This window comes from Pollachius pollachius (assembly GCF_949987615.1).
Source record: "Pollachius pollachius genome assembly, chromosome: 5".
Classification (NCBI taxonomy): domain Eukaryota; kingdom Metazoa; phylum Chordata; class Actinopteri; order Gadiformes; family Gadidae; genus Pollachius; species Pollachius pollachius.
In genome coordinates this window covers 26,758,279-26,873,278 of record NC_136938.1, presented here as the reverse complement: position 1 = coordinate 26,873,278, position 115,000 = coordinate 26,758,279, and the positions used below count along the sequence as shown (strand labels likewise).

The 115,000-nt window shown below is 48.4% G+C and overlaps 6 protein-coding genes across 7 annotated transcripts in view; 5 read left to right on the top strand and 1 right to left on the bottom strand.

Moving 5' to 3' along the window:
* LOC307075652 (ankyrin repeat and BTB/POZ domain-containing protein 2-like) overlaps positions 1-5,722 on the top strand; it is a gene marked incomplete at its 3' end in the record, with an annotated part of 16,977 nt that extends 11,255 nt beyond the window's left edge. Inside the window, exons 7-17 of the mRNA XM_079736311.1 lie at positions 309-410; positions 686-782; positions 1,646-1,781; positions 2,108-2,370; positions 2,759-2,937; positions 3,436-3,541; positions 3,824-3,926; positions 4,123-4,198; positions 4,615-4,683; positions 4,777-4,890; positions 5,462-5,722. Of these exons, the coding sequence (XP_079592437.1) occupies positions 309-410; positions 686-782; positions 1,646-1,781; positions 2,108-2,370; positions 2,759-2,937; positions 3,436-3,541; positions 3,824-3,926; positions 4,123-4,198; positions 4,615-4,683; positions 4,777-4,890; positions 5,462-5,722 (1,506 nt within the window). The remainder of the gene's footprint in view (positions 1-308; positions 411-685; positions 783-1,645; positions 1,782-2,107; positions 2,371-2,758; positions 2,938-3,435; positions 3,542-3,823; positions 3,927-4,122; positions 4,199-4,614; positions 4,684-4,776; positions 4,891-5,461) is intronic.
* A 3,594-nt stretch (positions 5,723-9,316) lies between these two features.
* LOC307075831 (serine/threonine-protein kinase BRSK2-like) lies at positions 9,317-86,015 on the bottom strand (the record flags this gene model as incomplete). Its single annotated transcript, XM_079736541.1, has 20 exons — positions 9,317-9,540; positions 10,753-10,791; positions 13,278-13,370; positions 14,482-14,662; positions 15,768-15,891; positions 16,491-16,539; positions 17,477-17,684; positions 19,954-20,014; positions 25,494-25,647; positions 26,198-26,295; positions 27,159-27,323; positions 28,057-28,088; positions 28,360-28,506; positions 30,608-30,676; positions 31,590-31,623; positions 34,960-35,076; positions 37,012-37,152; positions 39,114-39,199; positions 49,017-49,111; positions 85,925-86,015. The coding sequence occupies 20 exons, from the start codon at positions 86,013-86,015 to the stop codon at positions 9,317-9,319; spliced, it is 2,208 nt and encodes a 735-aa protein (XP_079592667.1).
* Positions 86,016-95,656: 9,641 nt separating this feature from the next.
* LOC307075689 (ras association domain-containing protein 7-like) lies at positions 95,657-100,282 on the top strand. Of its 2 annotated transcripts, none has more exons than XM_079736368.1 (5): positions 95,657-95,804; positions 97,700-97,853; positions 98,301-98,939; positions 99,155-99,396; positions 99,778-100,282. In XM_079736368.1, the coding sequence occupies exons 2-5, from the start codon at positions 97,751-97,753 to the stop codon at positions 100,015-100,017; spliced, it is 1,224 nt and encodes a 407-aa protein (XP_079592494.1). In that variant the 5' UTR covers positions 95,657-95,804; positions 97,700-97,750; the 3' UTR covers positions 100,018-100,282. The 2 variants fall into 2 exon arrangements, with proteins under 2 accessions (XP_079592494.1, XP_079592493.1); XM_079736367.1 differs by having other exon boundaries at positions 99,155-99,408.
* Positions 100,283-100,470: 188 nt separating this feature from the next.
* Positions 100,471-103,215, top strand: LOC307076325 (PHD and RING finger domain-containing protein 1-like). Its single transcript, XM_079737271.1, has 7 exons — positions 100,471-100,523; positions 100,978-101,144; positions 101,276-101,359; positions 101,441-101,577; positions 101,792-101,886; positions 102,100-102,293; positions 102,412-103,215. Exons 2-7 carry the CDS (start codon positions 100,986-100,988, stop codon positions 102,523-102,525), a joined length of 783 nt encoding a protein of 260 aa, XP_079593397.1. The 5' UTR covers positions 100,471-100,523; positions 100,978-100,985; the 3' UTR covers positions 102,526-103,215.
* A 1,262-nt stretch (positions 103,216-104,477) lies between these two features.
* LOC307076148 (achaete-scute homolog 1b-like) lies at positions 104,478-105,246 on the top strand (the record flags this gene model as incomplete). Its single annotated transcript, XM_079737032.1, has 2 exons — positions 104,478-105,091; positions 105,240-105,246. 2 exons carry the CDS (start codon positions 104,478-104,480, stop codon positions 105,244-105,246), a joined length of 621 nt encoding a protein of 206 aa, XP_079593158.1.
* Positions 105,247-113,002: 7,756 nt separating this feature from the next.
* LOC307076147 (C-Jun-amino-terminal kinase-interacting protein 1-like) overlaps positions 113,003-115,000 on the top strand; it is a gene marked incomplete at its 5' end in the record, with an annotated part of 26,757 nt that continues 24,759 nt past the window's right edge. Inside the window, 1 exon segment of the mRNA XM_079737031.1 lies at positions 113,003-113,097. Coding sequence (XP_079593157.1) covers positions 113,003-113,097 — 95 coding nt within the window.

Sequence of the window (115,000 nt, the reverse complement as noted above, 5' to 3'; positions counted from 1 at the left end):
GAGGAATAACAATGATTAACAAACGCTAAATAAATAAAACACATCTCCCACTCTGCTGCGTGCCTCAGTTTAAGATGTTAGAATAAACGTGATTTGCTTTTAGTTGCCACATACTTTAAGCAAACTCTACTCACACACTTTTCTCAGTCCAAGCTGCCGTTTTGATATTTAACCTTTTTTCCCCCACAAAAAACGTCCTAAACCATTCATTCGATTACGATTAAAAATCGATGACTCTCCCAGCTCTCCCTGCTAGTCAGAGGCTGGTGGTCTGTGTGTCCCCGTCGTTAAACGCCTCACTTCCTCAGATCCCGGGCTGCTCGCCCAGCCACCCGGCGGTCCATCCCGGCACCCGCCACTGGGTGGCGCTGACCCTCTCCGTGCTGCGCGGACACCTCTCCGTCACTCAGGTAAGCCTCTTTTACAATCTTTCGTATCATAGGAGTGATTAGATAGGTGTTTTCTCCGGCATTAAACGGTTAAACTTTAACTCTAGGGCCGTCCAACTATAAGATTAATTTGACTCGCTAGGTGTCTTCAGGAACTATAGGAACTCCATCCTGATTGGTCATTACATCCACAATTCAAGACGACCTTACATAACGTGTCGCCACATCAAGGCACGGTGTTCAAAGCCCCTGTGATCAAGGAGGCTGTCTGCTGATGGTAACCCTGGTTCCTGTAGCTGCTGCTGGAGGCGGGAGCAGACCCAGAGGGCGGGGTGCTGATGGACGACCAGGAGAGCTGCGCCGAGACCCCCCTTCAGCTGGCCTCCGCAGCAGGTGGGGTCCCCGTCACCTCTCTGAGAACACCCCCAAACCCTCGGCCCCTACTCGGTCATACACACAGTAACACTGAACCGCACAACAGGCAAAGAACGCAGCTCCAGTCATGAAACTCAATCGGAGTGGCTGACGAGGAATGCAAACATCAGCGTACACAGAATAATGTGTGTACATGGTATGTGTACCTTGGGATGAGTGTGAAGTAGACACAGTTCCCCCTTTCCCCTAGGGGGAGCTGTAAGTAAGAAGGGCTGTTTAACGTGGTGCTGTGTTGCTCTCTCACTTTTTCCAGCCATCTCTACTTAGAGCAGGACCCGTTGTGAGATGTGAACTGACACCATACATTCATCATACGTTAAACAGACCTTTCCAACTAGAACGTGACGGCGTTGTTATTCCTAAGAGTAGAGGTAACCATGCATTATTGGCAGCGAGGTGAACTGGTGTAGCCCGGCTCCGCCTGCCTACTTTCTCCCGCTCTATTTGAATTTCCCTTCAGTACTACGTCTGGGTTTGCGGTATATTCGCGGGTTTTCTCCAGCCAAATTTTGCCGGTCCAATCAACAAACAGAGGAAGAGCCTGAGAACAATTACGTTAAGGTCGTGCTCTAGTTAGAGTTGTAGTCGAACGATAGCGATTGGTTAGGGCAGATCCAGGGTGGCATCGGGCAGATCCAATAGTTTTAAACTCCAACAGACACCCGCCTTCAAGTGAGTTAACGTTTGTCAAAGGAGAGAGGCCAGACTCTCTGTGCGAATGAAATGAAGCACGAGAGTCCGGTAGTACCAGGCTGGAACTGGTATGTGACATGGTGTGAATAACGGTGTATCGTTCTGTGTGTTGGTCTCGTCTCCTCCAGGTAACTACGAGATAGTGAGCCTGCTGCTCGCACACGGAGCCGACCCCCTGCTCAGAGTGCATCATGGGAACTCTCGGACCTCGCCGCTCAACGAGGACATGAACTGCTTCAGCCAGGCCGCCGCGCACGGACACAGGTACGCGCACACTCACTCGCTCGCAGACTCGCACACTCAATCACTCACTCACTAACACACACACACACACATACACATGCACACACACACATACACTCACACACACATACATACACACATACACAAACACACACACACACACACCCCTTAACATCTCCTAGAACAACATCAACCTCCTTGAGAAGGACGATGGATCATAGACTCACTGTATAAATTACAATACGAACCATCCCCATGCGAGGCTTGTCCCTTTTGAACCGGAGGAACAGGGATCTTCTTCCACCTGGACGCCGTGTTGACCGATCCCCCCCTCTCCTCCCCAACAGGAACATCTTGAGGCTGTTGCATCTGCAGCCCCAGCAGAGGCGGGAGGACATCCTGTCCCTGGAGGAGATCCTGGCTGAGGGGGTGGAGGACCCAGGGGAGGCTCAGACCCGCAGGCGGTCCCCCGCCCGCGACGCCTCCATGTCGGGCAGCCTGGGCCCCGATCCCGGGTCGCGGAAGGCCCGGACCAAAGCCCTCCAACAGGCCGCCTACTACAGCGCTGAACACGGCTACCTGGACGTGACCATTGAGCTCAGAGCCATGGGTACGTGGGCTGTGCTGCTCTGCCTTGTGTCGGTCTGAACCTAACTGCTCACCACGAGCTGACGGTCGCCCATCGTGGTCAACCCCTCCGTCTGCATGGCTGTGAGGTCACCGAGGTCCGGACATCGGAAATTGTTGTAGAGCTAAAAATAAAGGAAATGCTTGATTCAGTTGAATCTAGCACTGAAGCCCCAGTCAGTATTTTTCAAACCCTGGCTACGGCCCTTAATGGTTTCAAGTCGCGTGTAATTTCATGTACCTCCCTCAATGTGAATTTGCAATTATTGCGTTTACCCAAGCATCCGACCTATCCGTCAGACCACAGAGAGTAGCGGCCTCCCTCTGACCGGCCCTCCTCTCTTCTGTCCCTCTGTCCTTCTGTCCTGCAGGGGTTCCATGGCGGCTCCACGTCTGGCTGGCGTCGCTCCAGCGGGCCCACCAGCTGTCCAGGGACGAGGTGACCCTCTCGCTGCTCACCGAGTTCCCGGCCGTCAGGGTGGACGACTACAGCCAGGAGCTGCTCTCCGCCGGTCTGCCGCTCATGTTCAGCCTGATGGTCACCAGCAAGGTACAGCTGGGCTCCCCTACCACCGTGTGCTGCTAGTACATATACATATACTTTATACATACACAGGCGGCAGTGCTGCTGCTATCAAACTAGCAACCTTCCGGTTACAAGTCAACCAGCGGGTTGACTTGTAACCGGAGGGTTGCTAGTTTGATCCCCGGCTCCTCCTAGCGGAGTGTCGAGGTGTCCCTGAGCGAGACGCCTCCCCCTGACCAGCTGGCTGTCACCTTGCATGGCTGACTCCGCCGCCGGTGTGTGAATAACATTTCCTGTAAGTCGCTTTGGATAAAGGCGTCTGCGAAATGAACTAAAATGTAAAAATGTATACATGGTGCTCTATTCTGCTGTGATGTCTTTGTTCTTGTTGACGCTCTTCATGTTTCACAATGGAAATGTCACTCCAAATCAAACACTCCCAACCTTACTCGTGCAACAGGATCTAGCTTGTAAGTTGTGCACCACCTACTACTGTGCTAAGACATCTTCCCTGTGTTGTAGGACTACATCATCATCAAGAAGCTGGCCTCGGTTTTCTCCCACTGCTACGGCTGTGCTGCCGTTCCTCCCATTCCCTTCATGGACATCACTCAGTCCACACAGCTCGGTAAAACAGTGGAAAGATCTTCTTCTTTCACATTGTGGGGGCAATGAATATTAAGATGGCACTTATTGTACGCATTTATTGTATGTTGAACGTCCTGGCACTTAAAAATAGAAATTAGCAATGTGTAGCATCTTATCCTAGCTATCTTTGTTGCATACGAAGAATGGGTTAACCTAACAATTATAGAGAGAGAGAGAGAGAGCTCTATAATTGTTAGGTTATAAAGACGGTATGTAATAAATACCATCTTGCTGACCAAATCTTTTGTCTTTCCCCGTCCAGACGTTCACTTCCTGAACAACAAGGAGATGTCTGACGTGACCTTCATGGTTGAGGGGCGTCCCTTCTTCGCCCACAAGGTGCTCCTGATGTCTGCCTCTGAGAGGTACGTTCTCCGACCCGATGTTCTGTTCAACAATGACGCCTGGTTCATGTACTCTAGGATCTAAAGACTGCAATAACCAGCCTTTGCAAACCGGTGCACTAGAGGCAACCAAATCCCATTTATCTGGGGACCTGTGCCTCGTCGTGGCACGCCCACGCTCACACTCACATCTTCTCGTTTGTCGGTTTCCTCACAGGTTTCGTTGCCTGCTCAGCAATTCCCCCGACGGCGAGATCATCCACATCGATCACATGACCTACGCTGTATTCCAGGTGAGTTGAAAGCCATTGAACCAAAGTCAAAGGAACTGCCGCGGCAGACACAGAGCCTGGGCTTTTCTCGTCCCTGGGCTAGGAAGCTATGGATAAGGGCTCCTATGATAAGGGCTCTCATTACGATTTCACATAAGATCGGCATGTGGCTCAGGAGGTAGAGCTGATGGGCCGGTAACCGGAAGGCTGCTAGTTCGATCCCCGGCTACTCCTAGCTGAGTGTCGAGGTGTCCCTGAGCAAGGCACCTCACCCTGACAGCTCCTGCCGAGCTGGCTGTCGCCTTGCATGGTTATCACCGCCGTCGGTGTGAGAATGTGTGCATAAATGGGTGAATGAGTTTGAGTGACCACTGGTTAGAAAATGCAGCAGTCCAGATCATATGTCTTACTGTTCTACTTTGTACTGTTCTCTCCAGATGATGATGAAATCTCTGTACTGCGGGGGGACGGAGGGCGTTAGCCTGTCATACCAAGACGCTATGAAGGTAATGATCTGGGCCTGGCCTCTTTGGAAGTATTTCTCCCAATAGTGTGACGCAACTGATTGATAATATGAATACTTTCTGTTTGTATTTCAGCTACTCCCTGTTGCCAACTTTTTTCAAATGAAAGGGTTGAAGAGATGCTGTGAAATCCAAGTGTCCCAAAGCATGACCCTGGACAACAGTGTCAAGATCCATCAGACTGCCAAGGTCAGTGAACAGTGACTCCACCTTCAACATCATTCAAGAGCTGTAGTCAAGACCACCTTTGTAGACTCCAAGACAACCCAAGCGAGGGCTTGTCGAATCCGAGTCAAGACCGAGTCCAAAGGGGTTCGAGTCTAATCAAAACCGTGTCAAAAGAGCTTCAGGTCCAAGTCAAGTCTGAGTCTCAATTAGAGAGACTGACAGGACCGAGACAGAAAAAAATGAATCCTCTTGGAGACCACCTACTTACCTGTTCATAATTTTTGTGTGATGCAAGGGACACGGTATATCATTTATTCTAAGATGATCATTTTGCACTATTTGTTATTTGTATGGATCAAATGAGGCCATATTATCGTCATATATGTATATCATATTATAGCCATTTCACTTGATATCATACTCCATATCATACTCAAATCTGAGACCGGACTCGAGTAATACAGCCCTGCATTATTCACCGCGACAACACAGGTTGAAGTTGTGTCTGTTGAGGCTCTTAGTCTATACCTACGGCCCTAATACTAGTGTTGCACTGGAGCTAACGCTACAGCGTTCTTGTTTTGTTCTGCAGCAGCACGAGGCCTTGCAGCTCCAGAGGTTCAGCGAGGGCTTCTTCCTGCAGAACCTGGAGCCTCTCCTGGAGAGGGAGGACTTCCACCGCCTCCTGCTGGGAGGGGCCGGTCAGGACGCCTTCTCCCCAGGGACAGAGCACCGTCACCAACACCCCCAGCCCCACGGGGGCCTCAGCCAGGACCAGATGTTCCTCATGAAGGACCTGGAGGCCACCCTGGTGGACAGACTCCAAACCCGGTGCCCCGCTTGTTTGGAATGAGAGACGGACGGCAGCACCCAAGGGGTGCTATACTGGGGGCACTGGGGCTTATGCAAACCAAACATCAGCGATTGCTTAGGGATACAACTATACAATAGATGAGTTCATCGTGTCGTTAGCCTGATAGCATAATTGCCAAAGTCGTATTTTGGCCAAAAAGATATATATCTAACCTAACTCTGCTCTTCTAATGCTGCTGATTCGCTGTGCCTCATTGGCTATATCCTGAGCCAATCAGGGTGCTTTTTACATTCCATAATCACTTTCTGCCGAAGTCATGTATTTGTACTTTGGCATTTTCTACGCTGACTACACGATGAACCTTCAAATATGACTTAGGCAATTATGCTATGAGGCTGACCATGTTGAATAGACATGGTTTCAAGCAGTCTTTGATGAGTGTACTGTATGTGGTGCGTGTAGATAGCTGTATAAAATGTGTACATAATGTATTTAAATAAACGATGACTGAATGATATGCGTTGAGTTCGTTAATGGTCGACGGTGGAAAGTCGGAATGGGAAACGCGTCATCTCCGACCTACGTGCGTCTGAAAAACATGGACGCACGGACGCTTAACTACAAGATTGCAAATGTATTATTATAATTATAGATTATAAACGATCTAGTTCTGAAAAAAATAATTGGCGACAGTAAGTGAACAGACTATACATTGCTGTCATCGTAAGAGAACCCTTCAATAAGATCGGGAAGGTAAAAATGGAATCAGATTTTTTTTTTAAGCACTGAAGTGGTTCACGGTGACATCACAAGGTATTGATCCAGTAGTTCACCTCCTCGCTGCTGGTCCTCTCCGGGGGCGTAAATCTTTTCTTCGTAGGATGGTAGGGGCAAGTACTGCCTTTTTCGCCTCTGATTGGTTAGAAGGGCTCTCCTTTAGATCGTGTTTCGATTAGTCCTAATTGTTTGGGGGAGTTTAGGGTTAGGGTTAGGGTTAACCCTTAACCTAACCCTAACCAATCGGAGGAGAGCCATTCTAACCAATCAGGTGAATCAGAGGCGAAAAAGGCGGTACTTGCCCCTACCATCCAACGGAGAAATGATTCACTCCCGGGTCCGAGTCAATTTGTCCCGTACTCTGGATTATCCGCCCCCCCTCCCACACCGTAGAAGAGATTAATACATCCAACGAAAAGAAAAGCCAACAAGGATAGGTATTGCTTTTATTTTTCTCTCGCGTATACCAATGCCAGTCGGGGCGGCGGAGGGATACGTGTACATTGTGATCCGCCCCGGTGCGCCGGATCCCTCTACGAGAGACTGAACAGGGTGGATGCAGCTCTGTGGGCACACAGCTCATCCAACAGGAGATCATCTTAAGGGGAGAGGGAGGGAGAGAGGGGGAGAGGAGGCTACGTACAAGGGGGAGAATAAAAAAACTAAACCTGAAGAAAGAATATGAATCGACCACAGATGCGTGTCAAAATACAAAAAATTAAGAATATTTGAACGGAAATCCTAAGAAAGAACGAAACTAGGAGTGGGTCGGGTCAGACAGGAGATCAATTGTAACGACAACATGCAAAGAAAAGACAAATGCTGAACATGCAAACAACCGTACGAGGTCAAAGCTAAGATTAGGTATCCTCCTTGGGGTTTTTGTTTTTTGTCTTTTTGTTGTCCTTTTCTTTTAAATAAGCTTGTGGGTGAACTGGTATTTACAGGATGAGAGGCCGGGCGTCTGAAGTCTTCGCACACACAAAGAGGAGCTGACGAGATCCAACGAAAGGTTTCCTCTCAAAGAGGCTAGTCTACATTCTTAAATTACGTTAAATCATTTTTTTTCTTCAAACATATGTTACAAAGCTTTCTGCTCAAAACGCCAGAGAAGCGGTGACCGTCCACAAACATTTTTATCAAGAATCGTAAATGGTCAATAAATTAAAACGTGACAAAAAAAACAAAAAAACAATCCTTTAAATAATTTGACTCATCGAGAAACAATTTTCTACATCCTTCATATAAATAACAGACAATAAATTAATAACCAAAAGAAAGACAAAAGTACAAAAATATACATTGCAGATATCGTCTGAATCCTGCAGATACTTCAAAAGCAACATCGAAAAAAATTAAATAAATTCAAAAACACCAAAACAATCAACGTGGTGCGACAGAACTTTGATTCACTGGTTCAAAGTGCAAAGGAAAGTGAGACATTTCATCGATAACAGACTCGTCTGGAGAATATATTTAGAAAAGAATAATAAGAAGAAACTCTCGGCAACACAACTGGGCTAAATGTAATGTCAACAACTACTTTTTATACATACAGAACATCATTTAGCCTGTACAACACAATATAATCATTCAACTATGTATCCCACCCTACCCAACTATCCCATAACCTCTCCGTAAGTATTTCATCAGCGGGCAAATCGTGTCATTTACACCAATGACCAATCGCCTTGAGGGGGAGGGCTTCTTGTCGACAAAGAAAAAGAGAACTACATTAAAAATAAACTACAATCCAACATGGCTCAGTCTGGGCCCTTGGCCACGCCTCCTGCCTATGGCCACGCCCCCTGCCTGCTGCCCCTGGTCGCAGCGCGTGCATGTCAATACATCCCGCAAACAAGTCCTGTGAGTGTGCGTGCGGTGGGCGTGTGTGTGTTTATATGTGTGTGTTTTTGTTTGTATTTCCACGTTCGAAAGAGAAAGAAGAGAGATTGTGGACGGGGGAGGGTCAGGGGCAGGGGCGAGGGGGGGTACGCATGTGTGTGTGAGGCGGACAAACATCATTGTCTTAAGGCTTTAATTTATATCTTTTGTATCCTGTTGCTCGTACTTCGGACAGCGAGGCCTCTTGTCTTCAGCCTGGTTGGAGCAGAGATGGCGTGCGTTGTGGGGGGGGGGGGGGGGGGGGAAGAAAAGTATGGCGTGTGTGTGTGCGTGACTGTGTGCGTGTGGGTGTGCACATTGGTAGTCCTCTGTTTGTGAGGCGGGTTGGCGATGGGGTGCGAGGTCTGGACTAGGAAGGGGGAGAAAGTGAGAGAGAGAGAGAGAGAGAGAGAGAGAGAGAGAGAGAGAGAGAGAGAGAGAGAGAGAGAGAGGAGCTCTCTCTTCTGGTCTTCTGTCTGTGGCTCGCTGGGCGCCGCGGCGACGGGCCTGCGACTGGCCGTTAATAGTTTTTATGGATGATGCCTGGTGGTAGAGACAAGTCAAGCCTTCACTTTAAGATGCACAGTGCAATCCCCCCTCCCGCCCCCCAGGGGGCAGTACAGAGAGAGGGACACACACAACCACCCAAACACACACAAAAACACACACAAACAAGGTCGGAAGGGCATAGCTACATCTGCTACTTATTGTAAAATACTGATCGGAACCTCTAAAGTGAACTAGCCATTCCCGCTTTACAGTACAAAAAATGTATAGGCAATGGTTGAAAAGTAGATTATTATGCTAATATTATCATCATCCTTTGTTGGTTTTTTTTGTACGTATTTAAGAGCAACACTTCTAACTAAAGGGCAACGTTTGCAGCTCTCCTGGTGTCATTTTCTTCTTGCGTTTAGGACACCTCTTATACTCTGACCCTGGCTGTGGCCTAGTCATGCACTGCCACAGCCCCTAGGGTAGCTCCTGTGTCCTGCTGTTGGCCGCCATCTTTGTTTTGTCTTTGCCCGGGGGGCATTTGGAGTCATTGTGGGGGGGCGGGGGCGGGCCGGGCCTGCTGCCGGGGGCATGCTTGGAGGGGGTACTGGGCGCAGCGCCGGGGGGGTGGGGGACTTGGGCGTTCTTCTCGTCTGAAAATAGCTGTTTAATTACGTCAAAGAAGTTACTCAACGGGCTGCCTACACAGACGGGGGGAAGAGAAAGGAAAAGAGAGAGAGAGAGATAGAGAGGGGGAGAGAGAGAGAGAGAGAGAGAGAACAAACAACAAAATGAGCAATGGGGTTAACATGATGGGAAGAGGTGATGGGGGGGGGGGATGAGGAGGGGACTGGGGCAGGGGAAAGGGAGACTCACAAGCCAGGAAGAGGGGGGAGAAGGGGTGATAAGGTTTAAGGGAGGAGGTATCATCTAAAGGGGCCGTTTAATGCATCCTAGGGTTTAGCGATGCGCTAGTTCAGTGAGAAATGATTAATGGCTTTTGGAGTCTCCTTTTCACCTGCGTTTGAATGGAAAGCTAGCCGGAACCCTGGAAGACACAATGCTCACTGTCACGGACACACGGCCACGGCAAGACGAGACAAGAAACGACAATATTCAGGGGCTCGGCGTTGAGAAACGTGCGCTTGCCCGCGTCGTGAAAGGAAAAAGGAGAGTCCTCTTTTCGCTGGGTCGGCACAATAGGTCAGATGCTACCGCCACAGCGATATCATGGTCACTGGACATACAGTATCCATATTAGTGCTTACTGCGTATTAACCGATATTTATTAACCGTGACCTACGACCTCATCCTCATCGTGCCTTCCAGAGCTCTGGTTGCCTCTCCATAGCAACAACAGCACAACAACAGTGAGCCCATCCATTAACACTACGGTTCTGTGGACAGAGCTTCCAAACAGTGAGTGGATTAGAAGCATGCACCCAATACAGGACAACAGTGTACACACATGAATACACAATCAAGTTCTCATCCGGACGTCCAATGGAATCCGTTCCACATTGTTTTTCCCCTTCCTTCACAAATTTTTTTTTCAAAAACCACACATTATCATCTCTCTCTTTCATGTCTCACTTACCGTAAAAGATTAATCTCTCAGGTATGATATTGAGATGAATATAATCCTATATACTGTATCGCTGTCAAGCTACATTCCTAAGTAGGACAATTAAAGTCCGGAACTAGTATCCTCTATAAAACGACCTATTCTGCGCACACACACACGCACGCACTCGCACACGCGCACACGCACACACACACCTGTGGGGCAGTGTTAAGGGAGTGGTAAGTGAGTTGCAAAAGGGCCTCCAGGCATTGGCCAGTGAGACACAACGGGGGTTAAGTGAGTGATTGTACGTGGGGGTCAACGTGCTCCCAGTGCCTCTGGGTCTTACCACGCTTGGAGGGTTTACTGGCAGAACGCCGGGGGCCATCTGTGAGCAGAGCACAGTGTCAGAACACACACGGCCTTTCTTATGGCCAGAGGCAACGGTGGTCTGTTCAATACGCTCATCCCTTCAGAGCCCCCCTGCACTGCCTTCCTCTGCTCATCCATGGAGTACTGCTGTGTGTGTGTCCCTATCTGTCCTCTCAGGGTGAGATTGTAAAGACTGTCACGCTTTCCTCTCACAGATGCGCACGCACGCACGCACGCACGCACGCACGCACGCACGCACGCACGCACGCACGCACGCACGCACGCACGCACGCACGCACGCACAGGAGGGGTATCGGCCATTTGGGTAAACACAGGAGGGTGTTTAGCGAGTGTTTAAGGGGTCGTTTCATTCATGTTCCCGGGGTCTGGTTCACAAGTGCAAAAAAAGTCCAAGAAAAATGACAAAAAACACACATGCTGGTCCTCATCATTAGTGGCACCTCTGCAAGACAGAACATGCCTTGACTGCAGCACATTCATCCTGAAAGCGGTGAACCCACAGCTCCCAGTCAGGGGGGAGAGTGGGGGAGAATGGACCCAGAGCCACACTGGAAACATACCAGTCTGGAGTTGTCGGAATAAATGGTGAGAAGGTACTCTAAATATTGCTCCTCCTACTCGTTTATCGGGCAGTCTGAGATAACCTTCTGCTGGCTTTGGTTAGCGTTCTGTATCGCCACGGTTACAGCCTGCGTACGAGCCGAGCAGAGGGGAGACGGAGAGAGAGGGCACAAGGCATTGGTCTGCCAGAGGGGGGTATGTGTGCATGCGTGGCTCTGGATGGGCATTCCCTTCGGCATGCTGCTTTATTCAGTCTGGTCCAGGTTCTGCCGGACTCAGACGGGGTGACAGGAAGCAGGGAGGCAGGGTGAGGCAGGGAGAGGGAGAGACAGAGATAAAGGGAGGGAGCGAGCGAGCCACAGAGTGAGGGAGAGGGAGGAAGGGAGGGAGGGAGAGACAGAGATAAAGGGAGGGAGGGAGCGAGCCACAGAGTGAGGGAGAGGGAGGGAGGGAGAGACAGAGATTAAGGGAGGGAGGGAGAGACAGAGATAAAGGGAGGGAGCGAGCGAGCCACAGAGTGAGGGAGAGGGAGGGAGGGAGGGTGGGAAACAGACAGAGATAAAGCGAGGGAGTGAGTGAGATAGAGTGAGATAAAGTGAGGGAGGGAGAGGGAGTGAAACAGATAGAGATAAAGCGAGGGAGAGGGAGAGAGCGAGCCACAGAGTGAGTTGAAGCGAGAGGTAGGGGGTGGAGCGATAAAGGGTGGTGGGGATGTGGGTTATTAGCACATCAACACAGTGTGGGTGAGTGACATTGTGCCTGATAACAGTTCCCATCTGTGGCGGTGACAAGCCAGGCCGGCGCTGCTGATTCATGGCGGCAACGGAGGCGCTATTAATACTAACACAACATGGAGATCATGACTGGAAGTGTGAAGGCACCCAGTTTAACCGTTAAGTGTGACATTCCTTGCTGTCCTGAAGTATGTGTGCAGAGAGGTTTGTGTCAGTGGTTGCGAGTGGGAGAGATTGTATTATAGTGGTATGAGTCTATTGGCTGTAGTACTTGTATTTAACCACCAGAGGGGACTATTATCAAGGAAACAACCACAGATACAAGAATAGGGACCACACTACCAAACACAACTAACAAAGGAGAGGAAGAACACAAAGTCTTTGGTATTTTCTTATTGGTCCACCTATCCATAGGCAGCCCAGAATATCAACATATGGTCAAAGGGGGATCTGAAGATAACTACGATTTTTTTTTCCTTCAAAGCCATTGAAAGGGAAGTAAATTGACACAAGTGTAGCCTGCAAACGCCAATATATATAGATATCTATCTATATATATATATATATGAATACATATATTTTACACCTTTCTTCTTTCAACAGACTCAATGCTATAGGCATCAAATAATACAGTAAACTACAGCTACACATAACGAGGGACAGTACAGTTATACTACCTATATATTTAACTTTAATATGCAATAGTATTATGTCTGTATTTCTGTTCAACTTCTGATCAATGTGTGTGTGTGTGTGTGTGTGTGTGTGTGTGTGTACGGTGTGTGTTTACATCAGTCTATATAAATGTATAAATGTATGTGTTTGTATGCCTGGTGGCGTGCAGTGTGTATATATATATATATATGTATGTGTGTGTGCATATGTATGCCCACCACCTCAGAAGTGATCAGACACTAAAAACCCGGATCTCATCCCAGTAACCAATGAGACGTCTGTGTGTGCGCGCTGGTAAATGCGCCGCGGCCTGCGTATCTTTCTCTATGCGCGGTGCCGTGGCCCATGGGCAAGGCATGCATGTGGAGCCTTAAGCATGTGGTCTGCCGCTGGGAGGGGGGTCGTGACAGCGCTGTGAGGGAGTGCCAGGATGCCGTAGAGGGGAGGAGGCAGGGTGTGGGGGTCGGGGGAGGGAGGTGGTGGGGAGAGCTGTGGGTGTTAGCCTACTTACCAGAGATCTGGGGCTGGCCGGCCGGCTGGTCCATGGAGCTCAGCAGCTGGGCTTGGATGGTCTCGACCACGCGCTTAAAACGCCGGCTGGGGCCTGGTGGGCGGGGGTGGGCGAGGACGTGGGGCGGGGGGGGGAATGGGGGAGAGAAAGAGGACGCGTTAGTGTTTGTCTGGGGGCCCGAGACGGTTCTCTCTTTGGGGTGAGACGGACAAATTGGTGATACAAATGAAAAGTCAATTGCTGTGGATAAATGCAGTGATTGGGGGGCATGTGAATCAATGGAAAGTCAGGGGGGGGACGCGCTGTTAACGCAGGGCCAGTCCAGATCACACTTAGTCATTTTATACGACACAATCACAGCCCATGTGGGTGCTTTTTGCAATTTTGTTAGATGTATGCAACGAACCCATCCTTACACAGAACATGACGTATTTGCCTCCCTGAAAACTGCCACAATTAATGCAACAAAGGCTGCTTTTCAAACGGAAAGTGTCCTTCATTCGCTTTACTTAAACCAAAACTGCGGAGCACCAGTATTACACAAAGGACGGACGTGGTGTCGTTGAGAGATGACCTGAATCAGAAACACATTTTCAGTTGCTCCGTGTTTCATTTACACCAAGGGCATTAAGCAGACGCTTTTATCCGAAAGGACGGTTTATACACGCATTGAACCACAGACAGCGGACTCAACCACGCAAGGCGACAGCCAGCTCGTCAGCAGCATTTAGGGTGAGGCGTCTTGCTCAGGGACACCTCGACACTCGAACTAGCAACGATCGAACCAGCAACCTTCCGGTTACCAGCCAACCCGCTCTACCCCCTGAGCTGAATTGACCCATAGACGCGGTCAGGGTCCAGCTGTGTGCCTGGCGTGCTGTGGTGTACTAGCCTGGCTATTGGCAGTCCAAGCTCAATCGTAGATTGCACGTTGGTCTGGGGAGGCTGCTGTCATTTTCTTCAGGCGTGATCAACGGGCCTAGGTCGAACGACTCTGTACGCAATTGACTGCTTGCCTTCGCTTCCCTGTCGTCCCTGTTAAACCGGCCAATAGCGCGCCAGGGGAAAAGCCAGCTTTGTGATTGGCTCCCGCAAAAACGTATCGGAAGCAGAAAGAAATGTATTGCTCTTCTCCAGACCCTTCTGCAGGGCGGACTCAAATCGCCGGCAGAACGGGCTGGGGGTACCCAGTCTAGCGGTATACCTGACAGTAGGGTGAAGGTGACGGAGTAGATGCCGTTCTCCTTGGTGGCGCCGGTGTTCTCCGTGTACGTGATGTCCACCTGGAACTTGACGGGCTTCTGGAAGACTGTGGGGCCCGCCGTGGACTTGTACTCGGCCCGGAAACTGGTCTGGGAGATCACGCTGTGACTCAGACTGGGGATCTGGAGTGGAGGAGGACGGGCAGGAGGAGGGTTAGGATGGATGGAGAAACAGAGTCAGAGTCAGAGAGAGAGTCAGGGACAGGGTCAGGGTGAGGGAGTGGAAGGAGTGGAGGAAAGGAGAGGAAGAGGAAGAGAAAAGGTGATGAGAGACAGAGGAGAGGAAATGAGATGAGAGACAGAGGAGAGGAAGAGGAAAGGAGAGGAAGGGGAAGAGAAAAGGTGATGAGAGACAGGAGAGGAAGAGGAGATGCGATGAGAGGAGGGGAGAAGAGAGGAAAGGAGAGGCAGAGGAAAAGGAAAATGAAGTAGAGAAGCAAAGATAATGTGTTATGAGGGCACGTTTAGAACAGTGTCGGTTTGAGAAAACACAGATATTTTTACTTTGAGGATTAAATATAGATACAGCAGAACAACACAAAAGGGAGACAAAGTGAGGGACCGAATTAGAAAGCTAAGAACAGACCAACGCACAGAGCTAAAACCCTAGACTACCAACCGACCCCTCCCCATCTGCCCGCCTCCCCTGATCACCACGGCGACCAGCCGAGATGAGACGAGAAGAGACGTGGGTTCTGTTACACTATGCTACATCCTGCTGACTGAGCAAGGGCCTTAGGAAGTCAGGTGGCATCACACCCAGTGGTACCCAACAGGCCGACCGCCGCCCGCTGTCGTCTCCGTGACAACCGCCATCCATGCTACACCTCGAGATTAGCACCATGCGGTCGTCGGCACAGGAAGATGCGCTCTGGTCGCAGGACGTGACTTGAGACTTTGAGATAACAGCTCAGGGTATTGAGTCACACGGTACACCCTGTAGAGACTACAGCGATCGACACAGACAGCAACTCCTCAACCCGATCCACAAACAGCCCTCAGCTCTGCCCAGAGGATCTAACACCACAACAACATCCACTGGCCAATGACCTTTCTCCCCCCCCCCCCCCCCTAGCCCGACCCTGCAGGCAGTCCTATATATGATGAGATCGGCCCGGCAGCCGGAGAGCGGACATTAAAGGGTTGCAGTGCTGCGAGCGGCGGTGGATTAGCGGCTCTGTTATTGGATGTGTAAACACACGGCAGGCTGGGCGCCACTAAGCCTTACAGAGAGGAAGGCGTGAACGATGTCCGCCTTGATGGAGCTGAGGGGCTTGTCCCGTATCACGATGAAGATCTGCTCCTCCTTCTCCAGGTTGATGAAGTTCCCGAACCACGACTTTTTCGCCAGCCTGCGGGGCGAGAGAGGGAGAGGGAGAGAAAGAGAGGGAGGGGGGAGGGGGCGAGGGAGAGAGAGAGAAAAAGAGGGAGAGTGAGGGGGAGAGAGGTCTCATAGTGAGGCTCTGCGATGTGACGACCGAAGCCTTTCTGACGTGGTTAGCATACACACTGCGTGGAAAGCAAACGGCGCTCACAGCTTCTGAATAATGAATGAAACAACTCCGAAATCTGACGGTGTCAACAGCAGAGATGTGATTAAAAAGTAACTTTTTCCTCTGTCTACAGAAAACTCTCCTGAATCGGGAATAAGCCCCCGGTTCGACCCCTTGGTATTCACCGGTCTTTCTTTAACACACGGTTGGCGTTTCGCTGGGTTTCGTATCGCCCGGCTACTGGGACACTTTAAGGGTAATCTGGGTAAAGTCAGGCTATAAACACACACTCAGCAACATTCCCGTATTAAACCATTAGTGATGACCTCATCATGGCTGTGCTGATAACAGTTTTGGGAGATATTTTCCATGGTGCTCGTGCTGCTGACAAAGGCCTTTCTCTAAGCTGCTCCACACGGATAATGAGATACTGTGATTGGCCTCTTTTCTTCACTCACTCTGGAGAAGAGTCCGGGGTGAGACTGGACATGTCTTCCTGGGTGGGCACTGTGGATGCACAAGAGATAAATGGTAAATGGACTGCATTTATACAGTGCTTTTCTAACCAGTGGCCTCTCAAAGCGCTTTATAACATTACCTAACATTCACTCATACATGCACACATTCACACATCGACGGCGGTGTCAGCCACGCAAGGCGCCAGCCAGCTCGTCGGGAGCATTCAGGGTGAGGTGTCTCGCTCAGGGAGACCTCGACGCTAAGCTAGGAGGAGCTAGGGGATCGAACTAGCAACCTTCCAGTTACCAGCCAACCCGCTCTACCTCCTGAGCCACATGCCGCCCTCAAGGTCAAAGGTTAATAGGGTCGAGGAACCTCTTTCGTGGGTGTCTGACGTTCTCAGCGGACCCGTTTGCACAATCAACAACACTCACACAATAGGCATCAGACTGACTAGCATTTCCATCATCACCGTGATTTCACACGATTTAAGAAGCAAACAACAACCGGCAAATTAAAAAACGAAACGCGCAAATGAGCCGATTTGTTTCGGCGCATGGGCTCGTTAAGGTAGATCCGCGTGTGTCCCATCGCTAACCTATTAGAAAATCGAAGGCGGAATGAGACAATTCTGCGAGTCTGTAATGAGAGCGCTATCTCCCGACGAGACATGGCCAGGGGGCACTGTGTGATACTGATAAGAGCGACGAGGGAAGGTGAGGCGAAGCTAAACCCAGCGATAAGCAGCGGGATCATTTGAACCCCGTTCCCCTGGGGGGGGGGGGGGGGGAGGGGGGGGCGCGAGTCCCACGCAAACGTTGACGCCTCAATCGCCTCTCCCTGCCGCAGCAATTACCATACTGATCAGACGCCGGATAAGACTTGAAAAAGGCCACAGAGGGAAAGAAGCCTGCTAGTAGAACAGTGAGTGGTGGGGCTCAGAGAGCAGGGGGGCTGCTATCTGAGACACCCCCCGAGCCCCTACCTTGCATTTTCCTCCGGTGGAAGCGCGGCGAGCCCAGGAAGCTGTTCTTGATGGAGTTGAGGCGCGTCCTCCAAGGCAGGCCGCCGATGGAGGGGCTGGGCGGGGGCGTGGGGCTGGGCGTGCCGGCGGGGCTGTCCTTGGGCGTGTGCACCGGGGTGCCCTTGGGGGTGGGGAGAGGGCTGCCTCGCGGAGAGGGGTGGGGGGTCACCTGCGCGACGGGGGGGAGACATTTTCCGTTGTGGTCAGGGTGGTGGTGGTGGTGGTGGTGGCGCGGGGGTGGCGGGTGGCGACGCAGCGGGGACATGGGCGGCACGGGGGACAGCGGGATGGAGAGCTTGGGGGGCACGGTGAGGGGCGGGTGGCGCCTCGCCCGGGGGCTCCCCGGGACGCAGGGCGCCGGGGGCTGGCTGGGGGTGGAGGGCTCGGACTTGGGGGCGGTGGGGGACCCGGCCGTGCCGGGCAGGGGGTTGGAGCGGGTGGTCTGCAGGGGCTTCTCGGACATTTTGGGCTTGGCCGGGAGCGTCTGGGTACGGGGGTGCATGAGGGGGGAGCCCATCTTTGGCTGGTAGTGGGGTCCTCGAGGCCCCACCCCGTTAAGGCTGACCCCCGGCGAGTGGGTGGGGCTACAGTTGGGGGACTGGCAGAGGTCGGGGGACTGGGGGGGCACGAAGAACCGCCTGACGGGCTGCGAGCGGGGCGGGCGGGCGGGCGGGGGGGAGGTCATGCACCGACGGGACCGCAGCGCAGCCGGCGGCCAGCAGCAGAGAGAAGCGCGTGTGTGTGGCGAGCGCCGCAGCGGCGGCCGTAGCGGAAACCGCAGCCCCGGAAAACAATAGATTTTCCACCCAAAAGGGAAACAAAGGAGTAAAAAAAGGCAAAGTGGAGCAGATGAGTTGAGTGGTGCAGCAGAGTGACACACAGGCAGGGAGTGGTGTTGGTGGTGGTGGTGGTGGTGGTGGTGGTGGTGGTGGTGAGAGTGCAAGAAAGAAAAAAAGAAACAGAACATGCGATTAGCGTCCGTGAGCCAGTCCAGGAGTCAGCAGTGTGGAGAGACCGTTACGCAGCATTCAGAGGCAGCAGAGACAGTGAGTTAGACCAGCCGGGAAGCTAACTAGATTAGCTTCGCCCTTCACCCGGGTGCACCGGCAGGAAGGCATGCACGATGCTGTGGAATGAATGAGCTAGCAGCTGAAAGGAGAGCGCTGAGTGCAGCGCGGCCGCCTCAACAAGACCTTTATATAGCACATGAACAGTTTTTGGAAAATCCTAATAGAAAAAATAGAGACTCATCATGATCTGTTATTTGAAATACACCAGGGGCAACAGAAAACAGCACAGCACTTAACATGCGATTTCAATTTCTGATTGGTTTGAATGCAGATTAACGTTAGCCACTGGTATCACTGGTATGTGACAACGCCTGGCAAATAAGCGAATCAGAAGCACAATTGCACTGTTGCATGTTCTGTAGAGCTGACATAAGGTTTGACTAACGTGCCTTGAACAACTCTTCACCCACTACTACCATTTATTTCATCTTACAAATAGAACCGGCTTATTCTACACGTACAAAATTCTGATGTTGAAGCGTAAATAATTCTCCATGGCTGTTTCTACCTTAGAGAAACCAATGGTTTTTAATTATAAAACGGCTCGGTAGACATATTTTGCACATGCTGAGGGTCTCCTTTTAAAATGCATGGATTTCCATTAAATGTGCTTTACCAGACATTTTTTATGCATAGCAGAGGCTGGGGTTTTCACACGCAACCTCCAACGGAACACGGTGCTGTTTGGAAAGTGTTTATCTCCTGGGCTGCTTGCTAAGAACTAGGGTTAGGGCACTCGTACGAGCTCCAGCATGGAGGACTGCATCGATGAAATGCTTATGTGTGGACCAGTGGACCAGGTGGACCAGGTCACCAGTCCAGTGACCAATCTCATCTAGAGCTCATGGTGTGGCCTCCGATGGGAGCCACAGTCCCTCATCATTTAAAAGCCCAGAGACACACAGCAGAGTGGTTTTAGAACCACTGGGCTTCCTTTCACTGGTCTGCAGTGGAAGCCTGAGCACATCATTCATGTCGTAGGACAGGCATATCAGCATCGCTCTGCATGCAGTGGCACGACACTCCAGGTTGAGGAAGCACTTTTGTTGAGCATGACTCGACGGTTGTACCGCCGGTTGGAGAACCAGATACTCTTGTGACTTAAAAGACTCTTACTTTCTCAACCTGGAGTTTCCACTTGTGTTCAATGGTGTGTTGGATGTTAAACCCGGCATAACCACACATGGGGCTCGCAGAGAGATGGGCTTAAATGGAGGCCGCACAGTGACTGTGAGACGCCTGTGGTCCGATGAGGGGCGACAGTAGACGGACAGCCGTGTGCGCTCAGACCCAATGACATCACCAGCAGAGCAAAGCTAGGAGAGAAGAGGTGAATTGTGGGCCGGTGCAGTGGCACAAGGCACTTACCCGAGGACTGCTGAGAGGACTGGTGGACAGACCGGAGGACGCCCCGCTGATGGACCGGGACCTACACACACACACACACACACAGGCGCGTGCACACACACACACACACACACACACACACACACACACACACACACACACACACACACACACACACACACACACACACACACACACACACACACACACACACAGGCGTACACACACACACACGCACACACACACAGACAGACACAGACACACACACACACACACAGGCGTACACACACACACACACACACACACACACAGACACACACACACACACACACACACACACACACACACACAGGCGTACAGGCGTACACACACACACACACACACACACACTTTCAATAACATATTTTAAAATGATACAATATAATTATCACATTTATTTGGGAGACTACAAAAACACACACACAGTAGTAAATAAAACAGCATGAGGAAAGGCAGAAGGTGAGAGCGTTTAGCATCCACATAGACCCTCGCTCTGCGGTTAGTGATATTAGTGGCAGGCCAGTAACACACACTCCATCGTTCTGCGTCCCTCCCGGGGAGACCAGAGAGAGCCGGCCTTAGACACCTCTACTCGGAGGGGAGTGACTGATGGAGCGACGGGAGAGAACAGCTCCTTTGTACGCAGGCTGTTCCCCTGTTGTTTCCACAACCACTTTTATCACACACATTTATCTCCGCGCGTCAAGCAACACCTCGAGTCCGCTACGGTACCAAGGAGAGCGGGCTTATCTCTCTGAGCGGTGAAACGGCCTTATCTCCACCAGGAGAAAACAGACCAGTCGGACAGCTTGGACGACTGGTCTTTAGTCGGCCAGAATGTGTCTGTGACTCCCCACAACACTCACGGTGAAAGCACCGGCGTCTATAAATCTACAGACTCGAGGACGTCGGAACTGAGGCGTGAGTCTGCGAGGCGAGTCCCTCCCCCCCCTGCCTCCCCCCGCCCTCCAAATCTAATCAGTGGTTACTCTTCCTCTCCATGCTTGTTGTTGTTTTTCCTCCTCATCTTTCATGTACGATTCATTAACTTTTCACATCTTCCTCTCCGTCTTCCCCTCTTTTACTTTCCTCCTCTCCTCCCCAACCCCCCCCCCCCCCGGATTTCATGCTGGGCATTCACTCAAAGACCCCCCCCCCCCCCTTTGTCCCACCACACAGCCCCGTCCACAGAGAGAGGGGGATTTAATTGCCCGTAGACAATTTGGTTTTGTTGGCAAGGGAAAATTGAAATTGTAAATCATATTAAATTTGCTTGAACACGTAAATGCATGTGTGTGCATATGAATGAATACACGCACACACGCAGAGATGCATAACAAGCACACACGCCACACAATACAACAACACACAGACACGCACACGCACGCACGTGCAAGCATGACATCGCGCCTGGCGTACGATGTCATTAACTGCACAGGATGAATGGTTTGCTTATATTTGTCCTCAGAAAACTAAACTAAACGCTTGATGTGATTTTCTGGACGTTCAGATGAGATACGGGTGGGATAATCCCTTGCCTATGGCCACAATCAACGAATGAACCAATAGAGGGACGGTGACTAGGACGTTGGTAGACTGTGGAATGCCTCCTCCCCTGAATGAATCAGCTACAAACAGGCAGACCGCACTGATCCGCCTGTTTGCTTTGAGCCGTGACCCGTGGTTATCACATTAACGTACACAGTACACAATGCATCGGGTTGCCCTGGCAGCCAGCGAGAGGCTGTGAAGTTATGGCTAACAGCGTCTGGGTGCGCACGGGTGACGCACGAATCTCTGCACTCGTTTTCATCTAATTATGGTCAGATGGCTTAAAAGATTTTGAAAATAAGTTTGTGTGTGTGTGTCTATGTGTGTGTGTGTCTGTGTGTGTAAGTGTTAGTGTGTGTGTGTGTGTGTGTGTGTGTGTGTGCCCCTGCGCATATATGTGTGCGCGCAAGTGTATGTGTGTTGGTCAATGGACGCATGTGTGAACGCTATACTGTAGAAAAACATATCTTTTAATTGATCGTTGCAGTTAGGAGAGACATCTAAGGACAATCCTGAGGAAGCACTGTTGTGGACTCCTTGATCTGCAGAACGCGGCATCTGCGTTTCCAGCCATCCCGTACGCCCTAAGTGATCGTTTAAATCTATAATTAACTTCCACTGGCACAAGGTCGGCCGCGGGGGCTCGGAGCAGAGCGGCACGCGGCTTAAACGTTGTTTAAAGGAAGGTATCGCTGGCACTCGGAACGCAGAAACCAGTGAACAAACCCCAAAACACCCACACAAACTAGACAAACCCACAAAACACCTAAAAAAAAGATAAACCCACACACACACACACACACACACACACACACACACACACACACACACACACACACACACAAAAACACATTAAACAAACCCAAACAAGGCCCAAAACCTAAATAAACACAAACACAAACACACACACACGCTAGCAGACAGAACTAATGTGGAGTAAACACGGCCGAGTGGAGGAGGAGATTGGAGGACGGACGTCAGATAAGAGTCGCCCGGAGAGACGGCCGAGACGGAACATCAAAGAGACACATTTTATTATGTAAGGTTGTTTGGCTTTTTCCCCTAAAGTACGAGTGCTAAGACCTGGGGAGGGATCACCCCGCCTCACCCCACCTCACCCCGCGTCTCACCCCCCTTCTCACCCCCGTCTCACCCTCCTTCTCACCCCCCGTCTCACCCCCGCCTCACCCCCCTTCTCGACCCCCGTCTCACTCCCGCGTCTCACTCTGCGTCTCACCCCGCCTCACTCCCCTTCTCGACCCCCGTCCCACTCCCGCGTCTCACTCTGCGTCTCACCCCGCCTCACTCCCCTTCTCACCCCCGCGTCTCGCCCCGCGTCTCGCCCCCTGCCTTCCTGTTCGTACGCTGGTTTTAGTATCGGTAGTCTAGTAGTCATGGTATGGAGTGATGTGGAAAAAACATCTATAAATACTAGAGACAGAGTGGAGACAGACGGACAGACAGGGTACGGACCGAAGACCGCTACACTACACAGGCCGAAGGGGGACAGCACACAAAAACACAAGTAAGAATACCTTTCTTCCTTGCTGCAGTTAGCGTTTGTGATATCCAAGCTTTTACTGAAAACAGATTTGCTACGGAGGGAGGTGGGGGGTGGGGGGGGGAAATCAGGACAGGAAGACAGGAAGTCACGTGAGGAAGATACTAGCAGAAGGCATGCATTGATCAGACTCCAACCAAGGTGGACAAAGTAAGTGAGTGTGTTCACTAATACATTCGATGATGTAAACCAGTCATAATTACCACATGCGGTCGGATAAAATGAGAATCATAATGAGCATTGCAGAGAGTACATGCATGAGATCAGATGAAACAATAAACATCATAATAATAATAATTATTAGAACAACAGTGAGCATTGCACCGAATCCATGCGGTCGGACCACTTAACAGGGAAACCATAGAAGCGAAGAGGAACAGGCAACATTCATGGGGGTGCGTGAGTCATTAGTGCTTTGAACACAAACATATTACATTCAGAAGGCCCCATCCCTTACCGCCTTCAGCTGTTCAGTAAGCACATTTTACTGCCCAAGCTTTTTTCGTCCTTGTGTGACAATTACTAGTCAATGCCCGAGGGGGCTGTGATATCAACGCAACCCTGGTGCAGGACATGTAAAAGCTTCACATTATCGAGCTGTACCTTGTGTGTAAGAATGTGTGTGTGTGTGTGTGTGTGTGTGTGTGTGTGTGTGTGTGTGTGTCTGTGTGGAGGTGTGTGTGTGTGTGTGTGTGTGTGTGTGTGTGTGTGTGTGTGTGTGTGTGTGTGTGTGGAGGTGTGGAGGTGTGTGTGTGTGTGTGTGTTTTTGTGCATACGTGTGTGTGTGTGTGTGTGTGTGTGCGTGTGTGTGTGAGTGAGTGAGTGTGTGGGTGAGTGCATATGTGTGTGTGGGTTTGTGTATGCATGTGTGTCTGTGTGTTTCGCCACATCAGTTTGATCTGAAGACATGATGAAATGTTCGATTGACATTAGATCTGAGAATGTGTACGGTTGAACCGTGAAGACGACCATTAAGAACACGTTGATGCTTTGAGTCTAGGGCATTTGGCTACTTAAGAGCTAATGCATTTCTCTTCAGGGTTTTATGTGCACGTCTAAAAATGGCCTTTACGACCATTTTCTCCTCTCTACTCTACGCTAGGGTTGTTCTCTACCGACAAGAGACACTTTTCACCACTGTAGTCTGCATTTGTCTTTTTTTTGGTTACATTAGTTATGTCCCTGCTTAATGTAAACTTAAAAGCCTTATTTTACATACATAATCAAAAATTCTTCACGATCAAAAAATATTTTGCATCAAGTGTTTACCTGTAATACCGCATTACAAATAATCGCACCACACAAATCGATACAGTTGCTACACTTTACAATGTTCCAAGCCTTGTTTTAAAGGCTCTCAGAGTAAATCTTTATTACTTCTCAATGTTAGGTACCACAGTTGCTCAAATTCACTCCCTTTTCCACAAAAGGTGCTAAAGTTACACAAACATCGTTTTGACCAGTAACAGATACCTTATGGTTATGCAATGCCATCCCATAATGTCTTCATCACAGCTCATTGCATGCTACAAATGCTATGAATAAATTCATGCAATGCTGCCTATAAACCCAGTGTAGATAAACCTACTCCATGGCAGCGCATAAGGCATCGTAAATGCATGGAAAGAGGCCATAACAGCATGCTTCATCCATTACAGAAACTATTATAATCTTCATAAGCCCTTAAAACTGCTCCACCATAACCGATAGTGATCGTGAGCAAACGAGTCCTCTTATGATAAATTATGCATGTGAGTCTGAGGCAGATTTTGGAGGGTTTCCCAATGATACCATAATGCCATCATACATGTATGGCTCTACACAAAGTGTTATCGTATTAAACTATTTATTATTAATAATAATAATAATGATAATAATGCTAATGATGATAAAACAGGTCTGTTGTTAGATATGATTCATGCTCTATCATATATTATCTAATATATTCAGTGTTGTTAAAACTTGTCATTGCGAATAAGTGAAATCCTACATGGAAAATGGGAATCAGGGCACTGAAATCCAAACAGTGCTGGGTTTGAACTTGGTTGACTTGAGAGATCTTACTGTTCTATCCGGGAACGATTGTCTGCCAAGTTTAAAGACGTAGGTTTCAGCAACACCTCGCCTGTATCTCTCGAATCGGCTTGAATTCAAATGACGTGTTACCCTGCATACAGTACCTATAACGTCTGTAAGAAAGGCGGTTGCGTCCGTTGCTGTCTGTTGCGGTATCAGCCTCAGTGCTGAATCAAGGACCCTGCGTCACTCTAACCCCTTCCAGGGGGCAGCGGACAATACCCGAACACAACACAAGTACCACAGAGAAACCACGGCAACATCTCCACAACCAGTACTGGGGTTCATGCGTCGAATGCACGAGAACCTCCCCCCCCCCCCTCCCGTCTCTCACCTCTGTCCGTGGGTTGCCATGTCGATGGCTCGTCGTACCGGTACCGGCGACCCCCCCTCCGTCACGCTCAGCACCTCCATGGACTTCCTCTCCGGCCTCCGCTTGCCGTGGCGGCTCAACATGGGGGAGTCCACACGCTTCCTGGGCGGGTCCACTGCTCAGGGGCCAGGGGTCAGGGGTCAACCAGGGGGTCGGAGACGGAGGAAGGTTAACAGAACTGTTGGAACCAGTGGGTGAACTGGTGCAGTGGCTTAGTGGGTTGTAATGTGGGGAGCCCCGGCATTACACTGGTTTTGGAGATCTTTTGGAAAAGAGTCCTTATGTGGGATCCAACGCGTAAACTGCAGATAAACCCCAGCATTTCGTTTGCATATCTTTTCTAGGATGAACGTTGCTTTCCTAAGCGGCCACAGCTGCCACAAACACTTTATATGAACATACATCTATCATTCAGAACGTTGCTCGGTCACATAGTACACAAACCCATAAGTAAAAGATAAGTGTTAAAGTTATGAGTGAGGTGTGGTATCCCCAGTCACAGTGTTTCAGAGAAGTTTCTAGCTGATGTCGGCTCCTTAAACAACCGGCGGTTGGGATGGGGGGTGTGTGTGTGTGTGTGTGTGTGTGTGTGTGTGTGTGTGTGTGTGTGTGTGTGTGTGTGTGTGTGTGTGTGTGTGTGTGTGTGTGTGTGTGGGGGGTCTTACCTATCTCGTTGCGGGGGGGCAGGTTCTGGTCCTCCTGGCTGGGGTACCTCTCCTTACGGTCCAGGAGCAGGAAGTAGATCATCTTCTCCTGGTTGTCACTGCAGAGAGTAAAGAGGGTTAGAGGGTTAGTAAGGAATGTTTCCATCTAATGTGTCTCCTATAATATTCGTCACTACATGTCGTTAATGAATCGGAATTACATTATTCTCTCCTCTTTTTAATTATTAGTTTTATTCCTTCACCCTTTTAAATGTTTAAATCAACCGCACCTCATTTAAAAAAATCTTTGAATACAAATCAAATTCATTGATTATTTTCTCCTTATCCTTTTTAATTGGTCTCCTTAACCACACCTCCTTTTAAGCACATAAAGTGTTTCTTTAATGGTAACATTAAATTCTCACCTTTAAATCAAAATAACCTCCTCTCCATGGTTCTTTTAATGTGCTCACCTTTAACACCTCCTATAATCTGTATTTTTCTTTAACTGGTATCCTCATGTTCGTCTATCACCCAGCAACTCCACGCTAACTCAACCCTCAGAGATCACTCTCCTCACACTTCCAATACTATGTAGCACTTCAAGAAATACTAAATAGTATGAGTATACGCTACACGTGAACCTCTTAAGATGGCTCAATTTGATTGGTTCCCTGTCTCGGGATATTGGGCAATATCCCATGATTGAGCTTTCAAATTCGGGATGTTTTTTTCATCGCAGAATGTCCCACTTTGTTTGCTAATAAAAACAAATAAATCCCGGCACCTTGTTTAATTCGAGTGTTCACGTGTAGTATATACTAAAGCAAATTTTCACCTCAGGCTCCGTGAATAGTGGGGAATAGCCCCGTCGACCTTCGGTCTCGGGGGCTATTCACCACTATTCACTTTGCCTTGGGTGAATAATTTTTAATTGGAAGAGTGAGGAGCCCTGTCCTTCGCCCCTCGCTGGCTGACTCACTCCTCGGAGAGCAGGTCTTTGGTGAGCTTGGCCTTGTCCCGGAAGCAACCCAGAGAGTGCATGCTCTCCAGGACATCCGGGTCGATCTCCTCCAGGGCTGCCAGCATCCTGATGGCCACCTTCCTGGGTACCGGCTGCTCGGGTTCGGGCTCGTTCTTCCCGGCTCTGAACGAGGACGAGGAGGAGGAGGAGGAGGAGGATGAGGAGGAAGAGGACGAGGAGGAAGAGGAAAGAGAATAGGACGAGGAGGAAGACCAGGACGAGGAGGAAGAGGAAAGAGAATAGGACGAGGACGAGGAGGTGGACGAGGAGGAAGAGGAAAGAGAATAGGATGAGGAGGAGGACGAGGACGAGGAGGAAGAGGAAAGAGAATAGGACGAGGAGGAGGAGGAAGAGGACGAGGAGGAAGAGGAAAGAGAATAGGACGAGGAGGAGGAGGTGGACGAGGAGGAAGAGGAAAGAGAATAGGATGAGGAGGAGGACAAGGGCGAGGAGGAAGAGGAAAGAGAACAGGACGAGGAGGAGGAGGTGGACGAGGAGGAAGAGGAGAATGAGAAGGAAAAGAAGGAGGAAAAGAGTACGGAGAAGAAGAAGGAGAAAGAAAGAAAAATCAGCGCTTCCATGGCAGGATGTGGAGGATGGTGAATGGCCTGTGACAAACTCAGCAATCGGGACTAATTAAACCGCTCCTTCAAAGCCACTCAGTTGGTCCTCATTGAAGCATTTCGTTTTTTATGACCACGGTGGTCCGGAGTGCGATTCTCGTCTTTCCATGATTTGCTGGTATGGATTTTTAAATCGGCAGACGTATGTATGCACGGAGCCTGGGAAGGCATGTGCACACATGCACACACTCACGCACACACACAGTGGGTAATATATAGGAAGGTCTACTTACAGATACCATGTATGCTTCTGGATTTGCTCTAACTGCAAGAATGAGAGAGGGGGGAAAAGCATTCATGAGATACAGCAAAACACACATATTTCAAAGGCGACTATTTCCTTATTTTAAACATCACATCAAGATGAATAGTACTAATGCTGGAACCATTGGGGTTAATACAGTTCATAGCCATCCATAAACAAACACCTGTGTTGTAAATGGTTTCACATCACAAACACGTTACAGCGTGTGTCAGTTGGGATGGATGTGCTTGCCGCGGTGCGGTCGTGTGAGGCAGTGGGCGCTCCGGCCTACCGTGAGCCTCTTGGTGGCGTCCACCTCGATCATGCCCCGCAGCAGGTTCTGGCAGTCGGGGGGGATAAAGTGAGGCATGTGGAACACGCCCAGCTTCACCTTCTCCAGAAGGTTCCTCAGGTTGTCGTCGTCGAATGGAAGGGCGCCCTGAGGAAGAGGAGGAGGAGGAGGAGGAGGAGGAGAGCTCCAGGTTATTAGCAGCTCCTGTTTCAGCGCAAGCTCAACGCTAGCACACATTCCTTCTCAGACTAAATGTTAAATAGATAAATAATAGGCCTTTACACAGCACTTTTCTAACCAGTGGCCACTCAAAAAGCTTTACAATATTCCCTAACTTTCACCCATTCATGCACACATTCACCCATCGACGGCGGTGTCAGCCACGCAGGGCGACAGCCAGCTATTCAGGAGCAGTCAGGGTGAGGCGTCTCGCTCAGGGACACCTCGACACTCGACACAATTAAAATGAATTTACAGTATAAAAGCCCAAAACTGTAGCAAAACTACCAAAGCAACCTTGTGGCTTTAAAGTACACCGTGAGTGTGGAGCAGTTGGATTAACAGATCATCTCATCGTCAATGCATATCCTTTTTTTTTTACATAATATAAGGAATATAATAATAGTTTGTCATGTATGTATTTTTTGTTAATTTAATTGTTGTAGGAGGATCCAATATGACTGCCACATTAGCATCACTCATGCCAGCCAACCAACAGGCCTCGGTGGTCTCTCAGTCGCTGGGCAGGGTAGTTTATAATATCCTGTGTGATATGACTGATGTGCTTTATCCTGATGGAAGAGGGACTGTGTGGAGGAGACACATGCCAGATGGCCGCTGACACTGCGTGTGTAATCCAAACAAAGGAGACAGCGAGGAGATTTATGTTCGCATGACGACAGTGTTGAGTATTCTCTGTCTTAATCACACAAGATCAGTCTCTCTCTTGATCACACTCCACTGTAGTTTGCATCTGTCTGTGGTAGCATGCAGCACACACGGTCGATGTAGGAACTGCTTCGGATGTGATGAGCACATTCAAAGTCGATCGTTTCGTTAATTTTAATGATGATTTATATCATGATTCACATCACATTTGCATGATGGTTAAATATTGTGCTGAACTGTTACAAACTCCATATTGGGCAAGTTGTTTTTATATAATGACTGTAAAAGCCTGATTCAAACCCTGAAAGATAATCCACCATAATGACATGTTAAAAGGAATCCAGCATTATCCTATTCCCATGTTTAAACGGACATCAGTGAAGCAAACTGAAACAGCTGCAGTATCATGCTTGGAGCGAGGATTTGAAGGATAGATTTCACTCGCATGCAGCACCAGCGGATGAGGTAGGGTGTCCTGTAGCCGCGGGGGTTGCATGTGAGCCCACCGTATTAAATAGATTGAATTATATTTATAGAATAATAATAATATATTATATTTATTGAATTACAAAGAAAGGCTACAAAGATGGCTCTACTCAATATGTAAAAATATATATATATATTTCTGTGTCAAAGGGAAAGTTAAAGTTATAAAATCAAAACCAGGTTGTCAACACAGAAGCTGACATTATTGCTTATAAAGTGTTCAAAAGATGAAAAAGTAAATGACAGGGAACACCTGCAGGCTCCTGCCATAAAGTATTCACACATGTTTCATTATTAATTAAATTCTAACAGGAAAGCACTTGATAAGACAAAAGGTATGATATAGTGCCTAGATATTCATTTTGGTTGTTCTAACTCTACAGAAATGAAACAAACATGGATTTGGACATGCAGTTCAACTCATTGCCCAAGAGCCTACATTCTGACTCCGTAAAGAAAGTATAATGGAACAGACAACGTACTGCCAATGTGAGTTGGTTTACATTCTAATGTATCTGTTATTATAAATCGTACTCCTTCAAGCTACAGTGAAGTGCTGCCCCTACCTTCCATTGCCAAAATATCTAAATCAAATCCTCGATGAGTCAACCACTTTTCTCTGTCTGCAGCGATTGTTGCAAGTGCACCAAAGCACTCTAGATCGGTCTTTTATAGCAGTTTTGCAAGGATCTTCCCCTATTTGGTCAAACCAAGACCCGTATTGATACGCAATATTTTCTGGTCCGGTGCAACTTTTCCCGTTCACAAGGAGAAAGGCAACAAAAGCACCAATCTGTGGTCGTGGTGAGTCAGAGACCGTTACACACAGTTACCATGGTCGCGGTCGCCAGGTCAACGGTGAGCTGTCACTTACCACTAACAGTGCAAAGAGGATAACCCCGCAGCTCCACGCATCTGCTTTCCTCCCATCGTACTTCTCTCCCTGGGGAGAGAGAGGGCAGAGAGACATTGATGAACACAGAGAGAGAGAGAGAGAGAGAGAGAGAGAGAGAGAGAGAGAGAGAGAGAGAGAGAAAGAGAAAGAGAAAGAGAGGGAGGGAGAGAGAGAGAGAGAGAGAGAGAGAGACACATTGATGAACAACGAGAGAGAGACAAGAACGAGAGAGAGAGACAAGAACAAGAAAGAGAGAGAGAGAGAGAGACAGAGAAAATGAGAGCAAGAAAGACAGAAAATGAGAGCGAGAGAGAGAGAGAGAGAGACAGAGAAAATGAGAGCAAGAAAGACAGAAAATGAGAGAGAGGGAGAGAGAGAGAGAGAGAGAGAGAGATTTTATTTGTAATATTTGTAATACTGTAATGCTTTGGCAACACTGTTTGGTTTACCAATAGTCATGCCAATAAAGCTTTTTGAATTTGAATTTGAGAGAGAGAGAGAGAGAGAGAGAGAGAGAGAGAGAGAGAGAGAGGTCAGAGAGACATTGATGAACATCGAGAGAGAGACAAGAACGATAGAGAGAGACAAGAACAAGAATGAGAGAGAGAGAGAGAGAGAGACAGAGAAAATGAGAGCAAGAAAGACAGAAAATGAGAGCGAGAGAGAGAGCAAGAATGAGTCATTCAGGTTACGGATGCTTCTATGCTTTGATTGCGGCCCTGTTTTTTTCTCAGTGCAAGAGCACCACCACACAGACTGACACGGAGAGACACCGCACCTTCCCTTCAGATAACACAGTATGGGTCAAGTGCACTACCACACACCGAGAGGAGAGTTCGGGGAGAGAGCGAGGGGAAAGAGGACACAATGAAATCACAAAAGCTAAGAGAGAGTGGTGATATAAGAGGCACTGTGGAGAGTGGCCTGTAGTGTGACAGAAAAAGGAGAGGAGTGCACTTACCCTGATAACCTCTGGGCAGGCATAATGTGGAGATCTTCGGGGAGAGGGGACGCACACACACACACACACACACACACACACACACACACACACACACACGCACACAGAATTATGAAAGAGTCAAGAGTATTCGCAATCGCCCGCACGAAGCCCCCAGCTTTTTGCGGTGCATACTACAATTAAATTACGAAATATACCACACACAAGCACACAGACACAAACACACATGCTCAAAGCTCACTGAGAGCAGCTTACTAATGAGCAATAGTCCTGATACCTCGATATATGGTGGTTTACCCTTTGAGTCGTGTTCCATTAACCCACTTGAACAAAGTGACAAAACATGTGCAAAGGACTAATCAAACAGGGCATATTAATGAGGAAACAGGACATTCCCCTGGGAAAGGCCACTGCATCGCGGTTAAATGAGCTGCAGGTGAGATGGATTCGGTATGAAGGAAGCCAACGCAGAAAGAGCAGAATACATCGAGACTTTAAAACAAACGACCAAAGACACGACACCGTCCTCTCTGCTCCCTCCCTCCCTGCTCTCCTCCGAGTTTAATTCATACACCTGGGATTGACTGGCGAGATGTACTCCCTGAACCAATCAAGGAGAAAGTGCCCCTTATTGGTCAGTAATGAACCGGGGGCGGGCTATAATCTGAACTGGCTCGCAGTCGACTCGAAGCAGGTGTACTCACAGAACGTTTCACTCGCTAATAGCTGACTGATGGCTGTGCCATTTCTAACAAATTCAAATTAAATAATAGCTCTTAGATCTTACCTACAGCGGCTTTAATGTATATCTGCATACACATGTGTCCAGCAGATACAATGATGGAAACATGTGGACACGCACATTTCAAGGAAAGATTTTGCTTTGAGATCTGGTGGTAAAGCCTTCCAAAGATAAGTTTGGAAGATCCAAATCTGTAATGATCTCAGGACATCGTCATCTTTAAAAATAATACATTCAAACCCTGATTCCTGGTCTATTCTGTGTGCGTGCGTGCATACGTGTGTACGTGCGCTTAGAAAATGCGTCAGAGAGCATGGGTGTGTGTTCTGTCAGGGTGTCAGAGCGTTTTATCAAACGCACTCACCACGTAAACACGACTCTCGGTGCAAACACACACTTCATCACTGTCAATGTCATCCATCGTTATGCTAATGTATGCAGAACCGGTCACTTCACGCTGTTCCAAAACAGTTTTGTCAAAATACGCTAACCACAAACTAATTATGGCCAGCCGCAGATTTCATCACATTTGGCTCGGGGGGGCAAAGGGATCGGCAGTTTTCTGTAGCGCGACATTTAATAAATTCCATTAGCGTCATGTCTAAACTGAGGTTACTGAAAAGCACTCCGTCTGATGTGGTTATCTACGGAAAGATACATCGCCCCCCCCCCCCCCCCCCCCCCCCCCCCCCCCCCCCCCCCCCCCCCCCCCCGCCCCCCGGTGTCCGGTAAAGGAACGGGCGAGTGCAGTGCAGCGACGTCATCGACAGAGGGTCATGTGGTCAGCGAGCCCCATTCAGCGTTCTCACTCAAAGGGTTAGCAGTGAGCTCTGCATTCCCATAGCGCAGTCGTTCTCAAACAATGTTCTGCTAGTGTACCCCCTCTAAGATATTTTTTCAGCTGAGCACCCCCTTCATCTTTTTGGTAGCAAAGAAATATACCAACATAAATAATGCATGTGCGTTCTATTTGGCAGTGTAAACATGAACATTAAAAGGGTGCAAATACTCACAATTACGTGTGAAACATGGGCCTGCGGCATTTTTTATTTTATTTTATTTTTTTCATACCCCCTGCAGTACTCCAGAGTACCCCTAGTGGTATGTGTACCCCTAGGGGTGGTCTCCATGCAACCGACGTGCTACCACACACACACACACACTTCTTTGAGAATGCTACCACACTTGGGCCACGAAGGAGTGTTGTTGACCTGTCTCGGCCGCTTTGTTTGCTATGCGCGGCCTGGTGCACGCCCGCTGACAATAAACACAACATGGAGCCAATTTAAAACAGACTTGCTGAGGAGGGTTTCGCAAATATGGCAATATGTATAAAACACATCATCTTGACACCACATCATTGTCTTCTTCTTCATTATAGAGATCCCCAGACGTCACTGTGTCCTTAGTGAGGCATCGTTCTGGCGGATGGGTGACACCCTCAGGCCCCTGGCTGACCCCTGGATGATTTTAGTGGCACGAGGCTAATGAGCGCAATAAACGAGGAGGCGGCCGGGGCCGGAGCGACTCTGCGTCTCGTCTGGTGTGAAACGCTACACAATGAAGATCTGCCGTAACCGAGTTTGACTCAGACTATGATTGGATCTGAAACCCACTGACTTCCTCCAAACATCCCCTCCCCAATGTTTAATCTACCAGGCAGAGTAGAGCACTCTGTGGCCGGTTAAGATAATCTTGACTCTAGACTGCTGATTCTGATTCTAGAGATAACGGGCAGATTTGTTATCAATCGGTCGTGGAGTTGGTCGAATTTCAGTGGACCGAGATTTTCTGTGGTTGACTACCGCCCTACGAAGCACAGACGCGCATGTTTCAGCCTCGTTGAGCCTGCTCCAATCAGTGTGCTCACATTGAGTGTGTTTGAATAATGCAATGCATTCAATCCTCCAGAGTGAGTGTGATTGATCGTCGCCATCATTGGCATGCTGAAGGGAAAGGGATTCTCTGGAGAAGGAGGTACCTGCTATCGTCAAATAACCTTTTGAATAGAACAGAACCAAGGGAACTAAAAGCTCTGTTCAAGTAAAAAGGTAAAAAGGGCCGGCTTAGCCAATTTGTTTAAGATCTCTTCATAGGGTAAAAATCGACTTAGCTCTACACATATAGTAGGTCAGCCTCAGCTAGTTTCTGTAATAAAGAGAGATCAGGTCAGATACAGCAGGAGACATGTACCTGGGGGAGGGCACAGTGAACTTACAAGATTCTACAAGCTTTTCCTCTGTAAGACCGACTGCATCAGGGCTGCACCGCACACCTGTGACATTTTCCTCTGCGATCCATCGGTCGAATCCGCATTAAGAGCTTTGGGTCCTCTGACAGCCGCAGAGTGTGGCTCCCTACAGTGGTTCTCAACTGTTCTGGGCTTGGGACCCACATTTTACCTTCGTCATTAAGTTGCTACCCTGCCTTTTCCACAATTCAAACCGATCTAATTTATTTCTCAGAAAGGGGGCTAGTAAAAACAATGTCATTATGACCTTTTTTCAAAAATAAATGAACCAATATTTTCATCACTGCATTCAAAGCACATGACTCTCATTTTTTCAACCACACACGCGACCCATTCAAAATAAGTCTCTGCTCTGGAGGAACCTCTGTGGAACTCACCCACAGCTGGTCTCCAGCAGGCTGTCCCCGACCTGCAGAGAAGCCATGCCGAAGTCCGCTATCCTGATGTTGTTCTTCTCGTCCAGCAACAGGTTCTCTGGTTTCAGGTCTCTGTGGCTGAGGGTAAAGAAGGGAGAGAAGCAGATGTTAAAGTGAGGGTCATACCTGTGTCTCAGCTTCTCATACAGTATGCGATGAGAATAAGGGCAGGGGAGGTGTGTTCCCCATGGTTAGGCCCCAACTTTGTGATCCTTTGTTTTTCCGCTTGCACATGTCGTTGAGTTGAGTATGAGCGTTATAATGAGCAGCCTTGTGTATGCCATGGTGTTCGACTAGAAGTGTCCGAGAAGCTTAAGCCCGTCTCTGATGCAGCCATCAACATGAATCACTGTGGTGGATGACGGAGCTCCCCACATCTACACACATCGTGGTGTGAGGGTTAGGGTGAGTCGTCTGTGTCCCTTCGTCGTGGCTTCAAAGTAAGAATGGACTTCAGTGTTGAGAAAGTATGGGACTCGGATTCTGGGCTTATTGGAACAGTCACATAATCGTTAGGGGAGACTGGCAAAAATGATTTTTACCCCTTTTTCTAAAAATAATTGTGTATTATTTTGGAAACAGTGACACAATGGAATAGAACACTATTTCCAAGATTATAGAAGACATACAAAGACATGCAATTAAGACAATTAAACACAATTTTGGGTTCACTGGCACTTTAAAATATTATGATGTACGTCTGGGAAAGGTTCCATTTTCGCAGCATCAGACAAACCACTCGCCTGCGTATGATAGCGTGTAGCGCGGAGCTAAGCCAATTAGATGATAAAGAGCAGAATCCAGCCGTACAATCTTTCCTTTGTTCACTCTGAATGAACAAGACACCAGGGCCCATTCTCAAGGGCAAACACCTTATCTTCAAGGCGGAGCCTGACTTGGGCATCTTTTGCTGATGCGTGAATGCTCTTTGACCAGGCGCGTACGGGTGGGTCACTGAGGTGCTGAGGTGTCTCTGAGATGGAGGGACATCAGAGCATCTGGTGCCTCTTAAAGGTTGAATCAGCCATGTTGGCCGACGTCACTTCTGTTTGTATTTGAAGTGAGATCCCAGACAAACAGAGCCAGCTCGCCCCTCCCTTCCGTGTTTCGTGCATCCAGTGAAAACGATCACGAACGCAGCGCAAATCCCACCCACCCCTTGTCGGTGATTGGTTGGAATACTATTTATTTGGGTTTTGAGTGGTTGGTAGTAGCATTTGTTTTTGTCTACGATCTCGGAGCATAGGCTACTTACAGAGACAAGGTTTTTTGATGGCCTGCTTATTAGGGCAGGCAGCTAGCGCATCGTGAGGAAGATCAGATGAATTTGATCATTTATGTTTCGGCCTAACATCGCTGATACAACCTTTAAGAGGTTCTCAGAAGAAGAACCCAGTGATGAAGAAATACCCTGGCTGCATAGTATACAGTTCACACCTCTGTAGCAAAGAGTAGCGTTTCTTAAGAGATCTTTCTTCTTTTAAACCCTCTGAATGATAAGACGTAGAGGGCATCTGCGAGCAAACATGTTATCTCATTACGGGACCTCAAATCGAAATTGTACCGTGAATGGACATAGACAGACCTTGATGATTCAGCACTACTGGCCTAACGAAAGAAAATAAAAACGTCTGTGAATGCACTGCTAGGTGCAACATCAGCAGAAGGCCTGGATGTTTTATGGTAGACATGTGTAACATCTCAGTTCGGATGGCTGACCCAGAAGCTGCTGACCAAGGTAACTCCCACCGCCCATGTTAGGAACAGGAACACCCCTCCTACGCACTTATTGTATATTGTACGTCCTGGAACTTCATGTACGCGATTATTGTATGTTGTATGTCCCTGCACTTAAAAATAGTATTCAGCATGGTGTAGCGTCTTATCCTAGCTGTATTTGTTGTATACGGGGAATGGGTTAGCCTAGTGATGGTTGGGGCTTGGCACTTGGTTCTATGAACATCGCCGCTGTTCTCTTCCTTCTGACAAATGTACTACAGGCGTACTACACACCATATGGAGTGGCTGTGGCAGAAGTCGAGGGCAGAGATGATCTGTCTGAAGAACTTGCGGGCCTCCTTGGGCGTTAGTCGGCCCTTCTTCACCAGGTAGTCGAACAGCTCTCCCCCGGACACGTGCTCCAGCACCAGGTACCTGTGAGGAGAACAGGGGGGGGGGGGGGAATGTAAATGGGCTGCGTTAGGTTGGTCCTGTGTAAGGTTTTAATTGCGTCATGTAAGGTTTAAGAGCACCTATTATGCTTTTTCGACTTTAATGACCCATAAACGCTGTTGTGATGATTTATAGTCATGTTTAACCGTACTTAACTGTCAAATAATGACGTACATGCATTTAGACGTATTCCCTGCTGAAAGTCTGGGGTGGCTGTACAGAGCGCTAAACACTAGGGACGCCGGTCGCGATTCACTTGTTCAAATTTCCGGGATTTATCTACGTAGAACAATCCGGATATTCCATGCATGGTAATGCTGCAACATGCTCTTCCGGAAGGTAACCAATCACAACGGAGTGGGGTTGGCAGGAGGGGGGGCGAGGGGGCGGAGAAGGACAAAGCCGAGTGTTGACAGAGAACGCTGAAAGCGCCCAGATGAGAGGAAGAGTTTCCCGAAAATCGACATCATTTTTTGCAGTGTGATTCGTGTCAGGTTGCTCTATAGGAGTCATTAATAAGAAATTAAGACCAGAAAAGTGGTATAATAGGAGATCTTTAAGGTACAAGTGTAAAGGCTGTACGTTAAGGTACGACTGTGAGGGCCGTAACGTTAAGGTACCACTGTGGGGGGGTGCCTGCACCTGTGTGGGGGACGGGGGTGAATGAGCTGCGTTAGCATCCCCCCCGTGTAATACATTAACGGCGTCATCCATAACAGGGGATTTTGGACTCAGAGCGGCTATATTAGCACGGCGGCACGCGGAAGCACGGTGTAAATCAAGGGACAGATCCCCCAGACGTCACGCTGGCTCGGCTAAACAGCGGGCGCTGGGAATCAATCCGTCTTCTCTCCGCCGTTTCCCCCGCGGAGGAGACTCAGGCTGATCTCACGTCTGAGCGGGGAGCTCAGTGTTCCCCCCCCCCTCCACCCAACCCTCTCCTCCACGCTCCTCTGAGATGTATTAGCAGATTAGGAGCTCTGCTCAAGCGTTGCCCTGTCAAAGGGCTTTTTCTCCCGTTCTAATGAGAAGCATACATGATTTGTGAGCGTTTGCGAAAAATCCTCATCCGCAACCCTAAGTGACCATCGGGCCCTGACGCGGCGAGATCGCTGGGAAAACAAATCCCACGCTGCGCCGCGCTGCGCGGTGCGTGCCTTTATCAAATATTGAACAGTGCGTTTAGCGGTGGTGGTGGAGCGTGCGGTCGCGGCGCGGATAGAGGTGTACGAGGGGTACAGATGAAGGACGCACGACGTAGAGACGCCATGCCGGTGGAGGTTAAGTGCGGGAAGGCAGTGGAAAATTACGAGATCTGCTACTTCAGAGTGCTTCAGATGGCCGGATGGATGAGGCCTCTCAAGAGTCCATTTTAACTTGTGTTTAATAGATGAGATGCAATTAGCTCTTTATTAATCCCAGGATGAAATCATTTTATTTAAGGTATTTATTTGTTAACAAAATGCGCAGCAGAGTTGGCATAATTAGTTATATAATTGTTTGGCTTTTTCCATTAATAGCTTTGGTTATTATGAAATAGATGAAATGATTAGGAATGAAAGGTTGTTTGTGTTGTGCCAGTTTAATAGTGGTTTTAATGGTCAGTATATTTTATAATGCAATTCTTGTTAAAGACCGCAAAGTAATTATAATTGTATTACGAGCAGCTATAACAAGAGCTATTTTTAGATAGTCTTTATCACACACTGGCGAAGTTGCGTTCACACCCCAGGCGTTTCCTAAAATGAGTTTGCTGGGAGCCCATTTATTTTCTACCACAGTTAACATGGTGAACATGTTATGCTTGCCGCCTGGTTGCGTGTCTTGGGCCTTACCCATTGCTGAAAAGCTATTAGCATAATGGCTAGCAATCAGCTAGCTCAAATTAAATCAGTGTAATGGGAAAACGACTGTTGAGTGTAAACATAAGGATTTGTACTTACAGATATTTTTTATTTTCATACACGTCATGGAGTTTTAAAACGTGGGGATGCTCTATCAGTTTTAGAATGGCTATCTCCCGCTCCACCTAGAGAGAGAGAGAGAGAGAGAGAGAGAGAGAGAGAGAGAGAGAGAGAGAGAGAGAGAGAGAGAGAGAGAGAGAATACAACAATTAAGCAAGCATGACATTTCCGAATACATGATTAATAAGTCAATGTCAATGTATTAACAGATCAACACAAACCACTCAAACTGATCAAGTTACAGAGAGCGGTAGAGAGTGACAAACAACCGCAGGCAGAGGGGAAATATAATTAAGAAACATGATCTGAAAACTACAGAATCAATATCTTGTGTGGGTATGCTAATGCGAACGCTCACACACATAATTTATATTTTCTTATTTGTGGGAATCCAAGCCATTTCTCAACATTTTACCTCAATTTAATTGTATAACAGTGTTTTTGACATCAATTGACTTAATTTCCTTTTGGGTTTTCTATTTATTTATTATAATTAAGTTTTTGTAAATCTGTAGTCCATAATAAATTGTACTCAAATTAGTAAAACAAGTAAGCAGATTGTGTAACAATCCCAGCATTTCCAGACTTAAAGACAAAGCTGACATTCAGCCTCAACTCAACAATTCATATCAGCCACATATGTTCTAGAAGTACTCATTACAAAACATGCATCCAATTATAAGCATACATTATCTTACTTTGGCAGTGAGGTCCATTAACGTTAAGAGTTGTAATTAGAGTGCCCATCTGATCACCTGCCAATAATATCCTGCAGTCATAGCAATCTCTGCACTGCTGGAAAGAAGCAGTAGCTACTGCCACCTGTTTTGTGACTATGTTTGACACTCGGCAATGACAGTTCTTTGAGTTGTTATATCGGATTTCTATAGGGTTGATGGTTGCCAAGTGACCTGTCAATGCTGCTGCATCTATGTTTCCTACGTCCTACTTCTCATTAATTTGACTAAAGGCCTGAGCCCTCTGATACAACTACACTCAGTCCATCCTTACTTTGTCCAAGGATTTCTCAATGACTCATTCTGAGAGGGTGCACTCTGATTGGTCAATGGGTTGCAGCAATGAGTCACTGGCCGGACTCTACTGACAGCAGTCTGGAGATGAAATGTATTTCTGCTTGGCTTTCAGTGTTATTAGTGTGGTTGCTACTGCGAGCACATCTCAGTGTTTCCCCCGGCACTGTCTGGTTAAGGCGGCCGCCTTAACAACAATAGGGCCCCGCCTTGACTACCAATGTATAAAAAAAATCTATATATTAGGAAAAAAAAAATTATAAATATTTTTCAATTATTATTCATTAACAAAGTATAAAAGTCTCGTAGGGAAAGACAACGTCCGTCCATCAGGTATAAAAAAATAAAGTTAAATAATGCATCAGTAATACCGTTCACAATAATGGTCGTGCCATGGAATTGAAACGGAGCCCACCCCCCACTCCCCCCCACGCTCCTTGACTACCTTGACTAAGACATTTTCTGGGGGAAACACTGCATCTACTATACTTCTTAAGTTTGCTTTATTTCGTTTGCCTGTTCTGTTTTTTGTGCAGTTAACTGCTCCTGCATACTTTCAGCTACAGAAACCAACTATCAAAACGTCCAGCTCTTTAAAGACATGATGGCTATCTCTCTGCGTTTTTTAACTGTGTGTGTGTGTGTGCACACGTGTGCGTGCGTGTGTGTGTGTGTGTGTGTGCGTGTGTGTGTGCATTCCTGTTTGTGCCTGTGTGTGTGTGTGCATGTGCTTTTGTGTTTATTCGTGTGTTTGTGTGTGCGAGTCTGAGCGTGCGTGTGTGCGTAATCATGGGGTGCGCTAACATATTTGAACACCTTGGACTTAAGATAGCCGATCTATAATGACTTGGATTGGGCTGTTGACTCAGGCGACATCGGCGCCGTTAAACAACAGATCAGATTGTCAATCAGAGACCACGCAGCGACCTTGTTCGCTGCGTTCAAACACGTCCCACAGGAAGTGCTTATCAATGGGAATTTCCCATTCCTGATCGGCCGATACCGGGTTGGTGGGACGCCGCAACGTCCTGTCGCTGATAAACGGCGAACCTAATCCTGTCCCTGTGTGACTCTACGGAAAACTTTAATGCGTGGTGTTTTAACAGACGCCAAATAACCTTCCGAAGTGATGGTGGAGGGAGATAGGGAAAACTTGGACATTTCAAATAATTCTGTTTTATACTGTTGCAATGCCGCAAAGCTGTGCACAGTAGCAGCACCATCAACACATTTCATGAAATTATATTTAAAAAATTGTACATGAATTCATTGTTGGCACATTCATCGTTCCATATAATGTAATTCCGTTATTTTTTATTGTATAGATAAAGTGGTAACGTTACATCATATACCAAACGATTTTAGAACAAAACAATGTAAAAAAAATAAACGATGAAGGTTCCAATGACAAGCGCCGGATTGGAATGGAAAGCACACACACACACACACACACACACACACACACACACACACACACACACACACACACACACACACACACACACACACACACACACACACACACACACACACACACACGGCTGCGGTCCGCTCAGTCCTCCTCTGGGAGGGACAGCTGCTTGGTCACCCAGGACATCATCTCCCTACTTTGCTAAGTGCCGTGCCCACGCCGGGGTCACGCTGACGCGGCCCTGAGCAGGTGCACAACGACACCTCTCAGGAGCCGGACTCGGAATGGAAGAAACCGGAATAAAAATAAATAATAGAAATGGATTCCCAACAAAGCCAGCGTTCTTCAAAAGGTCTGTCACGGCGAGCCAGAATCTGGCAGGAAATAAATAATAAAATGGCCCTACTCTTCTCCCACACACTTTAATCTTTGGCCTGGCAGTTTCACCAAAACCAGCCTCTGTCACACTTACTTTCCCCCCCCATCTCTCTGCCATGACAGCCCCCCTCCCAGAGCAAGGTGGTGGGGAAGAGCGGAGGGTGGAGGGGGTGGTGCAGAGGCAGACTGGTAGCAGAGAAAGTGGGCTCCGGTAGGAGTTCAAATGAATTACAAAAATAAACCTTGTTCTCAAGACTTTCATCTTGATGCCCTTCCCCTCCTGGCTGGCTCCGAGACCTCTCTCAGGTCCTCCGGTTGGCTCGACCTTAGATGTTTGCCGGGTAGAGTTACAGCGAGCGCCTCATGGGCTTCAGAATGACGCGGAAATAAAAGTTATTTCCGCAGGAAGGCAACGTCCGGAGGCGTTTCCTGCATTGTCCTTCAGACGATGGAGCTGGTGAGTCAGCCCGCGTTAAGTGACGAGAGATGTGTTGTAATGTGTAACCTCCTTCGTCAATGCATTCATTTGATGAGGAGTAAAAAGAAACCCAACTGGATTTGAATCTTGTGCAGTTTACAATATGAATATGACTGTTTTTCCCCCTGTATATCAGGCATCACATCCTCTTGTGCCTGGGCTGATTCAGGCTAAGCTTCAGTGGAATACTGTTTGCATGTCTCAGGGAACGTCCACAACGTGTCTTGAAGCCTGCCACCCCTAGCTATCCATCTCACAGTCATTAGAACTGAGCATGAGAGACATGACCTCATGTTCACCAATCTATCGTTCTACTCTATGAAACACACTAGCCTAACCCTTTGCTAGGTCTAATTTTATTCTCACACACACACACACACACACACACGCACGCACACACACACACAGAGGTAATTGAGACGAGTACAAGATAAACAGCCATTAACTACCCCCTGCACCTCCAACCTTCTCCGTCAGACACAACAACGGCATTTATTATGTGCGATTATGACCCATATGGAGCGTTAATGGGAAGTAATAAAGTACTGGGGGGGGGGGGGGACCTAGAAAACATCAATCAACCAACAAGACGCTTGTCACTTCATCGTCCACAGCGTCATAGATCAGTACACGGACCCTCCACCTGTCCTTTGTCCCAGGAAAGCTGAGGTCTCCCTGTGATCCCCTCCCCTCGCTACAAGTCTGGCGGAGGTAACATCATCCTCCCTCCCTCTCCCCTACATCCTCCCTCCCTCTCCCCTACATCCGTTCACCTTGATTATCCCGGGCTCATCCCACCCGCGGCGCCGCGTTAGCTCTGTGTTCATTATCATTAAGACACTCTTAACATGTAAGCCTCCCCACCACAGAAAGTGCATGAGAGAGAGAGAGAGAGAGAGAGAGAGAGAGAGAGAGAGAGAGAGAGAGAGAGAGAGAGAGAGAGAGAGATGTAGAGAGAGAGAGAGAGAGAGAGAGAGAGAGGGAGGAGAGAGAGAGACAGAGATGGAGAGGATAGAGAAGAGAGAGAGAGAGAGAGAGAGAGAGAGAGAGAGAGAGAGAGAGAGGAAAAAAAAAGAAAGAAAAAGGGAGAAAGAAAGAAAGAGCAAGAGTGAGACAGAGAGAGTGTGCCAGGGAGAGCTAGAGAGTGAGATGAGCGAGAGAGGATGAAGATGACGAGGGATCTGCCATGGCGGGTAAGTCCCTGCACATAGTTGACTACATGAACAGAAGAGAAAAATGGCTACAGGGATTTTTCTGTTTGCTGTTTTTAGTTCCGCCTACGTTGTCCTCTGAGCAATGCAAGCAGTGTTGGGCTTCTTTTTTTTTTTTCACCATCCCTTTCCCCGTCCTTCTATTTAAAGTGTGTGTGTGCGTAACAGCAGTCGGGCAGATGGGCGGTGATGACTGCAGGAGCGGTGTGTGTGTGTCACGAGGGGTCGTCACGGTTACGTCACACAAAGCGCTGCAGCCGGAGTATGCATGTTGAATAACTGACTCAGGTATCGACGGATTTGATTCACCCCTCGTATCGATCCACGGCAGAGCGTTCCACTCTATTAAACCCCCACTCCCCGTCAACGCACACGCTGCATGTATATTCGATTACAGATGCGCGCGCACACACACACACACACACAGCAGATTTCATTCAAAATGGCCGATATTGGTTTCCTGTGGCTTCATCAACCCTTCCTCTTCCTCCTGCCTCCATGACTGAGTTAACAGCTCCGTTCGCGATCGCCGCTCTTAATGAATTATGAGGATCCACGAGGGTGCGGTGAGTGGCTCTCCAAATCCCCATTTAATTGAAACACGATACGGGGCTGTGGGGCACGAAGGGCGGGAAATTGGAACATCCGCCCAGTAATCAAACCCCCATCTGTGGCTAGGACGGCGGGGCGAGCCCGCGACCAGAGAGAGGCTGGAGAGAGAGGGGGAGGCTCCTGCCGAGGGATTCCAATCACGGGCCGCACAGAGCTGCAATCAGGGGCGGCCGGTGACTGCCTGCCTCGGGTTCACCGCTGAACCCTGCATTTATTTATAGAACCGAACACTGGAGTGTTTCTAATAACGCCAAAAAGATGGGTTGTCCACTGTACAGGCACCATAGGAGAGGGAATAGGAATAATGATAATACAAGGAGAGGAGAGGAGAGGAATGGAGTGAACGGTGAACCTGGGAGTGGGAATGTGGTGGGCTGACAGGAGGTCAGCTGCACGTTAGCTTGTGGGTTCTTCTAGCAAGACAGAGAAGGTGAGTCAGACACGGCTACCAGAATATATGAGAGAGAGAGAGAGAGAGAGAGAGAGAGAGAGAGAGAGAGAGAGAGAGAGAGAGAGAGAGAGAGAGAGAGAGAGGGAGAGGGAGGATCTCAGAGGCTGTGTTCTCAACCATCTTGGTGGGAGAGAGATAGAGGTAAATAAAGAAAGAGGTAGCAAGGTAGAGAGAGAAAAAGAGAAAGAGTGAGGGCTAGAGAGAATGCAAGAGTGAGAGAGAGGATGCAAAAGGGGGAGAGAGAGAGAGAGAGAGATTAAGAGAAAGAGAGAGAGAAAGAAAGAGAGAAGCGAGCAAGAGAGAGAGCGAGACTATGTCAGAAAAAGCAGATTTAGATCATGAAGCCTCAAAACAATCAAATGCTCTCTTCGTCTGTGTTGGACGCCAATCGATTCCTTCATGTGCGCCCCCACCCCGTCCTCTCCACCCTGCACTCCTCCGCCTCTCTCTCGGCGGCTCTCAGGCCATCGACCACGAGAGACACCGACAGCAATCAGACGAGCTGCAGACACCCCATACCCCATGGATTTACATGTATACACACGCTGGTGATACAAGGCAACAACCCGACACCCACAGACACACACATACACACAGTCGCTCCACAGAGTCAGCGGAATTAAGTGTGTGTTGACACCATTAACTGAGGCAGCTGGTCGTCGGGCAGACGAACTGACTGCTGAGGCCTGAGAGGGCAACCGGCACGTACACACAAAATCACATGACACGCACACACACAAAATCACCTCACACGCACACACATAAAATCACATGACAGCCACACACAAAATTTCTGACCAACCCAGACATAAAAACACGCACACAGACTTGATTTTCTATTCACGATTATTGTTATTCCCATGATCCCGTATTGCCATGATAACTATCAATGCTGTATATGCATCGCTCTTTAGTGTTTCGGGGACCACCAACACAGCCCATCGTGTCCCGAGGGTCTTAATGTGGTGCCCATCGTGTCCTGAGGGCTCTCTCCCTCCCCTGCTGCGATCCTGCTGGCAAATTTAGGAATCCTACTATGGCCACGCCAATACCCCGAAAAGACACGCCTGCCTCTTTTCTGATTGGTCCGTTACACAAGCCATCCCTATCTTTGATTCTACTGTCTATGGATTTGACTATCGCACTTTTACTGGCTTGATATTAGCTGCTAGGGTTAGGGTTAGGGTTAGGGTTCTTTTGTGACGCTCTCGAATGCTCAAAGCGAGGGTACCGTAGAGTTCTAGTTAAGTGTCCACTTGAGTGGCATGCAACCCGGCCAATCACAGAGTAGGGCGGGTCTTGGCGTGGCCATAGTAGGATTCGTAAATACGCATCCTAATGGGGGTCTGCTACGCTCGCTAGCTAGCATCCAGCTAGCTAGTATCCAGCTAGCTAGCATCCAGCTAGCCATGTCAGCGAGGTGGCGGCTCCTGTCTGACCGCTCCTCCCGGCGTTCCTCTCTAACGAGCGTTCCCATTAGCCCGGGCGGGGAGTGGCGGGCGGCAAATGTCAGCCAAGACGCCCGCACCTGACGGGGGGGGGGCAGGAGGGCGCGCCCATGTAAGGTGCTGATCCCCGCTGTCGCCGGGGAAATGTCACCGGACAGATGTGCGACCACGGGGAGACATGCGCCATGCGTCCGTTTCACAGCGTGTCACCACACACGGCAAGGCACCACACACACACACACAGACACAAACAGACACAGACACAGACACACAAATACCCCCCCCCCCCCCCCCCCATCTGTATAATCATATGTACAGTAGAAGCGATATCCGAGTGGCTGTATTCCTTTTGGGGGCTGACCCACATCCACCTCTAGATGTTCCTGGGGCAGGTGTGAAGTGTGTGTCAGTGTGTGTGTGTGTGTGAAGAACGCCATGGAAGGAGATTATTTGCATGCAAATCTTGTAAACATAGGCCCGGGATGCCACCATGAAAGGGGTGGAAAGGCTACCTTAAACAAAGCTGGACCTTTCCCAAATGTCAAACCACAAGGGGGGAGGAAGCAGCTGGAATGAATGCAAGGGACGACCAGGGCTGGAAGAAAGGCAATATCAATTTTTATAGATATAATACAGCAATATCTGCTTTATTTTGCAGACTTGATGGATTTGCATTGAGAGAGGAAAAAAAGAAGCAATCCATGTTCCTTTGCCCCCCATCCCCCATCCCCCAGAACCCCCTCCACCAAAAGCCAATCATTCCCAGTTGCTATGACAACAAAGGGCCCCGGCATCTTGTAAAATAAGACAAGAAGCTGGGAAGATTAAAGGAGCCTGCTGGGGCAACCCCTCTTCTCCCACACACACACACACACACACACACACACACACACACACACACACACACACACACACACACACGCACACACGCACACGCACACACACACACACAAGGATCTTTCCATCTACAAGCACAAAGATCCCCATCCAAGAAATAAAGACAGAACAGACAGACGGACGGACGGACAGACAGACACATCCACCACCGCTACCCCCATCTGTGACCACATCAAGGTGGGCGGCAGGCATCTCGACAGCCAATCACTGCTGTCCGCTGGTGACACTCCCACCACGACCCGTCAGTGCTAATGACCAATTAGGCGGAGCTAAGCGGCGCATCAGGTCACGGTGTCGAGTGTCTGCCGACGCCTCCGTCACTACAGCTGCTTCTCATTGGCCGATGCCCTGAAGGGAGCAGTCCGCCGCTACAGGCATCCCTCATAGACCGCATTCATCAACAGCCGAGCACATCAGCGCAAACATTTCACTCTGGGCGAAAAGCTGAAGGAAAGGTGAGGAGAAAGAGATAAGTGGCACAATTTTGTTGAAACTAGTATTTTTGTTTGGGTCGAAGGGGGGCGTTATATAAAGCTATGCCCTGGTGTCCCTTGTCTGTCCGGTCATTGCGGTGTAGGAATACATTGTTACATGGCGTCAGAAGAGCTGAATCCCATCAAAGAGGGCGTCAGGGGTCCTGAAGACAGACGTTAGTAAAACGTACGGTTGTGTAAAGTAAATGCCCTTTTACACTAGGTACATAATTAAAAGTAGTGATCGACCGATATTTTTTTTTTTCAGTATTGGCCGGTATTTATTTATTTATTTATTTATTTATTTTTTCGTGATTTACAGACAGTTCAATAAATGTTATTTTTTTTAAATTGAGACATTGTAACATTTGTTATCATCATTGTGTCTTTTTTATGATGTAAATTGAGGGAGGCTTAGCCTGGAAATCCAGACCCACATCTAGAAAGCTGTAGGGTCTGTGAAAATATCATTGGATAACACTATGACCAATCAAAAGAATACAAGGGGTGATGTATCCAGACCAGTGGAGCTAACCAATAGATAAGACTCCGGTACCAATAGATAAGCCGTATCCGGTAAAACAGTAACGCTTTTGGCCCGCCTATATTGATACATCGATGTGATTGATTAATGTTCTGGGCCAGGGGAGGCCCAGAATATACACAAGTATTTTGCTCATTCCCAGAGTGACTCGCTGAGCAAATTCATATTGTGATCTCGCGAGAACTCTGGATTTCCAGGGTATTATCGGCTCCAAATATTGGCTCAAGAAAATCGGTATCGCCGTATCGGTTATCGGCTAAGGCTGATTAAAAAAAATCGGTATCAGTCCTAAAAAATCTGTACCGGTCGATCCTTAATTAAAAGTCAAGAAAATGCTAAATAATCATTTGATTCAGACAAGATTTGAATATGCCGCAATTGGAGGAAAGGAGAAAGAGATAAGTGACATTATTTAGTTGAAACTGACTTAATAATGGCTTCATTGGCTTAATAAATTGAGCTTCTTCTTCTGAGATTTGGGTATTTTTGTTTGAGTTGTTTCTTTTTGTTCGTCAAAGAAAGGAGCCATTTTGGTTGCGCTTCCATTCTTTCTTCTTAAAGTAGTTTGTTGTTATTGCCCAGTCGTAAAAGCCTCTCCTTGGGATGAAATCGAACGTTATGCTTCCATCATCAGGAACACTACCGCACATTAACTTGTTAATGTGCATTAGTATGTATAAAGGCAGGTTTATTGTTGTTTGGAGAAGGCCTCTCATTCGTTTCCACACTTTTCACACGATTCAACACAAACTTAGATTGAACATAGTTATTTTCTCCTGCTTGATGGCACACTACAGATATAACGATTGCGGTTTCAGAGTGAGAGAAAGTGAGAGATAGAGAGAGAGTGTAAAAGGTCACTTGTCCGCCCCCACTCTGATCGAAAGGCTCTTGGTGGAGCCTGCGAATCACACCTTCACGCACGCGGTAACACTTCAGATGACCTACCTTCATGAGCACAGACTCGCTCAGCTTCTCCCGGTTGACAATCTTTATGGCGACTTTCTGACACGTGACACAGTGGATTCCTAGCTTCACCAGACCTGAAATAAAACACAGACACAAAGACACAGACAGAGAGTGTTATTTTAACAACAATGAGAATGAAGCCTGAACATAAAGCTATAACAATACACCATTTGGAACGTGATTATCCCCAATATTTTAAGACAAGACGCCCAGATTCTGACATGAAAAGGTACAGCGACTCCCAACAGGGTTTTTAAACAACCGTGTTCACCCACGGTAGGACCTCCATCACGACAATAAAATGTTTGAATAAGCGCCGTTTCCCCCCACACATGTACAAACAAGCCATCTCTCATTCTCTCTGCATTACTCTGCCAGACGTTTATGTCCTCATTCAGCGCCCCGATTTACAGTGTGGAGGTAAAACCCAGAGGAACAGACGGCTCTGGAGCTCAGCCAGCCAGGCCGCTAGCCACAGGCGGTATGCCTCGTAGCGACGCAGGTTCGACTCCCACCCGGGGTCATAAGCAACGTGATAATCCCACTCTCCTTCTCTTAAATGGACTGCATTTACGCAGCGCTTTTCTACCCAGTGGCCACTCAAAGGGCTTTACAATATTGCCTGACATTCACTCATTCATGCTCACATTTACCCACCCAGGGGTGTAGGAATGAGTTTAACATTGGGGGGGACACATATCGGAAACCTGACAGATCCGTTAATGGTTTGAACAGAAATATGTCATAAATTAACTACACTGAAAAAATTCACAGATATATTTTATTCTACTATAAAGATACATTTGTAAATGTAAAGGAAAACAGATTCTGAAGGGCAGTAATGAACTGATAAATATCAAATCAATTCTTTAATTGCACGCTCAATCATCCAGTTTTTTAGAATAAGAAGCGGTGACAAGACGCTGTGTTGCGCTTTCAAAATAAAATAAAGTATTTTTCTCCCCCCGGTACAATTTTTAGGTGGGACAAATGCGCCTGTCTCCAATATTGGAGGAGACACGTCCCCTCCGTCCCCCCCGGTTCCTACGCCCTTGTACCCACCCACGACGGTGTCAGCCAGGCAAGGCGACAACCAGCTCGTCGGGAGCAGTGGGGGTGAGGGGTTTTGCTCAGAGACACCTCGACACGCACAGCTTGGAGGAGCCGGGGACCGAACTAGCAACCTTCAAGTTACCAGCCAACCCGCTCTGCCTCCTGAGCCGCCCTTCTCTTCCCATCTCTTCTTCTGTCTCTCTTCACGCTCACGTCCGTGGAGGCAAACAAACATAATACCGCCGAGCACCAAACACACAAAACACTCAACGGACCATTTACCCGCGTTCCTGCAACGCTGTCCACATCCAATTTAGATGACAGTTTACATATCTACAGCCCCCTCCTCACCAGCTCAGTCTATTTCATTTGTTGCTGCTTGGGAGGACAAACTGTAAAATAAATGTCAAAGCGCAATTGCTTTATCTCCCCTACGCCGCCGCAATCCATCTTTATCAAAGAACCGACACCATGAAGTACGTTCCACTTTGTACTGCAGAAGCTCCTCAGTGAGCTGTGGAAAATGCCACACGCGCATATTCAGCTCTTCATTACCTGCTCCCTGTGCACAGACTACACAGCAGAAGGGGTGGATCTTGAAGAAAGAGAGCGGTTCACCCATGGGTTCACCCCTGGTGAGTGACTGAAGCCACATGCTGTAGGAGCTCTGAGCCAATATGGCAGCCTTGGGGGCTCCCCTACACGTGCAGTTAGAACCGAAATGGCATCTCGGGCAACATTCACGATACATCATTGATCTCGCTGTTGTTGGAGCTCAGGGACGGTAACCTCGACGCAGGCTTAGAAGGACCCGGAAAAACACATCTGATTTGGTAATGAATATTTTAGGTTGATCTTATTGCTTTTGTTTGTGTTTACGTGTGTGTGTGTGTGTGCATGTGCACGTGTGTGTACGTGTGTGTGTGTATGTGTATATGGGTGCGTGAATGTGTGTATGAGAGAGAGAGGGTACAATAAACAAAGAAAAATGCTCTCTCAGCATTCATTTATACCAATAAAAGAGAAACAGAACCTTCAAAAAAGTGAGAGGAGAAGTGAGAAGGTATGTGCCTCATAGCTCGGGGCTTAATAGGGATGTGGCAAAGCAATTAAATTAAAATACGTAGCAACTCGGCTTCATTGATTTATCTGGCTTTCATTTCACTATCCGATCATTCCTCCTCCTCCTCACTTATTTTGGACGGAGATATGGAAATATGCGTTCTGGGTCGAAAGACTTATTTTTTGAAATCTCCAAAGGTTAAGCACTATCTTGTTCAATCTAAAGTTTAAGTGTTTGTAATGCCCAAGGTTAATTTCAACAACCATACAAACTACTTTATGTATTTAAAAGGTGCTTCAGAGACACTCTTCAACAGTCCAAGTAACGAGAAGTCAAGAAAATGCTCAATGATTATTTGCATTTTAATCAGTTAAAGCACGAATGTGCCGCATTTTCCAATAAGAATTTTGGCGGTGAATGAGTAAAATGGATTCTCTCTCTAAAAGGGGCCCGTCATGCTAAGGCACTCAATGTGGGTTTTAATGCAGTATGTTTGGAGTGTGAACCAGTCAAAAGTTAGAACACCAACTATTTTCATTGACTTCATGTCCGAGGGCATTTGTGGTTGATGTAATGCCAACGGTAATTGGCATAACATGGTATTGGCTGCGCAAGTTTACTTTAATTTGACCTTCCAAAAGCTAACTGACGGAAACCTAGCCAGCTAGTTGCTACATCGAGGCAAGCTATTCTGAAGTCTGAACCTGTCGAAAAACAATACGTTCTTTTGCGTCACTTTTTATTTGGGAAATAAAGTCGTACGAATAAATCGGCGGAAGTAAAAGGCACAAGGTAAGAAATATAAGCAGGGAAATATTGCCACAGAGGGAGACGTGAAGGATGCGAACGGGAGGAGAGAGACTGATAGTGACACCAGCGAGGAGTTGAACTTGTCATTTAGTATGAGGATCCGGTTTGAAGCTCAGCAGGACCCTAATGGAGTTTCCTGGCCATCATGGCACGCCATCTGTAGCTGTCCCCCTCCTGATTGATGAGGACCCCGCATCGAACATTTGAATTAGACCCGCCCGCCATCTACCGAATGCGTTAGAGCTGGCCTATTTACATCCTATTACCGAGACGAAAACACACACACACACACACACACACACACACACACACACACACACACACACACACACACACACACACACACACACACACACACACACACACACACACACACACAGACTGAGAGATAGATCGGAATGTTCAGTCACAGGTAATGCAGCTCAAAACTGCTGCTCACCACGATTGGCACTGCCCCCCACCCCCCCCCCCCCCCCCCCCCCCACCCCACCCCCCCCACACACACACACGCACACGCACACACACACACACACACACACACGGGCTGACACATTCGTCGATAATATTCACAGGCCCCCCCACACACACACCGATATTTAATACATAGCCATCGACTGATTCTGTATGTCGGCGCGGTGTCAGTGGATTCGCCTGATTGGCTGTCAGTCGTCCCCCTTTGTTCTCTCCAATCGGTCCGGAGCTAGCGCGGCGCTAGGTAGCATCGATTAGTTGCTCGCGGTGGTTTAGTGTCTACCGCGGGGGAGGGGCCAAGGCTGTCTACCTCACCTGGGGACCGCCTCTCACGGCCTGTCACGCCAGGCCTGGCGGAGCTAATGAGAGCCAGACAGATTGAAATGGGCCTGAACATTGATTTCATACAGTGAATTAAGCAACTCGGTCGGTGTGGCTAACACCTACACCACCCAGCGTTCCACGCCAGTGCGCAAGTATTGGATTTTAAATTATAAACCGGGGCTAGTGAATTTATTACCGGCTGATTATTTCCCCCGTATTATCTTTGAAATGGCTTCATATCTATATATCTATCTAGATTTCTAGGTATTTTATCTTATCCTTTAGTCAATTCATTCTTGCTTTTTTTATATTTCAATCTACCGTCACTGTTATTTGACGTACATTTGATTGAAGATTGATGGCTATTTTAAAGAGACAGGTCTCAACATGACCCTTCAAAAATAGTGTCAAGCTCAACACTAGAATCAACACTATTTCAATATGTGGCTTTGAAGTCAACGCGCGCACAAAGCCACACACACACATATCATCTCCATTCCAGCTCGAATTATCAGGCTCTTTGTTTGTCAGTGTCTTTGTGTCTTTGTTTGCGCAATGGGATGACTCACTGGTTGAATCATGGAATATGTTTGCTTTGAAATAAAACAAATATAATTAATTCTCCCCTCTCCAAATGTACTACAGATATCCCCATAGAAAGAAGGCAATCTGTGTCAAGGTTGGCCTACCCTCATCCAATATTCTCTCTCTCTCTCTCTCTCTCTCTCTCTTCTCTCTCTCTCTCTCTCTCTCTCTCTCTCTCTCTCTCTCTCTCTCTCTCTCTCTCTCTCTCTCTCTCTCTCTCTCTCTCTCTCTACTCCAACCCCCCACTCCATCTCTCCCATGGCAATAAGAAAGAAAGATTTCAAACCAGCGTCACTCCATGCGAGCTCCAACCTTCCCTTTCCGTCGTTAGCTCGAACCAGGTCTGCGTTCTCCTTTAATGAGGTAATTAATAAAAATATGCTGCCCCTCATCATTTGTTTCTCATTCCCCGACATCAAAAGGAGGGAAAGGGGGAGGAGAGAAAGACAAGAGAAGGCCAAGAAAGCAGGTCAAGTCGAGAGGAGAGAGGAAAGGAGAGAGAGAAAGAGAGAGGGTAGAGAAGAGAGAGAGAGACAGAGATGGAGAGGATAGAGAAGAGAGAGAGAGAGAGAGAGAGAGAGAGAGAGAGAGAGAGAGAGAGAGAGAGAGGGAGGAGAGAGAGAGACAGAGATGGAGAGGATAGAGAAGAGAGAGAGAGAGAGAGAGAGAGAGAGAGAGAGAGAGAGAGAGAGAGGAGAAAAGGATTATCGAGTGATGAAAAACAGAGTAGCATGTAGGCGTGGACCATGTCAGCGACCGGAGAGAGAAAACCCATTCTGGCATCAACGGTTTCTCCCCTGCAGCAAAAGCACCGTATCAACATCACCAGAGCGCCACAAATCGCTAACCTTTATTGGCTTTGTCTGTAATGGTACGCACTGATGAAAATGAAAGCAAATGAAATAGTCGTGGAACGACAGTCGGGTGAGAATGGAGCCGTTGCAGCCTGACATGACGTCGTTCAAAAGCCATTTTGGAAGAGGAGCTCAACGCCGGCTACACACACACACACACACACACACACACACACACACACACACACACACACACACACACACACACACACACACACACACACACACACACACACACACACACACAGAACTCCCACTGTGACCAGTGATGAGAGCTCACATTGTAACCAGTGATGAGAGCTCACATTGTAACCAGTGATGAGAGCTCCCACTCTAACCAGTGATGATAGCTCCCACTCTAACCAGTGATGATAGCTCCCACTCTAACCAGTGATGATAGCTCCCACTCTAACCAGTGATGATAGCTCCCACTCCAACCAGTGATGATAGCTCCCACTCTAACCAGTGATGATAGCTCCCACTCCAACCAGTGATGATAGCTCCCACTCCAACCAGTGATGGGAGCTCCCACTCTAACTATTGATGAGAGCTCCCATTGTAACCAGTGATGGGAGCTCCCACTCTATCTATTGATGAGAGCTCCCACTCTAACCAGTGACGAGAGCTCACATTGTAACCATTGATGAGAGCTCCCACTCTAACCAGTGATGAGAGCTCCCAGTGTAACCAGTGATGAGAGCTCCCACTCTAACCAGTGATGAGAGCTCCCAGTGTAACCAGTGATGAGAGCTCCCAGTCTAACCAATGAGAGCTGGGATACAGAGCTGTGTGACGCACACAAGCGGATGCACTGCTAAATGCAGAGCCAAATTAGGCTATTTTTCGCATCCCTCTAACGCATCCCTCTATGAATAAACAGTGGTTGTTGTTTTTTTGCAGAAAGTATGTTTGTATTTTAAATAGTTACATAATGTATAGATTAGCAGTTGCATATTGCAGGGGGGGAAATTCCATTTAGTAAAACTTGCTAATAAGTATTTTTACTAGTAGACCTATTCCATATGTAATACAAAGCCATGGACTGATTCTATTTTGTCCGCTGAGTGCCGGTAGATTCACTTGATTGGCTGTCAGTCTCTCCTTGCTTTGTTCTCTCCAATCGGTTTGGAGCAGGGATAGCCACTAGCGTGGCTAGCCACTAGCGTGGCTCATACTTTAGCTACAGACAATGAAATAACTGTAGCTATTTAGAACCCTGTATAACTACAACCCCGTGTCCCTCCCCAGGCTCTGCCCCTCTTGTTTACTTTGCATCTTGTCGCTAGTGTCACTTGCCGATCATGGACAAGGTGCTGCTGATAGTGGAGGTGCATAGAGTTGTATGACCCCAGGTATTGTTTGTAAAAGGACCTTTTAAAGAAGGACAACACTTGGAGGAGGATGGATGCTGTCAAGGGGTTGATTTCACGATAATGAGCTAGCTGGACATTATTCTGCTTATTACACAGCGGTTTTCTTAAGAAATCAGAATTTGACAGAAAAGTTTAAAATACCGTCCATAACATCATTTGGTTATTCATAACGGCGACCTGTTATTCATAACAGTGGTCGGTTATTCATAACGGCGACCTGTTATTTACGTAATCGGTTATTTCTATAGCAGACCGCTGCTAATAGTGCCCTAATTGTTAATTCAGAATCAAGTACTTAACAAAGCCACGTAACAAGTCCTCATAACACACTGTACATAATCAGACCGCGCACGCACATGCACACACACACACACACACACACACACACACACACACACACACACACACACACGCACGGTTTGAGATGAGAAGGGGCCGTGACTTGAGGCTTTTTGACAGCGCTCCAGCCGGTCTTAATGGAGGCGCTTCTGTCTTGCCAGAAAAAAGGGCCATCACTGCGAAAGCTTGTCAGGGGGAGAGAAACGACTAAAAAGTTTGGAGCACTTTACTTTAATGACTGTAGGCTTATTTTTTTTTTTTTTATATAACACCCATGAGGAAGAAGAACTTCATAATTAACCCACTGGAGAGGGTGAGGGAGAGGGAGAGAGAGAGAGGATGAGGGAGAGAGAGAGAGAGAGAGAGGATGAGGGAGAGAGAGAGAGAGAGAGAGAGAGAGAGAGAGAGAGAGAGAGAGAGAGAGAGAGAGAGACAGAGAGAGAGACAGAGAGAGAGAGAGAGAGAGAGAGGTGAAGACAGAATGTAAGGGTGAGCAAGAGAGAGACAGACAGAAAGAGAGAGCGAGAGAGAGTGAGAAAGAGAGGGTGAGGGTGGAAGAGAGAGCGAGGAAGAGAGAGAGCGCAAGAGAGCAAGAGCAAGAGCGAGGGAGCGAGGGAGAGACAGAGAGAGAAGGAGAAGAATGATGATGATGTAGAACGGGGTAAAAAGAGAGATGATGAAAGGAGCAGAAAGGAGAATTGGAGGGAAAGAGGGGCCGCGGGGCTCTTTTGACAAAACCAAAAAGTACAGCGCTTAACTCCCAGTGCCATGACGCAAGACATGGCTGCTCTCATTAGAGTAAAACATACACATCTCAGCTGCTTCCCTGTGAAGTACCGGAGCCCTTTTAAATCCGAATAGGGTATGAATATGTACAATTAAATACAGGAACGAAAGAAACCGCCTGGCTCCCCTCTCATTTCCTCTCCGAGGGATGGAGGTTTCCTGGGATGAGAGTTGACACCGCTGACTGACGCAGACAGCGCACTCATTTCTCAGTTCTTCACTACTCAGCGCAGGCCGATCCAATCGCAGTATTTACGCCTATAGCCCGCTTCAGACTGTTCCTCCAGCAGAGAGCATGCTCTCGGTTCTGCTGATCCTCTGTTTCGCTTGCACCACAGCAGTTGTGTCACTCATCCAGTGGCACAGTGTTCCCCAAAACCACCAACGGCGACCAGCAATACCAATAGCACCAGCACCACCTCCACCATCATCACTACCACCGCCGCCACGACTACAATCGTCACTACCACCACCACCATTGCATGCAGGCAGACCTGTCTGTCTGACCACCGCAGCTTTCACACTCATCCTGTGTCACAGTGTTCCTCAAAACCGCCCACCGCCACCACCACTGCCACCACCGCCACCACCACCGCCACCACCACCACCACCACATCCACCACCTCGTGCAGAGAGACAGGGAGGACCAGTGCAGGTTTCACACTCGTCCTGTGTCACCGTGTTCCTCAAGACCGCCCATTGCCACTGCCACCCCCAGCACCACCACCATTAATATCTGGTGCAGACAGACAGATGAACCAGCTCAATGCTCCCCCTTTCATCTGCTTGTGCACCAGTGTGACGACGGAACGGCATTCTCCCACTTTGCAGGCCTAATTAACTACCAACAGCTGGCTGCAGGCCATTGAGAGCGCAGCGAGGCCCTGGAATACACACACACCCTGCCAACCACATGGCCCTGTTCGAATAGAAACGAGTGAGGAGGTGCACACACACACAGGCACAGACACACACACACATACACACACACACACACTAACTAAAGAACCAGCTGATTTACAGAGAACAAGGGGCTGAGTGGCGCTGTAGCTCGTTTCTCCGGGTGACAGCGTCCCCAATAGCGCACCGATAACCTGCGTACGCTCCTTCGTCACGCCTCCCCTGGAGGGATTCCTCCGCTGGTTTACGGCGGAGCAGGCAGTCCGCCTTTTTATTTACATAAGACGGTTCACAATTGTGTAACGGCTCATGCGTAGCTCGTAGCTGCCGCCGTAGCCGCTATACAGGCCAGCCGAGAGCCGACGCAAGCGCCACTGAAAGTAAATTACATTTCAATTAGCCTCAATGCTAATCCCTCCTTGATGCGACGCCAGCGTTGCGACAAATTTCCACATTTGATTTTTGTTTCCCGTTGCTGCATTGTTTTGCCGGTGGGAATTGACGTCAGACTCGGTTGGAGATACCACAAGGGAGGAGGGGGGGGGGGGGGTTGTAGTGTTGATATTCACAGATTTTCTTTGGTACATTAGAACGTGAGAGAGCGGGAATGGAAGCAGGCCACCACAGGTAGAGGACACAGAGAGAGACGGATCCTGCTGACAGGATGCCACGTCACAGTGAAGCACAGTGAAGTACTAGATAAATATTCCATGGGCACATCTACAGACACAGGTAAACACATCTCACATGAACATTAATATTATCGAGATTATGTGCCCCATTTCACCAACACCATCAGCGTTCCCTACTATAACTATAAGCAAACATTACTTATTACTAATGTAGAAGTGACGAGGGATTCAGAATTGCTCTGATGATGCGGCATCCTGTTGAAATATTTAGCACAAACATTATTTACATTTCTCCAGACTCTCGCTCCCTGACTGATCTTAGATAATTAGTTCATGGGGGGGTCCGCCCCGATGCCCCCCGTCTATTCCCGGCCATCTCCATCGCGAACGGCTCGCACTCTGCCCTCTCTCTGGCTCGCTGTGCAAATTAATTCTTGGTTCCAGCCTGACCCGACTTGCCTGTCAGGCCGCGGTGGTTAATGAGTGGAGACACGGCTTTCCCACAAAGCTTCGCCATTATTAGTTCACCCGTACTGACTAGAGACAGTTCCTCTGGTTCCCTGTGCACAGGCGGGCACACACACACACATACATAGGCAGACACACATGGGGGGCGCACACATGGGAACACACGGGTGCACACACACGGGCACACACACACACGGGCAGAAACAAGGACACACACACACACACACACACACACACACACACACACACACACACACACACACACACACACACACACACACACACACACACACACACACACACACACACACACACACACACACACACAACACACACACACACACACACACACACACACACACACACACACACACACACACACACACACACACACACACAGGGCATCAGAGCCGGAGCTCAGGGACTTGGTGCAGGCGATACTGACATCAAGCAGCTCATGTTCCTGCCCTGTAACATCAACGCGCCGTTCCAGAAAATAATGCATGACTTGAGCTGATGAATTTAAGGTGGAGAGATGGGGTTTGGGTTCTATGCGCACCAGTATTGATTTGTACACTTGTCATGTTTATTCAATTTGGTAGTTGATCGAAGTATCCTATAAATTAGAATACACACACACACACACACACACACACACACACACACACACACACACACACACACACACACACACACACACACACACACACACGTAATACAATTTACAATTGAAATGCTTCATCGACATCATCACAGCCCAGTACTGTAATTATAACATCCCATCGTTTTTCGGGGAGTACGAGTCACTGTTTGTGCGAACAGGAGAATCAGTTTTACTGAACACCACGCAGTGCAGCTCTGAGGCCTCCCTGGTTTTTAACACCCCACTGCTGTGACCCAAATACAGAGACGCTGCTCTGTTGATTGGCTGGCAGTCGACCTATCAGGTCAGGTCACAGAGGGCTGGCACAGAATCCTCAGAGAGCCGAGGCCGTCTCGCTTGGTTTGCAGGTGATAATCAATTCTAACCGAGTACCATCACCATCAAACAGAAAAGAACGTGGTGCTCAGTCACAATGATGCTTCTGTGACATGAAACTTTAAGCTTGGCTTTTAACTGTGATCCCACCCTGATTAACTTGACTTTCCGAGACACGTCCTAGCTACAAAGCAGACCTTCTTCTGTGGTATGTTACGGACATTCTCACCAGCGGTTTGCAATTGCGGCTCTAACCTGGAACATTGTTTCTCACGGTCAGGTTGTGTGTGTGTGTGTGTGTGTGTGTTGGTGTGTGTGTGTTGGTGTGTGGGTGTCGGTGTGTGTGTGTGTATCTGTGTGTCTGTGTTTCCTTTCGAGTTATAGTAAACTGGTTACACCATGACACAAACACACATTCTATATGAATTCTGTACAAAGACACACACACACACACACACACACACACACACACACACACACACACACACAGCCAATGAGTTTGTACGTTAAAAGCCCCAACATAGAGACAGTGCTTACAGAATCGCGTCAATCACATTCTAGCCTGGCTGGTTAATCTACTTCTCTCTAGCTCTGGCATAATGCCTGGAAGATAGAGAAGAGGAGAGTCCTCAGACAGAGAAGGACAAGGGCATGAAGTATGAGGCCTATAGCCTTACAGGAAGTACATACGGTAGTCAAATAGGGTCTGGTAGGCTGGAGAAGTGCTCAGAACAGACAGGCGAAATTGCATTTGGCTGAATAGAATTGTCCCTTTAGTGGACAAATCTACTGAATGTGTGTGTGTGTGTGTGTGTGTGTGTGTGTGTGTGTGTGTGTGTGTGTGTGTGTGTGTGTGTGTGTGTGTGTGTACCCCTGCCAGGGGAGACATGACAAAGAAGAAGTGTCTCTCTTCTGTAACAATCAAACCAGACCTTTAAACACGTTTATAAGTCTCAAACTCAGTGAACACAGCCTCTCATTCTGTATTCACCAGCTGAATTCCACTGAAATCAGCGACAATGCTGCAAGGCAGCAAACTGTCCTCTTTGAAAGCGGTTGAAATGAATGAAATGGTGAGGTCAAATATCAGATATTCTCGTGTGAGAGAAGTAATGCAAACTGTGTCCTCCACATACGGTGATACAATAATCACATTTCCACACACAATAGCTTTTACAACATTGCAAAACACTGTCATTATTGTTACACAGGCGAAATCTTTCAATCTCTCTCTCTCTCTCTCTCCCTCTCTATCCTCCTCTATCTCGCTCTCTCTCTCCCCCCCTCTCTCTCCCCATCTCTCCCCCTCTCTCTAGAGGTGATTCCTTCACTCCCCTGCATGACGACTTGAGAGACGGCATGCTATTTTTAGCCCCCCTCCCCTCTATTCTCCCTCTCTCTCTGGCGCACCCCGTGTTCTCCTGACGCACGCCCCTCCCCCCCTCAGGAGCAGGTCCTTGAGTGTCCTCTGCACGCATCTCGCTCCTTTCCCACTTGATCAAGTCCTAAAAAAACACCTTGGAGGAGTTGCTGGGAGATTGTGTTATGCGTGGTTTGTGTGTGTTTGCATGTGCATGTGCGTGGACATGCGTGTGCATTTGCTTGCTGCGGGCTTGGACAGGTGTACCTATGTGCGTGTAAAGTGTGCTTAAGCGTCTGTCTGTGTATGTGTATGTAAAGTGTGCTAAGCCTTAGGTATGTGAGTGTGCTGAGGCATATGCATGTGTCTGTCTGCCTTTCTGTGTGTCTGTCTGCCTTTCTGTGTGTGTGTGTGTGTGTGTGTGTGTGTGTGTGTGTGTGTGTGTGTGTGTGTGAGATACAGGTAGACTGGATGGCCCCATGTGCACCTTAAGGAGATGACTCAGCGAGCAGCAAGAAGTAGCTTCAAGTTTGCCCCTGACTGACTTACCCCCCACCGGCTTGACAAGAGCCTATTACTCACCACACACACACACACACACACACACACACACACACACACACACACACACACACACACACAGCGAGGAAGAGACGGAGGGAGGAGGAGCCGACAGACATGAGAAGCCATTTACACAATTGGCTTCCCAACTTTTGAGCATTGCAATAATATCAGTCGACAGCGCAATTCGTGTCAGGCTGAAATTAATTGACGCGTCATCTTTAAACTTATCCTGGTTATAAATTACATTCTATGACATGCGTGGGTCCATAAAATGTTAATTCCTTTCGTATAATGTAAAGTGTACTGGCAGATGAAAGCGCTGCTTGCTCATTTAAAGTTCTCAACGAACTGCAGAGTGTGTGCGTGCATGTGCGTCCGTCTGTGTCTGTGTGTGTGCGTGCTTGCGTGCGTGCGGCGAGATTGGAAGGGGAGTGCCCGAAAAAACAGGACATCATCAGGGTGAAGATAAGCAATTGCTCTGTGAGTTCCTGAAGTCGAGAGGAGTAGCACGATTTGGATTAGAGAGCAACTCCGACAAAAGGGTCGATTAAGAGGATTTGTTTCATGGCGGTAACTCATGTGTCAGAATAATGGGGCTTTTCTTTCACAGCAGCTGTGTGTGAGGCACACACACACACACACACACACATAGAAACACACAGGGACACACACACTCTGAGCGCTGCAGGGTCTGGAGGCAGTGGACTCACAATGACGCCACTGTCACTCGGACGTCAACAACTCCGCTAGGCAAAAAGGCACTCTGTTGCATGCTTGGCGCACACGCACACATGCACGCACACATGCACACACACACACGCACACGCACACGCACACGCACACGCACACGCACACACACACACACACACACACACACGGCGAGCCGCAGGAATAGAACGTTCGGAATCCGTCAGCCTTATATAACGAGGCTGACACACGTTATCACTCGATGTTACTATGCACCCTCTATGCACGCCTGTGGTGGACGCGCGTGTGAAACACGATCCTCCAGGGTACCACGGCCGCGCATGTGAACCCACAACCCAAAACACCCGTCGGAAAACGGCTCCTAATCTTCAGCGTGGAAGGGAAGGAATTACTTGTGAGAAACGACACCACGCCACCGAAGACACCGATTAGAAACATTCTAGGTAAGCTGCGATGGAACTGGCAGCCTAATCACCCCTCGGTGATTAAGACCGATGAAATCCCCTGCAATTACTCTATCGGATAGAAGTGTACTAAACAATATAAATAAAAGATACAATTAAAATAACCATGAGATCCGAGATTGTGTTAAACAAAGAAGGGAGGGAAAATAACCCCGGAGACATTCAGTAGTGAGACGAAGACAGACCGACAGGAGCTGAGACACTCTGATCAATGTTAATGTCGTAGGCCAGGAATTCCTCTGGATGAGAGAGGGAGCGGGCACTGTCACTTTGGCTTGATAACCCGATAGAACACAGATAGATGCCCCTGCAGGACTTGGAGCTGCACGGGGGGGGATGGGGGGGGGGGGGGGGAGAAAAGCAATAAAGTACAATGAGGGGAGTTTCATTTGAAGTCTTACAGATTGCTTCCCCTGACGTGAGACCTATTGCCGTGTGACCTGTGTGTGTGTGAGAGAGTGTGTGTGTAAGTGTGAGAGAGTGTGTGTGTAAGTGTGTGAGTGATTGAGTGTTTGAGTGTGTGCGCTCTTGGACAATGAGAACCTTTTTTATTTTCCAGATTGATAGATGGGGTCAGAGGGACTGATCCATGACCATCAAAATAAAACACAGAATTTGTGTATTATATTGAAAGAATATGAAGTCAGAGCGAGAGAGAGGGAGCGCGAGAGAGGAGAGAGCGAGAGAACAAGAGAGCGAGAGAGACAGATTCTTTGTTGCACGGCAAGCCTTTGGTTCCATAATTAAAGAGCTGGGATGTGGAGACAGTGAGGAGAGAAAATCGAATTCAGCGTTTTGCTGCCATTTGCTGAGAAGTAAAGACGGAGAGAAAGACAGAGGCAACCGAAAGACCAAAACACAGAGAGAATGAAGAAATCCCATTTCCTACCCCCCGAACGTCATCACAGCTAACTCATCATGTTTTCCCTCAACACCAAATGCAATTTAATTACCTCACCCCCGCACACCCCCTCTTACCCTCATTTCCCCTGCTTTCCCAGAGGGGATGAGTGAATGAGTGAGAGAGGTAGAGAGAGAGAGGGAGGGAGAGAGAGACAGCGGTGTGAAGGCTCAGGAGGAAGGAGCGGCAAGAGGCGAGAGACAGAGAGACCACCAGAAGAGGAGAGGGACCACCAGACGTTATTCTGACTCCTGATTCCTAGTGGCAGTAACACAATGGATGAGCGGTGGAGGGGAGCCACCGGCCGGTCGTAAAGGCCATCCTCATCTGAGTCGAGCCATGTCATTGGCTGAATAAGACCACAGAGGTAACAGGGAGGTGAATTTGGTAGAGGCTGGAAAGAAGCAGTGCTGGAGGCGTTTTCTTTTTTTTTACTTTTCGAATGTGAATGGAATAGACTGACCTCAGAAGGCAAGGTCACCGGGAATGGAGAACCCCCTTTCCACACTCGCACGCACACACGAGCACACACACACACGCACACATGCGCACACACATGCACACACACACACACACACACACACACCTTTTTAACATTAGCTTTGAACTAATCTCCATTAAGGACTAATGCTGATATGGAAAATATCTAATGAGATCTGTTTTCTCCTACCCTCGCTAGCAGTGAATTCATCTCGGGAAACTGATCTGATAGGAACTGGAGGAAGGGATATACACAAATACATAACCCATTTCTGCAGCAACAATCTAACATTTAGAATAAAGGTTTTAAAGATAGTCATCTTCATTGTTTTTAAGATACGTTTGATATATATTATATTTGGATCAAACAACATTTTCTTTCTACCTCAAAATGACGTATGTTTGTGTGTTTGTCCTCTGAGAGGTAAACACAGAAACACAGCCGGTTCACTAGAAAAGCTTTCAAAAGGTCAGAACGCTATTTTGGGAATCCATTAAATGTCTGAATCAAATCGAATCTAAAATGGTGGAGAAAGCTTGACATTTAAAACCTCCGCTAAACTTTCCTATATTTATTTATTTTTTTTACGATTCAACTTGCCTCAACGTGTTAGCGGGAGTAGTACACTTACACAGAAATAAAAATGAAAATAATAAAACAAGAAACAAACCTATTTAGTAATCCCACCTCCCCCATGCTTCTCATTGACCTCCCGAGTTGGCTCGTGGGCCGGTTGATTAATGGACGAGTCGATGGCCAATTCACTTTATTTCCTGTCTTTTTGGGTTCACCTGATTCATCGTTTTAACAACAGAAACATATTTGCTGTTGATCACACTGCAGCTGAAAGCACAGCTTTGCTATTCAGAATAACCCACTCTGCCCTGCTAAGAGCTTGCAACATGCAAGCACCACATTTTGATTCACTCGTCCAACGCACTGGCGAGAGCAAATTCCTAAAAGATAAATAAATATATATTGGGTGGCAGCTCTGCCACATTAATCTTAACCTACTTTCCACCAATAATCTACATAAATACACCCCAAATCTCCAAGGAGAGAGGGATGGCAGAAGACAAATTGCAGCCCTAGGGCAGAAGTGGGGTGTGTGCTTTGGTGTGTGAGAAGGAGAGAGAGAGAAGGAGAGAGAAGGAAAGAGTGAGGGAGAGAAAGAGAGAAAACGAGAGAAGGAGAGAGTGAGAGAGAACGGGAGGGATAACGAGAGAGAGAAAGAAAGAGATGGAGAAAGAACAAGAGTGAAATAGATAAGAAGCGATAGAGAGCGAGACACATGTGCCTACGTCATGTGTTGTTTTGGAGACAGGGTGGTTTGGGAGAGTTGGGTTCCAGAGGCTTTGCTGCTAATCCATGGAAACCCGCCCACTACTACCACCGGCTCGCTCTACGACGGCATCGCTAAATCAGCATCATTCTCCAGACTCCTCCTCGTGCCTCGGATCTCGCTGTGCGGCGCGAGCAGAAATCACGCCGGCCGTTTCAAATTCCCCCCCCCGCCCGCCGGCTCCCCCCTCTCTCAGCGCATAGCTCCTGAGAATGTGCAGGTAGTGGTAATCAGGGACGGCTCCTGTACTGCAGCACGGGCCCACTGCAGTCCCACTGCCGAAGCCCTGCTGTTTCAGCACCCTGGAGAGCTCCACCGGCTCACACCGCAGGTCACTGCGCCTACAGCTATAGGCTACACGCTATACGATACACACGCAGGGACAGACACAGACACACACAGGGACACACACAGAGACACAGGCAGAGACAGACACACACACACACAGAGACACACACAGACAGACAGTGTTAGACAGGGATAAAACAGAAACAAACACACACACACACACACACACACACAGAGACACATGCAGAGACACACACACACACACACACACACACACAGACACACACGCAGAGACACACACACACAGACAGATACACACAGAGACACACGCAGAGACACACACACACACGCAGAGACACACACACAGACAGACAGTGTTAGACAGGGATAAAACAGAGGCAAACACACACAAACTCACACAGAGACACACACACACACACACTCTGCTAGCAGTACCAATGCTACTAAAAAGGACTACTGAATACTTCTCGTTTCACTATCGCTCTGACGAATACCCTTTCTACTACTAGCAATACTAATGATGACTATTACTATGAAAACTAGTTCCAGTGCTGGCAATCTACCACTGCTTCTACTAGTTATACCTTTTATTTTTACTCGTTGCTTATACCAATATTGCCAACTACAACTATTCATACTCCTATTATCTTCAGCTACTACTAATGACTGTATTCCATGCTAGTTCTAAGTAGTAATACAAGTAGAAGAGGCAGTAGCAGCAGCAGTGAATAGGTAGCAACCCGCCCCACAGGAGCTGGGAGGCGGGATTGAGAGACAGAGCAGGAAGCCCAGCGAATCATACCGGGTCAATTTCCATTTTCTGGCAGAGGAAACGTTTTTTGTTTGCCAGAGTAACCAGCTACACGGCGGGGAGAGGCGTCGCAGTCTCTCCCTATATAGCCCCCATCCTTCAACCACCTGGCCCCCCTCGGCCCAGCACAAACGCCCCCACCTCCCCCGTCGACACACACAAGGCAGACACGCAAACACACACACGCACCTGCGGACCCCTGCACTGTCTTGGTGTCGCGTTAGTTCTGCCTTCATCTGGCTGCTCAAGTGGAACACGTTCCATTACAATCACATCATCTCGTATGTGACTCACACACACACACCGACACACACCGAAAACGCACACACACACGGGCACGGTCGTTCGTACACACACACACACACACACACACACACACACACACACACACACACACACACACACACACACACACACACACACACACACACACCTCTTGCGTCTCCTCCTCCACTCCAGGGCGGCATATGCCATTCTACTTGGCATTTCACTTCAGAGGCTTTTTATAGACGTCTTCATCCAGATAGCCCTGAGAATCAAACTCTTCCTCACTGCGGTATTTTCCCACTTCCCGCCCGGCCCTAAGTGGGCTATGTATTTATATACAGCAGAGTCTCCCCTGAGCCCATCTCTGTGAGCCCACTTTATTAGGTCTTCTTCTGGTCAGGTAGAAAGCAATATACGATCAAAGAACTGTCTCAAATTATAATAATAATTCTTAATTAATCTTGTAGTCTTAAGACTACATGCCATGTGTTAAGAGCATTAATTGAGTGAGGCACTTATTTTATACCTGAAGTATCACTGCATACTAAACACAGTAAAATCATTTGATAAATTGGGTTAAAACAATGTTTATTTCTGCGGTATTACCATTATTAAACCACAATGTTCAAAGTCTACTCATACTGTATCAGTGTAACCAAACCAAAACATTCAGAAAGATTACCACTGAAACGGTCTGGTGTTTACACTGTGAAGACATGGATTACAGTTACACATAGGAATACATATTGTTTTAGCTAAATAATCATCTAGCCATCCACACAGAATTAAACTCTGTATGGCTGTAATATCTCCATGTAATATGTAGCTAAAGCATTAGCTGGAGGAGATCATTGATTTATGTATTAATATCTACATGTTGTAGCTAATATGTAGCTACAAGTAATAGATAATATGTGGCTAATAGCATTAGCTACATGCTGTACCTAATAGCATTAGCTGGGAGATGCTTGTGCGCATCTCTGCGGATGACAAATGTCTTGGCTCTGAATGGTTCCTAGATACGGATCATACTTCCACACTATCCCTCCCTTTCGCCCGCTAGGCAGGTGGAAGCAGACCGTCTGAGTGAGGATATACCTGCTGACGGCAGCACACTGCCTGGCATGGGGGCCACACACACACACACACACACACACACACACACACACACACACACACACACACACACAGCTAACCAATGTACACTACAAATTTACAGCATTGAACATCTGTCATTGTATGCCGTTTTTTTTATAAATTCAACCATCAATATTATTTTGGCCTATATACTATCCAGAGCCACATGTGTTTCATTCAAATTAAACATAACATGAATGAATAACAAGCGACTGACTCATACAACAGGCTTCTTTGTTGCTCATTCAGTCGTCATGTGGCCGAGGAGTTAAACCGCTCGGTTAGATTCAACCACGGCCGCGTTACAATCCAAACATGTGGTGCAGACACAAAAGGGATTCCCCAGTCAGTCTGGTGCTGGTGGAAAAGTGGAACACAAGTTCATCCGCATAGTGATGGAGAGGTGGGGGAGGGGGGCGGGGGGGTTAAGCTATATATACGGACGGAGCTTTAGAGGGATCGGGCTGGAGCAGACAGTAGAGAGTTAAGCTGCCATTGCTCTACATAACAGCCCAATGGAAAGGGGGTAAAGGGGGGGAAGGGTGTAGGGGGAGGAGGTGAGATAAGGTGGATGGGTGTGTGCGTGTGAGTGTGTGCATGTGTGTCCCAGCTACAGCCTTCATTTCATCAAATCCGGTCGGCACACAAACAAAAGATCCCTCACTCTAAATTGTACACAAATGTACCCCCCCCCCCCCCCCACACACACACACACACACACACACACACATGTGTGCATGCCTCTGCAGGCGGGCACACATTCCCTCCTCCCGCAACGCTCCCCCGGGGGGGGATCCTGTTCTCTGTAATCCCAGGAACCATCGCTGGGAGAGACAAGGTAGGAATTGATCCGTGTCTGTGCGGAAGCCCGCCTGCCTGCCTGCCTGCCTGCCTGCCTGCCTGCCTGCCTGCCTGCCTGCCTGCCTGCCTGCCTGCCTGTCTGTCTGCCTAACACCAGCACTCTGCCTCACTCAGTTCTACCTCCAGGTCGCTGCTGCAGGAACTCGTCAGTGGTTGCGGCTGCCTCAGCGTTTGGGCTGGTCCTCAGACCTCATGGTGAGCTAGACGCAAAGCGCATGGTTATGGTGCGCTCACGATCAAACTGTAAAAGATTAACTGCGGGGGTCTCTCAGAGGGACCGGCACTCATCGAGATAACGAACCCCCCAGCGCGGGCGAAGTCTGCAACATTGCAGCCTCACTATCCTCTCTTTCAACTGTGTGTGTGTGTGTGTGTGTGTGTGTGTGTGTGTGTGTGTGTGTGTGTGTGTGTGTGTGTGTGTTTGTGTGCTGGGGGCTACTGTATAATTTAACGTTCCACCACACCCACTTCCAAAATAATTCACAACTTTGGTTACCCCACCGTGGTTACCCCAACACGGCTGGGGGTTACATCTCCCTGCTACGGTTTAATAGGCAAAGAAGCTCAAGTTTGCATTGGAATAACCCCCAGCTCTTTATTGATAGTCAGGGCTTGGCATGGATCCACATAGTTTAGTGCTTAAGGGGTTACAAGCCAAGTTGATCTAATTTGCCATCCTCAAAAAATACAGCGCTTAAAAACACGAAAATCACGGAAATACATGAATAATTGCTCTCGGATTGCGAGTCAGGAGGAGTGTCTCACGACACATGGGGGGGGGGGGGGTCATTCGATGTTCACGTTGTAAAATAGGTCTCCTTACTTTATTTAGGGACTGCACCTCAGGCGGCGCATACAAATATATTTCTGTTATTGCCTCTTTCCCAGAGCTCCGACATATTAGCATGAACAAACTATCAAACCAAACCGCCACACAGACATCCATCCCGGGGTATTAGGGCTATTTATCCCCTGGTGATAGTTGGGACAGCCTGAGTGCTACATCTGTGCAGCACCGGGGGATTAAGATTAAAACAATAATGAACAACCCGTCACTTTGAACGGGTTTAAAGGTTGGTGGTTCCTCGGTTTCTCCGGTTGGAAACGTGAGCCCGATTTGTAAGGCCTGACAGGAATTGTACACGCAGGAAGACGGCGGCAGGCGGCAGGAGGTAGAGCAGGTTGACTGATAACCAGAAGGTTGCTAGTTCGATTCCCCGGCTCCTCCTGACAGTCAAGGTGTCCCTGAGCGAGACGCCTCACCCTAAATGCTCCTGACGTTGGTTGACACCGCCGTTGGTGTGTGTATGAAAATGTTTCTAAGTCACTTTGGATAAAAGCGTTTGCTAAATGCCCTAAAATGTAAGACGCAACAGTACGATCGTTTATTCAGCCTGGATATCGGAGCACAGCGCGGAAGCCTCAGAAAGATTTGGGATTTACGACAGAAACAGCGGAACAATATTATCACCTGTGATGGGAGAAAAAATGTCTCGTAAATCCAGCGGCAGCAGTCTGAATCCCGTTACAATGCATAATTCAGCAGTTTCAATCCCCCTCGGTGCGATCAATTATCTGACTGGGCCGATGGAAGCGATCAAAACGGAGCAGTTACCGTTGAAATAATCATCCGATTTAATATTACAATTGTTCTGTCTCTCTTCCGGAACTTTCCGGAGATACATGGGTAGCATCGGGAGGATGTTCAGTTAATCCATCACCTGATCAGGCAAATTACCTCTGTACAGTTTCTTGTTCTTTTTTTAGTTGATTCCATGAAGCCATGACTGATAATATTACCTTCACTTCACCCACCCCTACCTCGTGGTGTGCACCCTGGTGCCCATGTTTCCATGTGTGGGTATATGGTGTGGGTATTAAATACATTAAAGTGGATAAAAAAAAAGGAGCAAGCCAGGAAGGGGGAGCAAGCAAGAGAGACACTCTATGACTTATGGTGGGTGCTATTTATGGGAGGAGGGAGAGGGTCTTGCAGGGAGGAAAAGCTGGGAGGTAGTATTGCTAGAGCAGGAGTCTGGTTGTTAACGGCCTGTTAGACACCCCCTGGCTCCCCTCTTCTCTGTCAGCTCTTTCGTGTTGCTGACCTTCGGGGGGGGAGATTCGCTGTGCATTCTTCATTTCACACTGTCTCCGGCCAGCAAAGCAAGCATATTTAAATATAGGCTGCATCATTTGGGATTTGATTGTTGCCGTTCCCCGCCTCGAGAGGGTTAGATGCACGCATTTGGAGAAAACCAGCAGTGTTCTGCTCTCTTGCTTGGCAGCGGCTACGACCAGACCTGCCTGGGAACAGTGGCAGTGGGATTACAAAGCAGCGTACGCTCACCTGAATCCCCTGCTCCTAGTCAGCGAGCGGCCACATCTGCTCGCGGAATGCTTGCATTAACCGCCTGGAGCCAGGCCCAAAATCTATACCGAGAGACCATTTCAGATCCAGCAAAAAAATTGCGCTTACACTATTAAAATATATATTTTTCTTTCGGTGGCATGTGGCTCAGGGGGTAGAGCGGGTTGGCTGGTAACCGGAAGGTTGCAAGTTCGAGTGTCGAGGTGTCCCTGAGCAAGACACCTCACCCTAACTGCTCCCGACGAGCTGGCTGTCGCCCAGCGTGGTTGACTCCGCTGTAGGTGTGGGAATGTCTGCATGAATGGGTGAATGTTAGGAAAAATAAATGACTTTGAGTGGCCAGTGGTTAGAAAAGCACTGTACAAATGCATTCCATGACAACTTAAATGACAATTGTGATTAACCTTGTCGATTTGTGGCCTCGTTTTTAAACCATCCCTCATTAACCCGGTCATCGTATTCTTCACGCAGGACGTTGACCTTCGATGGTCGGCCCCTGAGTTACTGGTGCGCTGAGTAACCGGGCGGGATACTGGGGCTCGCCCTGGTGAGAGAGCAGCGTGATAGGACGGCCCCGAGACCCACTGGATCCACCTCCCCCCCACCGACCGCGACAGAGTTGACTGATGGACGGTTTAATGAAACTTTCATCACCCCGCTCTGTCAGATGGATTAACGTCGCTTTGCTACTAATGGCTGGTCCTAAATCACTGCCACAGAGGAACCACACACACACACACACACACACACAATCTAGTTCTACCATTAGAAGTGAGGATGCTATCAATGTGGTGCGCTGGTTCAGAGGCATCGGCTGTTGAGTAGGAGGCCGGCGTATCGCTGTCAATCAATTCTAACCACTTCTTTGATCATCTGATGAAATAGGAGCCATCAGTTCATACCAGGACTTCAGATATATATAGGTTTGCTCCAGCTCTGACCAGCAGAGGATGGTCTTGCATGAATATGAATGAACGAATGAATGAAATAAACTCAGAACAGACACACACACACACACACACACACACACACACACCTGTGTAATGCCAAATTAAATTGCAGTGCACAGTGGTCCCATCATCACCGTGAAGACATTGCTGCTATTGTCCTGTAATTGGTTGCCGATACCCACGAGGCATCCATGTTTTTTCTTCATCCAGTCACAGAGTAGCGTCTCGCAGCGGCATTGGGACCTGGGCGCCATGACAGACGATGCGACCGCCAGCAGCCAAACAGACGAGCAGACAAGGGAACTCTAATCCCATTCCAAAGTGCTCAGAGCCACATCGAGTCATGGAAGTGCTCAATAAGTAACTCGCCAAAGGCTTCCTGTACTTAATATCCCCTACACATAGACAGATCAATCGGGATGTGACAGTGTCGTCGTCGTCTTCCCCACACTCTCTCTCTCTCTCTCTCTCTCTCTCTCTCTCACACACACACACAATCCCACACACACACACACACACGCACACACACACACACAATCACACACACACACACACACGGAAGGAGCCATCTCTCAATGGTTTGTGACCAATGTGAGGAGAGCAACAATTTGGACAATTTGAGACGGAGCGATGTCTTGCGTCGACAGCTCGTATCACTCGGCCGTGCGCACACACATATATGCACAGAGACACACACACCTATTGAGTCCCTCTACTCTTGTTCATTTTCGTTCTACATTTTCGTTTGGTTTCGACCAATCAGATTTCCATGCTGGATCCCTTAGCAATTAGTGTTATGAGCGACACCTGTGTTCGTCCTAGGATGAGACCTCTGTGAAAAGAGTCTATTAGAATAATGACAGACAGTGTGCCTGAGGTAGGAGAGTGGTTGTCAGACCACTATATAAACCAGAATATTCCCTATTATTATTCTCACTAGGCTCTATTAAATATCAATCCCATTTACAGTTTTCCAAGCGTTGGCCATTCAGGGAAATTTCCCAAATAACTTAATAACTTAAAATAGTAAATAATATTTACTATTTTATCTCCTTGATCCTATGCGATTTCACATGTGTTTTTCAGATTGTAGTTTTCTTCTAATGTAGATCTCTGTTGATGAACAGTGGACACTGATCTGAGGGTGCTATATGTTTTTGGAAGGATGGCGGCCATTGTGGGGATCGACCCAAAACAGAAGCAGCTCATCCACATCTCGCCTCTCATGTTCAGAAAGCCCCATTGTCGGGCCGAGGGGACGGTCAGCCAATAACGGCCGACCTCCCATTGAGCAGTGGGAAAAAGCTTCAGTACCGCACAATGGGGGAAAGGACCCGGCTCTACTGGGCTGGCTAATTGCGGGCTTGTCGCACTCGCTACAGATGGCAGCTGGGAGGGAGAGCGAGGAACAGAGACGGGGAGAAAGAGAGAGAGAGCGACCCTGGACAGATGGACAGCCGTACAGCACAGACGGTCACGGTCATCGTAGACGATTACCAACGTGGCGGTTTATCGATCAAACATCTTCTCTTCTCTCTTCTACCACCGTACTTTCTCTCTCTCTCCCTCCCCCTCTCCCGGTCTTTGTCTGGCTTAGTGGAAGGACTTTATCCATCCCGCCACCGGCAACCATAACAAGTGGGAGCCCAGCCTTAATCTGGGCTCTAATCCCGGCCAGCCAGTCCTGGGGAAGACTGGTCCGTGTTGGGGGGGAATCAGCAGGGATTACTCCCAGTCACCGCGGTGGTGGCACTGGGCCAGGGGTGTGGAAGTGGGACATGTTTGTCACACTGCTCTGGTTTCCTACTACACGAGTCCTAACCCAACGAAAGATTAAGAACATAGGAGAGAAGGTGTGTGTGTGTGTGTGTGTGTGCGTGTGTGTGTGTGTGTGTGTGTGTGTGTAGACATGGATGACATGGGCTGGAACTCCTCCTACTACTCAATGCTTTTCACCGGGACTGGAAACCAGACTGCTTATGTACTTATGGCACTGATTGACTTATTGATCTATGTATTTGTCACCTCCTGGTTTATATTGTCACTATGTAAACCAGCGGGATTTAGGACAGGTGGTGGTTGTCTGGGAGGGTGTCTGTGATTGGATGAGAGAGATAGGGGGTCGTGACCCTCATTAGACCACCTGCCAGATGGCCTGAAACTGGTGTGTGTGTGTGTGTGTTTCTGTGCGACTGTGTGTGTGACTGTGTGCGTGTGTGACTGTGACTGTGTGTGTGTGTGTGTGACTGTGTGTGTGTGTGTGACTGTGTGTGTGTGTGACTGTGTGTGTGTGTGTGTGCTTAGAGGTACAAAAAGGTTTTTAGCCCACAGGTAGAACCAGTTCATGTAGAGTGCGAAACAAATCACACTCAGTCAGAGACACAGTCATGACCCCTTACCAAACACACTCCACGCCTGGATATTGTTTACCAGATTCAGTGGACTGGATCAGTGGTGTCTGCATTGATTTGGTACCAGCTTGGAGCGAGTGACACACACACACACACACACACACACACACACACACAGAATAGGAGGAACAGTACAAAATAATAGGATGTTTGTGTGGGTTGTATGTGGCTCTGTGGGTGAGGGAGGGAAGGGAGAGAAGGGAGAGGGGGGGGGGGTGAGTCAGATCGATCCCACGGTCAAGTTTCCTTGTTTAACCCTTCTGACGCAGGCCTGGAGCAAAGACACACACACACACACACACACACACACACACACACACACACACACACACACACACACACACACACACACACACACACACACACACACACACACACACACACACACACACAGTCCCCCTCCCCCTTAATGTATTCAGTGAGATGCTATTCATTGGGGGCTGAGCTGCATGGGTACTGGATCCATGTCTCTGTGCGCTGCATGTGGTGAAGCCACCGCTAGCTGGCCCAGGGGATGGGAGAGAGAGAGAGAGAGAGAGAGAGAGAGAGAGAGAGAGAGAGAGAGAGAGAGAGAGAGAGAGAGAGAGAGAGAGAGAGAGAGAGAGAGAGAGAGAGAGAGAGAGAGAGAGACCCCGTGCTAAAAATATGGCACAGCATCTGAGTGAGTCATACAGCCATTTTCTAGCTCTGGACGGCTGCCAACAAAACACACATACAGACAACACACACACTCACACACACTCACACAAACAGACTCTCACACACACAGCAGACAAAGACAGTGCTTCAAGCTAAACTGGAATCTAGAGAGCGCAAGAGAGAGACAGAGAGAATGAGAGAAGAGGGTAGGCGGGACATTAGAGAGTGTGAGTGTGTGAGTGTGTGAGTGTGTGTGTGTGTGTGTGTGTGTGTGTGTGTGTGTGTGTGTGTGTGTGTTGGGGTTTAGGAGGGAGGGGGATAGAGGTTGAGAGGGGAGGGGAGGGGTGGGTTTCTGTGGGGGTGCCGTGAATGAAAAGCGAGTGGGGGATGGGAGAAGAGATGAAGGGAGGGAGGGAGGCAGTGAGAGTGTGATGATGGGACACATAAAGGGAGCGAGGGGGTAGGGGATGGAAACCGAGAGGCAGAGAGCCATGGAGGAAAAAGATAGAAGAGAGCTGCAGTGACGTATTTCATTCAAAGTGTAAAGAGAATAGGAGGGAAGTGGAGGACCACCTATCTGCAATGACAAGGCAGCCATGTCCCTGCCTAAGGCCCTTTTTAGCCCACTGATGATGTAATCATCTGTAATTGGACCCAATTATGTATCAAGGCCATGATTGGCACCAAAGACACAGTACACCAGTGCGCCATCTTTCATTGGCCAATACGGAAATGGTACAACTGGGCCCAGTGAAAGCCAGTTCGTCCTCACTCAGTAGACAGAGTTTCCAGGCCACAGCTTTCAAGTATATTGGATGGGTCTCACACACACACACACACACACACACACACACACACACACACACACACACACACACACACACACACACACACACACACACACCCACACACACCCACACACTTTGGCTAATGTGACGATGCACAGGGGACAGAGGAAACAGCTGGCCTCCACTTAGATTCCAGTAACTCCAGCATCGGACGCCCTCCAACGGGGCAGATCTAGTCCTCCACCGGGGCAGATCTAGTCCTCCACCCGGGCAGATCTATTCCTCCACCGGGGTCCCCGGCACAGCACCACTGGGTGAGATGCGGCGTGGTGAAGCATCTTTATAGGACACCAGCGGACACTTGATCCTGAGTGACTGGAGATGAGAGCGGGAACGAGGCTAAGCTGCTAGAACGATGCCATCATCATCCTCATCATCGTCACTGCCAGCCAGCCGGCAGCAGCTGTCGGACGGACGGCCCGCCGGCAAACAAGCGGCTCGCCATGCCGCCGCTACGAAACGCCACATAGTACTGTACTTCTTTTATAAACACATTTAACAGCGGATCAGAAATGAATAATACAAATAACGTCACCACCCTGCTGCTGTGTCTTGGTGACATGGATGCGTGTTTGTGTTGCTGACGCTGTGAACTCCAACGCACACAGTGTCTACACACTTTACACACGCACATGCAGCAGGTAGTGTCTTGCAGCCATTATGCCAAAGGGCAAACAAACATCATCCATCAAAACCTGGGGCTTGACTTTTTCCATCACACCTTCATGTTTTCCCCCCTCTCTCTCTCTCTCTCACTCACTCTCTCACTCTGTCACTCTCTCACTCTCTCTCTCACTCTCTCTCTCTCCCTCCCCCTCTCTCTGCCCCACCTTAAGCTGGCTTAGTTCACAAGCATGCCACTTGTGTACGTCTGAGCGTGACAGCGTGAGCCAAAACAACATCGAGCCGATGAATATTTGACTCGGGAGGATACCCTGGTCGCCGTCGGTAACGGGTCGCGTGGCCGCGGCTCTGGGCCCCCACTAGGGGCCCTCACTGAATGATTCAACACGGAGGAAAGATGAAGAGGGGGAGGCTTCTGGAAGGAACGTGCACGTGTAGACCGCGTTGCTGCCCTGGAGCGCGGGAGGAGGAGCTGCTCCAGCAGTGAGCGGTGGGAGGTATGGTAATAGAGGGGGGGGGGGGGGGGGGGGGGGGGGGGCAGACGGAGGAGAGACTGGGAGGAAGGAAGGATGGACGGAGGAGAGGATAGGCCGAGAGAGGGAGAGAGTAATGGCCTGATTAAATGACCCATCGAGTCTAAGTTCACGGCTGATAAAACTGGTGCTCACAGCGCCGGAGAATGGGGCTTTCCAGATAGCGTGCATGTGCACACACACACATGCACACACACACACACACACACACACACACCAGTCAATAACATTGGTGTTTCAATACGAACAGTTACGTTGAAGCTCGCACCCATAGAAGCACACACACACACACACACACACACACACACACCAGCCATTTTGATTATGATCAATCAAATATCACCAGCGAGGATCTCTTACGTTACTCACCCATATATATATAAAAGAAAAAAACACACAGATACACAGACACACACAGTGGAAACCATGGCTTACGTGTTACTGCTTAGCCATGTTACTGTGTATCCATGCAAGTCTGTAACAGTGTATGCATGTGAGTGTGTAACTGTGAATGCATATGTGAGTGTCTAACTGCATCTGCCCGTCGGTGTGCGACTTTGTCTGTGTGCGACTGTGTCTGTGTGCGACTGTGTCTGTGTGCGACTTTGTGTGTGTGTGTGTGTGCGACTGTGTCTGTGTGCGAGTGTGTGTCTGTGTGCGAGTGTGTGTGTGTCTGCAGAGAGGCAGCCAGCAGGCTCTGCGGTATTGCAGCATTGCAGCCATCACAGGCTCCGCTCACGATACACTGCAGGTTACAGGCAGAGGCCCTGCGCTGAATAATACATGGAGCATTATTTATGGCACGGGATGGGACACATTCAGGCTTCATCAGAAACGCTAGTGGGGAACCCTTTTAAAAACACACGTCACAACAGTTTGAAGGACGCTTCAAATTCGAAGCGGTGAACAGCCAAAAAAACCTCACATTTAAATTTGCATTCACATTCGAAAAGGTAAATGAGGCAATCTCAATTTGATGTATATTTTTACAGTGTGGCTCCAAACTTGATCCTTAACCCTCCTCCTCATCCTCCTTCATCTCCAAGAGACAAGCCTTATCAACATTTAGTAATTAGTAATGCCCCATTTACAATATTTGACTCTGAACACAATGTAAACTGGCAGGAAAGATTTTTACATTAAATGGCTGGTAAAGGCTACAGATGGCAGAATTCAGATAATTAAACACATTTTTCATGATACCCTTTGGTTTTGGCTGTAGTAGCCTGTATTACCTCGAGGCCCGGTCCTATCAAAGAGATACAGTCTGGGCATAATGTGAGCCCATTGAAGTAGACTTTGTAGAACGGAGTCTGCATGGAGATAACAGTAGAACAGACTTGAAGTTTGTGTGTGAAGGGTTCTGGGGGCGCCTTGGGCAGGGAGGGGGCAGGGATCAATCAGAAAGGAAGGAGCAGCTCTTCAAATTATAATCCCCCCCCGCCCCATGCCTCACTCCTGAGTGCTGACTCAGGGGGAAAGTCCGGATTGCTTTTGGAATGGGATGGGAAATAGTTAAGAGGAGTTTGAGAGCGAAAGAAAAAAAGGGCAGAGCAAGGTGGGACGGGAGTAGGGATTTATACTCTATTTCATTACGTTTTTTGGCCGCTGGTGAAAGTCGGCAGCACCATAAGGGGCTTATCCGGAGCTATAACCCATTCCAGTTTGATTACGGCCTATTGATTGAGGCATTAAATTGGTCTCTGTTGAATATGGCGTGTGAAGTGAGTGCCGACAGCGAGGGGAGGGATCAGTGAGGAGATGGAAGATAAGCAGCGGCAGAGGACCGGCCCACCATCGCTGGCCAATCCGCACGCCCGCCGCTCGGCAGGTGTTAGCGCGCGGGGAGGTGGTGTTCCTGCTCAGTGACGTAGTTCCGCCCGGTATCTCATGGCACACCAGGAGCGCCACTCTGGTAAAGGGGCTGGCGGAGAAGAAAGAGGTTGGCGGAAGGAAGGGGAGCGAAGGAGAGTGATTTCCTGAGGCTCTGGCTAATTAGATTTTCCCCCGAGGCGCACATGCCAGCGCCCCCCCCCCCCAACTGCATAAGTTCCTCTTTCGATGCATTTATTCCGAATCCCCTCCACGGGGAATACGCTCATGTAGGCCGGCCACAATAGGAGCCGGTTGGTAAATATAAACAATGAAAACATTCAGAAGGAGCTTAGCCTCTGAACACTGTTGCTGCGCTGCCTGTAGCACCGCCCTAGTGGTGTGGAGGGCGCAGGGCAGAGGCGCTCTTCACTGAAGGACGCCCGCGTCCACCAGGGCCAGATCCCGGGATAAGGGTATCAGCGGGGCTCAGGCTGTGAGCTCGCAGCATCTCTCTGCTGGAACCGCCTCGCCACTCTGGCCGATAAGGGCTGGTGATTGTTGGGAGGGAGGGGGAGAGAGGCAGAGAGAGAAGCAGAGAGAGAGAGAGGCAGAGGGAGAGAGAGGCAGAGGGAGAGAGGCAGAGAGAGAGGCAGAGAGAGAGAGAGGCAGAGGGAGAGAGAGGCAGCGGGAGAGAGGCAGAGGGAGAGAGAGGCAGAGAGAGAGAGAGGCAGAGAGAGAAGCAGAGAGAGAGAAGCAGAGAGAGAGAGGCAGAGGGAGAGAGAGAGGCAGAGGGAGAGAGAGGCAGAGAGAGAGAGAGGCAGAGGGAGAGAGGCAGAGAGAGAGGCAGAGAGAGAGAGGCTGGGTTGCTACCACCAGCCCTGTGGGAATTCAGGCCTCGCCTCCCTCCCTCCCTCCCTCCCCCTCTCCCACGGATGTAGGTAGAGGTCATTAACGCATGGGCACGCACACACTTACTACACATGTTGTGAGGACCGCCACCACAACGACGAAGGCGTGACGCTCTGGTCGCCATCCCAACAATCTCCACATACACAGGAACACACACACGCACAGAAAGAGAAAGAGAGAGTATCGATTCGATCCGACTATTACGCGCGCGCACACACACACGTGTCGTGCACGCAGACGCGCTCGGTATTCTCTCGCCAGCACTCAGGCAACAATTAAGGCGGCGAGCGTTGGCACACTACAGGAGTTGATTAAAGCTCTCGCTACCACACAATAAACATAATTGACTGGGGACGGCGCCCGGAACACGAGGAGGGGTGCTCGCGGGCCTCGCAACGCGTAATGGGGCTGGGAGAGGAGAAGTCCCCCGAGAGCAGGGTAATCACTCCTACATCATCACACGGTCCGGCTGCATGGGAAAGGCTCACCCTGCAACATGCCTGCAGACCGCAGGTGAAGGAAACACCGGCGCAGCAGGAGGAACGCGTCACGGTGGATGTTTCGTATGCGTGCCGTTGGTGAATTTGGCTCTCTCCACACATCTGGTCGGAGGCCTCAGAAAAAGGCAGGCGACAAGCATCAAATCCAAATGCCATTCTTGTTTGCGAGAATGTACAGTGTTTATGACTCAATGCATTGCTTAAGCACTCTTAAATGCTTTGGTTAACTATTCAAAAGAAACACTAAAACAATTAGGACCTTGATAATTAATGGACAATGGACCGAGGGCAATAAAGACTACTAAATTCTTCCAAAAAACGACCTCCATGTCCTAACCCTAAATACTAATGCACACTCCTATCCTGAACCTAAATAGCTAGCTAAATATTTCAGTAGCAAGTAGGTTTCTAACTAGCACTGGGACTTGTTAATGAGTGACTGACAGCCACAGGCAAGAGGAGAGGAATGAAAATACAACTAACTAGAGACTCGCTGACTGCAAGCTCCAGGCGAATACATGAATGAGTTCTGAATGGGTGCACATGCACAGGGGGTCTTGTGTGTGTGCGTGTGCGTGTGTGTGATGTACGAGTCAGAGAAAGGAGCGGAAAGAGCCACGAACCGAGATAACCAGAACCAAAGGCTCCTTCTCTCAGAGCCCAACGCGTCATAAAACAGCGTCTGTTCCGGCAGTTCCCACGCTATCAAAGCTCCTTTTTCGTGTTTCTCCTCATATCACTCTCGAAAAAAAAAAAAGATATTTTCCCCTTACTTACATTTCTTGCATCATTAATTCATTGGGCATTCCTGAGAGCCACATCTGTTAGAATCGGGGCCGAGCCAACCGCTGACAGGCGAACGCTAGACCGGGTAAGTGTGCAACACCTCTCCTTGGATACTAATGCTGAACGGGGAGGGAGAGCGCATTTGATGGTGAGTAATGGCGCGGACACGTTTACATCCATTCAGCAGGTTCTCTCTGCCGACCGTTGATAGACGCCAGTGGTAGACATCAGAGCTAAGCCTCCGCTAGCGCAGTCGCTAGGAAGTGGGCCACAATCGAAAGGCCTGTTCCCTTCTGACGCGTCCACATTTCTGGCTTTCATTTTCATTCCTTACATTTCTGCTGCATTCTTGTGTCTTCTTCTTTTTGTCTCCTCCTCGTTCAAGCCGTCCATCCATTAATGATGGATGTGTCTTCTTAAACGAGCCAACAAAGGACATGCAGGGGATAATTGGACCGACAGAGAGGCCTTGCCAGTCAGAGGGGGATAGAGCCATTCGGCTTGCACTGTTATTATCTATTCGAGTGGATGGGGGGGAGAGTAGAGGAGAGGAGGCTAACAGGTAGGCTAGGCCGCCAAATGTGCCTCCGACGAAATTGCACCGCATGCAAACAGACAGCAAGTGAGGAATAGGAATGGGTTTTGCAATAAGCATGCGGGCAATGTAAACAGAGTGTAGGGTGTTTGAAAGTGAAAGCGGGGGGGGGGGGGGGGGGGATGAGAGATGGGCTTGTTTCTCAGCCAGTGCTTAATAGCTCAGGCAGAGCCCCAAGGCAGTGCACAGAGAAGAGAGAGGGAGAAAGAGAAAGAGAGGAGAGAGAGAAAGAGAGAGCAGAGACCAAGAGAAAGAGGGGGAGAGAAAAAGAGAGGGGGAGTGAGAGAGAGAGGGAAAGAGAAAGAGAGGGGGGGAGAGCGACAGCGAGCGAGAGAGATATCTAGAACCAGTGTGCATATCTTCAACCAGACACAGAAGAGAGCATTTCTCCGGTTGCCATGGAAACCGGGAATCCAGAGCCAGGGAGAAAAGGAGAGCGACAAAAAGATGCGCTGTATAGAAATGGAGGGAAGGGAAAAGAGATCGGAGCGGGACAGAGGGGGGGGGAGACAGAGGGGAAGGGAAGGGAGAAGAGATTGGAGGGGGACAGAAGGGGAGGGAGACATAGGGAAGGGGAAGGGAAAGGAGAAGAGATTGGAGGGGGAGGAAAAGAGAAGGAAAGGGAAGGGAAGGGAAAGGAGATTGGAGTCAGAATTGGGAGAAAGAGCAATAGGACAAGAGGGAGTGGGGGAGAGAGACGCTACGCCACTGCCTGCATGGAGAAGTCATCCCTGAAGGATTGGAAGGGGTTTTCCAGCGGCTTGAGATACCCTTCTCTTCGGCTGTTTATCTGTTTCCTATTTTTCCTTGTGTGTCTTTTAAAAAACGAATGCTAGCAAAGAATACTCTAGAGAAAACTGTGCATGGGGGGGGGGGGCACACAATTACAGCCCTCCCAGACACAAACAAGAGTAACAATATTAATGTGCAGCATTGCACTTTTTCCTGGCATTTATTGGTGTCTTTACTCTTCTCCAAATGGAGTGATGAAAGGTTTTCAGCACAAAAAAGGCCGGTCAGACACACATTATCATTCATGCAAATGTATATTTCAACATTTATTTTGCACAGGCACATTATTAGTGCAAAAATCCATTAAGAGATGTTAATGTTGGACACCTTACGCAGTAAAACGTGTCAGTTCCAGCAGGAGCTTTATAAGCCAGTTCTATACCATCCGTGAATGCATTGTACATTTCGATAATAAACGCCATATGGTCATGTGAGTGGGTGTGTACACGCCCGCGTTGGGACACACACACACACACACACACACACACACACACACACACACACACACACACACACACACACACACACACACACACACACATCAAAGTGGGGATGCTACATTGCCACCTGCAACCTGCTGATAATGAAGCTGTATTTCAGCCACCTCAAGGCAGCCATCTGGGCGGGGGCTTCTCCCCCCCTCTTCCCCTCCCCCTCATACAGTACCCGTTCTCATCTGCTCGCGGGCCCCCGGTTCTCCTCTATGGGGGCCAAGGGACCGCACTCTTTAGGATGTATCGCGTCAATAACATGACACCGTCGTAATGACACTGCCATGGTAACACACACACACACGTTGACACACACACACACACACACACACACACACACACACACACACACACACACACACACACACACACACACACACACACACACACACACACACACACACACACACACACACACACACACACACTCACTCCTTGCTAGGATGGGGACGAATCAAGTGGATGATGTCATTCCCCTCCATTGGGGAGGTTCTGACGGAGAGAGACAAGCTGTTAGTGACTTCGCTGAGCCGCCATGAGCGCTCGGTGTGAATGAGGAGAAATACCGGCGTGATACAACGGGGAATGAGACATCGATATAATCAGAGTGCAGTGGAATGGTGTCGCCGAGTTTAAAAATATACAAACAGAAACATCCAAGACTTTACAGTGGCGGGCGCAGTCTCCCTCTGATCCAACAGCCATTGTCGCAGGAGAGATGAAACCATGACAACCATCCCGACTGATGGCCAACACTTGGCACTCGAGAACTGAGCGGTGCCTGGGAAGTCCGTGCCTGGAAAAGTGGGAGGCCTCAATCCCTCTCCTGCTCTCTCTCTCCCTTGGATCCCACCCACCCACACACATGAATACCACACTGACTAATTGTTCCGAGTCAGCACAGCCAGACACCTCTTTGCATTCAACTTCTCCCAGCGCCGTGCAGCAGAGAGCCATTGTTCCATAGCATGAGCGAGGCGGCAGTGTCCCGCTGCAACATGAAACGGTATTCTCCTCAGACGGAGTGGGTTAAATATTCCCAAAATACAAAAACCTCCCTTTGGCCATTTATGCTTCTCTTTGTGGCAAATATGTCATCTGTTAATTCAACCAAACGCGTTGTGACACTACAACGCTATACCCTCTGATAGATCTCTCTGAGACTCTCTCTCGTGTATATGAAGACACACAGGCACACAGACACACACTAATATGTATAATAAAGTACACAAAAGGCACCCATACAAAAGCTCTCTCTCTCACTCTTGCTCTCTTTCTCTCTCTCTCTCTCTCGCACCCTGAGCTTGTGGAGGAGGCTAATGACATATGGGCTTCCCTTTATTTTCTGCCAGTGCAGTACTGGGGCCATCGATTCATAATAACAGCCATCAACAGGCCCCCCCCCCACACACACACACACACACACACACACCTCCATCAAGTAGATGGACCGGCATGTACAAAAGCGGACACACACATACACAGAGGGACGGCGGAGTGTGTGAGAGGCGGCCAAGAGGTGGCCAGAGCTCGCGGCTGGTTTCCACTCTAAGACAACACTCTGTCTCTGGATGTGGAGTCATAGTTTAAAAGCCGCCGCTGAAAGCCTCCGAGGCAGAGGGACGAGAGGCAAGTGACACAGGGCCAGCACATGTGCCCAGCGGGGGCCATCCATACCTAGAGGGGTCCCGAGGGAGAAAGGGAGGGATGGGCACATGGGGTGTGTTGATTCTTGGTTGACATTTTAAGGGTGGCTTTTTTTTTAAAGTTGGTTGGACAAAGAATAACCGCTGTGTGTGTGTGTGTGTGTGTGTGTGTGTGTGTGTGTGTGTGTGTGTGTGTGTGTGTGTGTGTGTGTGTGTGTGTGTGTGTGTGTGTGTGTGTGTGTGTGATTGTGTGTGTGTGTGTGTGTGCGTGTCTCACATCAGGTCATGTGATTAAGAATCAAGGGAAAGCAATGTACTCGGTCCTACTTAAGAGATCAGAGATGGTTCCAGATGCTGAGGTTGATTTCGGGGTGTCCTGCTTAAAGTGCTGGGCTGCTGCTGCCTTCCGCATTGTAGCTGGGGGCTGCCAAGGTTCCCCAACTGATAGGCTGAGGGGGAAGCACCACCAAAGAGGTGGACTGCGCCAATGACAGAATAGGGAGCCATCCAGCCATCCCCCGTCGTTTGACGAACATGAATAAATAAATGCACAATCGTACACACGATCAAAAATGCCGTCGTCCTTTTGCTTGGGGGGGAAACAGCCCGAATACCCATTAGCCTGGCGCTGGCAATGCAACATCATCGCTTGCCGAGCCTACATGTTCTGCAGAGTACAGCTTGTATAGTCCGACCGTGTGACAGATCGATGCAACACGATCACGGACACGCATACCACCCCTGAGATGAGGGGCTCATCGCACGACATCACATGTTATGTTACACTGTCCATCACAGTTTCTTCTGATGGGATTTTAAGTCCCATATTATACTCAGCTGCAGCATCCAGCGTTCGCTCAGCCCGCTCAGTTCGCCCTGCGTCCTGCAACACCGCATACCTGACATACATACACACAGACCGCCTTTATAATGAGCATCTCTGAGCCTGCAGGTTCCCCAAACCACGGTATGACCACACCACCGTGCAGCCTGCACACACGACCGTGCAGCCTGCGAGTTGCGCTTCAAACTCAACCCAAACCACCACACCAAGGCGATTATGCGAACTGATGGCGATAATGACGCTGTACAAACCACATAGAGACGCAGAGGCAGCGTAGAGGAGCGACGAACTAACCTGTCTGTCCTTTGCCGAGCGTCTTCTCCAGGCGATAGGGTCCAACATAATTGGCGTAATGACCGCTGTTGTCCTTGCCTGACGATGTCATCTTTGCGCGTAATGGGCAGGGGATTCGGTCGAGAGGAGATGGAAAAGGAAAAGGACGTGTTGGAGGAATTAAAATGGTTATTCCAGCAGCGCGGCGCGGTGAGTGCGCGTCTCTTCCGTCGCTCCGCGTAAATGTCGCTCAACGTGATGTGCGGCGGTTCCTTCCTCCAGTCGGTCTTCAAAGTGATCTTTTACACCTGGATGACATGGTGGTGGTGGTTTTCTGTTCCCCGTGTCGGCGCCTGAGAGAAGCGAGGAGATGCGGCGTACACAAGCCCTCTGGGCGAGATCGGATGGGACAGCATTTAGTGCTGACTCTGACTGACGCGTGAACGGAGCCTCTGTAGCAACACGCATGCGCAGAGCGGCTGGCTCTGACGATTATTAAATTGAGGTCGAGGTGAGAGTGAGAAATGAAGGAATATCAGGGATAACCTGCCCCCCCCAAAAAAAAACACACACACACACTCCCACACAGGCTCACACACACACACACACACACACACACACACACACACACACACACACCCACTGACACATACGAAAATACACAAATATTTTGTTAGTTATTAGCAATTATAGTTTTAGCTTGACAAAAATCGAATCACTTTAATTATATAGTTCAGGGTAAACGTTAGCAATCGTTAAGTCATTCAGTTTGTGTATGTACGTGTGTGTCCATGCTTTTGGTGTGTTTATGTTTATGCATGTATGTATGTATGTGTGTTTGTGTTTGTGTGTGTGTGTGTGTGTGTGCATATATTTATGCCGTGTGCGTGTGTGTGTGTGTTTATGTGTGTGGTTACGTGCGCACGTGTGTGTTTGTTTATGTGTGTGTTTGCGTGCGTGCGTCCGTGTCTGTTTATCTGTTTTATGTATGCCTATGCCTGCGTCTGCGTGCGTGCGTGCGTGCGTGCGTGCGTGCGTGCGTGCGTGCGTGCGTGCGTGCGTGCGTGCGTGTGTCTGTGTCTGCGTGAGTGCGTGTGTGCGGGTGGTGTCTGGGGTGTTGTTGGGGTGAGGATGAGCTTGTTGTGCGCGAGCGGGTCTAGCCCACACCAGGGCTCCACGCCGGCGCACTTTGGCTTGATTAAACCAGCGGTTGGTCTCTCCTCTGCCCCGCCCCCGCTCATCACTCCTCCACAACAAAGGCCCCTGACCCCACCCGCTCGGTGGCAGATGGGCCCCCACATGCTACCTCCTCCTCCCGCGCCCCACTCCTTCCCACCCAGCCCTGGTCCCGGTAACAAAGGGAGAGGGGCCCCGCTTTGGTGGGGGGGGCGCTATAAGAAGGGCCGGCTACTCGCTGAAAGCACTTCCAATCAATTAATAGAACCCTCCCCCACACACACACACGCACGCACGCACGCACACACGCACACACTCATGCACACACGCATTCGCGCGCACACACACACACGCAGAAACACACCCACGCACGCAAGCAAGTACAAGCGCACACATACAGATACGCATACGCAAACACGCACACACTCACAAACGCACACACACACCCACTCACGCACACACACACGAACACACACCCTAATGTCTGTCAATAGTGCCCCCCCCATCCTGGGGAGCCGTGACCTCATGTTCTCCGTCATGTGTTGGCCGTTGTTTTTTTTGGGGGGTGGGGGGGTTCTGAAAAGTTATGTCACCGACCGTGCGCGTTGAAACCGTCCGTCCGTGTCCAGCAGCAACAGCAGCAGAGCAGCAGGCCTACGGTCTCTGCTGGCCGACACACACATACTCACACACACAAACACACACACACACACACACACACACACACACACACACACACACACACACACACACACACACGTTCATGCACGCACCCACGCACACCCTCCCCCACATCCCTGATGTCATTTGACAGCAGCGGAGACAAAGCACTAGTGTGAGAAGAAGTAGAAAGCATTTTATACATCACTTACGTCTGCGTCTGTCCCTCGGGCTTCATCACAGCCCGCAGACTGTAGTCTTCGGCCACTGCGAACGCACTGGGCGAGTTCTGACCTGCGCTGAACATGTGTTGATTACCTACTGTTCCTTGGAACCACAACATTTCCTGTTCAGCGATGTCAGTGTCACCGTCCAGGACACAGAAATCCTGGTTGCTTTTATAAGTGGGTACATATTGAGAGCTTCAACAGTTCTCTGCGTTTCTCATTCAACAGTACAGTCTTTCTTTGTCTCCTACCCTCAATTTTCCAATCTGAAATGCCAGCAAACAATACCCACACACACACACACACACACCAAGATAATGAGTTGTGTCTGAGAAAGCCATTAGCATCAAAGACAAATAGAGCAAATCTCTGTTTCTGCTATTAAATCGACACACACATGCACGCATACACACACCCACACAGTTCACACCCACCCACGTCCCACACTAACACGTGCACACACACGCACACACACAAACACGCGCACACACACGCACGCACACGCACACACACACACACACACGCACAAGCACACGAACACGTCTAACACACGTTATCACAAAAGCAAACAGCCAAACACACGCACACACACATACACGTCTAACACACATTATCACAAAAAAAAGGCACACAAACGCATAAACTCTCACAAAACTCTCTCTCAGTGCTTTCATATAATCCCTAAAAGACCTCAAATCCTCTGTTAGATAACAGGTAAACAGGCACAGACTCGAGATTTGATCATTTTAATGACATTGCTTCGATAAAGACATTGCGTGGTTGAGAGTTAAAATATGGCTTGATTTGTTTTTTCTTCTCATCTGCAATATGGACTTTATTATATTATTTATTTTCTGCCGGCTCTGTAAATGATTGTGCAAATTTCCCCGGTACCGGCAGGTTTACATAAATATTGGAGGAGCGAGTCGCTGAAGGCACCCTTCGCATTCGGAGACTTTTTCGGGAGCAGAAGCTTAGCCTGCAGTCTATTTCTGCATTAGTCAGCCCTATTATGCCTGTCTTGGCAACAGAGCACGAAGGAGCCACAACACACACATCCGCAGTCACACACTCACACACACACACACACACACACACACACACACACACACACACACACACACTCTGAATCACCTGAAGAACTCTTACAGATTGTGAACCGAATACATCACCACACGAGAGACGATGTGCCCTGACAGCCGAATGGGGGAGGAGCAGCTGAGGGATCCCAGAGTCTCCGTCCGCTGTGTTTAAGGTCGGAGGGCCGCTCACCGGTTCGTCATCTGTCAACGTTAAAGTGGGTTAGCCCGACTGCTGACAGTAAAACATCTAATCAATCAGTGGACTAATTGATTGGGCCAATCAATTGACTAATTCGTTCAGCGTACTCTATCGTCCTTCCATGATAAATGTCATGTATCGAATACAAATATTCAAACACAATTAGATTCAGACGGAGCCGCACGTAACATTCTTGGGGTCGGCCTTCGAGGCAGCATCTCAGTGCTTGAATACAAAGCACAACCCCCGTTTGGTGAAAGCAGCTAACCCGGGCCCATGGGCACATCTTCCAGGAACAAAGGAAGGCCCTGGAATCATTCAGGTTGTCCCTGAGAGGTGACCACTCATCCTAATCCCCGGCTGGCTGCTCTTCCATACGACCTTGTATCCACCAGATGATTGGTGCCTTTATATCGCTGCTGTAGTGGCCTAGCCCTAACCAGAAGCATTGGACGATATACACACGACTACTGCGGTATTGATTCCGCCTGAATTGGTCGGCTCTGTAGCGAGCTTCTGGAAGTCCAGCTGTGTTTGCATGGCATGCTAGTATCGTCAGGATTTAGGAGCCGTAAACTGGATTTATCGACTGGGGATGCGCCTGGGGAATTTTGGAGCCTAAAGGATTGGACCTCCTAAGGGAAGCGCGTGTGTGTGTGTGTGTGTGTGTGTGTGTGTGTGTGTGTGTGTGTGTGTGTGTGTGTGTGTGTGTGTGTGTGTTTGTATGTGTGTGTGTGTGTTAGTACAGGCCAATTCATTCTATCCCTCCGCCCACACACCACCTAGAATAGCCCCCCCTGTGCCGTGCGTATGTGTCTGTGTTAGACCAAGGCATGGCAGGGCTTAGAATAAATCTATCCCTTGCAGCTCTTGAGTCAAGACATACATTTTATCGACAGAAGGTGTATTTCTTCTCTGGTGAAACAACATCTACCGCACTTCAACAGACACACACATACACACACATTCACACAAAGACACAAACACACACACACACACTCACACACTCACACACACACTCACACACACACACACACACACACACACACACCAACTCCATTCGGACATCTCTAACGGGCCCACCTATACCTGTACTGGTTTGGTTGTGCCCCGCCTCCTTATTGATCCGAGGCTATAATTGATGTAAGCGATAATGTCAGAGCCATCCATCCTCATAAGAGAGGTGCATCAGTGCCATCAGCGAGGAAGTATGAGGTCCCATACGCTAACACCCAATCAATGATGCTATCCTTCCCCCAGTTTGCCGAGTCCTACCGGATTGCAGCCTCACAATAGCTGCTGTTCCAGGCACAAATTGTTGGTAATTATGCTGGGGGGGGGGATGTGGTTGGTAATTATAAAGGGGATGTAGTGTATTTGGTGCAGCTCAACGCGTAATTACCAAGCCACTAATTTAAAAAAATAGAGCCACGCAAACTGAACTGGACTGGATTGTATCGCCGGCATTAAGCTGGCGAAGGAACGCTACAATTATTAACGACTACTTCCAACATCCAGACCTATATTTTATCACTGCTTCTCTATCCATCACCCCCAACACTGTCTGTGGTGCTGTTCCCCATGGATTAGTGTAGCATTGGCTCCACTACTATTTTCTGGGTGAAGGTTAGAGCAATCCTGCTGTAGACTACATGTACGGTAAACGCAGGCGTCACAGTGACAATCATCACGTCTGGATGGGCTGGCAGTAGCTCAGGAGGTAGAGCGGATTGACTGGAAACAGTAAGGTTGCTAGTTCGATCTCCGGCTCCTCCTAGCTTGTTCCTGAGCAAGGCACCTCACCCTCACTACTACCGACAAGCTGGCTGTCGCCTTGCGTGGTCGACTCTGACGTGAATGTGTGATTGTAAGTCGCTTTGGACGAAAGCGTCACCAAAAATCCCGTAAACGCAAAAATGGTTGCGCCACATCAAGGGCTGACCGTGCAGTGAGATCACAGCGCTACAGAAAAGACAGAGGACCACAGCCTCGTCCATTCCCGGAGACATGTTGTTTTACTAAGCTCCGCGGGCGCCCCCCTGCCCTCACTGTCCTCTGACCCAACACAAGCTGTCAAGCCTCCTGACAAAGCAGCAGGTTTAGATGGATAACCGGACCACTGCTAACCACAGTTACATTCCCTCACGGACAATAATGATGTCACTGGGTTGAATGGTTAGGTCTGGCAGGTGTGTGTGTGTGTGTGTGTGTGTGTGTGTGTGTGTGTGTGTGTGTGTGTGTGTGTGTGTGTGCGTGTGTGTGTGTGTGCGTGCGTGCGTGTGTGTGTGTTGTGTGTGAGTCTGTTTGTGTGGGTGTCTTTGTTGTCTTTGTTTGCACGCGTGTTTGTTTGTGGGTGCATGTGTCTATTTGTGATGTGTTTGTGTGTGCGTGTATGTGTCTATTTGTGATGTGTTTGTGTGTGCGTTTTTGTGTGTGGTTGTATGTGTCTATTTGCAATGTGTTTGTGTGTGTTTGTGTGTGCGTGTTTGTGTGTGACTTTGTGTGTGTCTGTGTGTGATATGTCTGTGTGTTTGTGTGTGTGTGTGTTTGTGTGTGCGTGTGTGTCTATTTGTGATGTGTCTATGTGTGGTGTGAATTGTCTGCCTCCACTGGTCACTCAGCTTATGTTGTTCCGAATGATTGTTGTTGCTAGGGGCCGACTCCTGCGAGGTGACAGGCCATCGGTCTCTCTCTGGCCTCTCTCTCTCCTCCTCTCTCTCACTCTCTCTCCTCTCTCTCCCTCTCTCCCTCTCCCCTCCTATCTCACTCTCTCTCTGGCCTCTCTCTCTCCTCCTCTCTCTCACTCTCTCTCCTCTCTCTCCCTCTCTCCCTCTCCCCTCCTTTCTTACTCTATCTCTTGCCTCTCTCTCTCCTCCTCTCTCTCTCTCTCTCTCCTCTCTCTCCTCTCTCTCTCTCATCCTCTCTCTCTCTCTCTCTCTCTCTGTCTCTCTCTCTCTCTCTCTCTCTCTCTCTCTCTCTCTCTCTCTCAATTCAATTCAATTCAATTCAAAATAGCTTTATTGGCATGACTATTGGTAAACCAAACAGTGTTGCCAAAGCATTATAGTATTACAAATATTACATATAATAACAATAGAGAACGTCAGAACAATATGTACATATATCAACCTGTAACAATATAACATATCATACAGATGTACATATGTACATATAGAAAAAAAGATATATAGAAAAATGTCATTAAATTAATGAAATGAAAAGCTACATAAAACTCATTATGGTTACTAATAATCAGTAATCAATCAAACAGTGAGGCCTGGTGTGGAATGTCATCCTCTCATTTTGTGGCAAGCTTAAATAAACTGTCCTGCGAGGCCAGGGCTCTCTTTTCTCTCTCCCATTAATATTTGTAGTTGGCCTACATGGGAGTTTATAAAATGTGGGTGTTTTTGGCCGAATTTGCTAAAGTATATTTCGCAGACATTTTTGAATTTGGGGCAGTGTAGGAGGAAGTGCTGCTTGGTCTCTACAGCAGCTTCTTCACACTGCTGGCACAGCCGCTCCTCTTTGGGCAGCCATGATTTCTTATGGCGGCCTGTTTCTAAGGCCAGGCTGTGAGCGCTCAGTCTGTACTTTGTTAACAGCACTCTGTGTCTAACATCAGTCACTGTGGTCAGGTAGGGGGCCACAGTGTGCTGTCTATTAAGGGCCAGATAACACTGCATTTTGCTCTGTGTGTGTGTTTTAGTGTTCCAATGGGTGAGGTAGGTTTGTTTCTGATGTGTTTTAATTTGGTTGAGTCTTATTGATATGTTCTCCGTCTGGTCCTGAGCCAGAGCAGAGGGGGAACCTGTCGGTGGACAGAGCATCAGGACCAGCTGAGGGAGGGGACTCCTGTTCATCTCTTGGCTTTGCAGGGCTTTGTGCTGGAAGGAGTGGGGATCACTTTGTTTTAGATGTAGCCAATATTTAATTGATCGTTTTTGGATTTTTAATAGAAGTGGATACTGACCTAATTCAGTTCTGCAGGCGTTGTTAGTGGTTGTCCTGTGTACCTGCAGAATGCTTTTACAAAATTCAGTGTTTGCAATTTCAATTGAATGTTTTTCCCATTGGTCAAAAAGTTGGTTTGTGGGCCCCACACTTCACTTCCATAGAGCAGGATGGGTTCAATAATTGCTTGAATTAGTTTGAGCCAAATTTGAATTGGAATCTGAATGTAAATTTGTCTTTTGATTGCATAAAAAGCCCTGCGTGCTTTCTCTCTCAGTTCATTGACTGCTGGATTGAAACTTCCAGTGGGACTTATTTTCAGGCCTAAATAATTGTATTCTAAACAGTTTTCTATTTCATGTGTTCCTATTGTGAAGTGCAATGTGTTTCCCAGACATCTGGGTCTTTTCTGGAATATCATGGATTTTGTTTTCTTAATGTTCTGCCCAGGTCCAGGTCTGACAGTAACGGTCTAGTTGGTCTAGACTCTGTTGAAGTCCTTCTTTTGTGGGACTTAACAGGATTAAATCATCTGCGTAAAGCAGGAATTTGATCTCGGTGTTGTGGAGAGTGAGACCAGGCACTGTGGACCGTTCCAGAATGGAGGCCAGCTCATTTATGTAAACGTTGAACAGTGCAGGTGATAGACAGCAGCCTTGTCTCACTCCCCACTCCTGAGAAATAAAAACTGTTCGCTTGTGTCCAATCTTGATGCCGCACATGTTGTTTGTGTACATTGATTTTATTATGTCATATGCTTTACCCCCTACACCGCTTTGAAGAAGTTTGTAAAGTAATCCAATGTGCCAAATTGAGTCGAATGCTTTTTTGAAATCAATGAAACAAGCAAATATTTTGGTTTTGTTTTGGTTGATATATTTGTCTACCAGGGTGTGTAGGGTGTAAATATGATCTGATGTGCGGTGATTTGGTATGAATCCAATTTGACTTTTGCTCAGGACATTGTGTTTCATAAGGAAGTCTATGAGTCTCGAATTAATAATGCTACAGAAAACCTTCCCCAGGTTACTATTCACACAAATGCCTCTGTAATTAACAGGGTCAGATTTATTTCCATTTTTAAAAATAGGTGTTATGAGACCACAATTCCAGACGTCTGGGAAATAACCTACACTCAGGGTACTCTTTTCTCTCTCTCTCTCTCTGGCCTCTCTCTCTCTCTCTCTGGCCTCTCTCTCCCTCCTCTCTCTCTCCCTCTCTCTCTCTCTCTCTCTCTCTCTCTCTCTCTCTCTCTCTCTCTCTCTCTCTCTCTCTCTCTCTCTCTCTCTCTCTCTCGTCTCTCTCTCTCTCTCTCTCTCTCTGGCCTCTCTCTCTCTCCCTCTCTCTCTCTCTCTCTCTCTCTCTCTCTCTCTCTTCCCTGTACCATTGCCCTGGGGCTGAGACTGCCATTCAGAGCAGGAGCGCTACAGACGGCCGAGTCCCACTGTGACGCCTCCCCGGGCGGAACGAGCTGGGAGAGGCCGTTGACCACTGACACGGTGAGAGCCCGGTCCCACAGGTTATTACCTCCAGGCCACACAGGTCGCACGCAAGACCACAACACATGGACCGGCACACGGACACACACACACACACACACACACACACACACACACACACACACACACACACACAGGCACCCACACACAGACGCGCACTCACACACATACATGCATGAACATATGCACATCCACAAACACACAGAGATACACACATGCACATGCACACGCGTAAACCCAGGTATAGGAACATATACCCACCAGATCAACAGGCGTAGCTCCATCATATGTACAGATATTCAGAAATATGTTTCGGATTTGAGATCATTGTACATTAGATGTAGAAGCAGTACAGAATTAGATAACGGAATCCCTGCAATATATTATATTTGGATCGAAATGGTCCACTTCAGAAAGTACATCTTTGTTGGTTTAATTTCGACTATGTCACAGGTACAACACTGCCATCTAGTGGTCCATTTATATACAATTTACCATTCTACATCTGCTTGGGAGAGTGTACACAAAGCTTATCAATTTCTCCGTGTGTGTGTGTGTGTGTGCGTGCGTGCGTGCGTGCGTGTGTGTGTGTGCGTGCGAGCGAGCGAGCGAGCGAAAAAGAGAGACAGAGAGAGAGAGAGCGAGAGAGAGAGAGAGAGAGAGCCAGAGAGAGAGAGAGAGAGAGAGAGAAACACATTGTTTTCTGTTTGTGTGTTAAACATGATCATAGTTTTCCAAGTATGTTGAAAACAGAGACATTATGACGCAATATTAGTCTGAACTTAAATTAATAGGAGTTATGTTCAAACACACGCACACGCCCATCCAATTATTTTGATCAGTGGTGTGATACTAGAGACAAAGAGGGAGGGTGTGAGCCAGGGCGAGGGAGGCATGAGAGAGAGAGAGAGAGAGAGCGAGAGAGAGGGAGTAAAGTTTAGACAGCTCTCTCACATTCCAATGGCTCATTCCACACTCCCACTCGGTCCCACACGCACTGGAGCAGCTCTAGACCTGTCTGTGGGTCCCACTAGTCCTCTGACAGCCAGCACTTGTTGGTCTCCAGGACTTATTGATGCGACGGGACAGCAGGGCAAACACAAGGTAACGTTAAACCAAACGTGAGGCAGAGTCTCCTGCTAAACTTCTAACCACTTGTTCATCCGTGTCTACTGTTTGATTAGATAATTCATGGATAGTCTTCTTTGTTGAAATTGACACCGAAAAGGTTAACCACTTCGTGGTGAAATAATGATAGACTACGCTGAGTTGATTTGTTCATGATGTTTTTGTGAACCATCGCACTCTTCAACGATGCATCACTAATGAGACGCAGTGGTATGTGTGGGCTATGACGTCATTTGCATTACGCAAACCAATTATGTAATTAAAAAACGACACTGATGTATGATGAACTGATTTATCTTGGCGTAACATAATTAGGTAGAATCCATCTACATGAGGCACTGTTTACATCTGGCAAAGACCATATCATTTGTAAGCCTCGATGTTTTAACTGCTGTTATCCCAACTTAAAAAGAATATCATGCAACACAAATAGTAAACATTGAAAACGTGAATTTATTTTATTTTATTTCAGGCAAATTATTAAATCAAATAAATAAATTCAAAAAAGCTTCATTGACATGAGAAAACAAACGTCAACATTGCCAAAGCAGGTGAACAATTAGGAGGCCAAAGTATAAAATGTTTTACACTATATATATATATACATATATATATATATATATATATATATATATATATATAGCTGTCATGGTGTGTTTGTAAATGAGACTGAACGGAGGAATGTGAGGCGGAGTCTGCGTAAAGAATGTCAGTGTGTTCCTCCACATTCCAAGCTTCACCTGCCTGTAGACTGCGCTATCAGAGAGGAGCTGCTGCGGGTTTCTATTGGCCTTTAAGAGCTCACTCGACTGGCCTCCTGCCAAGAGGAGGGGTTTCAGTTTCAACTGAAACTCTTTTGTGCTCTGTGTTGTGCACTTTTTTGTTAATCGCAAATCTCTGCCCTCTGGCAATGAGATGCGCTGCGCATTATTCAAATCGCGTTATGGACACGTCACTGCGGTTTGCACGGAGCGCTTTTTGTTTTGGTGGGAATCACAGCTCGTTCTTTTGTTTAGATTTAAACTTCTATGTGTGGTGGAGATGGCTCGTTATGGTATTGCAGTTGCACTATACCCCTGCCAACATTTACTTATTTTTCACCCTTACTACAAGAACACTTGTAGTGTATTCTCAAGTACATATCATCTTCTATATTTTAGATTGCATACCACTGTGTGTGTGTGTGTGTGTGTGTGTGAGAGAGAGAGAGAATCAGTTTGTCGTGTCCTGACAACTTGTCCCCAGAAAGCTGGTCCTACTGGTTTGTGACGCCGCTGCCAGTCGAGATAAGAGCTCGTCTCCATTACTCGCTCAGGAAGTGCAGAAACAGCCTGAGGTCGCAGGGTAGGAGCGCAGTATGGAGTAGATGTGAGGAGAGGGGGTACTAAGTACTGTCCCTCGGACATTAGGGTTGATAATGTTCTCATCTAGGGTACAAATCGTCTCCACTGTTCAGCTTCAGGCTTCTCACGGTCGCTGATTGAGTGTTAGTGTTGTATGTTGCATAGAGGCTTCCTTATGCAATCCCTTTTTTCTTCAACTTGTTCGAAAATGTGTGCAGGTTTACAGAGCTAGCCTTCGTCAAACTGAGTATTATCACCTTGATGGGGCGGTGTTTATACTCAGTGTTGATGTGTTAGGGCTAACCTCTAGGCAGGTCAATGCTAGGGCATCTTTTCTCTCTCATGAAACCAAAGGAGACATTTTGATGATTTTGGTTTTGGTTCTGATACATAAAGCTATGGAAGTAAAGCAGAAGCTTAGCAGCAATGAGAGAACCTCACCGCATCAACACATGAATGTGTTGCTAATTGCTAATCACAAGATTACCTGGATCAACCTTGTAATGATTCTCTATTGTTCCCCCGCAGTTTCTGTCCAGGTTACCTGATGGAGCCATGCTCTTCTGAATAGGCGTGGTGATGGAGCTGAAGGTGTGGGTGGATGGTGTGGTCAGAGTGGTGTGTGGCCTATCGTACACCACTTCCTGCCAGGATGTGGTCATTGCTCTCGCTCAGGCCATTGGTGAGTCTGCTCAACATGTTGACATCTACTCTGGCGACCTCAGGAGTTTACAGTGGTTTTAATTCAACTGTTTCAGCTTGTAGTACGGTATATGGACGGACAGAAGAGACACTAAACACACATATCTTAACCACACCAAACGTTTGACTTGACCACAAGTAACCGTTGGATCCAATACATAAACGCGACCATCTCTTACCCGATACTTAACTATAGGACCATAGAACTAAGTGCCGAGCACTAACAATTGTTAGGTAAACCCAATAGGCGTACAGAACAGATAGTTAGGATGAGACGTCACAAGGACATCACAAAACCAATCTGAACACACAGCATGTTTTATGAGAACGGTGGGCATGTGTCCTGGCCAAACGGGCAAGTAGCTAAAGCCTCTCCCATTGGATGAACTCTTGATTCCTAACCCGTCACTGCGTGGTTTTCCTGCAGGCCAGACAGGACGCTACATCCTCATTCTGAAGCTGCGAGGCACGGAGAGGCAGCTCATCGCCACCGACTGCCCGCTGCAGGCAGTGGCTCAGCTGGGTCAACAAGCCACTGAGGTCCAGTTCGTCCTGCGGCGGACGGGCCACGCCCTCAGCGACAGCCCCCATGGGTCCGAGACGGACAGACAGCTGCTGCTGCCGAGACAACCGGAGCCACCGAGCCAACCCCAGAAGGCCCAGTCCTTCCACCTGGGTCCCTCCACGTTCCCACGGAGGAAGAGGACCAGGGCGTACTCGCCTTCGCCCAGGGCCTCCCCAGAGCCCAGAGCCTCCCCGGTCCCCTTCCAGGAACCTGTCCACCCTGTTAAGACGAGTCAGCCCCAGGGCTCCAAAGAGGAGGCCTTCAGGCAGATACTGAAGCAGCAGGAGCGGCTGTATGACCTGGAGGCGCAGCTTCAGGCTCTGAAGTTTGAGCTGCAGGAGTGCGAGAGGGGCTCCGGCCCCACGCCCGTCCCCTCCCCGACGCCCAGCCTGGAGGAGGAGCTGGAGGAGCTGGAGACCAGGACCAGGCAGAACGAGGCAGAGCTCATGCACGCTGGACACTGGGAAGAGCAGCTCGAGGAGGAGCTGGACCTTGAAGAAAGTGGGTGTTTTCTACTACATGAGGCTAAAAAGTGTAACCTATTTAACTTCATATGAAATTCTTTCACTCTTGCCTGTTTCATGCCCATAAACATGGCACATACAGAGCTTGACGTGCAAGACTGGGTGCAATTCGGTCAGGCTGTTTGTGTAAATATTCTCTAAATCACGGATTGCAATTGGTCTGTATTAATCGTGTTGACTTGTTCTCTCCAGATATGCACAGACGCCTGAAATCCATCTCCTCCTACATCGACGACCATATCTCCAGGCTCCAGGACCTCCAGGACCATTCGGCCCAGCTGGGGCACGACTTGCAGCTGGAACAGAGCTCGGTCCCGCAGCCAGACGACCACACCCTGCACTCCCTGAGACGGGAGCTCCAGAGTCGCCTGCAGGAAGGGAATGAACTCGCTGCACTACTGTCGGAAAAGGAGAGGGAACTACAAGCTGTGAAAGTAATGCTGGAGGTGTATGTCCATTCTGACACTAAACTTGACTGAAAGGTTTAAATATACTGTATATTTTACACCGTATTGGAGTAGATCATTTCGGTGTGTTACAACGCCCTCCCCAGGCCAAACTATGTATCGCAGCCCCCCCCCCCCCCCCCCCCCATTGGTTTTTCGTTATTTTCATGTGGCTAACGGATAAAAGTTAGACAGATATTGCCAATGAATTCATGTAAATTGTACATTTTAATTTCCATTGAAACTCAGCATCGTTAACAGTCAGCAGACACTTTTATCCAAAGCGACTTACAATAAGTACATTTGTCAGAAGAAAGAGAAACACTATGCACCACCATGACTAACCTCCCCTGCCCTGCGTCTCTTTAGGAGAGGAGCCAGCTGATGGAGGAGTGTGGCAAGGACCTGAGACAGCTCAAGCTTCAGCAGTTCATCCAGCAGGCTGGCGTGACTGCAGGCCCACCCGACTCAGAGCAGTGGGAGAACCCCTATTCCCCAGACCCCTCGGCCCAATGGGAGAACCCCTATCTCCCGGCCCCCTCGAACCGATACCTCTCCAACGCGGGCATCATGGAGGACGACCTGAACGAAGCTGTCAGCGTGTGCTGAGGCGTTCGGTCGTCACGCACACACTATGAACTCAATAATAAACTGCTTCGGTCCATGGGGATTAAATCGATGTGTTGTAAGAGTGGCATCTTTACGGAAAAGTGTGTCACATATTTTGCTGTGAACACAGTTTTATCGGTCGTGAACTAGTGTTTGTGTGTGTGTTCAAAAGATTCAATATATGAAGGATTTATATTTTCAATGTTAACGTTTAACATGTTTATTTGATACAAACAATTTTGTTTAAATAAAAGAGTGAAACCAATGGCTGATGATTGGATATTGATTGTTTGTCACCAGTTCGAGTTCCTTTTGAGTTTATAATGGTGTAGAAACAGCCAATAGTCGCTCTCTTTGGACTTTAGTCTCACAGCACTTATCGTCCAATCGTGCGCTGGAACAACCAAAGGAGTCTAACCAATGAGGCAGCATCGTTTTCAAAACACGGAAGTAGTTCTATCGAGCACTATGATGCATTTCGCCGTGGAACAATAGATGCGTAAAAGGTAATATGATCAAAAAGTATGCATGCGATTCTGCATTTACTTGACAACAGGGTTGTCTCGCAATGTAACGCTCACGTACCTACTACCCAGAGAGACCACAACATGTGTAAGCTGATTTACTGCTCTCATCTTTGTAATACAGACACTTCCTCTCGGGACCAGCAGGGGCCGCTGTTTGGCCCTATGTATGTAGGTCACGGGTAATGGTCTCAACTAGTTAAAATAACATTGACCACGCTGGAGCTTTGGTCAATTGAACACCTGCCTAGCTACCAAATATTAATGTTGGGGTCCCATGTTGACAGCGCTTTAAAAAGGGTCAAAGTTCATTAATTTGTTTGTTCAACTACCTCTGCCCAGGTAGCTTGCATGAGCAGACCTGTAATCAGTTGTATGAGTGACACCTGTGTTGGTCGTAGTAAAACAATGCAAGGTGTTTGTTGTGTTTTTCCAGTTTGAAGCATGGCCGAAGAGATCTCATCCGGACCCGAGGCAGGGGATTCTAACCCTGCACCGAACACGTGCCCGGTGTGCCTAAGCCCCTTCAGCGGACAGAGTGTGGCCACGCTAGAGAACTGCCAGCACGCATTCTGCCTGGCGTGTATTCTAGAATGGTCCAAGGTATAAATACAAATGTATGCATTTCATTGGTAACCTGTTGTGAGAATGTATTTTGGTAACTGTGTCCACCTCAAATAATCTTACCTAAAGGGGCAGTGATGACACTATTAGGATGTTCTGTTTTAATTCAGATTGCAAACTCCTGTCCAGTGGATCGGATCGCCTTTGAGGTCGTCTATCAGAGATCATGTCTTGGAGGACCAGTTCAAAAAGAGGTAGAGAGGAGTCCCCCTTTCAGCTCTTAAAATAAAATAATCCTTTATTCCCATACTGCTTACTCCTGCTCTTTGTTCCAGATACGGGTCCAGAGACGGAGGCCTGATGATGACGATGACGATGGTGATGCGAGGGAGAGGGTGGCTGTGAACTGCGAGGCATGCGGCCGGAGTGACCGTAGCCACTTACTACTAGTGTGCACACGCTGTGACTCAGGGTAGGGCGATCCTCAGTGTGTTAAAAATAGTACTTTGTATTTTATTGTATTGTATCTTATCCTGTGTCTTCCACTGCTACTGGGCTGCTGTAATGATTGATAGAGTTGTTCAACCATCTATCATAATTGTCGTTTTCCATGGTTCTCTTCACCGTGGCTTTCTAACCGTGACTCGACCCATTATTTCCCTGTTCCATGGCGGCTCTTCTCCCAGGTACCACGCTAACTGCCTCACTCCTCAAGTGCCACGCCCCCCTGGAGCTGCGTGGAGCTGTCCAGACTGTGCAGCTCTCAGTCCCCCCCACTCAGGTGGGGTCCCAGTCTTTTCAAACGTAAAAATGACGGTGTTTTCCTAGCCAACCAAACTTGTTGTTTTATGTTTTTTTATTTTGTGTTTCTATGAACATCCTTACTGTACCGACAGAGGAATATTGTTTCTCCTCCTTCTGACAAAATGTCCTTATTGTGAGTCTCTTTGGGTAAAAGCGTCTGCTAAATGTAAATGTCCGTCCGGCACGACAGAGGACGAGCAGGTGAGCGACGAGGAGCTGACGGAGCTGCTGTCGGAGGCGGAGGGCGTCCTGCTGACCTCCAGCCGCCTCAGGCCCTCCACCCTCAGCCAGCCCAGCCGCTCCACTCCCCCACGCGTCCGTCACAGCCAGAGGATCCAGAATGCATCTGGGGCCGACGCCAGGCCAGCACCGCCGCCCTGCCTGGTCAGTACAGCGTTCTAAAGATGGGAGGCACGTCTGTCTGTCTGTCTGTCTGTCTGTCTGTCTGTCATTTGCTGTTTTTATGATGATGACCATAATATGGAATTCCCATTATTTTCAGCATGTACCGAAATACCTGATGAGAGCAACACGACCTGCTGAGGCTGAGACCAGCGCTGCACCCAATGATGGGCCGGAAGGAGACTGCCGGTCAAGCGGTGCACAACAGAGTTGAATGTACCGCCGGCCCGCCTGTCAAGTTGCAATGCTTAAATGATCCAGAAGGGAGCCGCGTGTTCCCCTGATGTGACGGCGGAACCTCGAACCAGTCCCGCGGCTTTTTAGAGCTGCAGTTTGATTAATGGAACCATTTCACGGTTGCAGAAACAACCTTTTTTGTGACACCTTCACTAACTAGACTGTTTTTATGCTGTTTTTGCTCTACATTTGTCATTGTGAATATTTGGAATTTTCTCTGCTCTTTTTGAAAGTTGTTTTTTATTTTAATTTGATGAACCAGTCCACACCAATACATACTTTTCACACAATCCTTTTGTCTTAAAAAAGAAAATACAAGTTTGAGGCTATTTGCCCTGTCTTTAACAGAGCAGCACCCTGGGACAAAGTCTAGTCCCTTTGTCTCAGAACCTTTTTTTAAAAAAAGCAAAACAATCTGCTTAGCTTGTTGGTGGGAAAGTGGCAGGCTGCTTGTCAAATGGTACACAAGTAAAGCTGTACCACTGGCCACCCTGTCGAGTTTTAATGCTACCATTATCCAGAGGGGGGCAGCATAACGCCTCGTGAACATAGAATCTCAAGCCATTTAAACGTCTTTCTAGACCTGATTTAATGAATGGAAGGATTTTCACGTTTGGGGAAACACGTTTTGCTGACACCTTGAACAATATATATTTATTGCAAACTGCATATGGGTTGGACAATTTTTGAAAGGTGTTTATTTACCAGACCAAACTAATACAAACTTTACACAAAAACTTTACAAACAAACCTTTTGCATTGTCATTTCATGCAGTCTCTCCCTAAAAAGAGCTGGATGAGTCTGTTGGCTCTCTGCTTTTAATAATGTATTTGCAAGGGCCCAGTATTTTGCCTTGATCAAGGGCTCGGGTACAATTATTAATCTCAACATTTTAGTCGTTTGATGTGATGATTAATATTCAGCAACGTCTTGGCTAGAGAAGTAGACCACTCAGCCGTCCGTAGTACTTTGAATCAATCGTCTCCTCTATTGCAGCCACTCATTACTTCCAACCACTGGAGGTTAAAATGTGTACCACATTTAACCTAATTTGATTCACTCCTTCACTCAGTTTTTTTTTCTTCCCATTAACACGTGAAGTACAGATATAGGAATGGGTAAAATTATGTTAGGATGTGTGATTGTAATTGCTTTGGCGACGAATAGGCTGCATGGATAATAACACTATCCTTGAGCATTATATTAAACATGTTACATATTTATTAATGCAATTCTTTTTCTAAGTGCTGCAACTAATGTTGCCTAGCAATATTATCAATTCCGGTTTAGTTTCAGTTTTAATTTAGTCATTAATCCTTAATTAAACCGTGTGATATTTTTCTGTAAAACATGATGGACTGATCAGACTGATCACTGATCAATTTCTATTAATACACGCCTTTATAAAGACGAACTAACCCTTTATCAGAATTGTTACTTTCAGTATAAGAAGCCTTCAACGTATACGAAAGAATCCTGCAGGACAAATTAATTTAATGACAGGGACGCAGCGTCAGTGGTTGAAAGGGGTCCTCCGGATTATTACAACGTGCGTACTTTGAATGAGCCAATTGGCTTCCAGGACGGCTCTATTGGAATGGAAATTAGGTGCTGCCAGCGTTGTGTGTGTGTGTGTGTGTGTGTGTGTGTGTGTGTGTGTGTGTGTGTGTGTGTGTGTGTGTTGGGGGGGGGGGGGGGGGGGGGGTTGCATGGGAACGCCGCAGGACACGCGCCTGGCTCGCGTCCTGGGTCTGTCCAACGGCCGGTGTTGGGAAGCTTCTCAGAAGCGTGCGACGCGCAGAGAAAAGAGGGGAGGAGAAATCACTTATAAAAGAAACCACCGCGCACCGTTTGACGTGTTGTTGTCCTGAAGTTTCGGGGTGCGTGCATCTACTTTACAATCGCTTGTATTACTTCCTTGGAGAGAAATGGAGACCATGTCGTCGCCTGCGACGCACGAGCATTTTTCCCAGTATACGCTCCTGATGATATCAGGGGGTCAAACTTTACTACCTGCCTCGGGAGAAGAAAGGTGTGCGATCAAAGTGGAACCACGGCAGACTGATCCCGAGGTGCTGAATAGACAGCGCCCCGGGTCACCCCAACTTTTACGCTGCGTAAAAAGAACCCATTTGGAAAGAGTGGATTTCGATTTCCCCCACAAGCAACAATTTGTCGCGTCCGTGGCGCGCAGGAACGAGCGAGAGAGAAACCGCGTGAGACAGGTCAACGCCGGCTTCCAGACCCTTCGCCAGCATGTGCCCAACGGAGCCACCAACGGGAAGCTCAGCAAGGTGGAGACGCTCCGGTCCGCCGTGGAGTATATCCGAGCTCTGCAGCAACTTCTGCACTCAGGCCAGTCCATCTCGGCGGCGTTTGATAACTTGGAGGTGGCCTCCTCGCCTTCCGTCTCCAGCGGGCTCTCGGCGGGACCCGAGTCGCCCCACTCCACCTGCTCCTCGACCTCAGAGGATGGGACCGGCTATGGGACTTTACGCACCGAGGAACCCGAGCTGTTAGACTTCAGCGCCTGGTTGCACAGGTACACTGAGTTCTTGAATAACTGAGAGGACAAAAGTCTTACCACTGCGTTAGAGGATCTTCTCTTGTGAATCCGTCCTGTATCCTATATGCTATATGCTATATCCTATATCCTGTATCCTAACCACCCGGTGTTGTTTGGTTTACAGATTCTAAATCGATTCAACTCAACCCCACATTCGGAGTTTGCCTTCTCCAATACTTGGATGGACTTGCAACCAAGAAGAATCCACATGCTGGAAACCAACATGCCTCACATATTCAGTTTGATACCCTTGTCTGTAAATATGTAAATACATGAATGCTTTATTTTTTTAAATTCATATATTTTTTACCTGTTTTATAGATCCTATTTTTCCTAATGTAATTCATAATAAAAACAACCTTTTGATATAAAACTGTTTCTCCATTTACTTTGTTAAAGTAATTTTCTATTGCAGGCCTATATCACCTCAATAAACAGGTGGTTCAGGTCTTGAGGTTTTGAGTATAGACCAAAAGCAGTACAGGCCTGTGTGTGTTAGCGGGAGAGTAGTTACTTGTGTGTCCATGTGTCCCTATGTGTGTTAGTGTGAGCGTAGTTATTTATGTGCAGTGTATGTGTCCATGCATGCCTGTGTGTTAGTGTGAGATATACTTGTGTGGACTAGTATATGAGTCCATGCGTGCTTGTGTGTGTTATAAGAGGGTAGTTATTTGTGTGTAGTGTATGAGCCACACGTGCCTGTGTGTGTTAGTGTGAAATCTGTTAGTGTGTGTTGTGTGAGTCCATGCATGCCTGTGTGTGTTAGTGTGAAATCTGTTAGTGTGTGTAGTGTGAGTCCATGCGTGCCTGTGTGTGTTAGTGTGAAATCTGTTAGTGTGTGTAGTGTGAGTCCATGCGTGCCTGTGTGTGTTAACAACATTCGCCCGGTGAAAGGGTCCAGCATACAGCTCTTGTCTGCCTTCCTGAGTCAGTTGGGTAGATTTATTTGCATACGCTATTGTGTGTTCCAGGTTAGGCCCCACTGCAGCCCTCCTTCAACATGTCTCCTCTCTACCTCTTCTGTCGGTGAGGCCCAGTGAATCGCTGGGCTGCCTCTCTTCACTGAACCCCTTTTGTGCACAGCAAGGCACTCATTCATCTCGTACCACCGGCCACCGACACTTCTCACTGGTCAGCCTCATTACCTTGATATAGAGGCACGCTTTGGAGTGGCCTGGCCAAACATTGAGTTATTTTGTGTCTAGCAAAGGTACGATTCTATAGGCCTACAATGGTAGATCGGTGTTGAAGGTTTGAACGATGCCATGCTAAATGGGCTCGCTGAACTTGAAACCCTGCAATAGCTTTAAAGCTCCTGTTCATGGTGTTGAAATTGTTTCTTTGGTTGCTCAAGAAACTATAGGGGAGAAACCCAAGTATGACCAATTGATTTCTGATAAATAACGCACTGCCAGCTGTGTGTTACCCATAGAATTTGTCCCTCATATCTTAATAAACATTTGTTTGGGTAGCAATACAATTTTGTAGCAGGCATCTAAAGCATTCAAACTCTTGTTGCGTCTCGGATGTCTCTCGATATATGGTAATCTTCAAGTTTAGTAAACTAGGCTAACTTTTACCACACTACTCACACAGTAGAGCTATACAGGCTAATACAGTAGAGCTCTACAGGCTAACACATTGGAGCTCTACATGCTAATGCAGTTGAGCTCTACATGCTAACTCAGTAGAGCTCTACAGGCTAACTCAGTGGAGCTCTACCGGCTAACACAGCAGAGCTCTACATGCTAACACAGTGGAGCTCTACATGCTAATACTGTGGAGCTGTACATGCTAAAACAGTGGAGCTCTACATGCTAACACTGTGGAGCTCGACATGCTAACACAGTGGAGCTCCTCTTGCTAATATTTTGGAGCTCTACAGGCTAACACAGTGGAGCTCTACATGCTAGCACAGTGGAGCGCTACAGGCTAACTCAGTAGAGCTATACATGCTATCACAGTAGAGCTCTACATGCTAACACACTGGAGCTCTACATGCTAATACTGTGGAGCTCTACATGCTAACATAATGGAGCTCTACATGCTAATACTGTGGAGCTCTACATGCTAACATAATGGAGCTCTACATGCTAACACTGTGGAGCTCTAAATGCTAACATAATGGAGCTCTAAATGCTAACACAGTGGAGCTCTACATGCTAAAGGGCCTGCCTGTCTCTGCAGTGGATTCCCCCGCGTACCGTGTTAAAGGGTATACAGCCGAACAAGTCGATTTCTTGCCGGCTGTAACCACAGAGACCAGACTGGTGAACATATGTCGTGTGCCACTTTTTATTACCAGGAAGAACGGCCGCGCCTGTCCGCGTAGCTGTTGCTATTCAAGTCCCAGCTTACCTCCCATTGAAACGTAATGGGACGCGGGCGTTCCACCGCGAGTCATCTGGTTCACCTTTTCATATGGAAAGCAAACGACACAGTGCAATCAAAATGGCCGACGGTCCAGGGCCAGGTCAGGCCCAGAGAGAAGATCTGTTAATCGAGAAGGATCCTCTCGTTAGACACATCCAACCAGAGCACCCCCACCCCCCTCCCCCCACCACCCGGCTCTCCCGAACCCCCAAACCTTGTTCCTCCTTCTCCCTCGGCATTCTCACTTTACAAGCATGCAGGGGGCCCTGTTAGCCGGCCGTATGGGGGCCGTCCTCCCTGCTTTGTGCTGGCGTGCCCGGGGCTGCCCCGCAGACCCATCGTCATTGTACCCCCCCCATTGATCGCTGGCTGGGCCGTATGGAGGCACCCCTGGGTGTCAGAGGTGACAAAGGAGTGGAGTGGGAGTTTGTTTCTGCTCAAGCAGAAGTGGTGCGTGCCTCTGTGTGTGTGTGTGTGTGTGTGTGTGTGTGTGTGTGTGTGTGTGTGTGTGTGTGTGGGGGGGGTGTGTGTGAGGGGTGGGTGTGTGTGTGTGTGTGTGTGTGTGTGTGTGTGTGTGTGTGTGTGTGTGTGTTTGCCTGTGTGTGTACGTGCGTGCGTGTGCGTGCGTGCATGTGTATGTGTATGTGTATGCATGTGTGTGTGTGTGTGCCTGCATGTGTGTGTGTTTGTGTGTGTGTGTGTGTGTGTGTAGAGGGGGTGCCTCTGAACTGTCAACTGTGGGGAGAAGGCACCCAGAGAAAGGATACGGGGTCGTTAATGATTATTGCGCTCAGTAACTCAGGCGTCTTGGAGCCTTGTTTCGGTGTTTCCCGGCTCCACGCTGAAGTTTGGATTCGGTGGATTTTGAGAGGAAAGCATCTGAACATAGGGAGGTAGAGCAGGTTGGCCTGTAAACAGAAGGTTGCTAGTTCGATCCCCGGCTCCTCCTAGCTGAGTGTCGAGGTGTCCCTGAGCAAGGCACCTCACCCTGACTGCTCCCGACGAGCTGGCTGTCGCCTTTCATGGCAGACACCGCCGTCGGTGTGTGAGTCTGTGCATGAATGGGTGAATGTGAGGCGGCATTGTGAAGCGCTCTGAGTGGCCACTGTTAGGAAAGCGCAACATAAACGCTTCTGAATAATGAGTTACTTACGACCTGTTTGGTGGGTAACAGCTCTGGGTTACCATGCCAACACATGGCTCAAGGTGCTGGAGCGGTTTGGGGATGTGATTATTACAACACATTTGTCATTACAACCCATTACTCTCATGCTCGCTCTGGGGCATCAAGTTCTTTGTTGGGGCCTCCGGGCGGCCTGCTCCGTCCAGCGAGCAGGCCCCGGGGCAGGGCCCAGCTGGGGCACTATTGTCTGGGCTGTGGGCGCCACGCCGGGAGGAACCGTGTCAGCTCTGATAGCTTTGTTTAAAGCTGCAGGGCATCTTGTTGAGGGATTTCTCCGTGTTCGTTTGATTAATAGAGGATTCTGTTTTGTTGGGATGGCGGTTTTTTGTGGTTCTTTGTGTGCAAAAAGCTAAACTTTAAACTGTAAAAAAAAGTCACCGGATATTAACTTCCCACTGTTCCCTCCGCATGAATTTATCATCCAGCTTCCACTTTCTTGCACCTTTTCTTGTTTTTTGTTCAAAAAACGTTTTTCTCTTCAGAAGCCTAATCCTTCCCCCTTCAGTCTTAAAAGGCTGAACAGACTCCCAACACTCCCATTTAATTCACGCTGCCTTCTAACGACAGCTTTCACTAATGGGTTCCTTGTTTACTCAGATTTGAAAGCAGCAGATTATCCTCACAACCAGATAGGCTCCTCGGGTCTTTTCCTTGCATTTCGATAAGAGATGCCACGATTTAAGTAAGCATATTTTTGGATTAAAATGCAGCAGAGATCTGCAAGCATCTCTTCTTTTGAATAAAACAGGCTGGTATCAAGATTGGGTCCACAAACATTGATTTGACTCAGTATTTAAGAGATAGGTACAAAGGCAAGAAAATGACTTCTCACCCGCTAAAGTCGATCCTGAATGACGGGTAATATTGGGCAGTCGGACAAGCAAATAACAGTTTTCTTCCCCACCGTGACTAGAACCACAAAGATATCTCCTGATTGAATCAAAGCTTCAGACACTGAAGTATCTCTGCCTGCAGATTGCCCGGGCTCTGAGCTGCAGCTGCAGAGGGCAGAGGTGTCTGCTGGTTACATATTCATCACCCTGAAGTTGGAGATCTGAACTCTCTCCATCATCCATATGCAGCACTGCGTCGTCGAGGCTTTCATCCGAGCTTATCTGGACGATGCCAGCCTGCGCAGAGCAAAGCAAATACAGAACCGCCCGATAGATCTGGAGGAGTGGGACAAGGGACAGAATTGATGAAGGTAAAGAGAGGATTATTGTTGATCAAACATCACCCCCGTCTTCGTCTTTCTCTGGGTCCTTATCTCCATGTCCCAGGACTATTTCCAGAGAGAGCAGGCCCCATTTGGAGGGGGGTACGGGAGGGCGTCTGAAGACCGGTTTCATGTTTGGCTCCATGAGCTGTGGGTCACCAGATCTTTCTTTACATTGTCTCGCCATTCTCTCCCCTAACTAGATTCAGCGTGTTTGTTTTGAGGAGGCTGAGGAGGGGGTACCGGGGGGCTTTGGGGGGCCCCTCTGTTGCCTATTGTACCGCCCGGGCTCCTTTGGTTGGTGGCCGTCGGCCCGACATCTTGTGCCATATGGAGCCCCGAGATTCCCCCAATCAAATTAGCTTTGTGCTAGCTCCTCTTTTCTGCCAGTTCAGGAATGGACTCTGGCCCCTTGGTGACTGGGGGTCCGGGGGGGAGGTCGCCGCGGCCAGAGACGGACCCCGGGCTCTATGGGTGATAATCAACAAATGATATAATGGGATCATCGTCCCCTCATCTATCACTGGCCCCTGAGAGGCCCGGGACGCTGAGTGAAAGCTGCGAACGCGCTCCGTTCTCGGCTGTTCTGTTCTTTTCTTTGGGCTTTCTCTTTAAATCCGCTTCTTCTCAGTGAAAGGCGGGAGATCTAATCTAATAACTTTGACTTTAGAGGAGGAACGAGGAGCCACCAGCTCGTGTGTTCACCCCTGGCTTCTCCTCCCTGTGATGTGCTGGTATTGGGCTGTTTGTCCTTCTGATAACCTACCTCCCAGGCTGCGGCACTCACAGGCAGAGCAGCCTGTTGGTGCTACGCATGACGTAAAGCCTACTGGTGGTAGTGGCAGGAAACACCAAGGGACAAACAGTTAGGGCCTACCGGTCGGTAAGGAAAATAGCAAGTGTATTATTTTGTGTGACTGAGAAAGAAGGGGAGATAAAGTGTGCATGGTTGTGCGTGTGTGTGTGTGTGTGTGTGTGTGTGTGTGTGTGTGTGTGTGTGTGTGTGTGTGTGTGTGTGTGTTTGAGAGCCCGCCCGCCCGTTATTTGGTTATTTCTACAGAGGCACGAGGCCAGCTGCAGCAGTCAGACCGTGGTGAATCGCTGTATAACTCACAATCCCGTCCCCAGTGAAAGACGGCCAAAGAGATTTCCCAACTGGCCAATCAATTGGAGCCCTTCAATGAGTGAAGGCTATTGTGTTCTGCTAATGTGGAGGAGCAAGAGCAACCCCCTCCCTTCTCCCCTCCCTCCTTCCCTCCCTCCCCCCAAACAGCTCTCCCTGCCCCCTCCCTCTCTTGTTGATTTACTTCCCGCCGCAGCTGTAAGTGATATTCTACTTCAGTTAAAAAGAAGAAGTAGAATAATCCTAATGCTAATAAATAGGGAATAATAAGAAAATACAGCCTATGTTTTCGTCATGGTTCCTTCTCAGAAGCGTAATTCAGTAAGAAACCAAGCTCAGTGTGAACTCTCAACAGGTGATGATTTGCAGTTCACACTCGGCTTGTGTTTTTACAAAGTTGACAAAGTACTTCACACACAAGCATATAATTTTGGACTGAATGAAAAGTATCAAATATAATGACAAAACAATAAAAACGGCACTGCAGAAACATTAATACGTGTAGCTGGGGTCGTCTGACACTGCTGAATTCCTTTGAGGGCCGTCACAGGAGAGCTCAACCCAGGTCCTACGATCACGCTCTTGGGCCAGGGCGCGATACGAATGTAATGCCTCTTGCCGTAGATGCGCACCCGCTTTCATCAACCAGGCCATGCTACATCTAAGACACACACGTTCCACACACTGCAGCCTGTTGCCTGTTGCAGAGAGTGTTTGTTGTGCATGAGGAGCAGCAGTCAGCGGTGGCCCCCAGCACGCCCCCCAGCAGGCTAGAGGTGGGCCGGGGTGACCGGTGACGGGGCGACCTAGACAAGGCCGGGGTTGGAGAGAGGAGCGCTCTCACGCCCATGTGCCCCCCCCCCCGCCCCCACCCTCTCCACAATGACTGTGTGGCTGGTACCCGCGGCAGCAAGGACACTGTCAAAGGGTTGAACTTGCCCCCGTAACCTCTGGTTCAATCCCTACAGTAATGCGCTTTTCAGAGCGAAGAGGCAGACTATAGCAAAAGACGAGCACTGTGGCGCGATAGGCGAGACAAAGAGGCGATCGATATGGTGGATGATAATACCACCTGGAAAGTTAGAACGATTTAAAAAGCATACGACCATTATCAAATGTATACATGTTCTTATAACTGAGAATTCTGTTTCTTCTGAAGCAATGAATGCCTTCAGCCTTCAGAGGGTGGATTTGTAATCCGTTGGCGCCCTCTGGTGGCGGTTTGTGGGAACACGTTGGTGAGCGTTGAACTCCTTAATTAACCGCAGCAAAATGTATATTTCATCAACGAGCATCACGTTCACAGGCATTTTGTCGTTTTATCTTGTCCCCAGAGTTGTTTTATACCTAGTGTTTGGTCTGGTACGGCTCACATTGAGGTTGTTTGTTGAGTGTATGATTCCACTTTATTAGAAATGTTTGTTCATCAAACCTTCACCTGTGGTGGAGAGATAGCCTCGAACACCTCGAAGTGGTTCGGAGCGCTCGTCGTATGAATCATTTGTTCATTCATAAGTTCAACCCACGTCTAACGTCTACATGACCACATGAATAATCCTTTCAATGAGAATGATGTGTTTTTGCTGGTTGTGTCAACTTCTTTGGCACGTCGACTTCCAGTAGCAAGGCTTACCCCGTGCGCGAACCGCCCCCTCTCTCTCCCCCCCATCTTTCCCTCTCCCCCATCTCACTCTCTCTCTCCCTCCCCCCATCTCTATCTCTCCCTCCCCCATCACATCTCTCTCTCTCTCTCTCTCTCTCCCTCTCTCTCTTTCTCTCTCGCTCGTTCCCTCCCTCCCCCATCTTTCTCTCTCTGTCTCTCTCTCCCTCCCTCCCCATATCTCTCTCTTTCGCTCTCCCATCTCTCTCTCTCTCTCTCTCTCTCTCTCATACAGCAGGATCACTCCACCACTGCCAGCAGGTGCTCGTGGCAGGCTGCAGAGCCGCCTTACAGCCTTACTGTACACACGGATGGAGGAATAACTTGGCTCCATGGCGGACCGAGAGAAGAGGAACCCCGGCTCTCCGTCGGGTCGTCAGCCCCGCGGTCGCGGCAGCATCCGCGTCAAGTCACCGGCCGGCTTCAGGTAGGAACCACTGGAGGAAGGGATACCTGCTGCTGATCAGGCGGGCTGTCAGAGTCAGCTGCTGTCTGACGTGCGGTCAGTCACTTGAATGAGTGGGAGAGAGATGGAGAGAGAGAGAGAGAGAGAGAGAGAGAGAGAGAGAGAGACGCGCTGATGATAAGAAGGTGCTGATGATGCTTGTTGATAACAGACTTGAGTCCGAGGCTATTTCTTTCTGTCGCCCATCTTCGTGGCTGCGGCAGCGAAATGTTAACCTTACTACGAACAATAGCGTCCAAAATGCTGATTTAATTGACAAGTGCGTTAGATGTTGTTTTCTTTTCGCACATGCCATCTCTAAGGGCGTGTCTGGCTCTGGCGCTTGCAAAAGAGGCTCCTACTTTAAAACGATTCACAAATTGCATGTTAGATAGAATAATAAACACTCGCTGGCGCATATACGTGATGTCTTTGTGGAAATGACCTCGGTGTAACAAGCGGTTTGCAGGTTCAAACGGGTACCTTTCAAGTTATAATTTATGCAATGCACCCCATTTTTAATCGATTGATGGCTATCTGGATCACCTTTATACACTTTATACAGTTGTTTCAGATCTGTAATTAATTAATATCCATGCACCTATAATGTGCATTCATATATTTATACATTTTCAATCAATCTAGATGAAAACAAGCTTTTGTGAGCACTTCATTAAACGTTGATAATCCTGCTTGTAGCACCTCAGCAATCAAGCACGTTAACTTATGGTATTCTGAGGACATATAAAAACAAGTATTGCTATACAATCTAAACACCCCAAAAAATACATAATGGCTGAGATTGTGCTGATCATTTCAAAACACTCCTTTCCTTCACATTTTTGTGTTACTTTTTGCACACGGCTACAAAGCGCCCGGGCAGGAGGGGGAGAGGAAACAGGAGCAGCGGTGCCTGAGGAGGAGCTCTCACAGGAGTATTAATGAGGAGGTGGAGGCGCTTGATCAATATTCCCCCAGCGGTTGGGACTCATTCCCAACCCCCCCTGGTTTCCCACAATGCATTTTGTCGACCTCTCTCATAAGCAACGCACCGCAGTGAAGGGAAGTAGTGTAAGGTCTCAGATTGAGGCGTGTGTTTGTATCTTGTGTATTTGTGTCTTGTGCGTGTTTGTGTGCACTTGATCGCCACTTGCACGCCATTGTGCGTGTGCGAGTGTGCTGGTCTGTGTGTGTTTGATTTATTGAAACGTCCGAATCTAGCGGCTCTCGATGTAGCAACACATCACCAGGATTCACCATCAGCGCTCTCAATGAGACAACAGCACCGCCTGTGTAGTGATCAAAACAACAGGCTTATAGCAGACTCCTGTCCTTGGAATGGTGGCTTTATCAAGATGTATAAATGTGTTCTGATTTATTGTTCTTCTGTTCGGTTCAGAGGAAGGACGTAAAAGGAATCCTGAACCTTTGAGTGCTGTCACCGCTCAAACACGGATGGATAGCTCAGACATAATTGGACCTTCTGTACTTCCTCATTACTGACTCCCCCTGTCTCTCTTAAGACTGGCTCAGGCCCAGAGAAGCCATATGCTGTTAGTATGCATGCATCCATGCACACACTCACACGCAGACGCACAATCGCACACAATCGCACTGATAGTGAAAAGGTGATAAATCACACTTAATGAATACTCTTTGTTAAACCCTGCGTTAGCCGAAGCGAACGTCTCTAACATACTGCTTTACATTATGAGGTGTTGCATTCGGCTGTCGATACTCCTGCACAGGGAGACCTTCTCACATTATTAATAGTACGTACTGACGTTGTAGTATCGATTATCTGGGGGAAACCGGGCGGGTCTTCTTACAGTCCACAAGAGACTGTATTGATAACAAACCTTGATTCATTAGTGTGTCTGTACAT

Bases quoted from the DNA above. Each gene is read 5' to 3' on its own strand.
- LOC307075689 (XM_079736367.1), top strand. From the start codon at position 97,751: ATGGAGCTGAAGGTGTGGGTGGATGGTGTGGTCAGAGTGGTGTGTGGC. The intron at 98,940-99,154 runs GTGGGTGTTTTC...TGTTCTCTCCAG, and splicing joins GGAGCTGGACCTTGAAGAAA to ATATGCACAGACGCCTGAAA. The intron at 99,409-99,777 runs GTGTATGTCCAT...GCGTCTCTTTAG, and splicing joins CTGTGAAAGTAATGCTGGAG to GAGAGGAGCCAGCTGATGGA.
- LOC307076325 (XM_079737271.1), top strand. From the start codon at position 100,986: ATGGCCGAAGAGATCTCATCCGGACCCGAGGCAGGGGATTCTAACCCT. The intron at 101,578-101,791 runs GTAGGGCGATCC...CTCTTCTCCCAG, and splicing joins TGCACACGCTGTGACTCAGG to GTACCACGCTAACTGCCTCA. The intron at 101,887-102,099 runs GTGGGGTCCCAG...CCGGCACGACAG, and splicing joins TCTCAGTCCCCCCCACTCAG to AGGACGAGCAGGTGAGCGAC.